This window comes from Zonotrichia leucophrys, chromosome 2 (assembly GCF_028769735.1).
Source record: "Zonotrichia leucophrys gambelii isolate GWCS_2022_RI chromosome 2, RI_Zleu_2.0, whole genome shotgun sequence".
Taxonomy (NCBI): Eukaryota; Metazoa; Chordata; class Aves; order Passeriformes; family Passerellidae; genus Zonotrichia; species Zonotrichia leucophrys.
The window spans coordinates 55,585,793-55,693,254 of record NC_088171.1 but is presented as its reverse complement, the minus strand read 5'-3'; the positions used below and the strand labels follow the sequence as shown (position 1 = coordinate 55,693,254).

Genomic DNA, 107,462 nt, shown 5'->3' with positions numbered 1-107,462 from the left:
AGAGAGAGCAATGTGTTCATCCTTCTCCAGAGGGAGGAGGAAAGCAAAGCAACCAGATGAGGTGAATGGAACACTTGTCTTTCATGTCATAGAGTGCTCTAGGGAGGACTTATTTCAACTAGAAGTGAAACACAAAAAATGTGTCAGTCTATAAAAATGTCAGCTCTCTATTCTTTGCAAGTAAGAGTATCCAGGGAAAGGCTAGGAATACGGTACTTCCATCCTTTTCTTTCTTTTATTGCACATCCAAATACTGAAGTCATATCACAACATTTAATCCAACAGGAATTTTGTCAGTCCAAACAGAAACTGCCTGTCTCAGTGGCTTATATTTAGCTGATAAAATTCTGGCATGACATTTATGAAAGCAATGGGGCATCCAACTGCAGCATCAAGGACAATAAAAATGTACAGTTAAATGAATATGATGGTAAAACTAAGGGGTGAGAACAGAGAATAGTACATTAAATCATATACCATAGAATTCTCTCCTCACTGAACCCAAATCCTCGTGCAAACCTTGTGTGAAGGAACCATTCAAACCAGGAATAGCTATAATAGGCACTTCTATATCTCTGTTCTCACTATGTGAGCCTTGATGTTTGTATCATCTAGAGAAGCTCCATATTTGCGCCATAGGGCTAATTTGTACTTTACACCTAACTATATTAATTAAACACTGTATTTTGGCAAGACTCAGTCTCCAGATTAGTTTATAAATTAGAAACATTATCTGTAAATTGAGAATCAACAGTGAAGTAGCACCCTTGACAATACTTTTTAATTAATAATAGAGCTTAGGAAAAGAATGTCCAATGCAATAAAGTTGTGGCTGTGGAAAGAAAGTGAAAATTAAAACAAATGCCCCATGTCTTCATTGCTTAAAGATTCAGCTATGTACAGACTCCATTCACCAAGAGCAACCATTAACAGATAAGTTGTCTTCCTGAAAGCTTCTCCACCCAAAAGGGCACTTCAAAGATGATTTATATATATATATATACACATATATATATATACACATATATACACACACACACACACACATATATATATATATATATATATATATATATATATATATATAAAGATAAATTTGTTCCTGTACTGCACATAGTGAATTCAACATTGGTTTCCTTACTTTTACCAATACCTTACTTAATTTGAAGTTAATTCTTCACACATAATTCTACTTATCATTTGCCTTTCTTTGCATTTGTATTGAAATATTGCTGAGGATTAAATTTTACTGTCTGTTTCCAAACAGTTTCTATGCACAAATAACTTCATTTTCACTTCCCACAGGCACCTACAACTAACAGCTGCTGTAAGCTTATTTACCAATCTTTTTTGAGCCCTAATTGTTTGGGTGCAGATTTCTCTTCCTGGCCCTTAGCTCCCTTCTGCTTGCTGTTGGCCACAGGTGGGGAGAGGATGTGCTGCTGAGTGGGGATGGGATGACACCTCCTTCTCCCACCCTGGCATCCATCAGCTAGGACATGGTAACAATTGAGAGGGCATCCCATAATCTCATTAATACAAAGGCTGCTGCCTCTCCCCATCATTATTCATATGGTTGTGTCAGTACATGCTCAGTATTAAGGAGGTTTTAACTGAATTTGTGTTAAAGGTTTCCCATTGCAGTGGCGAGCCTTGCTGATCGCTCCCATGCATTCTTTGATTTCTATGGCAAGTGCTCAATGCAAGGATATCAGTAACTCTGTAAATCAGGTCCTAATGATAATACTGCAGTTTATTTTCAGTCAGTACCCACAGAACTCTCTGATCTAACCCACCTACAGACTCAGGTGATAAGAATTCAGGAGACCAAACTTAGATGAGATGTTTTCCTGACTCTTCTCGTAGCTCTTCTTGCCTACCAAGCAAAGAGCATCCTCTTAAATTCTTCTTCCACTGTGGCTTCATTCTAAAGACAGATTGTGCTTGCCTCCCCATTGAAGGAGAGGAAATGATGCCAACTTTTGTTGCACTGCAAGGACAGTGGGAGAGACTTCTCCTCTTTCTTTTCAAGGCTTCATCACTGTTAAGTTGTCTAAAGAGAAGGGTGTTCCTTTGTAAGGAATATATAAAAGGAGTAACCGTAAAATACCAAAATATTTATAGATATAAATAAAATATCAGCAATATAAGGTATTTTGGCTAAAGAGGAAACTCTCACTTGCCTACCAGAGAACTAGCCTGTCAATTACTACAGCCACACTGAGAGGAACTGACTACATTTCTACTAGTGTGATTTCAGTCTGTCAGACATCAAATCCTTCAAGCATCTAGACTTAGAGGCAAAATCTAGACTGCTGTTGTACAAACTATACTTTTCTACATTATTCCCATTAAATTACGGAGATGTCACCCTCAATTTCTGCATCGAAAGCAAGACTAATTACTTTTGTTGGATAACATGTTCAGGTCGAGTTCACATCTGTGATCCTGCCCTAGGAGGTTTAACCCTCAGGCACTGAAAAACTGAGTGAGGTGCTTACACTGATCTCCTTACATAATATGTCAATTTAATTCCTGCTTGTCTCTTCTTTCATTTTCTGTAGGTAGTTCTCCAGCTAGAGTAAATAGATGAGAAGGAAAATTATTCTCTTGCTGGTTCTGTTATTCACTGTTGTTAGCTCTTCGGCCACTATCTCTTACCTTTTTCATAGACCTATATTAGGATTTTCCAAACAGATTGAGAATCCTAGAAGTTTCACCTGCATGGAAGACAGAATCACAGAATCAATTAAGTTAGAAAAGACCTCTGAGATCATCAAGTCCAACCTATGACTGAAGACTACCTTGCCAGCTAAACCATGGCCATGAGTATCACATCCAGTCTTTCCTCAAGCACCTCAGGGACAGTGACTTCACCATCTCCTGGGTAACCCATTCCAATATCTAATCACCTTTTCTGTGAAGAATTTCTTCCTAATGTCCAAACTAAGCCTCCCCTGGCAGTACATAGGACTACGTCCTCTCATCCTGTCTCCTGCTGACTGCCTGTAGAGAACAATAAGGTCACGCATGAGCCTCCTTTTCTCCAGGCTAAACAACCTCATTTCCCTCAGCTGCTCTTCACAAGCCTTGTTTTCCAGACCCTTCACCATCTTCATTATCCTTCGCTGGACTTATTCCACTACTTCAGCATCTTCCTAAATGGAAGGGCCCAGCACTGAACACAGCACTTGAGGTGCTGCCTCAACCACACTAAGCTTCCCTGCTCCCGCTGGCACACCATTGTCGATACAGGCCAGGATGCCAGTGGCCCTCTTGGCCACCAGGGCACACTCCTGGCTCAGGTTCAGCTGCTGTTGACCAGCACCCCAAGGTCCTTTCCCACCAGGCAGCATTCCAGCCACTTTGTCCCCAGCCTGTAGCACTGCCTGGGGTTGTTGTGGCTGAAGTGCAGGACCCAGCACTTGGTCTTGATGAACCTCATGCCATTGGTCTCGGCCCATCAATCCAGCCTGTCCAGAACCCTCTGCAGAGACTTTTTACCCTCCAGCAGATCAACACTCCAACACAACCTCATATCTATGAATCTGCTGCTGGTAGGCTCAATCCCTTCATCCAGATCATTAATAAAGATATTAAAGAGGACTTGGCCCTACACAGATCCATGGGGTGCACCGCTAGTGACCAGACGCCAACTGGTCCATTGCAAATCTTGGAAGGTACAGAACCTGGTGATTTAATAAAAAAATTACCTTCCAGCTAAAAGACTAGAGTGGAAAGAGAATTTTCAGAGCCTCATATACAAAAATTAATTGTCACTCCATAGGTATTTAAGGGATTTATTTTCTTAAATTGTACTCTTTCAGTAGCAATCCAGTTTTAGTGTACCAGCCATTATTCTATTGTCTTGAAAAGTATATATTAACACTGCACTTAAACACTTGGTCTGGCTTTCAGTACTGGGATTTATTTCAGTCTGATTTATGGTAAATTTGTGTCATAAATGCATCATATTTATACAATATTTATCACATGTTGTATACCAGTAACTGAAGGAATTTATCTGAGCCAAGCAAAAGAAACATAAATCCACCAGGTATTGTAAAAGCAAGGTCCTCGAAGAAGGGAGAAATTGTGCATCTGACTCCATTGATATCAGAAAGCCTTCTGATATCAATTAATATAGTATAATAAAGTTAATTACTATATATATATACTATATTATTCTATATTATATTACACTATATTACACTAATCTAAACTGAATTTGCACAAACACTCACCTCAACTGAATAGAATCTTGTGACTGTCTGCTGACCGACAGTCTGCACACACGCTTGGCCCTGATAGGCCAAGGAAACAAAACACCATCACTTTGGGTAAACAATATTGCATTCTAATTTTGCCCAAACACAGGCGCAGCAAATGAGATAAGAATTGTTTTTACTTCCTCACTGTGATTCCCAGAAAATATCCTTGGGAAGTTGTGCCTTGCTTTTCTCTGTAAAGAGAAATGCAGCCACAATGGGGCAAATTTTTGTTATTTGCTTGGGGTTTTTTTTCTTTCTTTAGTAGATCCAGATTTCTGCATTTTCATACTCATGTAACCGACCTCTATTCAACAGTCTCTATTCAACTATGGCATGTGCTTTATTTAAGTACATGCTTAAATATGAGAATATGCTTGTACCTTATTGACCTAAGGGGAACTGAATGGCAGACCTGAAGCCAAGCACATGTTTGGGGTGTAGTGGCTAACAGCTGGTCTGGAGGCCTTACAGTTTTAATTAATCCCAATTATAATTTTATAACTTAAATGTAAGTAATTATATAAAAATTACCCTAATTTTATAGTTTGACTGGTCTGGGCTGTTGGGGAGCAGGTCTAGGCCACTGGGGGCAGGAGCAGCCATTGCCCAGTTAGTCAGGTAGCAACTAATTTAGCCAATCAGAAAAAACCATATGGACTTCCAAAACTGCATAAAGCAAACAGCTCTCAATAAAAGTCGGCTATTGTCACATGAACGTGGAGTTTTGTGTCATCACTTCTGTCTCAACTGCAATGAGTGGTGAACCCCAACATGATTAGCAATAGCTCGGCCGTGGGGATAGTGGCAGAGATGGAACCCCAGTGGGACTCTGAGAGAGCTGCCAACAGCCAAGAGCTGCAGAGGAAGGCAGCTGGAAAAGCTGTGGAGGTCCGGACCTTGGAAATAGAAGCTGCAGGGGACGCGTGTAAATAGAAGACTTTAATAAAAAGAAGAAGAAACTGGAGAAGTGGGAATGCGATTTTCTACAGAGAAGTGGCTCAGAGCTATGGATTACACGCAGCCGCATGAGCCGCAGCAGACATGCCATGGACACTACCCACTGGAGAAGCAGCAGAGAGAGTGAGGGAACCCTTGGGCGTGTGGGCTGGGAGGATAGGCAGGAAGCCGAGGGATGGAAGGCCACTATCAGGGACACCTCTCCCTGTGGCACCACCCAGCCACGCTGCTGCCGAAGCTCGCCCACTGCCTCTATTGGCAATGCCTGTCTCGCAGGCGGGTTCACCCCTACTGCAAGCGCCCGAGCCACTACTGTTGGCAGCAAGTGTGCAGGCGCAGTGCCTGAGCCCGCTCATACCGCAGCTGCTGGTGCCATCTTTGTACTCCTCACCCCATATTGCTGTTGCCACATGTGGCATGCCTCTGCCTGCATATGATGGGGCTACACAATCAGTGCGTGGTAGGCCCACTAACGGCTGTGGAGAGCAAGCGGAACCTGGAAGTCAAGCGGTGCTCAGCACCGGAAGCGCTGATGCAGAGCTGCGAGCCTCTGAACCCACAAGTGTTGGTGAGAGGCTGTCAGCACTTGGTACTGAGGGACACCACACCATACCACATTCACAGCTAAGGCTTGAAAAGCCCGAGGGACATTTTCTATTAACACATTCACAGTATCCCAACCAGGGGGAGCCAAGCTACCACACCTTTGCTGACCTGCGAGAACATGTTTCCACCACACTGCCTATATCAATTAACATCTCTACATATGATCCGGTCAGCTCTTGGAAACAGATAAAATTAACAGCTATTGCAGAAGGAGATGTCAACAGCGCTGAAAGGATTTCTGTGCCCATGCTTTCATTATCGTTGGCTGGCCAGCAGCCTGTGGGTGGAATGGTTAAAGCATTCCCAGCACCCAATAGGCATGCTTCCTTTCAGTGGCAGGTCTTCTCTGTTACGCCAGTTAGCCACCAAATATGGACTGGGGTCTCCAGGATTAGTAAGCATGCTACGATTTTTAACTACCGATGACACCTTTTGATATCAAGCAGATAGCAAAGCTGTTTTGTACCCCAGTCCCATATATGATGTTCAAGTCCACCTGGAGGTGATATGCAGAGGACCAGGGGCTGCAGAATCTTGAGGTTCCACAGCAAGATCCACAATTTGGGGCAGGAGTTGCTCAACTTATGGGACTACCCTCTGTTGACAATCCACCGTTACAGGCATGCTTACCCCTCTAATATTGCCACAGGCCAAAGACTTGGGAATACAAGCCCTGTTGAAGGTTACAGACATGGCAACACTGACTCAAAGGTATTCTACAATTAAACAGGGCCCTAAGGAACCATATATACCATTTATGGAGATGCCATGAATAAGCAAATAAAAATTAGTGATACAAGAAATCAATTAATACTACAATTGGCACATGATAATGCAAATGAGGACTGTAAAGAGCTATCAATTTATTACCGAAAGAAAATCCATCCTTAAGTGAATTAATTGCTGTGTATACTAAAGTTGGAACAGATTCATATAACATGGCTTTCATGTCAGTGTTATGGATGTGGGCAACAAGGCCATAAAAGAGCAGATTGTCCCCACAAGACCAGCTCACTAAGGACACATCAAAGACATAGAAAGATTACTACTATGGGAAACTGTAACCGATGTGGGAAGCCTGGTCACTCGGCCAAGCAGTGTTGGTCCAAGTTTCATCTTAATGGACAGCCCCTCAATGAGCAGGGAAACGGGAACAGGAGCACAGCAGGGAGGTGCATGCAGGCTCAAGCATCTTCTTGTCACCCAGTGTGAGCCCATGAGACCAGCTCCCTAGAAAGACAATAGAGTCAGCAGATATGGATGCTTCCACTGCCATCACAGTAACTATAAGTTCATTACAGGTACATAAAGATCCTCTTGAGGCCTATGGACCTATAGGGAGAGGGTTAAGTGTTCTGTTGCTGGAGAGATCAAGTGCAACACTAAAAGGCATTTTTATGCATCCAGGCGTCATAGATGCTGATTTCACAGGACAGATATTGTGCTATGGTGTCAATGCCTTCTCCACCTGTGTCTATCCTAGAAAACACTCGTATTGCCCAGCTTATAGCTTTTAAGTCTTTTGTTCCCACAACAGACCCAAGAAAACAAGGAGTCCAAGGCTTCGGATCAACTGAACAACCTCAGATGTACTGGACTCAGGTCATCTCTGGGTGGAGACCAAATATGGTTTAAACACCCTCGATGCCTCAGGCAAGTCCATCTTATATAGAGGTCAGTGGTATAGTAGACACCGGAGTGGACATTACTATCATTTGTACATGCACATGGCCTCAATCATGGCCTACCAAGGCTGTAGGATCTGTTGCTGCTGGCCTCGGAGGTACCACACAAAGTTATCCAAGCAGCAAACCCGTGTTGGCTAAAAATTTTGAAGGTCAAACCTATACTGTACATCCCTATGTTACAGCTGTCCCACTTATGGGGGTGGGATGTCTTATCAGCATGGGGAGTCAGGATGGGAATGGGTTTTTAGCTGGGGTCACTGTAATAAAGGGCATAAACCAGCCTACCTTACCCTTAATATGGCTAACTGAACAGCCTGTGTGAGTTCAACAGTGGCACTTTGAAAAAGAAAAATTAAATGCCCCTAAATGCCTAGTTCAGAAACAACTAGCTCAAGGTCACATTGAGCCTTCAACAAGCCCATGGAACACAACTGGGTTTGTAATGAGAAAGAAATCAGGAAAATGGAGATTATTCCATGACCTAAGAAAAATTAATGCTGTTATGGAGAGTATGGGTACTTTACAGCCTGGAATGGCATTACCTACTATGATACCAGTCAATTAGGACAAACTAATTGTTGATTTAAAGGATTGGTTTTTTTTACTATTCCTTTACACCCAGATGATACCCAAAACTTTGCCTTTACAACACCTTCCATCAATCATGCAGCACCAATTGAACAATACCAATGGACAGTGTTCCCACAGGAAATGAAGAACAGCCCCACAATTTGCCAGCGGTATGTTGCACAGGCACTTTCAATACTGAGAGAACAATTTCCAGGGGCATATTGTTATCATTATATGGATGACATCCTAATAGCAACACCAACCAAAGGAGGCCTTTTACAAACATGGCCAGCATTGATGCAGGCACTGCAAAAATTTGGCTTATAAATTGCACCAGAGAAGGTACAACAAAAACCACCATGGAAATACCTGGGAGTCAAAATATTAGACCAGACCATACAACTGCAAAAAATTCAATTTTTAATGAAAATTCAGACTTTAAATGATGCACAGAAACTTTTGGGTAAGACCTTATTTAGGATATAGAATTACCCACAAATGGCACCTTTATTTAACATCCTTAAATGTGACCCTGAGTTAACCTCATCAAGAAAATTAACATCAGAGGCAAAAACTGCACTTAAATTAGTAGAACGGGCCATAACAAACAGACAAGTGTATTGGATATGCCCAAAGGTTTGTGTTACAGTATTAGTTGCTATTGCTGATTTACACCCTACGAGTATCATTGGGCAACAGTACTCTCAGTGGTCAGACCCTGAGTGTCTGGAATGGGTGTCTACACATTCTGGAATGGGTTTTTCTACCACATCAATCTTAAAAGACACCCCCTTGCATATTCGAATTAATTGCTCAATTAATTGTTAAGTGTCACTAAAGATGCTTACAATTAAATGCCAAAGATCTCGCAAAAATTATTATACCTGTTGCACAGGAATATTTTGAATGGTGCTTTGCAAACAACACGGCACTGCAAAGTGCTTTACAAAATTATTCAGGACAAATCACCTACCACCTACCTAGTCATAAACTGCTGCAATTAAGTGGGTCCACTGCACTGCCACTGAGACCAGTACACCACTGAAAGGTCTCACTGTCTTTACCGATGGATCTGAGAAAATGGGGAAAGCCATTGTGACCTGGAAGGAGGACAATGGGTGGCAAACACTTAAAGGGAATGGTACTGAACTAACCCAATTATTGGAGTTACATGCTATCGCTATGGCTTTCCAACAATTTCCTCCCACATCCTTAAATATTGTAACTGATTCTGCCTATGTCACAGATACAACACAAAGATTAGATCAAGCTTTACTGAAAGAAATTAATAATGCTGCATTATCTGAACTTTTAAAAGTTTGTGGCATACAATCAAAGTCAGAATATGCCCTTATTATATCTTATAAATTTGGAGTCATACTAATTTGCCTGGTTTTATAGCAGAGGGTAATTCCCAGGCTGATTGGTTAACTAGCTCTGCCTGGACATCACCACAACCAAGACACAGGCAAGAGCATCCCACGCCTCTTTTCATCAGGGTGTTGGAGCATTACAAAGGCAATTCTTACTGACAAGCAACATTGCTAACTCTTGTGCCAGCTGTCAAGGTCATATTATACCACTGCAGATGGGGGTAAACCCCTGTGGCCTGCGAGACTTACATGTCTGGCAGACAGATGTCACCCTTGTCTCTGAATTTGGACGCTTAAAATATATGCATGTCGCACTGGACACCTTTTCATCAGCCATATGGGCCTCAGTCCACACAGAGGAAAGACGCTGCGATGCCATTGCACAGTGGCATTCAGCCTTTGCTGCTGTAGGCATTCCCCATACAATAAAAACCAATAATGGCCCAGCACACATTTTGCAAAATACTCGGCACTTTTAAAAACCCTGGAGTGTGTTTCGCCACACTGGTATTCTTCAGTCCCCTATGGGACAGGTGATTGTTGAGCATGCTCATGGCACCTTAAAATGCATGCTTGACAAACAAAACAAGGGAATGTGTGGTGAAATCCCACAGAGTAGGGTAACTAAAGTACTTTACACTTTAAATCTCTTAACAGTACCTGCTAATTCTCAGAATCTTGTAATTTTAAATCATTTTTTATCAATGCAATCTTCCAGTGACATTCAGCCACTCAAATCTAAGGCATCAGTAAAGAATCTCCTTACCAATAAATGGGAAGGTCCCTAGGACCTTGTTACTCTGGGGTGTGGGTATGCCTGCATTTCCACTGATGTTGGCATCCAACAGGTGCCTGCTTGGTGTGTGCTTCCTGCTCTACACCCTACTTGGGATCACACCCAACAACATCTCCCTGACAATCCTGCAGCACATGTAGAGCAGTAATTGGAATGACACTTCACACCACTATAGGAAGATGTGGGACCAGTGGAATGACAGTCTACCTCCACCCATAACTTAGTCTCAAGAAGACAGACATTTTGAGAACAAAAGTGGATTTGTACCTTTCAATGGAAACAAACCAGCAAAGCGTCACCCATAACTGTTTTTAAGGTTTAACAAATTGAAAATAATTTATGTGTTTGTAAAGTGTTACTTATAATCGTTTCTAAGGTTTAAAATTTCATAAGCAAGTGTTTGTAAAGTGTTACCCATAGTAGTTTTTAAGGTTTAACAGTTTCCTAAGAAAGTTAGGTGTTTGTTATAATTGGGTTATGGTTGTGAAGAGTTTGCGGCATACCACCCTGTGAAGCTGTTCCTGATGGCTCCCGGATTACATCATCATGACTGTTCTGTACATTGTGCTGTGTTTGTCACCCTGTCTGCAAGAGCCCTGCAGAAGATGACAGACACTGCCTTTGTATTTAAAAACAAAAAGGGTAGTAGTGCCTAACGGCTGGCCTGGAGGCCTTACAGTTTTAATTAATCCCAATTATAATTTTACAACTGAAATGCAAGTAATTATATAATTACCTTAATTAAATCACTTGACTGGTCTGGGCTCTTGGGCAGCAGGTCTAGGCTGATGGGGACATTGGCCAGTTAGCTGGGCAGCAACTAATTTATCCAATCAGAAAAAAAATGCATAGACTTTTAAAGCTGTATTAAGGCAAACAGCTCTCAATAAAAGTCATCTATTGTCACATGAACATGGAATTTTGTGTCATCACTTCCATCTCAACTGCAATGAACAGGGATTCAGACTAGCTTTCATACTGCTAACAGCAAGCAGTCATCATAGTTTGCATCTCTCATTCTCTGACAGCCAGCACGTGATCAGAAATACAGTTTTGCTGTACATATTCATATAGTATATATTTTAAAATGTGCACAGACACTTTGCAAGTCAAACATCGGCTTCTTTTTTGTTCACTAGCATTGATCTCACTAGTAGAATTGTGACTATGCAATTTTATTGTAGTGAGATCATGCTCAGTTACTCAAATTGAACTTCGTTACCATAGCTTAGGGACTGATGGATATTTTAAATTCTTTTATCACTTTATCACAGCTTTTATCGCCATAACAACAGGAGATACACTTTAATTTGACAATATGCTATAACCAAATCTTCTTCTAAATTATTTCGTTATACACAACTTATAAGAAAGACCAGTGGATAAAAATGTGTAAATCCAAAAATAAGCCATGTGGCAACATATTCCAAAATCACATGCAATAAATCTCAAGTAGTTACTCCTAAAATTGCCACACCAGCTCCATGCGGCCTCTCTTAAGCAAAATGATGAAGAAATTTTGTTTCCTTCAGGTCCATTGAGAGGTGCCCCACAGGACCATTGTAAGAAAGGGGACAGGTTATCAAGGTACTTGAGCCATGGTTAAGGAAAAGTGAAGCTCCATTGGTGGACAATTCAGAGCACCCAAAGCTGGGCTTTCAAGAAAGGTCCAGAGATAAAACCTCTCTCTTATTTATGACTACACAGAAACTCCAGAAATACTAACCACTCTACACCAAAACTAGTTTCTAGTACCTCCTAAACAATCATTGGAATGCAACCATATATATGATACCTCTAAAACATAATTCATGGAAATCCTTGATACTTAAGAAAGTTGATGTGCTCTTAATTGGACTTGCTTGATAGCATTGTTTCAGTCTCATCTAACTTAATGTTTCTTGACCATGGTGAGAACCCATGGCTGAATTTTAATCTCAGACTAGGTGAAGTTAATGAATGATGTTGAATGAACTAAGCAATTTGGAGAAAAATATATTGCCTGCTTTCAAAAGACATTGTTCCAGGTTATAGCTCCTCTCTATAATATTTTAATAATATCTTTAATAATATTTTAATAATATTTTTAATAATATTTTAATAATATTTTTAATAACTTCATGGGGATTATAAGTAATGGAGTTGAATGCTGAAATTGTGACTTTTTACAAGAGAGATTTTTTTGTAGAAGACTACCTCTTTACTGCTAACTGTGGAACTTCTGAGAAAAGTGCTGGGCCAATGAGAGAAATACATCAAAGAGAAATGGTAAATCAACTCTTCCTGTTGTTTTCTGTCCCAGATCAGGAGGGGAATAGACCTGCCACAAAAACTGCACTTTCTACAGCAACCTCAGGCTGTCAAGAATTTGCATACCTGAGAGACAGAGGCACAAAGGATTGTTATTACAGTTTTTGTAAGTAGCTGAATCCTAGCCTTGCTCAGTAGATGAGTTGCAAACCACCAACAGCTCTTCCCCTTTCTTCTAGAGGAGAACAGGGCAATTTCCTAAGGAGAACCAACATGCTGCAATGTTGCAGTGAAGACAATAAATCATGAGATTCTGGAAGCATCACCTCTCATGAAAAAATCTGACTGATTTCAACCTTGAAGGACTAACCAATGATGAGACCTAAAAAACAAATAAATTATTATAAAACAGGAATTATTGTTTTCATTAATAGAGTTTTAAATCTAAGTGGAATTAACTAGGCAAAAATTATACCAATTTACATGCCTTTAAATTTATGTCTTAGCTTTCTATAAAATTGCAGCTTAAGACAAAGATATGAGGTATATAATTAGATAGATAGATAGATAGATAGATAGATAGATAGATAGATAGATAGATAGATATTCAGCCTGCTTCCTTTGATTTTCATCTCTTAGTGAACCTCCAGTAACAGAGGTTCAGTCTGGATCTAACCCACAGAAAGTCAGGGAATAGCTCCCAGAAGCTTTAATGAAGCCGGACTATTTAGAATTTTTAAATTAAATATAAGTGGATTTTGTCTCATTTTTCTCACGTGACTACATCAGAACTAAAATCACAAGTGGGAAACATGTCCTAAACATGAGAAAGTCATGGAATACTTGCCCCATTATGGATTCTGTGATCCACCATTTTTCTACATGATATTAAATCTCACTGATTTAGCCATTGAAGTGACATCTCTTCTTTCTGATTTAGCCTCAATTTTTAAATGCATTAGGCTAAGATCCTAGTGGTCACACAAACTTTGGCCACTTGTTGAATGTTCCACTTTACACAGCTTTCAAATATCTTGTTTGGCATTCTTGGCACATCTGCTATCCATTATTCAGCTATTCAATGTTTATTATTCCACATGTTAACTATCATGCACTCCTTGTACGAAAAGTTCATACAAGCAATAATCTATTTTAATCTTTGAGAGATCCAAACCTATTCTCTACACAGAGAAGACATTTTTTGAAGTTATGTGTGTGAACCCAAAGCTTGAGCTTTAACCAAATAACCCTTCTGCAGTCCAATTGTTAGTAAATTCTCTGCTATGCTATGGCCTAATTTGGTGTATATTGCACCTACAGAGAGTTCAGAAAAATAAACTGTGGGACACTGTAGAACTCCACAGGACTTGCTATTGGCCTGAGCTATGCCAGAAGCAGCATAGTTATCCAGCTAATAATGTGGAAAACACTGAATCTGGGCATCTGGTTAGCAAGAAGGATATTGTGTGATGCCAGTGATTTTAGAAAAAATAAACAGCAAAAAAGAAAAAAAAAAAAAAAGCCAAACAAAATGAACCCCTCAAACCCCCCTGCTCTCCACCAGGATAGAATTTTTGGCAAGTACAATTAAATTTAAATCAGTGGATTTAAGACAAGGAATTTGCATTCCCCAGAGCAATATTCACTATAAATAATGTAAAGAGAGAAGCACAGCAGATGTGATAACACAGCAAGCTCTCTTGTTTATGAACAACATTATTCATATACCTCAGTGATTGGCCCAGCTATAAGAGAGATTCTGGGACAAATTCAACAGTAACAATCCTGCCATCACAGAGATTAACAAGAAAATATGACAAATTTGGAGGTCAATGTGACAGTTCCATGGTTCTCTCTCTGATTTCTAGCAAGTTGCTATACCATCACTCAATTAAAACAAAGTCACACACTGTTAGACCAACCAGGTGGTACTAGTAAGGTTTGAAAAGATGGAAAACATCTTGGGATGTTTTCCAAAACGAAGACAGCAACTGTTGTGCCCCAACTGAGAGACTTTTTTGGTATAGCCTCTTCCATCAAAAATAAAAAGTCTAAGCTCAGTCATAACTCAACTTTCAGAGAAAAGCAGAACCTCTGGAAAAAATTAAAAGTATATTATGGTTCCCTGGCCTCCTTCTGAGTCCCTAGAGACCTGCATGTCCCAGGTGAAAGCAAGCCATGCTTCTGTCCTCAGCAACATCACAAAAAAAACTGTGACCAACCTGGTTGGGCTGGTCACAAAGCACATAAAATCAGTTGAGATATTAATTGCCCTGCCTTCCCTGACATATGATAAATCAGTCCACACATCTCAGTGAAATACATTAAACAAACTACGCTGACAACTATTTCATAGCAGCAGTCACATATAAGATATACTGCATTTATTTGATTCCCTAACTACAGTATGCCACTACCGCTGCCACAAAAGGCTTTCTGAAAACTATCAGGATCCTGATGATGTCTACAAATATACTTAAGTTGACTTCTAGTTTTAGTCAGTATTAGAGTTTATCTAAAAAAAACATTAATTACAGTTTCCCTAAAGTCACACTCTTATTCTCAACTTAAAAATAAGCTGTTGATTTCATGCATTTGCCTCTTATGTTCAATCTCCCCACTTTATATAAAACAAACAGAATATCTGTGCTGTCTAGCAGCTCATTGAAAGTCATTCTTCATCTCTCCCTTAAAAACTTATTTCCAAGGAAATACTGATGCACAAGCTCTAGAAAGGGTCAATGAAGACAATTGAAATAAAATGTTTAGCAAATAATTGAACATAAAAGAGGAGCTGAGGAGATTACCTGTACAATGAAAGGCTGGCTGTGGCTGTGACTGTTGCCCAGCAGCTCTCCAAGTGTTCTTGCCCAGAGGAAACCACTCTGCCCAAACTTCTGGCTTGCCCTGTTACTTTACTGAGGTGTCCACATGCACCCAGCCAGGTGTGACATCAAAGCATAGCTCTCCAAGCAAAAAGGCTCTCAAGGCTCTCTCTAATTACAAAACTTTTTTTTTTTTAAGAAGTTTTCATATCACTACAAAGAACTAAGAAAGTGCAGCCTATACTGCATATGCTTAAAAGCCTAAACCTAGCATGTCCTATGTGTGGCCATGAGCAACACACTACAAAGCCACCGCATCTCCTTGTAAGACCTAATTCATGTTGGCCATTGTCACGGGTACATTCTTCCCTCTATTATCATACTGAGCAAGTCACATTTAAAAATGACAACATTAAAACCCCAGCAGATATAGGATAGATACAACTATATATAAAGACACACCCAGGTTCCCAGGGACTAATATGGCAGTTTCATATTTACTCACTGGTTGAAGGAGTGTACTCTAAGATCAGCTCAAATTCCCTACTATTTTTAAGTAGCATGTGAATACTTGCATCTTGAGGAAGAGAATACACAACCAGGATCTCTCCTGCTCATCCTGTATCTATCTAGCAACATTTCTACCAGTGCATTCTAGAAATGAGGTCCCACCCTAGCAGAACCTGAGTAAAATACATAGAAACTGTTCTTCACCTCAAACAGTTTACTATTCTGAGAATCATTATGTTCTGAATGTGCTGAAGCTGAGAGGGGAAGAAGAATTCACATTTGATTTAGCTAATGTTGTGGTTTAATGAAAGTCTGGTTTTCAGCAGGGGACAGGCAGGGGCAAAGGTGGTTCCCTGTGGGGACCTGCTGAAGCCAGTGAACTGGCTGCTTTTGAAGGGCCAGTCAGCTGGCTAAATTTGGGGATTGAGGCCTGGTTGGACCACTTGAAGGAGTTAAGCACAACCCTGTAGAAAAGCACATTTTAAAAAGTAGGAAGCCTGGGAAAACTCTTGGCTTCTGGCTTTTGAACAGGCTGGACTGGGCCGGGTCTGCATGGCGGGGCTAGGCTGCCCTGGCTGCCCTGGCCCTGCCCAGCCAGGCTGGCACACAGAAATCCCAACCAGCTCGGTTGGGATTTCTGCCACCACCAGGCCGTGCCACCGGCACTATCCCAGCACCACAGGCAACTGTGTGGCCAGGATCGCGCCAGGAGCCGGGATCCATGTGGCCAAGGCAGTGCCACACGGCTGCGGCTATTTCTGCATGTCTCCCAAATGAATTTTGTTTATTCTGGGACGCGCACCGGGAGTGGCGCCACGGTCAGCACTGAGGGCAGCCCCGAGGCAAAGCGTGGTTGGGGCTGGGAGCGGCCACCGCCATCCTGGTCTGGGAGCGGCCATGTGGCTGAAATCAGTGCAACTGCGGCGGCACCGTGCGGCAGCGCCTATCTCAGCACGACTCACAATGGACTTGGTTTGCTTAGCCACTTTCAGCCAGCTGTGCTGCAGACAGAAGGACAAAAGGACAGGCAGCGGTTCTTTTCCTTTCTTCCGGCGCCTTGCATGAAAGAAAGGCACAGGGGTGGTGCCGGCAGCCAGCGCGGTCTGCGCAGTGCCACCAGAGGCCACATGAACAGCAGCAACAGACACAGTGATTCCTCAATTGCGGAGCCTGGACAAAATCAGCCTTTAAACATTTTCAAAACTCTATACTGTTTTAATTGATAAAGCTTGAGAACAAATGAACCCACGAGCACCAACTTTCTCCTGAGTCAGGAAAAGGAAAGGGTGAAGACATGTAGAGAAAACATGAACCCTGAGGTCAGTAAAGAAGGAGTCAGATTCTAGATGGGAGGGGCAGAACTGAGGAGATGCCTCAGTCTTGGGCTGAAATTCTCTTGTAAGCCATGGTGATGGACTATGATACATCAAACTTTTCTTTCCTTGTAACTTATGAAAATGCATTCAGGGGATGTAGTGTTTTAACCACAGCCAAGAACAGAGGCACCAGTGCTAAAGTGAGCAGATGTGGAAGTGATTTTCATTCAATGAGAAATTTGAACATAGAGAGATGAGAAACCTTGCCTCAGTGATAATAATAGAAAACCTGTTCCCAGAGATGGATGAAGAGAACTTCTACTTTATGCTAGAACAGGTCATCCTTAAAAGAGCACCCAGTAAGCTGACATGGCTCATGAAAGCAGCTGTGAGATATCTGCAAGGTATGGCAAGGACTTTTCACACTATGAGCAGATTTTCCTTTCCTGGGTGGCTGATTAGCTGTGACATGGAAGCCACGAGAGACCTGTTTCTTGTGGAAAAGTCTTTATAGCATGACAAAGAGACTCTTCTCCCTAAGGAGAGTGAAGAAAGACTATTCCAGAAGTGACAAACTGACTGAAAGTCCCGATTTTTGTCTTCTTACGTTTTCAGTGGGAAAGAAAAGAAGGTGGGGGGAGAGGAAAAGTTTTCTGAAGGTTTTATTCTGATTTTTCTTATTTTTTTCTTTCAATTCTGTTAATAAAATCTTTTCCTTATACTCTTTAAAGATTGTGCCTGTTTTGCCCTCCTTCTCCAAGTGCTTATCTCACAGCAAGAAAATGAGTAAATATTCTAAAGTAAATGCACTGGCGCTTAGCTAGCACTAGACCCACTACAGCTAGACACTTCCTGTACTGAATATTTGGTTGGATCAGATTTAATTAAGTAACAACACTGGTATCTAGGGGCTGAAGTGTGGTGTGCTTTAAATAACATGCAGATAACACTCACTGCAGGGCTTCAAGGTCAGGACAGTTTCCTTTAATGTGAAAACACATTTCAGGGAAGTAGCAGATAGAAGCTCAGCCTAATTACAAATTTCCTTACCATGAAGGAAGACCCTAACTCTTCACCTCACCCTCTCTCCTTTTCCTTTTCTTTGCCCTCTTATTTATCTACTGTTCTAAAAGGGCCGTGTAACTGACGATACACTCCGCTGTTCATTCCTTTTCCTTCAAGCAAAGTCAAACACTTACAGAAATGCTGGACATGCAAGCTGTCCTGACACAATCAGGCAGAGGTGTCTCAGCCACAGGCACGCAGACCTGCTTTGGCAGCAACACCCATGATGCTCTCCACACACGTGTGGGGGACATGGTCAGCCCCCACAGCCACACAGGCCTTCATCTCCATTTTGAAAAGTTACCTGCTAAATCAAAGTGACTTTCAACTAATTAGAAAACAGCTAATATTTGCCTAATGGCCACCAGGTAACCTGGACTGCTCTGAAAGTTGCAACCAAGAGATGCAAGCCGTGTGTCACAGCAGATTCCTGCACTACACTTAGCTCCATTACCATCCATTGCTGTTCCATTATGTGCTAGCACAGCCATAAAATAACATGTAATTACCATAAGCTTAAATATTTCTTCTCTGATATGTCATGTGGCAACTGGAGGAAATAATGGCTGCCACTGTTCTACAACAAAAGAAATCTCCAGGGATGTACTTCCTTTAAGTCAATCAATGTGCCTTTGAAATTACTCTAGTGCATACAGGAAACTAACTCAGTGTTAACAGAGGAAGACAAGAATCAATGTAAATGAAAGCCTGAGAAAGAAAATAAAAGGTAGCAACTGCTAGAGCATGGATAGAGACAATGTAGAACATGCAACTTACTGCTTACTTCTGTTTTATCGTTTCTAATTTTCCATGTAATGAATATACACAACCAAAGAGAGTTTGAAAATCCCACACTGGTAGTGCTGTTGAGAACCAGCATCTACGAACAGCTACACCATTGCTTGGTCTGGATATTCCTCACATAGCTGAGAAGCTGCTGGGCTTCTGCTCATATTGATGGCCATAACAAAGCTGTAATGATTTCACAAAAGAGCTGTTTTTTCTTGAAACAGCAAATGAAAAATAAGTTTCTTAATACAACAAACTCTACAGAGGGAAAAAGAAGTATCTTCCATAGCACACATAGAAGAACAATAGGATTTATGCAAGAGTTTCAATTACAAAAATCAAACCAAACTTCTCAGTATTCATTCCAGTTTACAGTCTGAAAACCTCATTTTAGAGGAAAGAGCCATATACCACATGGGAGAATAAATAAATTTTAGTACAGATCACAGAAAGAGTTACTATAAATGGCAGAACTAGAAGTTGGATGGATTTATAGGTAATGTTTATAAAAAAGTTTGAAATAGTATATTGCAAATAAATATCAGCCTAGGCAGTGAAATAATGCATGAATAAAATCCCTGGTATTTTTAATCTAAATTAACAATGTTTAATCCTTAGAACACTAGAGGATGCTTGATAACCATTTAAAGTCTTATCTCTATAAACAGATCTACACATCTTCTGGCACATGTATATAAGTTCATAAAATTACAAATATCATATATATTGCACATAAGACTAAGGCATGGTTCAATATGAGATGATCCAAACACATTCTCCTGCAGATGCATCTTCTAACAGTCATGTCTGAATGAGTTTAACATCCTCTAACCTTTGCTAAAAAGGCAGCCCAATCTTCAATTGGCACTACTAGCACCATTTGACACTCCAACATGAAGAAAAAAACATTACTTAAAACAAAGCACCCGCTTTCATGCGTTCACTCTAACTTTATCCAAAGCAATGTCTTATTTACATATTACCATTTAAGAAAATCTAGAAGCAGTTAAAACTTCAGCCTAAAGAAATATATATATATGTGTGTGTGAAAAAACACCCCAACCATTTAACTTTTTCAAAATGTGAATTTGGGTAGTGGTTACCTGATTTTAGTTTTTAAAAAAACAATGACTCTATAATCCCGTTTGAATTCTTTATTAAGGTTACTTAAGGGGAAAATATTATTTAGTCCATGCAATGTTGTATGGCTATGTCAGTTTGTTCCACTGCACTTAGGTCACACTTGATGAAGTACAGTTCATAACTAGTTTCTTTCATGGAAAAAATGTGAAAAATAACTTATCTGTGAGGACAAGAGAACTGTAGGAGAGCAAGTAATACTTGCTGTCAAAGTAATAGATGACTGCAGTGAAGTTCCCAAAGCCTAAGACAACAGACAGCTTACACAGAAAATTGAAACTCAAATCTGTGTTTTACACTGCTGTAATGATAGTAATTCCAAAATCCCACAAATCCTCAGCCAACTATGAGAGGAATAGGCTTTTTCAGAGCCAAACATACTCATGTCAAGTCCAGTTGAGGTTGCTGCTCTCACAGCCTGAAGGATGCCTTTCTGCTACACAACAGAAGGAGAGAGAAGGACTTACACTGGAAACACTTAGAAAGAATATTGATCTTTAAAACAAATTTGATGTTTGATAAAAGGACAAAGTTTAACCCCTTTCCCCTAAACCTCCCAGAAGCTAGTAATGATAAATAAGCATAAAACTTCAAGTTTTGTCAGACATGAGGCAGTGGGAAATAAAGATGCAACTCTTGGTACTTATCTATAAAATCAACCTGTGTCCCTTTAAACCTTAAATAACAACTAAAAAAATAAAAATCCTATCCCTTATGTTCAGAGGTGAGGAACTTAGACTGCTGTGGAATAATGAAACAAAGAGAACTTGTAATAAGAGAACAAAGAATGCAATTCAGTCAAGGCAGGAGAGATGTAACAAAGTTCCTAAAATGTAGCAGAAGTACAGTGGTTTGCAGAAGAAATTGTTACACAAGTACTTGTTTTAGGGAAAAAAGGCTGATGTTACTGTTAGGGACTGGATCATGTTTACCATTGGTTAGCAGACATATGAACAGAAACACTATTGGCTATCCAGTCTCACACTATTCTAACCTGATAGTGAAAATATTATAAAAGCTATATACACTTTTAATAAATGTTTCTGGTTATACCACAACTGGGGATCATGCTTCATTCAGACTGCTGCCCCTCAAATACTTGTTAAAAATTATATTCATGGAGGACTGATCACCCTGAACTATCCTGGCAAACTAACATACATGAAAAATGTTAGTTATTGATATGGTATCATATTAGCTAGAGGTTAAATTTATGCATACCTGTGTATCACTTCAGAGGATCACAACTTACATGCCAAAAACATCAGACAGGAATCATTTAAAAGAACAAAAATACATAATTTTCCATCATGGTGGACTTCTATGATGGAATGACTGCAAAGACCAACCAATGTCATCTATCTAGACATCTGTAAAGACTTTGACATGGTCTCTCGTGACATCCTTATCTCCAGATTGGAAAGACACAGGTTCAACGGGTGGACTGTTCAGTGGACAAGGGAACGGCTGGATGGACACAGCACAACAGCTGATAAAGCTGAGTGGTGCAGGTGGCACAAGGAAGGGATGCCATGCAGGGGCACCTGGAGAAACCTGAAAAGTGGGCCCATAAAAACCTCATGAGATTTAACAAGTCCAAGTGCAAAGTCCTACAGCGTTGGTCAGGAGCAACTTCAATGAGTCCAGGAGAACACTGGGAGAAGAAATCATTGAGAACAGTCCTCTGGAGAACAACTTGGAAGTGCTGGTGAACGAAAAGCTGGTCATGACCTGGCAATGTGAACTCACAGCCCAGAAGGCCAATGGTATCCTAGTCTGTAGCAAAAGAGGATTTGCAACAGGTCAAGGTAGGTGATTGTCCCCTTCTACTCTCTCATGAGACCCCCACCTGCAGTGCTGTGCCCAGGTCTGGGGTCCTCAGCAAAAGAAAAAACATGAATCTCTTGGAGTGGGTCCAGAGGAGGCCACAAAGATGCTCAGTGGGCTGGAGCAGCTCTGCTATGAAGGCAGGCTGAGAGAGTTGGGGTTGTTCATCTGGAGAAATAAAGGTTGCCAGACGACCTCATGGCAGCCTTTGAGAACAAGGTTTTACACAGGCAGATAGTGACAGGACAAAGGGGATTTGGTTCTAAACTGAAAGAGGAGAAATTTATATTAGCTGTTAGGAAGAAACTCTTTATTGTGGGCATGGTGAGGCACTGGAACAGGTTGCCCATAAAAGTTGTAAATGCTCCATTCCTAGACCAGGCTGGAGAGGGCTCTGAGCAACCTGGTGCAGTGAGAGGTATCCCTGCCCATGGCAGGAGGGTTGGAACTAGATGATCTTTAAGGTCCCTTCAAACCCAAATCAGACTGTCATTCTATGATCATTCAGAACTTTTACAAATCAAGCTTCTCTATTTGCTGCATTCTCGTGCTAGCTTTTCAGCCCACCATATATCTGTTTTTCAGGTTGTGACCCCTTGGAAACTTCAATGTCTCCACTAACTAACAGTTTAATGTAATTGAATAGTTGTTCTTATGAGAGTGATTTCAGCCTGGAAATATCTCAGTTAACAATGTCTCCAACAGGAGTACAAACAAAACTGGTTCACAAACAAACAAAAAAAGAAAAATCATACCAAAGTTGTTCCAAAATTATACAGTAAATAAACTTTATTTCATCTCAGCTCTATTCATATTCGTGCTGTCAACAGTCACAGATCAGCATATGATACAGTTATAGTTATGTAGTAACTATTTACAATTTACAGGAACACACCTTTTCTTTAGAAAATATAAGTACAAAAGCTAGGAGTAAACAAACGAGGTACTGCAATTTGGATTTATTGTAGGCAAAAGCATATAGAAGTGACCTTCTAGCAAACAATCAAGATCAAATCAGGAGAAAATAGTCAACAAGAGTGTCTAGTTCATCAGAAAAATCACCTCAATTGCTATCCATCCAAAATGTATTGCACAATTCAATCAAAAATAAAAAAAATAAATAGAAGAAACAAATCATTTATTTCAACTTTAGAAAACACTCAGTAAAACCTGTATAGAGATACAGTAGCAGGCAATTCTTTCCTATGATAAAGTCTTTTCTCTCCTTTAAAAAAATAACCTTTAACACAAAATAGAAGACAGTATTCAATAGAAGAGAAATAACCAAATAACCCCTGATTAGCATTTCTGCCAAGGCAGTAGATTATATTCACAGTCCAAAGGTGGTGGTGAGTTTTGGTTCTTGCTGTTCTGTTTGTGACCTTGAATAATAGCTTTTCTTCTTGTCCCTTCTCAAGAGGCAGCAGAGATATAAACTTATTTTTAAGCAGCAATGTCATGAGACACTCCCATCACAAAATCTTCAAGACGGTCGTAGCCACAACTAGAAGAAATGAAATCAAATGTTACATTATTGAGAACAACTTAGAAGCTCTTAATATTAAAATAATTGCATTGTTTATTAATATAATCAGAAGATGGAAGAATTTCAATAAGTGCCAACTACCAAACTATTTGAGCAAGCAATTCCATTCTGATATCTGCAAAACAGTTGAGAAACTGATGAAAACAAAACAAGGTGTAGCAAAATGGTCAGCAGTCTCACTGGAAATAGTCTACCACATCACTGCATATTAATCCAAACAAAAAAAATTTGGACTCTCTTGCATAAGGCTTATCATCAAAACTGAAATGATGATGCAGAATTTTGGACCCAGCACACAGCCTTCTCTACAACTGCCTTCACAATGAAGTCAGCATCTCCCTTAATTTCTAAGTTATATACATGCAAGAGTATGTGACAAAAATACTTGAGATTAAGTTGGCAACTACAATCTAATAATGAAGTATGAACAGTTTACATACACATTAGCTGACGTTATGAAAGTGTAACCAATAATTTCTCACAGTAAGGTCAGTATCAACAATGTTTCAAAGGCAGCTCAGAATGCCTGCATTTTTTTACACAGACAGCATGACAAGAATGTAAGTTTCAAACATATCTTCTGAAACCTATTCTGCTATAGTGTTGCAAATAGTTTTGTTCCATCAGTATCTACAATTCAATTCTTTTCAACAAAGGGATAGAGATAACAGTTACTGATTTTGTCAGAACTGATGAAGGATGTTGGCAAACAGTCCAAACTCTACTGCATTTTAGGTGCAATAAAGTACATTCACTATTTTATTCAAAGATGGAAAAAACACAAAGCAGAAATCATGACTGTTAGAGAAACATTTTTTTTTCCTTTTAAAGAAGTATTATTTTGTGTTGAAGGCTGTGTTCGCATGACAGCAGGAGAGGAAGATAACCTGCCAACTGCAATGTGGAAAATGGTAAATGGCAATGGCAATAGCCTAAGTTAATTAATTTTGCTCTGACAGTGATGGAAGCCAACAAATGCATTTCATCCAAGAGACAGCAACTGCTTCACTTGCACTGAATCAACTCCTGGCAACTGTGCAAAGCTTTCCAGTTGCAAAGGAGGGAAAAACAGTTGAACTGACCATATTCTATAGAATTCATCTGCAGATTTTATTAAGTATCATACACCACTAGGGATTCAAATCATGATCTTTATCAGCCACTGCAGGAAGTTTTTTCCTGTGTTGTTCCATAGCTCAGTCCTCTCTCAACCAGCTATTGCATGTGTGTTGCTTGTTCAGCTAGGCTAGTCTGATGCAACTTGCATCTTCAGGCCTACGTCAGCTCTTCCATTCTTTAATGCTACAACTAGCATTGGAGATTCATAATTGAAGTAGAATAACAAAACTTGAAGAAAGACACAAACTAAGAGCATAAAGCTCCCCTAATTGTTCTCCACCATCTTTCTGCTTTAGCATCTCTTGTTATCAAACCAAAGCTGTGATTCAGAAAGGTACTAATGTTTAAACCCAATTATATCCTAATCCCTCTGCAGAGAATATTCATCTTTTTAAAGATAATGCATTTTCATATTTACAAGGTGTAATAATTCATTTCAAGCAGTACAGTATGTCTCCCACAAATCTGATTTGTTTGCCTATTCAAAAAAGGAACTTAAAAAATGAATAAACACAAAACAAAGCCAAGTGCAATAAAATTCAATATTACATATTAATTGATTTAAAATCTGATTTTATTTCTACTACTAAGATTTTTGTGGCTCAATCAACATTTGAAATTGTACTTATGATTAGGATCACTCAAAAATATCGGTTTTGAATCAGTATTTACCATTTTCAAACTCAGCTTTGTAAAACAAGACATGATTAGGAGGAAAACAAAAATTATCATACGCATATACAACCAAAATTTGTTCTTTAATGAAGGAAAGCAGGCAAGAAAAAAAAGCAGAAGAACCTTTAATTGCATAATACAGATTTCATTTTACATAAAACAAGAATGTATTATACTTCACTCACCCACACGCTAGCTAAGCACAGACTGGTGGCATATTCAAAAGATACCACTGCGAGGTGAGGCAAACTACAAAGCCAGGAAGAAAAGAGCTTATTGGACTATTTGACTGATAGCGTTAAGTAGTGTTAACAAATAAGAACTCTGTGGACATCTATGGATGAGATTGCTGCAGTTAGATCACAACACCAACACAGTAAAAACCAGATTACTGAAGATTACATTGATCTAGCATATATTTATTAACCAGGAACTGCTACAAGTTTTCAGAAACTTGTTAAATATATGCTCACTAAGAGGGTATAAAATTACTCACAGATACTTTAGTACGACACTTACTCTAGTAGCACAGTAAGTTAATAATTTACACATCAAAATTACTTACAGATGCTTTAGCAATAAACTAAAAGCTCTATGTTAAAATGCACGTTTATACTGTAGTTCAGAACTTCATTGCTCCCGAGAGCTAAACACTGGATATTTTCATACACCGGTATCAGTCCAATCTTAAGTATGGAGAAACACTAGTGGCATGTCAGTCAATAAATAAAAACTAAAAGAAACCAAGCATATTTCTTGATAGTGTAATTTATAAAAACATCTCTAACTTTTTAGTTCTAAACAGAATTATGGAAGACTCATCCCCAGAATAATTTGTGTTTCAGCAAACAAACATATAATGTTAAAAGTAAAGGAAAAAAATACTTCTTCCTTCATAATATGCCCTAATATTTGAGTTTCCATTAGATGTGTAACTGAGTCTCTTTGTGGATTTGGAAAGGAGAGAATTCATAGGCCACATATGAGCCAAGAAGGGACTGCTAAGTGAAACCCAAGAGCTCTTTGAACAAAAATATAATTAACAAATCAAAGCACTTGTAGCGTACAAAAAAATCTCACTGTGTGTTTTAGACAAAATTTAATACCAAGGATGAAAATTTGTTGGATGAATTCAAGTTAAATTTTTATTTTGTATCAGAAGTTGTAAATGTCTGTTGTAGAAAGAAAAGGTTTAAATATCAAAAAGCTGAAGTGGCTGCAAAACAAGGCCCATCTCTCTTTTCTCAAAATCTTTCCTAAATATTACTCTGGCTTATCAAAACAAAAGAAAACAAAACAAAACACAACAAAACACAACAAAACATTCTCAGCTTTCTATTTTAATGTCAGAGAGAGAAAATAATGCTTTGAATACATGATACTTACTGGAGCTGCAGTATAATCAATATTTTTTATCTTCTAAAAGTATTTAAAATATTTAAGATTGCAAGGCTCTCAAACATACTAAGTGTACAGGAAAATGTTAAATTATTTAACATTTTCCTCAAATGTGATACTTCAAGATGAAAGTACAGACTTTAAAAAAATTTTTAGTGAATCAACAGAACTTTAATGTATCTAGAAGTGAAATAAAATTATTAATTTTTTATTTTATTCTATATTTGCAAGTATGAAATAAATATATATGCAAGGTCAGTGAGAGAAACAGAATGCAGTTCTTCCTCTCACTTGAATTCCTAAATATTTCACTAACCCAAAAAGAGAGGGTTCACAGTGTTGATTCCAAATACAATGTAGAGGAGACTATTACTGCTGTTTTTATTTTAATTAAAAGTAGCTCCTATACATAAAACAGTAAAAGTAATACCAAAGAAATGCTTATGCTCAAATAATTTTACCTCCTTATCTGTTTCCCAAAGCCAATTTCACCTTTCTAGTAAATAGGTCAACTACTAAATACTAAGCAAATGTCAAAAAAAAAGGGAAAAAAACCCAACACCAAACCCAAAAAAGGGAAAAGACCCAAAAAGGGAAAAAACCCAACACCCAAACCCAAAAAGGGAAAAAAACCCAACACCAAAAAAACCCAGAGAAAGCTAACATATTTTCGTGTTTTTTCAATCCGAAAAATTGTAACAGGATCACACAAAAACCCTCAAAACCTAATCAAAACCCCAAGCTTGTCAGGATATCCACTTAAGATAAAATTGTACACATCGTACTCCAAACACATATCTCAGGTGATTGAGATAATCAACTTTCTGTTCTACAAGCAAAATGCCTGTTGTTTTTGCAGATAATCAACTTTCTGTTCTACAAGCAAAATGCCTGTTGTTTTTGCCAGAAATTTCATCTCAGGGCTAATAATGTTTCTTGATATATTTTTCATAAAGACTGGTATGACTCCACAAAAACTTCTCAATTTAGGAAGCATTAATTTTAATATATTACACATATTTATACAGACATATATATATTTGATATGTCAGATTACTTCTTTAATTTAGAAAATTCATCCACAGAATAGTAGTGATGCTTGAACTTGCTTTGGTCCTATTGTATCCATCGCTATCAGAAATATGTCTTAACTGAGGAAAAATACTAGTAAAGAAAACATGCTTGCTTTTTTTCTCACTCTTGCTATAAATTCAAACCTAGAGTTGGAATTTGATATTCCACTGAAGAAAAGTGAAGGAAGGAGAAAAGGAGTCCGCTTGAATGTGGACACACAAGAAAAGAAGACATAAAAATTTTCTAATTCCTTATTCTTGAAACCTACTCCTCTTGCATAAAATTGATTTACTTCCATAACTTACCACTGGTCGAGCATCTTCTCGTTCTAGTATCTTCTGAGTCTGATCTGCTGGGAACTTCAGCACTGTTGTTATAACCTTGGCCATCGTCTAAAGAGATATAGGTTATCCATACATAATTCCACATCCACAAAGATGTCCGTAATATTTTAAAATTAATTTAATTTAGTAATACTGGATACTATTTTATTAATGTCAATGGAAAACAGTGAAATCAGTAAGATATAACTATTTGTTTCACATTATATATGCATGATGTGAATTATATGAAAACAATTTTTGCACATTGTCACAAACTTCAGCTGCTGTAGTGTGATTTAAGTTCTATGGACTCTATGCTCAAATGATGGAGTCCATTAATGAGACAGCATACTAGATAAAGTGCATGCCTAGAAAAAGCAATCTGTCAATCTTGTTGCAGATATCCTGCCGAGCAAGAGGCAAATAATAAAGTTGGATTGGAGGGCAAGACAGTAAAACCTCTCAGCAAATACACACACACACCTTGGTAAAGCAGTTTACAAAGAATGTGGTTAATTACCCACAATAACAGTCACTAATTCCTGACTCTTAGATCCGCATCAACCTCCACATTTCTCTTATGTCTCCAATACTGTAGACAAACCAGTGCATTCATTAATGTCTTGATTGCATTCCAGTATCATTTACTAGGATGCGTAATTGGCAATACATCCTAGATAATTTGCACAGATTCTTTTGAACTCTGTTCAAAAAAGAGGAAGCATGTCCAGAGATATAACAATTCCACTACTGAATCACCTTTGAGACAAGGGACACATATTTGCGCTAATAAAGGGGATCATGCACAGAGAAGGGCCACCAAAATGACAAGGCAGAATTATATTTAAAAAATGCCTCTTCTGTACTGAGAAGATAAATTTACAGATCTTTTAACTTAAGAACTGTGTTGGGGGCAGTGGTGGAAACCACAGTAATACTTTACAGGCATACTTAAAACTGTTTTAAAAAGTTCTATCATTTGCATCATCACTGCTCATGGTTTTCCACTTCATGTAGCAGGATGAAACCAGTTCTTAAGACATATCCATAGATTTATTATTATGTGAGATAATCCTGAAGAGAGCAAACACTAAGCTCAGTGTCCTCCAGAAACACATTTAATGAATGAAAGGAAACCAGCATATGAAATCAAGAAGCGTACTGTCCAGCTTTTCACTACTTTTAAGAGTGAATTAATAACAACTAAGGTATACAGATTTGGGAATACTATGAAACATCTTTAAGCAACTACTAGAGGTGTTTCACTCTACTAGTGTTTCACAGCTACTCACAAATTGTTATTTAATCCAACTGTAACTTACCATGTCTGTGTCAAGACTACATCAAAAGATCATTTTTGCTTATATTCTGCATACCAGCTTTCATTTTACATAAAGTTTGACTGACAGACTTTTACTGATAAAACTGTATCTACCTATAATGGTTTTTGTCTTGATAGGTACAGTGGTGAGAGATGTGAAAACTCCCTCCACCTACCACTCATCTTGGCAGGCTGATGAAGTCTTGAAGTTATGAATCATGTCTCTTTGGGAAAAAAAATGTGAAAGCCTATTGAATACTTTATTGTCAGAAATAAACAGCATATAACAAATCACAAACACATGATAGTTCACATCATACAGCAAGATCACCTGTCAGCATATACAAATTTCCATACCTTTGTCTCACGACCCATCATATATTCAAAGAGCACTTTCCTCAAGTATTCAAACTCAGTGGGTTCCTCAAATAGGGAAACGTCAGTATGGTGAAGGTTTCCATCTGTGTAAACAAAAAGAGAATATTTATTCTGAGAGTCATTCATCCGAATCCAAGTTTCAGTAACGGCACAAAACCAAACAAGAACAAATGCTGTATTCTGCACCTTAGATGGAGTACCTGCAGCCCTTCAGAAAGGCATTTGGGGGTGCTGGTTGGCAGGAGGTGCAACAGGAGTCACCAGTGTATGTGCCCCTGGCAGCCAAGAGGGCAAACCTCATCCTGGAGTGCATCAAACACAGCATCATCAGTCGGTCAAAAGAGGTGATTATCCCATCCTATTTAGCATTGGTGCAGCCTCACCTTGAGTACTGTGTGCTGTTCAGGGCCCCACCATTTAAAAAGAATGGGAAGGTACATGAACACACCCAGAGGGTACCTCTGGATAAGGTGTTGACAGGCATGTCCTCTGAGAAGCAGCTGAGGAGACTGTGTTTGTCTAATTTGGAGAGATGGAGGCTAAGGGGTGACCTCAGTGCTCTCTACAGCTTCCTGAGATGTTGATAGGCAGGCACTGCCTTCTCCTCTCCCTGGTACCCAGGGCCAGGACACATGGAAAATGGTTCATCTATCATGGGGAGCTCAGACTTGATGAGAGGAAACATTTCTTTACCAAAAGGGTGTCAAACTCTGCAACAGACCTCTTGGAGAGGTGGTTGATGCTTGTTTATCAGTGTCAAAGAGGCATTTGGACAATGCCCTTAAAGACATATTTTACCTTTCCATCAGCCCTGAAGTTGTCACACAGCTGGACTATGAAACTGATGTTGGTCCCTTCTAGATGAAGCATGTTTCCTGCTCCTCTCCCTATCAGTACATGCTGAGGAAATGCTTGATCACATTTCTTCCCAGCCCTGCACTACCAGAAAGCACTAAATACCCACAACCATCTCCCATCATTGGCTCAATCACCTTGAGGGAAGGAGGCATGGACCTTCTGAGGGGATAAGAGATGCAGATCATCCTGAGATAATTTGACCATTTGCACAAATTTGCAAAAAGCAAGTGTGACGTGATTTTTAAAAGTCTTCTGAGTTCATCCAGCTAAGATGGGTATGCACAGGATGGCAAAACCCCACATCTCTTAACATTAGTATGCTCAGCACCTGAGCCCTCTGTCTCATGTAGTACATACTCCTCAACTAAACAGCTGCAAATCTTTTGGAGGTAAGCAATATCTGTTCATTTCCCTGTGCATTTTTCTTAATTAATTTTACATTAAAAGAGACTTAGAGGAACAGTATACCACCAGAGAGAAGGTCCATAAGCCCATACTCTATCTCCAAAGTGTCCAACCACCAGTGTCTAAAGGACAGCACATGAACAGCACAAGTCTACTTCTGCCTGGGTTCTGGGGCTGCTCACAGGCCTTGGGGGTCTGGGACCAGCCTCCTGGGACCCCCAGTGTCTCCTGCCAAGGGCCCAAGGGATGTGTCCCAGCTCAGCCTGGAACCTTCTGTCCCCACCTGTGCCCTGCTGTAGGTGTGCCCATCTCTGCCCCTGTCTACTGGATGCTCTTGGGTCCTGTACTGAAGAGAGCTTAAGAACTCTGATACAGAGCTCTTTTAATTGGATGACATAAAAAAGAAAATATCAAACAAAACGTTTGACCAAAAAAATTTGGTCATCTGAAATCACACGCCAACTCTACTATAATAGACAAGAGAAAACAAGGATGTCCTAAGTGCATTATGTAAGTGTTTTAAAAAAAATGTTTTATTTTCTAGACCAAACTGTATCTTTCTAACAAACAAAAAACTTTTTTGTGATGAAAACTGAGTACTTACCTCTATATGGTGTTCGAGCTGATGTGACATACATATTTTTCTCATAATGTTTCAGCCGGTCTTCCAGTACATGAATCTGAACAGAAAACAGTTGACGTGATAAATAGCTTTAAACCTAAACAGCAGCTAAAACAAGCATAACTGAAACAGTTTCCAGTTTCCAGTTTCCATCATCTCTTTTAAAAGCAAAATACATTTGCTTTTTAAGGAAGGAAAACATTAAAAACTGTGTTATTAAAGACTGTCCCAATGTTGTACATCTGCATATACACATAAAAATATATATAGCAGATGTTATGCATATATTATATATTTATGTATTCATTTTATATATAAGCATATATATCTTTTTATAGATAAAAAAGCTTACAACAAAAATTATACTTAAACACCAAAAAAGGTTTAGTTTTGAAAAAAAATTCAAGAATTTAATAAAGTGCACTGTTCCCTTTTTCACTGTGCAATTCTTTGCTAACCAGTATCACGAGCATGTGGGTTTTTTTATTCTCAGGGGATAGAGGAATACTTTGAAAAGTACACAGATTTTCAGAGAGCAAGTATGAGTGAAAACTATTTTTTTGTCTATTATATTCATAGTACCTTGTATGGAGATGTACCACATCATCACTTGAAAAGAACAAACCTTTTAATACTGCAAACTCCAAGTATCAAACAAGAATACTTCTTACTCATTCAACATGACCCTTACCTGCTCTTTCAATTCCTGCTCCTTCAGTTTTGAATCATTGACTAGTGTTGTCTTCTGTGCAAGTTGTGCCTGAAAAGACAGTCATGTCTGGAAATTGCTGCAAATACATCATAGGTTTTGCAATAAACCTATTTCTTCTTTTAACACACACAAACTTACAAGCAGTATTTCAGCTTTAAAACTGCTCCACAACCAAAGTATTAGAGAGAAAAATCAATAACATGTAAAACGTACCTTTAGTTCTGTTATTGTGACCTATAACAAAAATAAAAATTTAGATTAAAATGTATGAAAAATACTGACTATATCAAGCACTGGAGAAAGAAATATCAATAATTGAGTTCTTATACAGTGTATTAATTGAGGATGACAAAAATTGAAATTACCCAAAAATAACAACTAGTCTTATAAATAGTTTAACTTATTGGTATTGACAATACATAAAGCTGATACTTAAATTATCTCATTTGATTCTGTAAGACAATCATTGTAAATGTAACTTAAAGAACCTAGTTTCCAAATTTTTATGAAATGCATATTGGAGATGAATAATAATTGAACGTGTATGAAGTACATCACAGGATGCCCTAACTACAATTAATACTATTCAGAATATTTTATGTCTTTCCTTAAGTCTCATTTGGAAATGTGAACATATGCAGTTGTGTGGAAAAGGAAATTTATTCCCTATCTCAGGTTGATAAAAATCTGTGGGGTCTCCTACAGACAGAAAATAGGGGAAACTCATTCCTCTAAGGATCTCAAACCTCTAAGTTAAATTCTTGCTTCTGAAAACCTCAATCAGACATTTATTTTCTGATATGGAGAGACATTTTCTGACATTTTTACCTCCAAACATTAATACTTAAGGTTGCTATTATTTGTTAATTTTTTATCACAGACAAGTACTATTATCTAGGGTACACTTCATGTCAAAGTGGATATGTTATGTGTAATGTTTGGTCTAGGCTGACAACAAGCAGCACAGAAAATTTAATGGAAAACTTTTGTGATTTGGGAGTCTCTGATTTTAGACAAAATATGTGGCCCACAAAAAGTTGCATCCAGTCAATGGAAGACTTCAAACTGTTTGACTACTAGTGCTGAAGGGTAAAAAAAAAAAACTAACCCAAAATGTTGCAAAGCAGCAAAATAAAAAAGAAATCAAGTGAGACAAAAAATACAATGACAAATATAATTAATTTGAATGCACTGTAAAATCCAGATGTGGATTTATACAGTTTTGTTCGGGTATGTTGACAAGTTCCACAGGTCCTGTCTAATCTTCTCATATAGCTCTGTAATGCTGCCTATATATGCTATTGTAGCCATTGCAAATATGTACTATTGAACCAGGTTAAAGCAAAATTAGTTTCCTACAAACATACCAAGCACAGGCAAAACACAAACTGAGACAGGAATAAAAATTAAAAACAACTCAATTTCTAAGTAGGACAAAAGAAAACTACTTGTCAACTTCAGAACAGATTGTGTCAGAATAAGAATTAAATCCTGAAATACTGATAAAACAGGAACTGAAAGCCCACTTACATTGCTCTAAATATTTGAGCTTTGACTGGATCAGAAGATATACCAGGAATTATGTGCAAATTCCATAGCACAATCTATTAGACTAGTTCCATTGATTTGAGATGATGAAATCACCATTGTTAATCGTATCAAATAAGGCATTTACATTTAGTTGAATCAGCTATGCAAAAGAAATCTGGTGAGCAATTTGCTAAATTTGAATTTAGTTGGAATTCTCAAAATTACTCAAAAAAGTCTGATGCCTGTATTCTAGAGAAATCACATCTATACACTCGGGGAAAAAAACAAACAACAAACCTGCATTCTTATTCTGCAACTACTTTGAACCTGCATGCTTTAACTGTATCTATGTACCGGCGCTACTACACAACCTGCTCATTTTCCCCCACAAATGAAACCATCTTTATCCTTTAAAACTAAGCTGGTTATCAGTGCTGGAGTTCTCTGAACTGGTTTGTACCCACTTATACCCTGGAGAACTCCTTTGAGTCTGCCATGGAAACTCCAAGTAGAGAGCTGTGGACGACATTCCAGACACAGGCAAAATTAAATGTTCATTTTTTAAATTGTAAACATCTTCACTTTTAGACATTTAGTATTGGCAATATTCAAATACTTTACAAGTCATTGCCCATCTGTCTGACACATTTCTGGGAACAACTGAGGAATCATAGAATGCTAACAGGTTAGAATGGACTTAAAAGATAATCAAGTCTCAACATTCCTTGCCATGGGCAGGGACACCTCCCAGTACACCAGGTTGCACAAGGCCTTATAAAACCTGACATTGAACACTGTCAGGGTTGGGGTATCCACAACATCCTTGCGTAACCTGTTCAGCCTCACCACCCTCAAAAATTCCTTCCTAACATCTACTCTAAATATCCCCTCTTTCAAGTTACATCCTTTATTCCTTGCCCTTTCACTACAGTTCCTGATAAAAAAAAAGTCCCTCTTCAGCTTCCCTGTAGACCCCCTTCAGATACCAGAAGTTTGCCATGAGGTCTCCACGCAGCCTTCTCTTCTCCAGGCTAAACAGCCTCTGCTTTCTCAGTCTGTGTTCACAGGGAAGGTGCTCCAGTCCTCTTACAAACTTCATGGTCCTCCCCTGGACTTGCTCCAACAGTTCCATGTACTTCTTATGCTGGGGACACTAGAATTGTTCACAGTACTCCAAGGGGACCCTCCTGGCCATGCTCCTTGTGATGCAGCCCAGGACTTGAATGGCTTTCTGAGCTGTGAGCACACACAGCTGGCTCATGTTGAGTTTTTCATCACCTGTAACTCTCAGGTCTTTCTTACCAGGGTTGCTCTCAATCATTTCTCTGCCCAAGCCATTGGTGTGTCTGGGATTGCAGTGACCCAGGTGCAGGACCTTGCACCTTGCTATGTGGAACTTCATGAGGTTTGCTTCAGCCCACATCTCAAGCCTACTGAGATCGCTCAGGATGGTATTACCCTTTCGCTCCATCGCGTTGACTGCACCACCACAGAGCTTGGTGTTTTCAACAAATTTGCTGAGGGTACACTCAGCACTGACAGGTTTCACTGTCTGTCACTGACAAAGATACTGAGTAGTATCAGCCCCAGCTAATACTGACCCCATGACTGCATCAAACACAGCATCATCAGTCAAAAGAGGTGATTATCCTACTCTGTTTACTGCGTAGGATTATCCTACTCTGTTTACTGCATCCTACTGATGCAACCTCTCCATGTAACTGCTGTCCATGTGGACAATGAGCCATTAACCCAAACTCTGTGCATGTGGCCATCCAGCCAGTTCTGTATCCACATGATGGTGCATCCATCAAATCCCTCTCTCTCCAATCTGCAGACAAGGATGTCACACAGAAGAGTGAAATGCTTTGCATTTAGTCTTGCCATGGAAGTCAGAGGCACAGAAGCTGTTGAGAACCCCTGCCTACTCTTTGTCCAGGGTAGCCAGGTTTCCCATTTTCTTACAAAGAGGGCCCACATTATCCCTAGTCTTTCTTTTGTCTACAACGTACATATAGAAGCCCTTCCTGTTTGCCTTACTTTCCCTGGCTACAACAATCCTAACTGGGCTTTGGCTTCCCTAACTTTGTCCCTAGCTTCCTGTACAATTTCCCTGTATTACTGTCAGGCCACCTGTCTTCATTTCCACTTCCTAAAAGCTGCTTTTCTTTTTTTATTCTGAGTTTGCTCAGCAGGTCCAGCAGCTCCCATTCATCCATGGAGGAGGCCTCCTGGTGATTTACTCCTTGTTGGGTGCATTGCTTCTGAGCTGAATACATGAAATACCATTGCCAGTATATAAATTTGATATAATGTCATATCATTAATCCATAAGATGAATGTATAATACAATATTTAATGATTCCCTATATTTATAGCAGACTGCTATAACAAACTAGGAGTGAAACAGTTAACAAAGAAGTCCTAAAGAATAAGTACTCTTCAGACTTTTCATAATCATGTTTTAGAAGTTAGGAGTCTCTTTAAGAATCTTCCTCTAGATAATAAGATTATGTAAGACTATCAGTAGGTGAACAAGGGTTAATTAAGAATACAAGGCAGTCTTAGATTTCTGCTTTTCCTATTATGAAAACAACTCATACCATGGAAAAGTAATATAAAGTGTTTTGTATGCAAGTGCAAGGCAGAAGTAACACACACTAGGTCAGTGAGATAATTTGTATTTTCAGTTTCTAATGTCAAATATATAAATTTACTCTCCCCAGGGCTACCTGTTGTAAAAATGAAAATATTAAAAGTAACGTCAATATGAATTCTCATCAATAACTCAACAACTTGTACACTTTTTCTCTCCTCAGTATAATAACAGCTAGTAGTATTTTCACCAAAGAATTCTTCAAATTCAAATGTAATCTCGGAAAGACAAAAGAATGAAGGCAGTCTTCTTTCAATGAAGGCCTCTATATCCGTAATTGATATATTCAAGGCACTACTTCAGACACCTCTGAAATGCGGATTTTTAAAAAATCACTCTAAGAATGACTTCATGGGATTTTCTTTCCTTCTAAAGAGCTTCCAGTAAAACCAACATAAACACATGTAGAGGACAAAAAAACTCAACCTTAATAATAACAACAGAACTGCACTTTTCAACATACCAATCAAAAAGATTGTACCAAATATTGCAGTTTCTAAAGAGATTCATTTTGTATGGGAAAGTGAAGGCCAGATACATAAATAAAGTCTAATTAGGAATAAACTACAGAATTTCCAATGGACCAAGAATTTCACACTTAGAGATATAAAAACAAATGTCAGTGCCAGCTCACTTTTTCACTGTTGCAATGTTCCTCTTCTGCAATCCTTTGTTTGTATTCCTTCTGCAAGTCTTCCAGCTGTGCCTGCAACTCATGAACTTTTGCTGTCATCTCTTCTTCACGAGACTTCAAAATACAAGCAAAAAATTACTTATACAATGAATCATTTAACTATTCAAAACTTTAACTATGGTGAACATAAAACAATCAACAAATGTTATACTATACACAGAAAGGATATGCTTGATATTTGTGTAAAAGCTAGTTACACCAGACTCCTACAGAAAAGACCAAGAAAAATAATTGGTGCTTAAGAAGATTTTGTAGGCCTCCAACAATAAAGATTACATAGTTAGGATTAGAGTTACATTCTTTAAATTCCAAAAAATATCTATTTCTCTTGGGCATTAAAACAGTATTCGAGTATAATCCAGAAAGTGCATGAAGGTCATTACCTTCAAGGAAGGAGTAGATGACAACACAAAATTAATTTCTATATTATGAAAGTGACAAGGACCTAAATCTTTTCCTCAGCCACTCTCACAAAGATGCTACGAAAGCAGTTTTAAGCACATTTTCCAAAACAATGACCAACAATTTCCCATTCTCAAGGGTTTGAAAGGCAGTATTCACTGTAGAGGAAAGAAGCAGTAACAAGAATGGTAGGGAGGAAATTAACTCTTCCTGCATAGGAGAAAAATACAATGACCTAAATCCTAGGAAGTTAATCCATCTATATGGCACTTTGCAAAAACAAGTATTTTTAAAACTTGTGTCCTGTCTGGCCTTTTTGTGAGAGAATATGTTAAGGACCTTATAAAACAGCACTCCAAGTCCTAGTGCATATCTCCATTGCTGAGCAAAACTAAAACTCTAGTTTCACTCATGCTGACCGTACACGGCAGTCAGTCAGTTGATGGCTCTACTAACACAGTAGTACTTCAAGTCAAATTAGTACAATTAATTAACTGATAACAAGTCCAGAACTGCTGATGGAAATTTTGTTCTATTCAAAAATCTCAGTAGTATAAATTATAATGATAAAGAATATGCTCTGGAAAAGTAAGTGTAGGATTAGAAAGCTGATCTAGGCTTAAAAGATGGTACGCCATTACTAATAAAATAAATACTTCCATCTAAGATCAATTTTTAAAGTGTTCCTTGCACATGAGTTAAGAATAAAACACCTTTCCCATGCAGCCCCTCAGTCCAGAATGCATCACCAAAAAGAAATTAAGCAAATCTACCACAAGTAATGGGTACAATGCAGTATCTGAGCAATATGATGCAGTATCTGAGCAATTTTTACAGCCTCAAAGTTTAAAAAATATCCATGCTCAAGTTAAACCTTGCTCAAACATCATGACCTCCAAACAATGTTAACTTCGATTCACTCCCATGATTTTTCTATGCCCTCAGAAGTGCATCAACAATTAATAATTTCTACGAAACTTTTTGCTTTTTTATAGAAGGTTATACTCCCCAGATTAAAAATCCTCAATACCTGGCATATTAAGGGATAGTGATGGTTGTTGTTTTGGCTTTTGCAGATTTTTTTTTTAACTTTTTTGTCTCTTTCATTACACTATTTGTGCAAAGAGGACTAAGATTAACAAAGTTTAAGCCTGTATTCTAATACGATGTACAGTCTAGCACTGAAAACCATTTAATGTTTTTGACACGTACAGGCAGGACTGAGAAAATTTACTTGGCTAAAACAAGAGGCATCCTTGGTGAAGTATACTAAAACTGAAATTGGCTGGTAACTTCTGGTTGAAATGCTATTAGAGAATAAGTAGGTCTATCTGCAAATATCATGCAGAAAAACTGTTAATTACAAGTAAAAAAACTGAATCTTTACTAGCAAAAAACTATGCAAACACACTGCACCCTGCATGGAACAGAACCTTACTTTAAGGGCTGTGGCATCAATCTCAGCAGGGCATCAGAGGAAGGCAATAGAGAGTGAGACTGCTCCATAAACACTGTATTTATAAAAAACAATCCACCACCACCACCACAATTCTACTAAAAGCTTAAATGTCACTCAGTTTTCTCAGTCTGGTACACAAACTGCTTAAAGAGATAAGGACTTAGCCATCCAGTTTTTATTGAATGATCAAAGTTGGTGCTAATTTCTGATGTGCTTTCATGCTCATAAATTACAGAAACAAATATTTTAATTGCAAGCTGGATCACCACACATATCAAGTGTAATTCTAGCAGTAAGACCTTTACTAGAAAGAACTACAATTTTTCTATCTAGATATGCAACCGAAAAAGAGTAATTTTGAAATTTACGTAGTCATCACTTTTCAAAAAGGTACCTCAAGGATTTCTTCATATTTTTTCACAGTTCTTCTTAGATCATCATCTTTTTCAACAATTTTTTTATGCAACTGTGTTGTCTCTATGTGATGATTTTCTATCAATTCATTTTCTACTTCCTGGGCTTTACCTACAAAAAAAAGTTAGGCAGTATTAAAAAACGCATGGTTTTGATTTTGTTTTTTTTTTTTAAATTATGTCATAACTGATAACAAGTCCAGAACTGCTGATGGAAATTTAATTCTATACAAAAATCTCAGGAATACAAATTATAATGATACACTTATTCTGGAAAAGTAAGTATAGGATTTACTACATTTAAAAAATGCTTTGAAGTAACTATAAGGAAAATTTGCCAGGAAAATTCATTTTTCCACACTATCAGTTACTATTATGTCCCTTGATCCTAACATGTACGAAATTTGTTGTTTGCAGTTTGGAACCTGGAGCAATTTTTTCTATCTGGTGCTGAAACTAGTTTCTAGAAGATGACAACCAATATTTATTAACTAATTTTATCTCCTATTCTATCTAGAGATGTAACTGAAGCTTTCGCAATCTTCAGAAACTCCTCACTTGTGGGTGTACTTCTAGTAACTGGAATCAAACCACACCTTTTTCTCACTTTTCTAATCTCCAATTTACACTATGGTGGCAAAAGACTGAGAAGACAAAATCTGTTGAACTCTAGCTATAATCCCATTGTGTTACAATCAGACATCATACCCAGTTGGTACCTGTCAGCAGTTAGTGAACGAAGTCTGCAAGATCCAGTTAAGAAAACACAATTCTGATTCTCACATGGATCTAAGTTTCTCTAAAGGCTGAGTAAGTTTCTCTCCAAGTGTCATATATTCATCACTGGAATGTTGAAGTTTTTACTACTGGAGATAAAGTAGCACTGCAATGGAAACTTACCAATGCACTTTCATCTTTAAAATTTTACACTCATTTTCTTTTCTTTTATACATATGACAGAAAGATGGGTGCATATGGCTATCATGCCATGGCAGATGTAAAGAGTGCTAGACCAAAGATCCATCCTGCAGAACAGCTACATATGCATTTTCCTAATTGTACTATAATTAATATTTATGTTATTTCCTGAGCAAGACAAGTTATTTCCCTAAGTTCTCTAGACATTCAGAAAACACATGTTGTGTTTATCACAGGCACAGGTAAATCCCTCCCCCAAAACAGCAATAACTGAAGATTCAGTTCTCTGACTATTGATTACAGTTATATTTCTATTGCACTTACTGATTGTCTCTTTTACTGCTGTTTCCAATTCTCTCTCTTTTTGAGCCAGCTGAGTATTGAATTCTCTTATTAACTGCTTTAAGGTGGAGTTGTGCTTTAACTCAATGTCTTCTTGTTCACATCTGTAAAAAAAGGTCAAAACATACAGCAAGGAAATATAACATTTAAAGAGGGTGTGAAAACACAAGGCAAGGCAAGAGATCTGAGAATTTCTGGAGAATTATTTTAGAAGAGAATGGTTTTGAATTATATGAATTCTGTGAGATTCACGGAGGCTTTATCTTCCTCTCCTATCTAATTCACCTGGTAGGTGTAGGTGTTTCATTTAAAAACAACCCAGAACTGAAGACCTCTAAAGATATGTAGTTTTTGCTGAGGAAGTTGAAGAACTGGAAGAAAAGATTATGTCATAAAAAGAATTTTTAGGGAATTTTTAGAATTGCTTGAGAAACTATTGGAAGTGCTAAGCAGTACACGACATTTTGTGCAGTATGTATGAACAACTATTGATATCAACTGAACATGAAGCTCTCAGTACTAAGTTTAATAAACTTTATTTCCTGTTTGAGAAAAACAGAATTATATTATATGCTTCAGCAATGTTGAAAATCACCAGCACCGAAGCAGATCAGAAACGGTATTACTCTGCCAAATGTCACACCTATTTTCTTTCTGTTTCTCGAATTCTATTTAGAACAATTAAAGAAAAACATCAGTCATTATTTCCTTGTTGTAAACTGAGCTTTAGAAAAGTATTCTTGAGGTTTTAGTGGCTAGAGATAAAATACAGAAGTGGTAACACAGACAGGAACAAAGAATTTACCTGATTTTTTCCTCCATTTCCTCTAATGACTCCTTCTTTACTATGTCAAGCTCTTGCTGATGTTCCTTTCGCAGAGTACGTATGTCTTTTTGAAGATTATTCACCTCTTTGCGTAGTTTCTGTTTCTCCCCTTCAGTCTCTTCCAGTTTAGTCTGTAAGTCCTTCTGCTGGTTCTGCATATCCACTAATAACTTCTGCAGCTCCAAAACAGATCTGGACTTTTCTTCAGCATTTTCCTCAAAAGCTTTCAGACTGTCATTTTTTTCACTCAACTGCTGCTGTAGACATTTTACCTTTTCTTCATATCTTAAAGTAATATCTTCCATCTCAATCTTAAGCACTTCATTTTTCTTCACTATATTATTTTCTAACTCTTTTATCTTCTGTTCTAAAGACTGACTGACTGCCTCCTTTTCCTGCATTTTTTTCTGTAAGTCTCCAATTATATTCTCCATATCAAGATATTTTTGTTCCTTAACTTTCAATTCTTCTCTACTGCTTGCTAAAACACTGCCACAACAAGCATGCTCATCCACTAACAATGAATATTTTTTGGTTTGCTCCTCAAGTTCTTTGCTCAGACTTTTGGTCCTAACCTGCTCTTCCTGATGGCTCTTCTCAACACATTCTAGTTTTTTAATGAGTTCTTTCTGTTTATTTTGCAGTTCTAGATGACAGTCATTACTCTCTTGTTGTTCTTTCTCATACTTCTGTAATAATGCATCTTTTTCAGTTAAGTCCTTCTGTAACACTTCCATTTTCTCTTTGTATGTCTGTTGGACACTCTCAAGTAAATTATTTTTTTCTTGTTCTACAGCAGCTTTTACACTCTCTACTTTTTCCAGCATCTCCTTCTCTAATTCTCTGGAATCTCTTGTTGACTTAAGTTTTTCTTCCAAGGACTCAATTTTGGCTTCTCTCTCCTGTACCTTCTGCTCCAACTTTCTTAACTGATCTTCCCTATCTTGCTTAAATTGCTGTTCCTTTTCTTCCATCTGAGACAGCAACTGTTTTCTAATAGAACCTATTTTTTGCTCTGCCTTCTTTTTCAGATCAGCCAGCTTAGTGCTGTTCTCTGCATTCAGTCTCTCTTCTAATTCTTTCAGTTCTTCCTCTTTCCTTTTAAGTATCGCTGACTTCATTTGATCAAATTCCTTCTCCTTTGCTTCAAAATCAGCTTTCAGTGAATCTATTTGCTTCTCAAGATTAAGCACTTTTTCTTCAGCCTTCTTAAATCTATTCTCCTTTTCAAAAGCCACCTTCTCCGCCTGATGGAGTTGGCAAGCTATTTCTTTTTTCTCTGTGTTTTTTTGTTCATTACACTTTTTAAGTTCCTCCACCAAGGAATCATTTTCTAAGGTTCTCTGAGCAATGTCTTTTTCTAGTTCAGCAATTTTTGCTGCTTGTTTTTTTAACTTTGAGGTTAACTCACTTTCTTCCTTTTCCCTCCTGTTTTGCTTTTGTTCCAATTCACTTTTTAAACTATCAAGATTCCTGCTTTGTTTAGCCAGCTGTTCCTTCAGTTTATTTAGTTCTTCATCTTTCTTACTGGCTTCAGTATTGCTTAATTCAAGTTTGCTCTGCAAATCTTTGATAGTGTCATGATTTTGTGTAAATTTGGTTTGTGCTTTCATCTTCCACTCTGACAACTGGGCCGTGCAATGATCTATCTGATCAAGAGCTGATGCTTTTTCTTGACTCAGCATCTCAACTCTGGATGATAACTCTTCCACTTGATTTAACAACTGCAACCGATCCTCTTGATGTTGTTTGCTTAACAGAGATATGGCTGCTTCCTTCTCTGTTAAACTTACTGTGCTTTCAAGTCTAACATTAAGGTCAGTAACTGTTTTGTTGAGAGCAGACACTTCAGATTGTTTTTCCTGGAGTTCTTCCCTCATTGATGTGACAGCATTGATATTTTCAGATAACTCTTTCCTCAGCTGTGTTATGCAAGTTTCTTTCTCTGATGCTGCTTGCTGCTGATGTCCTCCCTCTTTTTGCAATTGTTTATTTTCTGCTTCAAGTCCTGCAATGTCAGCTCTCATAGACATAATTAAATTGTCTTTCTTCTGCAGTTCTTGAATTGACTCTTGCAAAGAAGTAGTAGCAGCAGAATGACACTCTGTTATTTCCCTAAGCTGAGCTTCTAGTTCAGTTATCTTACTAGTTTTGATTAATATTGCTTCTTTAATCTTTGCAGTTTGGTGCTCACAGTCTGCAATTTTACATGTTATTATGCCAATTTTTTCACTACATCTTTCAATTAATTCATTGCCTTTAGTTTGCAATGAAGCTTCAGCTTTCTTCCAAGCATCTAACTGGGCTGTAAGTTCTCCTGACAACCTTTGAAACTCAGTTTCTTTTAGCCGAATTGACTCTATTTTTTTGTCATAATTTTCATGATCTTTATACTGAGAAGATTGCACAGTTTGGAGTTTTTCTTCAAGGGTTCTCACTGTATCAGCCAGCTCAGTAATTGCGGCTTTGTCCTTCTCTTCAACGGCTTTCTGTTTACTGAGTTGTTCCTGAAGTCCTGTCTGCTGTTTCAGGGACTGTTTAAGATCACTTTCCATTTTTTCCAACTGTGTCTTCATGTCACTCTCCTTATCTGACAAAGCACCCACCTTAGCCACTGACTGCCTTAGCTGTTCTTGCAACTCCTTCAGGCATTCCTCCCTTTTCACTCGTTCTTCCTTCAGTTGGATTATTTCTGTTCTGGAGTCCTCCTTTTCAGCACTGAAGGTGAAAAGCTTCTGTTTCAGGTCTCCAACTTCCTGCTCTTTCACTTGCAGTTCCATAGCATGTTGTTCCTTGAGCTCTTCAATCTGCTGATTAAATTTCTTTTCCCAACTCTGGGTTACTTCTTCCAATTTCCTTATGTGGTCCTCAGCAAGACTGTCTAGTTGCTCTTTCTGATTAGATTCCAGTTTTGACACAGCATCATTGATTCCAGATGAGCTGGCATGTGCCATTTCCAAAATTTTAGTATTGAATTCACTCTCCTTCTGACTGAATTCCAACTGCTTGTTTTCAAGCTCCTTTTTTAGTTTAGCTTCTTGCTCAGCAAGTTTATTTTTGAAAGTTTCCTGCATATCTTTTGATTTCTGTTTCATTTTCTCCACTTTCTTCTCCTGACATTTAAGTTTACTTTCATACTCTCCTTGTAAAGCACTAATTCTCTCCTCTGCAGCAAACAGTTTCTGTTCAAGCTCTTCCACTTGCTTGTTCTGCAACTTCTTCATGTGCTCCATTTCATTTTCCTTCTCACTCAGATTTCTCTTCATCTCATCAGCCTTTCTTTCTAGGTCCTTCAGTTGACATTCATACTGCTGTGTTAGAGTGGTTACTTTCTGTATATTTTCACTTCTTTGCTCCTCTAGCTTTGCAGACACTTGGACAAGCTCAGCTTCAGATCTTTCTGCAGATTCCTTCATTTTCTGTTCATGTGCTTTCAACTCCTCCAAATGTCTGTCCTTCTCCTCCAGGGATTGTTTGAGCTTGTTGAGTTCCTCTTTGAGTACCTTCTCAACACCTTGAATAGACATTTCATGCTCTTTTACCATTGTTTCAATCACTTCATTGTGCCATTTCCTCTCTTCCTCCAACTTTCCTTTCAATTCTTGCTTAGCTTCACACACTTTACTATTTAATTCGGAGAGCTCTTGCTCCAAATCATGACGTATTTTTAGTGCTTCTGAGAGCTCAGAAGACAGTGCCTCTAATTCTGTTTGTTTCACATCTAGTTTTTCTAATGTTTTTTCATTCATCTCTTCTATGTGCGCACAGAAAATTGTTTCTTTCTCTTTCAAAATGGTTTGTATCTCTTCTTGTTGTTTCTCTCTTATTTTTTCTATTTCAGTTATTTGTTGTTGCTTTAAAATTTCAAGTTTTTCTGTCCAAAGCTTTTCTTGCTGCTGTTTCACATTCTCCAGTTCTTTATTGTGTTTTTCAACCATATCGTTGATTTCCTTACTGTGTTGGGTTTTTTCAGACTCTATGACAGTATTTAATTCCTCTGATTGCTTTCTGTCATCTTGCAAGTACTTTGCAAGAGAACTTTCCAGTTCAAGAATCCTCTGTTAAAATACAGTTTTAAAAGAATATGAATATTCAAAAAGTAAAAATTTGATTAATTTTTTTAAAATCTTACCAGGTTTACATAACTACAGGTTACTTATTCCATTATTTTTAGTGAATGTCAACTTCTTCAATAAGCCTTTAATTCATCTGGTTTGTTCCCACTTTTGCTTCCTTTATGGAGAGTTAGCTAATTAATAAAAATCTTGCTATCTCACTGCAGTGAAAATACACACAAAAACCTGAAAATAATGCAACTAATTCAAATAATGTAAGTAGCGACATTTATGAGATGTTCACATTTTCTTCTTAAACTAAAGTACCAACATATTGGATGAAAAATACAGGGAATTGACAATAGCTTCATGGAATTTTGTATGTGCCTACTGATTTATCATAATTCTACCTCCCATGGAAATGCTGCTGTAAAGCTTTATTGTTTCTTTAGGCAAAACTTTGAAACAAATATCTGGGAGTGGTGGAATAATGTACAAATTTGCATTAGCAGAAAATAAAGTCTTACTCATTACATAAAGCAAAGGACACTGTAAAAATTTAAGCAAATCTTTTTGCTTACTGTGGTGGTGCACTCCCCCCTCCTCTCAGGCTGCACTGACATCTGAGAAATGTTCATTAGGCCTCGGCCTTGAAAAAACAGTATCTGGGCTCAGCTTTTCCCAAGCTTATCAAAAACCCTGTCTATTCCCAGGAATTGCTGCTGTCTAACAAGCTCAAGTTTTCCTTACAACTGCACTAGAAACTAGCTTTCTTGCCTGAATGGCATAACATGCCTGTTCTCACACTTTCAAAGAAAGTGCCAACACAACTGTGACCATGATGAAACATTGTTATGACTGTGATATGTAATGGATTTAATTCATGCTGTATAAATAGATATGTGTGGGTATAAAATATTGTAGAAATTATGTTTTAAACCCCCTCAGCCAGGAACAGAGTTCTATTCAGATTATAACTAATTCTTGGCAGCTCAAGATAGCATCAGGCCTGTTTAACTTCTGAATGGGACCTTCCTGGACTATCAATGATCATTTCATTGTCTCTTGCACCTGGGAGATAACATTGGGGCCTTCCTGGCCCATGATTAATTGCAGCGTTCCAAGAATTTCACTAGATTCAGACACAGGACCTGTCTTTGTCTATTTCAACATATGGATGGAAATGGAGGTGCATTCGAAGAAGTGAATGGAAAGATGTGGTCATCTGTGCCTCAGGCAGAATAAACTGTATATAAGCTGGACGCTGAAAACGCTCAGGTGTGAACCTTTGAGGGGACGCCGTCACTCTGTCGGACGAACCTCTGGTCTCAGCCAGCGCCCGTACCCGGGACTGACGCTGTCTTGATTGTGGTGGTTGCTCGAAATTCTATTTTTTGTAATTGACCCAATAAATCGTTGTTAAATTTTTCATAAATATGGCTATCGATTTGATCATTTATAACATGACTAAAGCCCACACTCTAGTGATCCCGTAAACAGCGGTCCAGAATGGGGCCCTTTGAGCTCTTCTTGACCACAGGCTGCAACCAGCAATCTCCCTCTAAGTGGGACACCTGTCAGAACTAGTGCACTCTCAAGATTTTTGTACTTGGAGGATCGACTAAAAAAATTACGAATACTGGGTGAACATCCTCACTCCTCAACCCAATCACAACAAATCACTGTTTGTAAACTTGTCACAGTTAAATACATACTTGTAAATACTTAGTCTTTTGGAATCTTTACTCACAGTTCTACAAGTCTCTAACTCTTGATGCATTTTCTCAACTTTCTTGTCACACTCAGACTGTATGGCTTTCTTCTGCAGCTCTAATTCTTCTAAGGCTAGGGATTCTTGCTGTTCTTGCTCTTGAAGGACTTTTAAGCACTCACTCTGATTTTTTTCCTGCATGAAGAAGAAGAAGAACTAAACAATAAACTATAAATACAGTTATCCCACCTTCAAGAACATTATGATAGGACATTTTCAAGTTAATAGGAGTCATACACTAATCATCTTTATTTTCTGCACAAAAACAAATGGAGTTTGTATTCAGTTTGTGAAAACATAATTGCAATAAATCGCTTCTTTTTTTTCTTGGAAACCCCTTGTGATAGATGAGTAATGTGATGGTTGACTCTCACAATTAACAGACAAATATCATGTATATAGTTTAAGAGAAGTTTTATAGATTTATAGTTATGTTTTACCCCCTTGCATTGTTATCAAGGGACAGCCGGGGTTGGGACATTTGGGAGGGCTGGCTTGTCACTATGGCAACACTTGACCTCCAATCAGGATTTGAGGAAGTAAACTCCACCACTGGACAGTGAAGAAGGAGTCGATGGACAGAACTTTGGGAGGGGCTAAAGGGTTAAAAGGCCAACCTCCATTGTGTGGGTGAGCACAGGGTGGGGAAAATCCTTTGCTCCCGGCACCTTAACATTTTCTCTATTCAGTCTTCTGTTTTATTTTTGATAAAGTTTAATAAACCTTTCTAAATTTATGAAAAGTGAGTAGCCATTTGTCACACCCCTTGTCTTCGCATGAAAAACATAAATGTAATCAAGCCTTCCATTTTGGTTTGTTTACCACTATTAATTGAGAATAACATCTGAGAGGAGTTGTTGGGGGTTGGGTTTTGGTTTGGGTTTTTTTTTTCCGTTCCCTCCTCGTTATTTGTGGAATTTTGTTCCCATTGAGTAGCTAATAAGAACTGATGGTAGAGAGGGGGAAACTCCTTTGGTTTTTTTGGGAGGTTTTTTTCTTTCTGGCTGGAATAAGGGGCTGGGTGGAGGTCCTAGCTCTCCCTCTCACTGCTTCAGTTTTAGAGGCGGACAGTCAGAGCCACTGCTTCTGGTGAAAGGAATTCCACTGCTGCTACTGCAGACTGGCCCAGAGCTGCTGCTTCTACCGTGGCGTGAGTCTCTGCTCATGAGAACAGCCACTGAACTTATTAACACCCACCTCACTAAAAAAGACACCTATCATTGTCTGCTCAGGTGCCCGGGATCCTGAGCTCAGCTCTCCCTGCCCTGCTGGGAGCCCCTCAGCCCCTGCCGGCCCAGCTTGCAGCATTCTGAGAGTCCTGCTAGGGGCACAGGAACTGGCTGCTCCAAGAGTTTGTGAAGCAAGGCCTCTCTTCCACTCCTTTCCATCTTCAGACAGAAGCCGCCATTGCCATCCGCTCCCTGAGCCAGCGCCACAGTGCCCCCTGCAGCTGCCGGGGAATCACCGCACCTGCCCTGCCCACCGGGAGCCAACAGCGCCCCTGCCGGGCTGTGGCTGTAACTGCACCCAAGGGGGAAGTGCCGCAGCCAAAAGGCTGTCGCTGGGTCCCTGGTTCTGTTTGTTTTTAATGCCGAAGTTGTTCATGTTTGTTTGCTTTATTATGCATAGCAGTAAAGAACTGTTATTCCTCTAGCCATATCTTTGCCTGACAGCCCTTAATTTCACAATTTAAAAATGTGGAGGGAGGGAGTTTACATTCTCCATTCCAAGGGAGGCTTTTTCTGCCTTCCCTAGCAGACATCTGTCTTGTAAACCAAGACAGGAATAAAGTCTGTTCTCACTTGATTCCACTGCTAAGATATTTTTAAACTTGTTTCTTACAATTAAGGAAGTAACCTCTGAAACAGGTAGAAAAATATACTCAGAACAGGGCTGTCAAAGTCTCTCAGTCCTACTCACTATCCATCCTGGAGGGGCACAAAAACCAATCCGTTATTTGTAACAGATATATGCAGATGATATATATACATATATGTTACATATATATCAACTATTTAGGCAAAATTACATTATTATCTATAGTGGATTACAGTTCATGAAAAAGTGCAAAGAATTTCAACAATTTTTCCCAGTCTGATCTCTAAGAAAATACTTTTTCTGATGCCAAACAATATGAATAGTTAACCCTGTTCACATAACACAATACAACCAGACATAACTATACAAACACTTTTCAAACAGCCTCAATTTTTGTATTTCTTTTACTCTAGTTCCTGGGCCTGATTGCCAGTAATCCACAGAAATATATTAAAAATCAAGTCTAAAAAATTTCAAAAAAATAAATAGGTTCCACAAGATACAGCTGTTGCTGAGCACTGACAGTGATAAGTTATCATTACTAAGTTATTACTATTACTACTATAAGTTACTCAGTCTGCATCATTGCAGCTGCCTTCTTTTCACATTCCTGAAATCTCTGAGCTATGTGACTTTTGGAAAGTACTCCTATCTTTAAGCACAGGACGACTCTCACTGTGGAATAGTGTCAACTCAAGACTTCTAATCCCAAATCACACTTAGAGAAATGGTTTTTTATGCGTGTAAGGTTTACTTACAAGAGCTGCCTTCATCTTCTCCTGGAATACCTTTTCTTGAGCCTGTAATCTCTCATTTAACTCCTGATCTTTGGCAGCCAGTTCTTTTTTATGGATTTTTTCTAGTTCAGCAACTCGTTCCTCTGAAGATTTCTGTGAATCAAAGTCACAAAAAACTAATTTCAAAATATTAACTAACAAAACACTTTCTATTTTTTCTTAATAAGAAAATAGTGCAGACAGTCAGAAGAAACCGGAACCATCTCTTTGCTCCCTTTGATTAAGTTCTGATCACTTAGAGTGCTTAATATAAAGCCCTGACAGTTCTTATTTTCAAGCTTTAAGTTATCCATCTTCCTTCTCAAGTCTTTCATAGTTGTACTAAAGACACATAGTTGTTTCTAAAGACTCTTCTCCAAGGCAAACTTGTGTTTTCAGTTCAAACGTGATAACACATTGGAAAAGGAACTTTTTTGTAGCTTTCTCAGTATTCTTGTTTTATAAGCCAGAAAGTCAAGTGGTGATACTCTGTATAGACAGTTATCTAGAACCTACATATGTGCTTTATTTAAGAATAATGTGAAGCACATCAGCAGTCCCCTTAAAGCATCAGTGTATTCTCTTAGAAAAATTAATACCATTGTGGATATCATTACAAGAACTGTAACTTAAGGGCGTTCAAATTTACAGCTTTGTAAGGCATGTGAAGTATTCCAGCAATTCCTAACTAAATACACCAGAAAAAGCAAATTATAGAAACTTTTAACCCACAAACAATATGGCAACAAGTTCTTAAACACTTACACATACTCAGCTAGGATAATGATTAAAAGCTAAAAGTTATTAAAACCCCAAATCCTTGTGGAGATGTGTGAGTTTCCTGCCATTAATGTCTTCTTGTCTCTGTTTAAAGTCTCAAGTACACTTTTAATAAACAATTTTATTAAATACTGTGAAGCAAAGGATAATACTATTTCTGTTTACATGCCATTAATGAACTGATTTAAATTGCTGAAGCAAAAACATCTATGAAGAGTTTTTGGTTTTTCATTAAGTAAATCTTTAATCACAGAAAATAACTTTTATGGATTTTATTAACTAGCAAAAGCTTTATAACTGAGTTCTGTCATACTGATGTATTTTACAACAATAGTTTAACTGTAATAGTTTTTACCTTCATAATCTCAACCACCTCTTGTTTCACTCTGGTTAGTTCCCGCTGAAGATTTACTCTCTCTTCTTCACTTGCCTTTTCTACTGCTTTAATTTTTTCTTCCATTTCTATTTGCAGTTTTTTACGGGCTTCCTCTGTCTTTTGGGCAATACTTACAGCCTTCTCAAGCTCTTCAAAAGCTATGAAGAAAAAGAAAGTATATGATAATTGAGAAATATCTATACATTTTGATAGAAGAATTTCACAAAAAGAGAAGAATGAATTTAAGAATTAACCTAGAATTCATGCTTATTTTCTAGAAAGGAAAGAGAACTGCCACATAGATGTGTATTTCTTCCAATATATCATGTAGCTTCTATTTCTTTGCCTAAAATCACTATAAAATGCATAAACCATATTAATGAATGAACTATAACACTCCTCTTCTGCTTATACCTGCTGAATAAACTTTGAAGAAGCGGAAAATAGCTGCACCAAGAAAGGTAATTCACACTAAAACAAGCAGACAGAAACAAACCAAGAATGACTACTATGCAAGTCAGTTATTAGCAGGTCATGAAGAGTTTCTCCTGAATAGAACATTAATGTATAATATCAGGCACTTTATATACCTAAGAGTAATTCCAAACAGTAAAACCTCGAGAATTGTTTCTTTAAACTGTTTCATAGAGTCCACAGAGATGGCTTTGCTAATTTCATTATCTCACTATTTACATTTAATGTACACTTCTATCACTGTGGTAGCTGACTCTCTGGCACTTCTAACTTCACAAATAAAATGTAAAAATAAAAAAAATAAAAGTTAAGATTTGCTCTCAGAAAACTTGAATAGCTGTAAGTTGTTTCAAAAGAACACTCAAGCTGCAGTGCTGAGATTTAATTACTCTTCCTCAGGATGCACAAATCCACTGAAACACATTTTAATTTACAAAATAAAAGCAGTAATTCCACAGCTTCATCTCATGCTAAGGTGACATAGTCTAACATGCTTTATTCACTTCACAGATGATAATTTAGATATAAAAAGAAAGCAAATAAATTCCAGCATTGTGAGCTTGTTTATTTATTCAATACCCCTAAAACTCACTACAACTGATGTCTGAGTCTACACAGAATTACACAAGACTAGAGTTCAATCATTATTAGGGAAATCTCTTTTCCTGAATGGATCTTGAGTGTGGAAAACTGTTGAGGATGGTAAACCGGCTGGGGAAAAGCTTACCATGCTCCCCTGGAGGGACAACCCTTAAGCAACAACCTTCCTGGTCATGGCGAGGAAAAAAACTTCCCCAGGAGTGCACTGTTGCTGTATGTTGATTCTATGTATCCCCCTGACCCTTCTCCTTTGTTCTGCCCCCGTGCCCTCATCTCAATCGCTCACATGTTCTGCCCCACCCCTCGCTATCCCTATATAAACCCCTGCTCTCTCTGCCTGAAAGAGTTCTTTGTCCCTGGACCCCTTCAAGGTAGGAGCTCAATAAAGAATCTCCGTGCAACCCCATACGAAGACTCCGTCCCTTCCTTCTGCATCGCTCATGGCTGAAATCCCCCGAGAGCTGAAATCATTCGGCAGGAGCGAGATGTGCCTGTGTGCACCCAGGACGTCTTCTTAAAGACGCTCCTCTGGGAAGGCTGTGGCACTCCACCACCTCCGCCTGCTGCGACAGAAAACCCCTACAGCCTTATTAGAAAAATTTAGTACTTAGCATAACAGAATTTTGGAAAAACACCTCTGTAAAATTCAAAATCACAGTGCCAATATCAAGACTCTAATTTATCAGAGCACAAACTCCTAAAAGTATATTATTCTATTATACCTTGGACTACTCGGACTCTATTTTGCAAGGAAACAGAAAAAAACCAAACTTCTGAAGTGTTATTTATTTTCTAAGCTTTCTTCCAATAAATTCTGTTCCCAAAAGAAAATCATAATAGACTCTCACATCTCTAGTTTTATTGATTCATCATTAGTTCGTAGGCATTCACAGCAGTTATTGCAATCTTTGCTTTTTTTGAAGTTGCCTTTAATAACATTCAAGCATGTATTTGAGAAGTGAGCAATTATTTCCATCCCACATCTTTTGACAACATTAAACACTGAAGATTTTAACCACAGTCTGTACTTTTGAGACAGTGCTGCAAATATGTCTTCAAGTAACTTAATTCCATGCCACTGGATTCACCCCAATTCTGATCTTCTACAGAATTTTCTTGTTTTTTGAGGAAGTCTTATTCTGACTACTCACAGCAACAATCATGTCTTAAGGCAAAAGTATTGATTTTTGGGGCTGTTATTGATTCTGGCAATACCAAAGCAGATCACTGTATCCACTCTTCCACTTCTGGTTCTGCTTAAATGCTAAAACTATTACAAAAGTTTACGATCACTAGAGATTATTTCAAGCAGAAACAGTCTAAAATGTAATACAAGCATGCACAAGGCTTATAGTTCCTTATTTTGCACAGTTCTTCACAGTCCTAGGAAGGCATTTTGCCACATGCCATCTATAGGACTCAAGTTCTCCCCACTTGCAACACCAGGCACAAGTTGATTATGAATACAGCAGATTAATGCAAAACTGTGTTTGGAGAATGGTAATGACTTCCCTGATGCTCCTCTGAGTCCTAACAAAAGCAGGCCAAGCCAAACTGGTGAAGTCATTCAGTACTACAGCATCATCTCTTTTCAAAACCAAACAAAAATCGAACCAAACAAGCAAACAAAAATATAAAACAAAACAAAAATCCACCCCATCCTAGGGGCCTTTGCAAAGTATAGCTTGAAACTAAAGCCTGCAAGTAGAACATTATTTCACTTTTCCATTCACATTTTCTTATTCTTGTTCTGAGCATCATGTACATTATTTTCATTTGAGAAAATGTTATTTTTATTTTCATTTATTTTCATTTGTATTCTCTTTCCTTCTGCAAAAGGAAAGAGAATACATTTGCTATAGCCCACAGATCAGCCAAAGAGAAGATCCAGGCTCACAACAGGATTGACTACTGATATGAAATTGCTGAGAAACATGCAATACAAAAGCTGCATCACCATAATCACAAGCAGGAGGCTAATACAAAACTAGAAAAAAGCTGATGGTTAAAAAGCCAAGAGGGTATGAAAATACAAAGAAGCAATACCTCACAGAAACACAGTTGGATCACTAAACGTTAAATTATACACCTCTCAGGCACATTTAGCCCTTAAGCAAAACAGAATATTTTCATTCAAAGTAGTTAATTCTAGTGTAGCTGGACACAACCAAGTTTCAAACCAGCAGAGGGCTAAACTATCATCAAGCAGACAGAATGTGGTCTCTATTGTCACTGTTACTCTTAATCTGTGAGAGATTTTAATTCTCTGTATCAAAACATGAAATAAAGTCCATGTTTTTATTTAAATATAGCTACTCTGAATGTAGAGAGTAAAGGCACTGCCTCTGCATTCTTCTCCAGCCTGCAGAACTCTGTTCAGGGAAGATCTTTCAACCAAGTATTGGTTGAATGAAGTCTCACAAAGGCACATCAGCAAATCAGAAGTAGAAACAAGCACACCAACAGAGTCTCAGGTTCGTCTTGCAAAACCCCATTAATGTGACAAAGCCAGACAAATTGAAAACTTTCCTGTGCAGTATGTAAGTCACAAAAAATGAGTCTGAGCAGAGTTTAGGTGTGCGAGGTTTGCAAATCTGTTTTTTACACAACATGGGGTGGACAGTTGATTACTTTACCTACACCACTCCAAAGTCCCAGTGTCAGTTCCCTTCACGTTACTCCCCACACCCAGGGTAACACTTTGCACTGCAAAGCCTTCTGGTTTCCTCTGCTGGTGCTGCACACCTTTTCTCTTTGTCTAGAGTGCCTCCCAGTGCTGAACACTTGCACTGTGAAGGAAGTAAACCAGCTTTGTATACCGGCTGGCAAAGGAGAGATTCACGTTCAATTTCTGAGGGCTGAGAGCAGGCATCATGTCCCAGTTTCGAAAAAAAAAAGGTTGAAATAATTTCTACAGCTAACTTGTGCATCTAGGCAGGATTTTAAATGAGCAGTCCAATCCTTTTTTCTTCACTGAAGAAAAGTGCAAAGCATATGTTAATTAAGCTTGCAAAAAAAAAATGCTGCCTATAAGTAGGACTTGCTTTCTAAAGACCTTGTTTGCTCACAGACTATTAGTAAGTCAGTAATCTGCATCCTGAGAAGTCATAAAGTACTTAGGCTAGGTAATCCCAAGAGAAAAGAACTTAAGTTTAGCTAGAAATTTATAAATACTAAAAAGATCTTTGTTGAAGTAAAAAAAGAAATGTGTTGCGGTTACCTCATGTAGAAGTGCCTGAGAAGCACAGAATTTACTTTTAGAACCCAGTTCAAGCACCCAATGTGTGATGTAAAAAAACCAGCACCCTTACCCCTGTCCTGTTCATACAAGGCTTGGGAAAGGCACCATGATTCACTTATTGGCATATGTGGATGCACAAAAAACAAGATGCTCTGAGAGATTTCAACATAATGTACCTCTAACTACAAATAGAAAAAGAACTGAACTGAGGAGACCAAATTACAGTTTATACTGTTTTGTACACAACAAAAAATAAGCATACATATCTTTTCATTATTTCATTACACAAAAATGCATTCACATTAAATCAAACACTGGAGCAATTCTAAAATCCTGATTTACAAAGAAAAATGCCAGAGATGTAACAGTAGGCAAGATGGCACGGAAATCTATATCAATTTCTAGTCTCCAAGCAGCACTACAAAAGTAAATTTCAAGTGTATTATGCTTATCCTTATTTTAATATAACATAAATGAAATTAACATTTCTACTTCATACCATAATTTCAGTTCTTCACTAAACCATGACATAGAAAAAGATGTCTAGAATTTAACAGTCTAGATGCAGTTCTGTGCCACGTGGTTTATGATGACACTAGCAGAGCAGGGAGGTTGGACCAGATGATACACTGTAGTCCGTTCCAACCTTACCAAATCCGTGGTTCTGTCAAAGTCAGCTCACATTACCTATCCAAAACCCAGAACTTTTAAATGTTGACCCTAAATACATGAAATTGCCCAATTCATAAATCCATTACAACTCAAAGGCTGAGGCCTAAAAAGCAATTTCAGGCTCTCTTGGTATGCAAGGCGGTTTTCTCAAATAATTTAGTTCAACTGTATTGAGCCACACTAACATTGTAGATTACAATATTTTTGGAATGTATTAAGCCAAGGATGCAACAGAAAAATATAATAAATGTCACCTCACAATTCTGTCTTAAAAGCAGTGTTAACTAATTTTCCAACACACATACATGCATGCTTAAAAGACTATAATAAATAAACGCACTCGAAGGTAAAGTTGACACTTAGACATTGTAAAATCGAACAAAGTACTTAAAATTTTTGTTCACAAAAGAGCACATTTGACACACAAATCTCCCCCTAGAAAAGTGCAGTGTACTCAACACAACATTCATTCAAATTAAATTACTTCTCAATACAACAGAAAGTTTTCCAGCTGTCTACAGAACCACATCTAACCTGATTTCAGCTTTGGCCAGGCAAACTGAAAGAAATTACTGCATTAATTAGTGTGTGTGGATAATACGTTAATAAATCATAATTGTTTCTCCTGCCTCAAGAAACACTATTGCATACAACTATGATAATAACTTCATATCTACAGAAGTATTAAAATTCTTCACCTTCTTTTTTTAATCATGAAGAGCTTTCTAGTCTCCCAGTACCAAACAAAATACACTGTAGGACTGACTGACTTTTGAAGTATGAATTTCCAGAACTAAAAAGATACATGCAACCTTGAAAGGGTAGGAGAGGAAGGGACCGAAGGAAAATGTTTATTACATTCACAAGATGGAAGTTCCAGCTGGTTTTCTGCATTACAGCAGAATGATCTATCCAAATTAATCTTTAAAATTGCAAGTTCTAACCTAAATCTATATAGATTTAAAAATAAACCACTATGAACTGCATTGTCTGAACTCTTCATTGCTTTTTAGAGAAAGAAAATATGTATAATATGTTATTCAAAGTAACACCTGAGCTTCTGCCAAAAGAGTGAGCTTCTTTGCATGCCTGTGAGAACAAACTAAATCATTCTAAAAGAATTCTGATGTAGTACAAAACAATTTTACTGTTTAAAAAACAATGGTGAAACTTCATTTCATGCAAAAGTAGAACTTGAAGCACACATAATGTTACCTAATTTCCATAAAAAGCAAACTACATCATATAACAGTTACATAAATGTTCCTCTGTTACAAGCCTGAGGCAAAAGGAATTATCACTGCTGTTTCACTTAAATCAGAAATGCTTCCATTAAAATAATTGAAAGAAAATGCTTACTATGGTTATAACATTTTTACTTCTCCACAAACTCTTATACACTCACTGCTATGTTTTCTATGCGAATTCCTGGTGGCATTATAATGACAATTTATAGGTACTTGCAAGTTTCTCTTCTTAAGTTAGACTAGAAGAAGACTCCATCAATTTTTTCCTGTACAAACAAGGAACTACAGTTGCCTTTCGGAAGTTTCTTTCCTAAATCCAGCTTTATTGATAACAGATCAGTCAAAAGCATCCCTATACTCTGCTGTCCAAAGTGAAGTTAGTAATGATGCCACAGGTGACGTGTAGAACAACAGAAAAAAGAGCATCTCTTAATATTCATGCCAAACAACTGTAGAAAAAGACCACACTGAAGCTTTCTGATGTACAAATGTGAAAGCAAATAATCTAGGTATATTCTTACCAGCTCTCTCAGATTTTTCTTTCTGCTCTTTTAATTCTTCACCTTTTGTAGTTATTTGTTTGATTCGAGCACGCAGTTGGGCTACCTCCTCCTCCTTCATTTCCAATGTCTCATGCATTTGCCGCTTTGTCTCTGCAATTACCATGCCCTATGGAAAAGGTCCTTGTGATAAAAAGCTAGCAAATAAATAAGACATAGACCTGAAACAATTTCAAACCAGGGCACAATCCTTGCCAGGAATAAAACTGTAGTCTCTTATTATGAGACCAGAGATCATAGGATTTTTCTATGTCAGAAAATAGAAAATGCTAACAAAAAGAAAGTAAGAATAGGGTTTATTTTTAAGAGTATCCAAAATTTATCAAGTGGTGAAAAGAACTCCAGCAAACAGGGATCATCCAAAAATTTCCTCCTTCTAGTACAGACACTTTCCTTTAAATCACGTATTCTGTAAAAAAACCCAAACTAAAAGCATTGTAGAGTCCATACTTTTCCTTTGAGTTTACACCATACAATGTTAGTCGTGTCACTTATGACACCACCAGAAGTTATTCCAGGTACCAAGACTGTGATTAAAAAACTTTTAAGGAGTGAAAAACGGAGAAACTCCTTATTGTCTATTGAAAGCACAGTTACTTTATTGGTTATTTTAAAATTAATTTAATTGTATCTCATCTTTATTTGCGTTTGGGGTTTCTTTGTTTGTTTTAGAACTGGCATCAAGGAATGCATTCAGTGTATCTGCTTCATCCTATATAATGTTGTGTTGCAGTATTAAGTATAATTTAACAGACATATGATATATATACAATAAAATTCTTAAGTAGCTTAAATTACTTGTTTATTAAAAAATAGATGAAACCATCAGACCACTAAAACCAGCTTCTAATACCACGAAGTAGATATTTTGTGTTTTAAACAATCTTCATCAAAACCTACAGCTTTTTTACCTTGTCTTGTTCCAGCTGTTCAATCAAATTCTTTGCATCACGTAGCTGTGTAATCAGTTTAGTCTTCTCAGCCATGTGAAGGTCCTAAAAAAAGATCCCAACCACAAGTTGGTTGACAAACAGCTTAGCTTAGGCTCTGGCCCTGCACTATGCCTTGGAGGAAGAACACAGAACACAATCAAGGGAAACTGAAGTGCGTAGTTCTAAATTACTTTCACATCTCCCAGATGTAGGCTGTCTTATGGCTTCTGTAATAATTCAGAGATCTGAAGGCTTTGTTAGAACCTCCACATATGGAGGTCTGAGTTGGTAAAGTAAAATAATAAATATGTCTAAGATTTCTGCTCTATTACCTGCATTTTGGTTTACAAGAAGATCTCAGCAATGCAACAAAAATGATTGTTATTAGCCATGTTCTAGAACATGTCATTAAAACACTCAAGTCTTTCAGAGCTTTTTCAAACCAGACTAGTGCTCAGAGATGAAAACAGAGATGGGAATCTAATCTCTGTAACTAAAGTTAGGTACAGCTATACTTAGCACATTTTCAGATTTCATTACTATTAGCCACCTTACTTACACTCCACACTCATCACTAATGGCCTTAAAAGGAAAATTGAGCAAGTATTAATTTATTAGCTTTGGGATTGCACTTATGTTCGCTATATTGTGATCTCCACTGCCCTGCCTTCGTTTTCTTTCTCTTAATTTACATAATTAATGCCTCATTCACTATATCTTAAAGGTTTAGTTCTGCTCTACTTTTCTTACTTTACCTTCTGTCTTCTGTGCTAAGACAGTCTTTTCCTCACTCCAATTTCCCACAACTACTTATTTCTAATACCATTCTGATGGTTATTTATACAGTAAGTTTTCATACCCTACTTCATCACTCTAGAGTAATTGTTGAGTGTATTTATTCCAGGTGTGTTTTGAACCCTTTTCTCCAAAAAGTACAGGGAAAATTTGTTTCATGGTCTGCCCTATCAATAAATTTTGGAAATACTGGAGTTCTTACTGTATTTTCATGGTTACCCATAAAGCTAAGAGTACTTTCCATACCTTCATTTTTTCCAGTTCCTGAAGCCTCTCTTCCAGCTGTTCTTGAAGTGCCTCTTTCTCATTGGTCAACTGGGCACAGGACTCCTTATGTGACCGAATAGTCTCCTTACAACGTTGCAGCAAGTTCTCTTGGCGCTTCACCCTCCGATTAAGAGTTTCCAGTGTTTTAACAGAATCTTCATTATCCTCTATAAGACAACATACCAACATTACCACATGCATGACATTTCCAAATTTCTGCAATCATTCACAATGCAGTGGATTCACAAGTCTCTAAAGAAAGTTGTGTGAAGTATGCAAAACTTCCTAGTTCCTTCTGTAAGTGCCAGAAATACTCCACACATACACAGAGTAGTAAAGAGTATTTAACACCAAGTTAGCTTACAAAATCCCATACTTTATGAGCCTCAAAATGAAGCTATTAATAAACAAGGTTTTTTACGTAATTAAAAAGTCATCATGATTTATAAACCTGCCTGCTGCTACTAACATAATATGCACAAGTAGGAAAAAATGTGATGCAAAGTAAATCACTCAAGTGCCTTGCACACAGATTCTTGCTTTCCCAAGGCTGGGTATGAGATTAATTCTAAAATACCCAGATTGGCAATATTACGTTCAGCAGGATAAAGGTTATTTTTAGTGTCTTTCTGAGTAGTACTCATAGAATCATAGACTGGTTTGGGTTGGAAGGGATCTTAAAGATCATCTAGTTCCAACCTCTGCCCTAGGCTGGAACACCTCACAGAACAAGTTGCTCAGAGCTCCGGCCAGCCTGGCCTTTAACAATTCAAAGGATAGGGCAACCACAACTTCTCTGGGCTACCTGTTCCAGTCCCTCACGACCCTCACAGTAAAGAATTTTTTCTAATATCTATAATTTAAACCTACGCCTTTTCAGTAGGTTTGAATCACTGCATAACTAGCACATTTGGTATTATTTTACTGTGTGCTTCTGCTCTGATGCTCTAGAGTTTGCAAGAGTATTTGACATTGTACTGGATTTGCATGGCCAAGCTTCAGTAGTTGAAAGGGAACTACAGGGGTGGCTTCTGCAAGGAGCTGCCAGAAGCTTTCTTCATTTCCAGCAGAGCCATCCCCAGCAAAACTCCAAAGACAGATGCGCTGCTGGTCAAGGCTGGGCCAATTAGAAATGGTGGTGATGCCTCTATGATATAAAAATTTAGAAGAAAGAAGAAAAAAGTGATTGCACAGTTGTAATTGCAGCCAAAGAAAAGCAGAGTGAGAACACGTGAAGGGAACAACTCTGCAGACATGAAAATCCAAGGAGAAAGAAGAGGAGGAGGTGCTAGGATTCCCCTGCTGCCTGTGGTGCAGACCATGGTGAAGCAGCTGTGCCCCTGCAGCCCATGGAGGACCAAGGGGATGCAGAGATCCACATGCAGCCCATGGAGGAGCCCATGCCAGAGCAGGTGGATGCCCGAGAGGAGACTGCGACCCTGTGGGAGGCCCAGGGAGAGAGAAGCCCATTCTGGAGTAGCCTGTGCTTCAAGAACTGCACCCTGTGGAAGAGTGACCCATGCTGCAGCAGTTTGAGGAGGACTGTGGCATGGGCTCACATTACAGCAGCACACAGGGAGCTGCTGCCCATGAGATGCACTCATGCTGGAGAAGTTCTTGGAGAATTGTCTCCTATGGGAGGGACCCCACAATGGTGCAGGAGAAGCACTCCTACCTCTCCCTGAGCAGTGGATGAAATCACAGGTGATGAACTGACCATAAACCCCCATTCCCTGACCCTCTGGGGAAAGAGGTAGAGGTGGGGGGGGCAGTGAGGGGGAAGGTGTTTTTAAGGTTTTATTTTACTTCTCATTATCCTGCTCTGATTTTATTAGTAATAAATTCACTTCGTATTTATAATTCGAGGCTGTTTTGGCAATGGCAATGTTTAGTAAGGGGTCTTATCCTAACTCATGAACACATCTTTAAATTTTGTCTCCTCTGTCCAGCTGTGGAGGAGAGTGAGAGAGCCGCTTTGGTGGATGCCTGGCACACTACAGTCCAGAGGCAGACTCATGCACAGAAAACATCTGGAATCACAATTTTTCATTATTGACTAAGCAGTACAAAAACCATGGCACTAGATAAGAACATCTCCCCCCCAACACTTCCTATCATCCCTGCATATAAAAACCATAGCAGATGTTGAACAAATACACTTTCAAGATATATGTTTACCTCTGTCTTAACCCCACCTTTTATAAAGGGTACCAATGAAAGATACTTTTATTATGTATCAGCATTATAATGTCCCTTGCTCACTAATCAAATACATACAACACTGAGAATCCCACTAATTTAAACAACCTCCAGACATGAGGAATATTCAGGTTATTCAATAGCAGGAATATCAAAATTGATCTTTGTTTTTACTTTTCTTCTGATAAAACAAGAGAAAAACCCCCAAACTGACAAACAAAAAGACAGAGACTGGCAACTAATCTGCTCTCTAAACTCCAGGGATAGGTCCTCGCTTACGGGGGACAGAATCTCTTAATTGTATTAAGTTGGGATAGTAAGGACACCTACCAACAAAGCAATAATTACAATGTTATTATCAATATTGACAAAGGAAAGACATACAAGATCTGAATTCTTATGAAAATTTAGTTTCTTAAAAGAATTATCCTGTCCTCTAGCTGCCAGATGGTTTTCAAAACAACTGTCTTCTTCTAGAAAATATATCCTTACTACAACATGGTCAGCCCTAAATATTGTTACTCCATCATAAATAACAACAGGTTTATTCCCCAAAACGTAACATCTCTTGAAAAAGCCACAATGCCTACCGTTGCTTCCTGGTTCCACAATATTTTCTGCACTGACTTCTTTCATTGGACTTCGAACTTGTGGTTCTGATTGGACATTTTGATCAGGCAATTCAGTGCCTATCTGACCATTCTGTAATCTCTGTTTCAGCAATGACACCTAAACAAAACGTTCTTTTTGTTAAAAAAAAATATAAGGATTCAAAGCAGATAATTTTTTAATCTTCAAAACTAGAAAGAGTTAAATTAATTTTGATATAAGCAAGTAGAAAAAGGAAAAATCTGTCTGAAATTTTTTACCGTTTTTTAGAACTCAGAATTATGCTTCCAATTAACAAAAGACTATGGATAGAGAAACAAAGACCAATTAAGCAAAATACATTAATTTTGCAAAAGCAATTTTAGGTCAGACATCTGCTAATGTTGATGTCTTGATGACAAAAAGATCACAAAGGTATTTAAGTGCAAATCAGTCAATCCTATTTAACATGAGTGAGATTTTTACAAAGGTATCCTCTACCACAAAGACACACTTATTTCCAGAAAATTCTAAATTCACAAGATGCTTTTCAACTTCAGAGCAATTATAATAAAACATGGATATGCATCATAGGAAATAATATAGCTAAAAAGAAAAGTTAAGAAGAGCAGTTTTAAACATCATCTGTTTGGTAAATTATCTTACCTGAGTTTGCAGGACATTAATAAGTTGATCCTTTTCTTCTAAGGAAGCATCAAATTCCTCTTGGAGATGTTTCTTAGCTTGTTGATCCATCTGGAGCTCCTGATAATGCAAACACATCTCAAATGAATGTGAACTCAATGAATGTGAACTCAAATTACTTATGAAAATATTCTGAAATATTATGAAAATATTATGAACTCAAAAGACTTTTGAAAATATTATGAAATAGCATCTAAAATATCTCTTTCATAGTTGTGATCCCAAAATACAACAATAAAGTGTATTTTTTTTTTACTATACAACATTCCACACAATACAGAACATTCAATTATAATACCAGGATTAAAACAACAAGAGTCTAGATCTGATGGAAAATTATCAAGGATTCTTTTTCCTAGAAGTAAGTTTGTATAGGGTTCATTTCAAGCCTGCTCCTGAAAAACTCTCTTCCATGCACACATTTCTCCTGGAAGTTGAAGACTGCACTTTGGAAGATTCTTCACTTTGCCACCAGATTAAATCAACATAAAGAGAAGAAATGTAAAATTCATTACGTTCATTCAATGTGACGCCATTCTAAAATGACAAATGCCATGTATAAGAAAATTGGTCTTTTTATTCCACAAACATGTCTCAAATGAGAAAGGCAGAGAATACCAAACAATTTAAGTATGTGGCTTTACTTGATACTTATATGCATTTGTTTGGCTGAACACTCTTAGAAGCTTGTAGATATTGCCTACATTCTTTAGTAAGGAGTTTTTTTTAATTACTTCCAACACTTTTAAGTTTAAACATTTAAATTTCTTTAAATAATTATCATTCTAATAGAAAATATATGTACCTAAATTAATTCACATCTAACTGCTTATTCCAAGAACCAGAACCACACATACATCATGCATGCACTGCAAATACTTTCAGAAAATTTTCAATATTTTTTATTTATATGTTTATTTTATTCATAGATATCTTCCAGGAAAAGAATGCTTTATGACTGTTATTCTGCAAAGATCACTTGTACAAAACAATCACAACCCATAAACATGAGTTCCATTAGCCAAGCAAAGACAGAGGACGATCAATAGAGAAAGAAAGGATGAAAAAGCAAATGAGACACAACAGCACTGGATGTTTCCTGAGCTGCTTTCCTCCAACTCCAAATCTTGTTTTTATGCTGTCTTGCTGTCCATCCCTTACCTCCAACAGTGAATGCCCTGCCACAGATGAGGCTGATACCAGCACTGAAAACCATTGCTGTGTGAGTTGAGCCTGCCAGGCCATGCAGAGCCATGATGGTGAGGGAAAGCACCACTGCAAAAACCATTACTCTTTTCCCAACTATATCCACTTCTTAACACTGCACTGCCTCATGTTCTCAGCAATTACATCACACTTCTGCCCTGTGCTTCTGAGCTTTAGAAGCAATTCCTTTCAAACGAAGCAAAGCAGGCCAGTGTGAGAACAAGTATCAAAGAGATTTATTGAAATCAACACAGAAATGGTCCTCTTTGGTTCTCAGAGTCCCTTCTGATCCTGTATTGTGAAGGAGAACACTGAAGACTGCTCTAAGACTGGTTTTGAGGAATTACTCCTAACAGGAGTAAACCTAGGTAAGTAAAACCACATTTATTTCTAGGGATGTGTCACACTGTTATTTTAGCCTCAAAGGAAGATTGGTTTCCTCACACATGGCCTTCTTAGAAGAAACTCGCCTGATTCAACATATTTATGGGAAAAATGGACTGTATGATGAAGAAAAAGATTATTATAATTAATTTCTGATAGCAAATTACTACATCAATGAATTAACTACTTTGGACCATGTTAGCTTCCACAATGGAAACTTACCATTTTATTTGTAATTTTTCCTTCGTTGTCTGTTTTACCTAATGCTGCAACACCTGGGCTTCCAAAAGATCAGAAAAACACTTTTTGAAGTGTATCAATTAATGAAAAAGAATTTCAGTGTTAGATTTGAAGGAATCTTTACATTTACAAGATTGGTAAGAATGAAATTAAGTTTTACACAAAATATACATATATACATGTATATATATAAAAAAGAGAAATATATATGTAATTTATGTACATATATGAATCACAAAGACTATGACAGAAGTGAAAAAAAAAAGTACACATGGTCCAATTCTATCATATGCCAAAGATTTAACTCTGTTCCACATTTGCCTTCCTGACTTCAACAAATAGCAATAAATTGGAAAACCAATCTGACAGAAGCATGTAGATATGGACCTACCACAGAAAAAACTTTTTCATTTGACCTTGTAGTGATCTGGAAAAGATACCCTTGGCAAGCCAATTCTGACAGTAAAGCAGTGGTTTTTTCCCTCATATGCACTGATAGTTTAGCTTAGGACATCATGACAGTCTGGACACAGGCTATAGCTCAGATGAACACAGTACTCCCAGCACTGACCCACTGTTCTCAGCTGCTGGGGCAGAAACAGCACAGATGTGAACCAAAATGCTATCCCACTAGCACACACAATTCACAGCACGCTCACCTGAATTACTCTCCCAATCACTGAAGAGTGCCCAGCAATGTGCCAGTGACCTCCCTTGAAATGACTGCCTGCCTGACTAGTGACAGGGACAGGCCCTCATGGGTGAGCTTGAGCCTTGAGTACACACATGGCCAGAGGCTCACAGTCACCATCCCTCATTAGGAAGGGGACAGAGCTCAGACCCTGTGGGTAAAGCACCCAAGTGCCTGGAGTAAGTCTGCTTCAGGCAAAGGTGGGACCTCACCACAGTCTAATGGCTCTTGCAACCTCCATGCCAGTGCTGCTGCTCAGCATTGTACATGCCAGAAGCAGAAGTGCAGTCATAAGACAAAGCCTGTGACTTTGGGCTAAATGGTGCCCAGCTCTCCAGCAATCTACGAGCACAGACAGAGGCCCTTGCACACCCATCTCCAAATCTGGTGTTGCACTAGCTCCTGAGGCAATAAAATAGCTTCAGCTTCACATTGTGCTTCATCAGGGTTTGACAATATGGCGTTTTTGATTTTGCCCTTTTAATCTATTCTGCCCCATCATCTATACATGTTTTTTAAGTCCAATGTGTTTACTATCAATACCAAACACACTAGAGCTTCTCCTTTGAATTTCACTACAACTTAAGGAGGCAAATCATAACACAACCTACTTGATTTTATAATTGAAACCAAACTATACTAAAATCCATAAAACAATGTAAGTATTACAACTGAGATAAAGAATATTTTTTTTTATTATCCTCTTTTTTTTTGATAGTCATTGAAATCCTTACAAAAATGTGCCTATTACTTGTGTTTGCCTGAATTAGTATTTGTCATTAATAGAAGAGCAAGAAATTGCACAGGCTGGGCCCAACAATACTGCAAGAACCACACACACTTGTACCTATTTCACAATGAACAAGAGAAGTAGTTTGGTTGGTGATGCACTGCTCTGTCTTAAGAGGATAGCAATAAGCTGCTGAATGGGAAGCAAGCCGGAGGAGTAACCCCACATAAACAACAACAACAAAAAGCTGTAAAATATCCTGCTCTGTAATAGAAAATATTTTGTGAACAAAAAAGTCAAAAGCTAGGCAGAAAAAGATCCTATGTAGGTGTGATATAATGCAAACATGCAATCAATAAAGGAAATTACCTCTCTCAGTTCTCCAATTCTGCGAAGTGCTTTATCCTGGCTTTGACTCAGAATGCTCTTAAGAAAAAAGGAAGAATAAAGATCAGGTGTATTAAACGTAATTTTTAAATGGATAAATAAATCCAAAAATCTCACAAATGTAATTATTTGTTTCTCTTTCAAGTCACACTTGATATGCAAGTATTGCCATAAACTGCCAACTGTGCGTTGGGAATCTATCAATCCATCACCTGAAGTCAGCTGATGCAACAAAAAGGTCTGGATTACAACACTTCACAGTTATTATGAAAAATTACTGGTTTCCTCAGAAATCCCAGCTAAGAAATCATCATCTGTTACATACTCACAACACACTGAAAATTAAATCTGTATTGTAACTACACATTTTAAGATTGAAAGAAGCATGCAGGTATGAGACCATGAAAAGTAATGCTTACCTGCAGCTTCTTCTTTTCCCGCTGGGTAACTTGATAAGCAGACACTAGCTAAAATAAACAAATCGGATATAAAGATGATAATACATCTGCATATAACCATCAAAATAATTTCCTTAGTTGTATCACTAGCTGCATTTTCAAACTCTTTGCTCCACTTGAGAACTTTCTTTGATATAAATGTACTTAAATTTTCTTAATGTTTTATCTATCTATGAAATATCTCCAATGTGTTAAAAAATACAAGCCTGCATGACAAAACAATGATGTTACTCAGCATTCATATACAGTTTTCCCTTCCCTGAGACAACATACCCCATACCACCCTTCAACACAGGGGGTCAAACCCAACAGTATCAGAAAGTTACATCTCAGACTGCTACCCCACAGGGGTGACCACTCATAAGAGTACATGTCCCAGGGAGATTAAGCAAAAATGATTTTACAAAAAGCGTGCATTAAAAAATACATTTCTAAATGTAACAAAAAAAGGTGTAATGTTCTCATCCCATTTGCCTTGCATATATCCAGCAAAGACAGACTGAAAGTAGACAGTATTTCATTTCTCACTGTAAACTGATAAAAGGAGGAACGGTACACCTCAGTTTATTTAAATATTTGATTACGACTACCAAGTAGCATTATGGTGAAGTAACATAATGGCATTTGAAATTAGAAAACTTTGTTTTCAAATTGATGAAAAATTTAAGAAAAACAAATCTAGAACACTGAAACCAGAAAGTCAAAATATATTTTCAAATTCTAATTTAAAACAAACTAAACATTTTCAGAATTCAAAATTACTTTTAATTTCCAAGTTATATTTATTTTGCCCTTATAAGAAAATCTAAACTGCTATGGATGTTTTCCTTTACCGTATTTTTGAGATGCTAACTATGCATCCTACTTTAAGAGGGAAAAAATATTTCTGCCTTAATTACTCATTATATATTGCAACAAGTTTCTTCCAAACTCCAGCAAAACAATTATTTTCAACTGAACTGAAGAAACTCACAGAACCAGGAAAAAACCCCAAGCCTTTTTGACAGAGAAAGTTAGGATTGGTGGACAGATTACACTAATAAAAATAAACCCAAATGACCAAAAAAACCATTGAAACAAACCCACAAAGTGAAGAACTTTCATTTTAGCAACTACTATTTACACAAACTTTTAAAAAATACTTATTACACTAGCTGGAAGTGAAGGAAAAATTGCTATGAAAACTGCTCTTTCAGGCATATGCTGAATACTGCAGTCACTGTATACATATTTTCGATTCCAGGGATTTTGACAAAAGTCTGCACAGGAATTCTTGTATTTAAGGGCAGCAAACATTAAAAGAACTGTAAAAAACAGTACAAACATCCAGTTTTAAATACAACACACACTTTAAAAAAAAATTTTAAAACCCAAACAAAACCCTAAAACTAATTAAAAAACCCAATCCCAAAACACCACCTTCTATTCAACAGCTTTACCTTCCTCAGTAATTTGGAAAATGAGTAGGGAAACTACTTATATAATTGGTTTTTACAAAAATACCCAAAAAATAAGATGTTTGAATTAATTCCTCTCAGGGAATACCTAGAAAATATGAAGAATAGAACTTCTTTCTTGAAAACAAAATGCTTGCCTATTGCACATGGCCAGAATATACACTATGCATTTCAAGAACAAGTTGGAAAAAAAAATAAATTTGCTGTCATGGGAGTACAAGTCATGCTCATCTCTGTAGTGAACTTCACCCTCTGCTAGATGCTTTCAGTCTGAAATCTTAATAGGCCTGCTCTGTGTGAGTAGCCATTAATTAGCCTCTACTGCAGGCATCAGGAAATTATTTACAAACAAGAGAAGAAAAAGATTTCCATGTTTTATTACCAGAAGAACATTTAACCTTTTTAGGTCAAAAATAACTAGATTTAGAATAAGTTAACTTCCATGTTAGTTGTAAGTTTAAACATTTGCTCCAAATAGGAAAAGAAAAAGATTGTCCACTGCTGCAGTATCTGTTAGCCTAACCTCTTTCCCCTTTCTGCACAGCTAAACCAGTCACACTGCCTACCTCTGAGTATTTTCCCCTATAGTTGCCTAAACTGCGCTCCATTCTACGCAGGCGCTGCAGCAACTGCTCTTTGCTGAAGGTGTCCATATTTCCCAGAGGCTCTTCCGTTTCACTTTCAATGTCAGAAGGTGAATCAAAGGTGGGACTGAGAGCTTCCAAGTCCAGTCGATTCAGTGAGTCTCTTGAAGAACTTCGGACTAGGGACTCTTTAGAGGAAGAGCGAAATAGGGTCTCTTTTACCGGGCTTCGAAACAAAGACTCCATGGAGGGAACTCGAAGCTGAAGCCTCTGGGCAAAAGACTGACTGTCACTTTGCTGCAAAAATTGAAAGAAAGTAATTATTTCTGCACTGCTTTTAGGCAGACAGACACACTGAAGTCCAGGAAAGAGACTTGACCTGTGCAAAGAATCTACTGTTGTCTAACACATGCATGACACCAAATAGCAGCTACTCCCTTAAAAGAATCATCTACTTGTGCAGAAAAATCAAGCATGCAACTACCAGATGTGCACCATTTCAGACAGCAACTAAATCTAATAAACTACAGCTCTGATTTAAACTTCTAGGAAAATGTATTTCTGTATAATCCCTCTAAAATTGAGGAATGTGTAACTAATATAAATGTCTATTGTCTCAAACATGAAAAATATAACTCACTCACTTCTTAATGTATTACACAGAACTTGATTTATCTCAAAGACATAGATACTTTCCTATGACTAAGGGAACAAATTAATGGTAGAGATCGTTGTATGATAGTTAGTCCTAGCAAACCATCTTGAACAGTCCTTTTCTTATTTTTATTTTAAACGACTTCACGATTATTACATAAAAAAATAATTATTGATTTATGCAGCTATAGTACTTCTTCACTCTATACCAGACGATCCTGTGCTGTGGTAACCTTTACTGCTGGTGCCACAGAAGTGATGTGAAAGCATTACCACAAGATGTTGCCCCTACAATCAAAATGTTGGGAGACACATGCCAGGAGCCACTGCTAATCTCACTTCAGTAAGCTAAATGTTTCCCTGAGACATATTTAAAAATTATCTGCATCCTTCCCACTAGTGACAACATTTTCAGCCTTCCAGTTCTTTTCTTAAGCTTTCCAAGCATGCAATAGGCCCCCTACTTTTGAAAGCGAGTTTACTGCTGTGCAACAAGATACATCTCAATGCTGGCAGTCTGCTAACCAGTCCTTACAAAAAGAAAAGCTCCACACATCAGTGACAATACTTAGTACCAGCAAATAGTATTACAAACAAACAAAATATCTGATCATCCTCACAGGCAACTACTTAGCCTTACTTCAGCATGAAGAGAAATACTGGGCACTTAAACCAATGTAACACAAAGACAGCGCAGCAGTGAAGGAGGAAACAAACCCCCCATGCCCTCCACATACCTGTGGAGAGACAGATTCACTTCCATTGTTTTCTGTGGACCCAGGAAGTGGTTGTTTATTCAAGTTCTACAGGAAGTAAAAACAACTGTTAGAAGAAACAGAGTACAAGGGCTGTAATTCTGTGGTTCCTAGAAACAGCATCTGTGCTTTTTTCTTTGCCTCTGTTTTTAGTACCTTCTTTAGAAAGCTTATTAAGATGTCTTCATGCAAACAGGCTAGCTTGTTAAATTCAAAACAGATTGCTGCAATATGCAGAACTACAAAGCAGCTATGTGTGCATGGATTAGTATGAAACATCTGCAAATATTGACATCTCCAGTTAAGTAAGTCATAATGATTATTTATATAACGTTTATGGACAAATCAAAGACACAACAAAAAGACAAAATTATAGCAGGAAAAGTCTAATTAATTACTAGTATTTACAGCCAATATGAGTAAGAGTTGGCTGTAACACCATCTCTCTCTGTTTCAGCGCATTGCGGGGGCAGAAACTACCTGGAAAAGAAGTGCTGGTAACAAACTGTTTATAACTCCAGCGAACATGGAAAGAAAATTACAGTTTCAGAAAATATATCTTTAACAAAACTTTTGCATTCCCAAAGAAAGGAAAAAACACACACATTAAAAAACTTCATCCAAAACAACAAAACCAATACAACAAAAAAAAGTAGTCTGGAGTTGGTTGGTTTGTCTGGTTTGTGTTTTGGGAGTTTTTTATTGGTTTGGGTTTTTTTACAGAGTTTAGACATTACTGTTCCTAGCCTGTCTATCCTGCCTTTCCTGTGTCCTGTGTTCAGGTGTTTGCTAACCCAGTCCTAATTTTCAGGAAGGACGACCCTGGAAACTACAGGTCTCTTAGACTAATTTCATTGACTGGTAAAATTATGCGGATTTTTCTGGGAATTATTGAAAAACAACTTCAAGACAGAGCAATCCTTGGTCACAATCAGTAATGGGTTCATAAGGGGACACTCTTGCCTGCCAAATGTGATTTCCTTTTATTACAAGGTTACCCACTGAGATGAGCAAGGGAAGCCACTGGTTGTAACCTTTTTAGATTTCACTAAAGCCTTTGATACTGTCTCTCACAGGACCTTCCTGGACAAAATAATCAGCACACAGCTGGATAAACACATCATGCAGTGCATGAGCAATTGGCTCATGGGTTGGGCTTAAAGCTTTAGAGTGAATGGGGTGACATCAGACTGGTGAGATGTCACTAGTGGGGTTCCACAGGGCTCCATCCTCAGCTCTGTGCTCTTCAACATCTTCATAAATTACTTCAATGCGGGACTTGAAGGTACACTAAGTTTGACAATGATATTAAATTGGAAGGAGCTGTTGACTGCCTTGAAGGCACAGAGGCCCTGGAAGAGGGGGCCTCAGCAAATTAGAGGGCTCAGTAATCAGCAACCATATGAAGTTCAATGAAGACAAATGCCAAATTCTGCACCTGGGATGGGACAACCTTGGATGTATGGACAGACTGGGGAAAACAAGACACTGGAGAGCAGCACCACGGAAAGGGACCTGAGGGTCCTGGTCAATGGAAAATTGGATATGAGCCAGCAGTGCCCTAGCAGCCAGGAGAGCCAAGCGTGTCCTGGGTACATCAGGCACTGCATTACCAGCTGGGCAAGGGAGGGGATTGTCCCACTCTGCTCTGCACTGTGCACAGTTTTGGGTGCCACAACATAAGAAAGATACAAAGCTATTAGAGAGTATCCAAAGATGGGCTACAAAGATGATGAAGGGCCTTGAGGGAAAGCCATACAAGGAGCAGCTGAGGTCACTTGGCTTGCTCATCATGGAGGAGACTTCAAACCAGTTTACAATTTCTTCATGAGGGGATGTGGAGGGGCAGGAGCTGTGGTGACCAGCAACAGGACTCGAGGGAATGGCATGAAGCTCTGTCAGGGAGGATTATGTTGGATATTAGAATAAGGTTCTTTACCCAGAGGGTGGTTGGGCCCTGGAAGGGGGTCCCCAGGTAAGTGGTCATACCACCAAGCCTGTCTGAGTTCAAGAAGTTATTGGACAACACTCTTAGGAACATGGTGTGATTCTTCAGGCTGTACTGTGCAGGGACAGGAGTAGGACTTGGGTCAATCTTGTGGCTCCCTTGCAACTCAGGATATTCTATGTTTCTAACTTACACACATCCAGACAGTTTTTTGCTGTATAAATCCAGTCCAACTGAATTAGCAGAATATGCTAGAAACCATCTTGGACAAGGATTTTTTCAACAGAAGTGAAACACTGAGGCATATCAAACAAAATATGGGTAAATTCACCTAAGAGCAGTGTAACTCTTAACTTTTAACCAAGCTATACCCTGACAGTTACATGCAAGCTGCAAAAATGTAAGGTGTATGTAGAACTGAAATCTCAATCACAATCACCCTTGTACATATATCTCCTACATGATCACACTCACAGCTTCTACTCTGGATATGCCAATAAGCACACCTAAACATTTATGTGGCAGAGGAATGATAAAAGAGCTTTAAAAAGGTCTGACATGGAGCAGATTTGAGGTAGTACAGAAATAACACAGAACAAAGAGAAATCCAGATAGTTAAGGAAACCAGAGAACTGAGCAGTTACCCATATGTAGACAAAATAAAACAAGTCATACAAGAAGACTGGATTTGGAAACTGTGCTTCACCTAGCTTGAACAAAATCTGCATTGTGCTTCAGAACATTGTCCTGTGGCGGTGGATTTTTCTTAGTGGATTAACAGTTTTCATAGGTTTTAAACTGAAGCACTTCCACACTGTGTTCTTGGCTCCACTACCTGTTCTTGTTTTTTCTCCTAACAACAAGAGTTAATAATAAGATAATTCAAATAAAAAAATTATCCTCTGCTTCATAATTTACAAAGCATCTGCTATGCTACTATAAGACTGACAACAGAGAAAGACAAACACTTTACCAAGACATCACAAAAAGAGTGATTGGGCATTGGAATGAGCTGCTCAGGGAGGTGGTGGTGTTACCATCTCTGAGATAGTTAAGAAAAGATTGGATGTGGCACTTAGTGGCATGTCTAGCTGGCAAGGTGGTGTTAGGTCATAGGTTGGACGCAATGATCTCAGAGGTCTTTTCCAACCTACTTAATTCTGTGATTCTGTGACTTACCAACTAAATACACTTCTTTCAAAAATCAGGTATTCTGATACATATGAAGAAGAGTTAAAGGAAAGTCTGGAGGGTTTGTGCATGTAATTTGTAAGTACAATTTAATATTTAACATCTATTTTAAAACACAAGATTAAGTAGATTTATTAAATTTAATAAGATTTTTATGAATATAAAACCCATGGATGCTGCTTCTTTCTGTGAAGATACTTTAAAAAGCTACCATTTAAGGACCTGTAAAGATCCTTAACAATGTAATTTCAAAGCTAAACTAGTGCTGACACTTTTAAAACTTTCCTACTCACTATGCAGGCATCTTTTATACAATCTGTGGGAACAAAAGATTTGGGGTTAAACTTTCTATTGGCATAAACAATAAAAGGGATACACTAGTAATCTTTCATATAAAAAAATGGACCACCATAGGTATCTGACTGCTGAAAGTCTCTATCACTGTGCTCTAGGGCAAAGGATTGTATTTGGGTATGTGCATACTGAATGGTAAGCACGAATGGAAGTTGCTATATATAAATATAGATCCAAGAGGCTTTGCAAAGCTTAAAAGCCCGAGCCTTTCATAAGCCTGAAGAGAGCTTTCAGCATAATTACACTCGCAGAGCACAAGCAGCCATTTTGAAAGTCTTAAAACCAGCAGTTACATCAGAGTTTCTGGAGACCAGTGGAAGTTTTTCCTCCACAAACTCATAGAACATAACATCCATATCTCTATCCCAAGACAGCTATACTTGCAATATCTAACAAAACCATTGTTTTTCATTATGAAGATGTATAAATCAGAACTCAGTTTCAACTGGAGCGCATTAGGGTGTTCCACTAACGTTTTTCATCACCTTACTTCCCTATTTCTGCAATGCAAAATGATATTTTTTTCTCAAAGGCATAAATAGATTACCAAGCCTCAGAAGTGAAAGCTTAAATGTTTTTATTTAGAAACATTTTAACATTTTACTGCCCTTAATAGTAATACTTTCTCAAGTATTCAAAAACTGAGTAATTATGAAGGGAGAAAGAAAGGAGAGCTTAATGCTTTCTTCCCTCATTTTCCTTTTATTTTTCCTTTAAAAAACCCACTGTGTCCAAGAATATTTTTAACTATTTCTTCATGCACAAAACCTTTGTAGCTTAGCTAGTAAAGAGTTGATATTAACTTCATCTATGCCAAAAAAATCCACAGTTACAGTCACTTCTTTATGCTGTTCACTCTCAGATCACATATACAACTAAAATACTGTTTTGTTTTAGCAGAATGAATATGCATTTGTGTGTGTCGGTGAAACTTTCCTCTCCTGTATTTTTACCGTACCTAGTTTTTGTAAACATATGTAATGTGGGTGTTTCTTTAATATATTTTTTAATCAGTCATCATATTCTCTTTATATTTTCCCATCATTTTCCCCCTCTCCCAGATCTTACTGTGAGTACTGCCCTAGAATTTTCAAGAAGTTCAGAGAACAAAATGAGTTTTACAGGTAACATGTTAGTACACATTGGTAACACATTAACAATAACTGTTTCATTACTGCAGTCTTGCCTATAAATATGTGAGCCACTAAATATGCCACTAAAGTACATACCAAAAGGTCATATAAAGACAACATTGGAGCACTCAAACAAACAGTTATGTGAAATTAATTTTTTTGCAATAATTCTGTTGTATAGTGAAAACTAACAAAGCTTACTTAAATTTGCAGTGAATCCTTAAGGAACGACTGCTGGACCTGGAATATGGCCAGAATACACTTTCCTAGGATCACCATTTTAATCACTGTTTCTGTCCAATCTTGTTTAGCTTGAGAGAGAGACAAGTCCAACAAGTGTGTTGTGCTATGTCCTGGTTATTAAATTTTGATCCTGTTACAGCTTTCAGTGACTGAAACCATGAGCAGGAAAAGAGTACTTACAAAGTAATCATGAAGTATAACGATGAGCTGGGATGCTAAAAATTAGTGTGCTTTAAATCACTTATGGACTTGGGAATGCCATGCCTCTAGAGCATGTGAAAAATGCCATTCCTGTCCTGTGCCAATAAGAATACAGCTTCTATGTGCCTATTTCAGAAAGCAGAAGTCTGACTTCCTCCCCATGCCTGCTTCCTTTTCTTCGCTGCTTGCCACCTCTCATTGAGCTTCTCTACTTATATATACTGAAGACAACATTTCCAGGCAAAGAAACATATATTTAAAGTAAAATCTAACTATTAAAAAAAAGACTATTCATCCTTACAATAATAACTGTCAGGTTATCAACTAGATGTAGATTAATTTATGTGCCTATGTGAAATAATTATTTCCTGCTACCATTAGAAGCAAATGACATGCTGTATTTCACCGCAAGCAGCAAATATTACACATAACCAATCCCAATGTTAATTCTATCCATTTATCTTGAAATATATACAGACATACATAAATATGAAGAGGAAATTTCTATGCAACACACATACAAACTTGTGCAACAGTTATTTAAATTTGCATATTGTTGCCTGTATAAGAAAAAATATGTTAATTTTTTAATGTTACAATAAATTCATATCATACCAGCATACCAGCCAGGAGCTATCACCTACTACCTGTGTGAAATTTAGTGCAGGGTTAGCAACAAGATAGTTAAGACAGAGGTGTTTGTGAGAACAAGCCATAAGCAAGTAAGTTTGCCTTCTAGTACATTACTCTCCTCCACCTGCTAAAGGCATCACTAACAGGGGTGGGGAGGACTCACCACACCATCACTCTCTGGCTTAGGTTGTTTGGTGGGATCCAAAGCAAAGATAGTATACTCAGAGAGAAAAGCAGGTTCTGCTATCATCCCGGCTAACAGCTGTTATTCAATGCAAAAAGGAGGAAAATGAAAATAAATCAAGCAATAAAGAACATCGCAAAATTTTACTCCATTTTTCCATGCTATTAAATACATAACAAAACAATACAGCAGTTTATGAGACAACAGATATCAATAAAGGGAGGATGTAACTAGAAAATATGCACTAGATCATTTCAGAACAGCCAAAACACAATTTTGATCAAAACTTCTTCAGAACAAAAGAAGCACACTATTTAAAAGATCCTAGTTTAGTCCAAGATAAAAAACTATGTTTCAGGTGTTGCTATTGTAATTTTTTTTAACTTCTGTGGATGAGTTGTGTTCATATATCACTGAGCCCTATTTGCTCTCAGTTATTCATTCATTAACAACTCACTATTCTAAAAATTCTATCAGTATTTCAGTTATATATAATCTAAAATGCTTGCTTTTGACTGTTTATCATCTGATGCTTTTATACACTAGAATGCTGTTTATATTTTTAAAAATTCCTTACAATGTTTTTAAACTACTAGCAGACTATTTCATAAAAATACCATAAGTTGAATATAACCATTTTATCAAGTCAGTATCTAAGAAGAGATATAAATTCCTAGAGGTGAAAACACGAAGCCAAGAGACTGGAATTTGAATTCAAATTGGATATATACATTTAATGTAATGTAATGCATTTAGGATGCTGTAACTGAGAGACAAAAATATTCCTCTTATGATTATACTCACATACCTAGGTTCAAGGTTCAATTTTCTTACAGCTTGAGATTTCAGAATTGTACTGATTGCTGACTAAACCAAACTAAATAAAACAAAAATGTTCTGAAATAATGAGACAAACTCCTTTATCAAGTTACCAAACAGTACTTTTAGGAATCAAATACTAATATAAGTTAGGAGTTTAAATTACTTTGTTTTGGTGACAATTACATTTATTCCAGTGCTGTAGCAGATTAATTACATAAATTCAAATTGAGAGAGAGAAATATTTTCACAGGTAAGATCTGAAAGGCTACATGACTTTGAATTTGCGTTCGCCAAACCCTTCATGACTTTGAATTTATGTTCACAAAACGTAAGAAATGGTAAATATTCTGTGAGAGCCATATACAATAAATAGCCTCAGATTTGCCATTAACTATTTGCCAACAAAGCTGGAGTTTCTCACTTTTAAGTTACTGCAAAGATGAACTGCTAATAAAAAAATGGTCACATTCCTCAGGCTCTCAATCTTCATTCCCCCGGAGCCTCAACACACTTGCCCTATGCATTCACCATGGTAGCAACAACACACTGAGTTAGCTGTCCTCCTCTCTCAGCCTGTCAGAAGTATAATTCTTAAGAGCAAGCTGTGCAAAAGCTCCTCATGCATTCATTTATATATATAAATGTGTGTGTGTATGTATATATATTTGTATATGTGTATGTATGTATATAGGTATGTATATATATATATATGTATACAGGTGTGTAAAACCCACCTACATTTTTTTCCTCCTCTGAGCTTTCAGACAAGAGAAAAATAAGGAAATTGACAAAATTGACAAGTGATAATGATTCCAGAAAATCTTCATCAACTGTTGATGGCTGCATAGATTCTTGCTCCTCTTGAAAGGGCATATGCCAATAAAAGAAAAGGCACACACTGTGTATACAAAAGTGCACACACATACAGCAGCAATACTACAAGCAAGCCTGATGGCCTCATGAATTAGAAGCATGCAAATTCACAAATAAAATTATCGAATTTTTAAATATAGAAATTACTTTGCATGTTTGGAGAGGACCAGTTAAGAAAATGAAAGACAGTTTGCAAAGCACTGATAAATGGATTAGGCAAATATTATTAACCAAAAGATTATTAACATTATTAACATGTAACATATATTATCTTCAGCTTAATTAAATCACTTTTAACAACATGACCATCAAGAACTTCAGGAACCACGGATAATTTAAATTATCTCTTCACAATAATAGCCTGCTAGTGCTCAAAATATTAAGTTGCAACATTTCACCATAGCATTATTTTGCTTAATCCTAATTGCATTATTTAGTACACCAAAGTTTGCATTAAAAAGGATTCCTATTTGATCTCTAACAAGTTCATCCCCTCCAAAAAAGATGGTCTGTCAGCTTGTTCAGAATCTATGAATTGTTAGATTTTTAGTAATCCCTGGAAGTCGATGACCATGTTAGTGTAGCCAGGTTCAGAAGGCTCAGACATAAATTCATAAATTCACAAATTTACAAATTCATTCTTTCAAAAAAAAAAAATTATAAAACTCTTTACTTTTAAGATAAAGATCTTTACTGATGATCTGGATGAATGGATCGAGTCTACCATTAGCAGATCTGCAGATGACACCAAGTTGGGTGCGAATCTCAATCTGCTGGAGGATAGGAGAGCTCTGCAGAGCAACCTGGACAGGCTGGATTGATGGGACAAATCCAACGATATGAGGTTTAACAAGATAAGTGTCAGGTCCTGCACTTTGGCCACAACAACCCCCTGCAGCACTACAGGCTGAGGACAGAGAGACTGGACAGTGCCCAGGCAGAAAGGGAGCTGGAGTACTGACTGATGGCAGACTGAACGCGATCCAGCGGTGTGCCCACATGGCCAAGAAGGCCAATGGCATCCTGCCCTGTACCACTAACAGGGTGGCCAGCAGGACCAGGGAAGTAATTCTTCCCCTGGATTCAGCACTGGTGAGGCCACACCGAGTACTGTGATCAGGTCTGGGCCCCTCAATTTAGGAAGGATGTTGAGATGCTGGAGCATGTTCAGAGAAGGGCAACAAGGCTGGTGAAGGGTCTGGAACACAGGTCCCATGAGGAATAGCTGAGGAGTTGTTTAGCCTGGAGAAAAGGAGTGTCAGGAGAGATCTTTTCAGTCTCTACAACTGCCTCAAAGGAAGTTGTAGCCAAGTGGGGGTCGGTCTCTTCTCCCAGGAAACAACTGAGAGTCTTAAGCTGCATCAGAGAATGTTTAGGTTTCGGACGTTTAGGAGGATATTAAGAAGAAGTTCTTCACAGAAAGAGTGACTGGGCATTGAAATCGGCTACCCAAGGAGGTGGTGAAGTCACTATCCCTGGAGGTGCTTAAGAAAAGACTGGATGGGGCACTTAGAGCCATGTCTAGTTGATAAGGCGATGCTGATGTTAGGTCATAGGTTGGACTTGATCTCAAAGGTCCTTTCTAACCTTAATTCTGTGATTCTGTGAGCCCAGCTTACATGTAAAGACGGCACAACAATAGTGAGGCAGAACAGTGAGCCCTCTATCAAGATGAAATTTCAAAATATTTCCTCTTCAGTAGCCAAGACAAGTGTTTCACACTTCAAATTGCTACTGAAGAGAGAATATACAATTATGGTCCAAAAGTGGTATTTCTTTAATACATATGGATCTGGCTGCATTTGCCCATTAGCAAGTTCATCCTCCACTCTCCAATGTCAGGTGACCAACAACAAAAATATTTAAGGACTTGCTTGCAGTATTTTTGTTACTCTGTGTGTTGATTTGGCATTGTCAGGACCCAGGACATCTCTCTGGCTGTCCTGAGCGGCCAAGACCCCTGCCAGGGGTCTCAGAGACCTTGGCACAGAGCCCAAAATGCCTGTGGTTTTGATTATGACCTGTGGAGCAAGTTACCGACCTTACATGAAGATCTGCAAGCCACGACAAATTAAGTAGAATGATAGTGAATTTATCACAAGGTGAAAAAGCAGATTTTGGAGTTTTTAGAATGGGATTCAGGGGGGAAAGATGGAGGGATCTGGGAGTGTCCTGCCTTTCTCCTTCTTCTTCTTGGCCTCCATCTTCTGCTGTGATGTTTGCACTTTTAGATTGGTTTAGAGTAGAAGCTCACTGTCTAACATAGGTGATAGGTACTGGAAAGTAAATGTAAACATTGTATACATAGTTTTTAGTATAAAGACATAACACCGCCCTGGGGGCAGGGAGAATGCCTCTGACTGTCTTGCTGAGCTGACCTCGGCAGGACAGGAGAAAGAATTTTATAGATAAGATACAATAAACAACATTGAGACTGAGAAATGAAGAGCTCTGACTCCTTTAAGCACGGGGCTGGGAAAAGAGACTTTCTAACATTTCTCGGGGTCACTCTGACAAGCTAGAGGCCCTGACATGGCATGGCCTGGTTTTCTGGTAGTGAGGGAGGGCCACAGAAACAGCTTCTGTGAGAAATGGTTACAAGCTTCCACCATGTGGAACTTCCAAACTAGAACAGCCTATCCTCAAAGGACTGCACCCTGCAGATGAGCGACCCACACCACAGCAATTTCAGAAAGATTTTGCCCATGGGAGGGACTCCTGTTGCAGCAGTTTTGTCAGGACTGTTGCTTGTAAGATTGGAGCCAGGCTGGAGGAGTTCATGGAGAGCCATCTCCCATGGGAGGGACCCCATGGCATAGCACAGAAAAGACTTCCCTCTCTGAGCAAATAGGAAAAGATCTTGGGTGATGAACTAACCAAAATCCCTTCTCCCGATCTCCCTACACTGTCAGGGGGAAAAAGGGAGGGGCTGGGGTGGGAAGAAAGATATTTAGAAGGCTTATTTTAGTTCTCGTTATCCTTCTCTGACTCTGTTAATAACAAATTTACCTTACATCTTTAGATTTGAACCTATTTTGCCCTTTGAGTGTTTTCCCCCAATTCTTATCTCAACTCATGAACCCTCCATTAATTTCCTTTCCCTCTCCTCTGCCCAACTGTAACAAGAGTGAGTGAGTGAATGGCTTTTCTAAGTGCCTGGTGTCTGGCCAATGTCACACCACAATGCTCTGACAGCTCATAACCTGGTACATATTTAGTTAAATTATGGGCAGAACCCTCTAGTGAGTCCTGTAATTGCACTACTTAATGCTTTCCAATATATGCATGTGTTTTTATCTGCAGTTTTCTTTTTTTTCAACCAACTATTCAGTACAACTTTAAGAACTAACTGTCTAGTTAACTCTGGGGTGGGGATGTCAGGGAAAGGGTTATTAAAAGTCACAAAAAAATTATTCACCCCTGCCTGCAAACAGGCAAGAAGCAACCTGCTAGTCAGCCAATATTAAATAGTATTACCACACAGGATCCTTGTGCTTCAGGACTTGTCCTAAAACCCACTCTGAATTATCTTACTAGCTTCAGAAACATTAAATACATTTGGTGCTATATAGTCTAATGTATCACTAGCAGCATATCATCAGTAGGCTGGTAGAGCAATCAATAAAACTAGATAAGCTAGAATCAACTGAGATGAAGCATACCATAAACAGAAAATGCAAAGGTGTAGATCATTCTTTAGCCTTTTCTAATGCTAAGAATACCATCATATCACACTTGAAGCTTGCTACAGGAATCCTACTAAGATCTTCCAACACTTTCTTTCAAATATACTCTGGGGGGAGGAGAGGACCTTGGAGTCTTGGAGCAGCTGCAAGTTTACCATGAGTCAGCAGTGCCCTTGCAGCTAGGAGAGCCCGTGGTACCCTGGGGTACATCAGGAAGACTGTGCCCAGCAGGTTGAGGGAGGTGATTCTCCCCTCTACTCAGCTCTAATGAGACAACATCTGGAGTGCTGTGTGGAGCTCTGGACTCCTCAGTACAAGAAAGATAAGGAGCTACTGGAGAGGTTCCAGCAGAGGGCCACAAAGATAATTAGGAGTCTGGAACATCTTTCACACATGGAAAGACTGCAAGAGCTGGGCCTGTTTAGTCTAACAAGAGAAGACAGAGAAGAGATCTAATCAATACATACAGATATCTCAAAGAAGGTTGTCAAGAGGATGGTGACAGACTCTTTTCAGTGGTCCCCAGCAACAGGACAAGGAGTAATGGCCACAAACTAAACAACAGAAAGTTCCACTTCAACATGAAGAAGAACTTTTTTATACTTAGGGAAGCAGAACACCAAACAGGCTTCCCAGGGAGGTCATAGAATGTCTTCAGAGGCCCCTCTCTGAAGACATTCAAAACCTACCTGGATACATTCATTTCCTGTGTAACCTGCTCTAGGTGACCCTGCCTTGGAACAGGGTTTGACAATTTGATCTCCTGTAATGTTGGGAGGTGGGGGGGAAGAGTGGGTCAGAGACAGGGACGACACACACAGAAAACTTCTTGTGATGAACAGCCTTGAGTTAATTCCCACAGCTCCTTTTATAGGTGCTCCAGTTACACATGTGATTTGTTGAGGTCTTAGCCCCATCCAGCTCTCTGGCCAATGATACATATGCATTTAGAGCTGAACGACATTGGCTGAGGGTCCCCGTGTAGACTGCATCCAACCCATCCTTGCCCACCCAGAGAGTCCAATGCTACCATCTCCACAGGTTCCTTCCAATCCTACCAGTTCTGTGATACTTCAGGGTAAATAATCTCCCTACCTTAATCTCAGGCACCAAATTTATAAACTGAAGTCTGTTGAGGACTACAAATCGTACAGTTAGCTCAGTATGCAATGGCACTGCAAACTACAGATTGTGCCCAGGGTGGGGAGAAATGGCTGAAACCCCCAGTGATGAGCCCTCTGCCCAACAAAAAGGCACAGCCTTGCCATGCCAGCTAGACTGTGTCCAGCTACCCAGTGACTCTGTGGAACCCAAAGAACAGTGAGAAGACCCCAGATCAAATATCACCATTAAAACAGGCACACAGAATGAAAGCCAGGCATTCCTTTGTTCAGGGTCCCTGAAGGAGACACCCAACTCCATCTGCCATTATATTGCTGCACCAGTATAAAAATTCTTAAAGGAAGCAGAGTCTAGAACTCTGCTATGGGAAACCCTGGATCAAGGCAGTGAGGGAAACTTGTCTGACATGTGAGCGTCATGAAGCTTGTCTCAGTATGAATGTGTGGGAGTCAGGTGGGGCACCCATCAGCTCATTGGAGCTGTTTGTGGTGAAGGGGCTTCAGTCCCAGTAGCAAAAGCCTAAGGTGGTGCGAGTGTGATTGCAAGAGTGGCTCATGGGCAGCCAAAGAGGAATGCTTCCTTAGCAAACTGTGACACTACTGATCTCCTGTCACAATATTTAAGGCTTATTCTGTTTTTCTGCAAGTAAAATCCTGTTGAGTAACAAATGTTTCTATCTTGCATAGAAAGCTGCAATGAGGTAAAATGGTTGATGAAGCCAAACGCCAGATGACGTTACCTTCAGTATCCTATCAAAGGACACATACAGCTATTGTTTAAATAACCTTTGAATTTTCAACATTCTGAACAGTTTTTGTAGCCCTCAAGTTTGGCCTAAATGAAGCAGCCTTACTTGATCTTCAAGGACTTCCTGAACTCTAGAAATGACTGTGTTCTTCTTAGTATTATTATCCTCTGAAGAATTACCATGCTCAAATCTTCTTTCACAAGGATTCTGGTGAGTGGGGTGCAAAGACCAAAGAACATGCAATTCCTAGATCAAACAGCTTCTTTAATATGCTGTGAAAGAAACCCCAAAATTCAACAGGGATCAGAGTTTGGCCCAAGTCTCATTGCTGTGGAGATGGCAGTAGGTGAATATTATACATGTTACATGCATGCAGTATATTTGATTGCCAAAGGTAATGATTATTCCCTTTCAGAAAAAGAAGAGAATCAGTAGTTCTAAATTTTGTATTAGCCTGTTATGAAGCAAATTTTGTTAGCAAAGTTAGCATCACAGCATATGGGTATTTATAGTATGTTAATACTTAAAAGCTTCTATTAACTGTACATGAGCAGTTTTGTTATGTTATATACCAGCACAGCAAGACAGAAGAAATAGGATGAGACTACAAAACTAGTCTAAGTGAAAAGCCACCATTTCCTCATCTACTTCAAGAAGCTAGAAGATGTCAACTATCAGCTAAAGGTTTGCTTTCAACTCTTACTTAAAAAACTTATTCCCCAGAGTAAAATATATAAATAAATTTGGTTATTTGTCCTAAGGGAATAGGAAAAACTGAGGAGCTAAAATTTCAAGAGTTTCTCTCTGCAATAAAGTCCCAGGATCTAGGAGAGCTGAACTGCACTTTCAGAAAGCTGTAGTACAGAAATCAAATAGGTCTTTTCTGGTTTGCTTTTCATTTTGATGAGCCACCTAAGCATCCTGTATGTATCCGGAGTTGTAAAATACAAGTAGTTTAGATTCAAACTAGCTTATGCAGCCTCCAAAAATTAGTCCTAAATATCAGAAAGGAAAAAAAATACAGATATATCTGAACCACTAGCATCTTTGCATGGCAACACCTATTTAGAAGTACTTCAAATAAAGTATATGAATACAGAAAAGACACAGGAATAACAAAGGTACTGAAGGTATATTATTTCAGCTTTACTTGTCATGCTTTATTAATAGCCAATGTTAAAGAAGCATTTCAACTAATTTAATAAAACAGCCATTATATACCTTTAAAGTGAGACCAAAAAGTACCTGGGCTAAGTATCTTTAGGTCTAAGTGCTCCATATATTGTGCTCTGCTGTCACTTCCATAACACTCATTAGGATATCAGTGACATTTGGATGCATGACTGGTAGGTCACCCAGAGCAATCCATCAGCTGCTTGCTCTCAGCTGACAGGAAACTAGCACTAGCTTTGTTATCTTCTGCAGTTGGGCCTTGTATACTTGTAAACAAGTATAATGTTGTATAATAAAAAGAACATTTTTAACTTACAGGAGCTGAAATGAATACAATTTATGTATTTCACCTCAAACTCTGTTCAAAAGTCAATGTGGTAACAGTTTGAAAACTGAATGCTATTTTTCCATAGAAAAGAAGGAACTCACTAAATAAGCATATTTTAATAGTCCAGGGCTGTTTCAAACAGCAGCATATCAAATCAAAAAGCACTGGGTATGCAAAATGTAAATGAAGTTCTGTAGAAGTAGTTTTACCTCACAATGTGATCATGTTTTACAAGCTACTCAGACCTCTGCCTTTTCCTATACATTAAAAATTTTGAAGTTTTCCGTAACACGGCTACTGAAGATTCATAAATCAAATAAAATACAAGCTGAAGAGGAAAGCTGGCATGAAAAAGAAACTTACCTGGTATTACATAAATGGAGCATACAAGTTGTAGGTTTATTTTAAACTGATAACATCTTGGAATCTTGAAATATTAAAGTATTTTTAAAATCTTCTCATTGTACAGTATAAAGCAAAAATGTTGGCACGTACATTTTATTATAATTATTTGATCAGACTAATGATGTCATTTACAACTGTAACTAATTCTGAAATTACTTTTATTATAAAAATATTCTGAGAATAAACCAAAGATTTCATGTGTGATACCTGCAATTTTAATACCATGGAAGTAAAAATACAAAATCCTACTTAAAGACATACTAAAATCTATTTAAAGACATACTAAAACATAGCTCACAGAGGACACAAAACATACAAAAAAATTATGAAACACTAATTTTGCTTAGCTTTCAGTAGTAAAAGGGACAGTAATTATTCATGTACTGCAAAAACGTTTTAGCATACAATACTCCTCAACCAAATATTTTCAGTGTATTAAATGTAGCCCAAGAGCTCACTGTAATGCCATTGACACCTGCACACAAAAAACAACTGCCTGCTCAAATGAGAACACCACAAAATAGTACCCTCCAAAAGACTTAATGCGTTCATCTAATCAGGGCATGTATTTTCAGTGACAATATGCAATATCTGCATCTTATTTACGCATCGTATACTGCTGCTGAGCTGAATTTTATGAAAATTTAATCCAACAGATTTCAAAGATTATTTACTTTTAATCATACTGCCAACATTTATGAGAAATTTTTGGAGAAATTAGGTTTCTTGTTTTAATCATTTAAACTTAATTTTTGTAAAATATTCTGCTTGATGTAAAACCAACAAAAAAAAAAAAAGAGGTTTTCATCCCCCTAGGACTTCACTACTTCTTGAATTTCCAATTAAAGGATGTGTTTCACAAGTAAAACTGTTACGGCAGCACCCCTAAGACCAAGGATAACTGCAAATCTGAAGGTACTTTAGTACTTCTACTCTTCGTTTTTCTACTCTTAATCTTATTTATTCTTCTGGCTCTCTGGTCATTCCAGTCTAACCACTCTATTTAGAGATCAATGTTCTTCCAATGTAACTTGGCTTGTGCTATGGAGAATCCTTTGCTTCTCTTGTTTCTCCGGAACAGCACTCTGAAAATGGAGTTTGCTGGGGCCAACACTTATGTAATGAAGTAAGTGTAGTTCTCAATAGAAATCATGAAGAAAACCTTGGCCAAATCAGTTCTTTTGCAGGTTATACAATTAAAAAGAACAAAACAAAAAACAAACAGGGGAATCAACTCTCAGTACCAACTCACTCCTTCTAGGCCACAGTGGTAGTTCTCATGTGGCAATATGCTACTTCTATACCCTGTATTAAGAACAGAAAACTCTCCTCACTGAAAAACTTAGCAATTTATCCTGGGTGATGCTGCTTGCTAACATTCTGGAGCACCAATTAACAGAAAATCGTTTTCCAAGGAGAGAGGGAATTCATTACAGATGCATATACATGCATACACACACACACACATATATACATATTACAGTAGAAAAAAAAAGCATTTATCAGAAAATACCAAAATACAACACAAAATCATGAAGTACTTTCTCTTCAATTTCTACTATTGCAGGAAGCAAACTGCCAAGCTGGAATCACTGATAGCATTCATAATGAAATCAATTGCAAATTTCAGGTATAGCTGATTATCTCCTAAAGAAAAAATGGTGTTAAAAATTAAAGTGGATTGTTCCACTGCAATAAAATGCGTCATTTTTTGTGGCAAAACAAAGCAACTGAATTCTCTGACAAGGACAAAATATTTCCTCTGAAAAAGTTCACAGAATCACAGAAGCATCCTGCTTTATGCAACCAGACTATGTCCATGCTCACTAAGTCAGGGAAATGTTTTGTTTATTTGTATTGTTGCCTTTTTTTTAATATCAAGTTGCTTCAAAAGAGCCACAGTACTTAATATGAAACAAGGTAAGTGCAGATTATCTTCTTTGTTTGCTTTATTATGCAAGTCAAGGTTACCCATCATCCTGATAATGATTTTAATGATATTTTATGACTCATAATTTAGACTCAGTTTAGTTTGTTGTTCAGTTTTTTGGGGGGGCGGGGGGAGTGGGAGGAAGGTGAGGGAGGCTGGGTTGGTTTTAAGTTTGAGGGAGGGGAGAAAGGAAGTGGGGTGGGGGAAATAACTTTGAGTTTGATACTTATTACTGGCATGGTTAGAAACAATCACAAATGGATCATCCACCTCAAATTACCTGGATTCACCTAGCTTTTCAACCAAAAGTGGGACAAAATGAAGTGATTCTCTCTGAATCTATCCTCTGTCCCACTACCTCACTGAGTTCAGTTCAGGAGTAAGATTTTTAAGACCTGAAGACTTAAAGCGTTTCCTAATCTGGGGGTTAATCACTACAGCTTAAAGATCTGTTTTATTACTATTAAACACTTCAGTATTTAACCTAAAAAACAGACTATTCATAGCTATAAATACACAGAAAATAGTGAGATTGGGAAATAAAAAAAAAAAAAAAAGTAATGAAGGACAAAGTTAGGTTTTTCAAGGTGAAAAGCAGAGAAAAACAGTTCTCAACTGACCTCTTTGTCTGGTGTTAAAGTGCCTTCATGATTCTGATCTGTAAATGAAGATGTCCTGATTCTGTTGCCAGTTGATGGAGGGGATCTGGAAGGGACCTATAGAGAGATCATGTATACAACAAGTAATACTATTAACTCCAGAACTAATTTTTCTGTATCATAATTTACTTCAAGAATTACTAACTATATCATCCCAGTGAAACCTAGTCTAGATCTTTTTAAAGAAAACAACTGTCTGTGACAAGTTCTACCTTCTGTAGAGGAAAATGTGTCCTGAATCAGCCACAAGAACAAACAACAAAATGGCTTATTTTCATTATTTCTGACTATGGTCCTATTAGACCATATTTGAAAAACAAGCCTTCGAATATTTTAGGAATATATTACAGCTGCTTGAGGTTTAAAAGTTTAGTGATTTGATAGGGATTCAAGTATTTAGAAGTGAACAGAATCTGATCAAGAACTTTGAAAATTAACAACAAAAAATGACACTAAGAAAATTTATGAACTTTAAATTTGTGGTATTTATAACACTGAATCTAAACAATGAAAAAGGGGCAAGAAATTGCTATATATTTTGTTGTCTATATGTACTTGTTGTTCCTATCAAAATTAAACATCTATTCACAGGAATTTTACAACTTCATTCAAACTGAGATTCTAAAAACTCACACCAGCTCAAAGAAACTACCTTGCCAGCCTCATCATTCAAACTTCAAATATAAAATTTCAGTATAAATGTAATGAGAAGTAAAGTATCAACAAGCAGATCTATACTAAAGAGGGCATTTAGCAAAATTTCTCATGGGGTATTGTGAAATGCTGGAAGGAAATATTTCAGGCATGTGGCAGGAGGAAGAGGAAGGTCAGGGCTTGCTTTTGATGAGGCTGGCCTTCCCGCACAGACCCCATCCCTCTGGACCTGTATCCCAGTCCTGCAGTGGCTGCCAACACCTGGCACACCTGAGGAAATGTGCCATACTCTGCCCCTGGAGCCCAAATCCAGGCCCAGAGTGGTCCGATGACCACAAGTTCCACCTGCAGGAAGGGCCCAGGGGTACTTTACCCAGAATATAAGGCAAGCACATGCATGTTTTGACCCTACCTCTTCTTGAAATTGCTCTCAGCTGAACAGGTCTGGAACCAGGAGTGGTAGCTGCATTTGTACTTTTTTATATCAAAACTATTCTAAAATCAGTCATAGCTACAGGTCTGAAGAGGTAGGCCAATGTCTCAACTTGAAAATACTATTCAAAAGTCAAACAGCTTACCTAGTACCAAATAGCTATTCATCACAAAAGCTTTATGTTCTGCTGAAAACAATCATACCAAAGTATTCATAGGATTCATACAAAACCTAACCTACTAATGCTGACAGCCTACTCTTCTTTTATTCCTACCCTCAATCTAATGCCAGGGTTTTAAAGATTATTTGATAATCAATTTCCTTCTGTTTGGTGAGGGCCAGAAACATTCAAGGACACTCTGTCACTGTTTAGAAGCAGTATGAACACATCTCTATGGTTCTACAGTTCCCACTGCTGCATTCAGACTTCCTGTCAATTTACAGTCATTTCAGTAGCACTAAGGTTTGCAGCACAAATATTCATTGATCTTAGGCAAAACCAAAAAGAGCTGAAACAGGATAGTACAGGTAAATTGGAAGGGTTCAACTTCCTGACCAGCTCAGGGTTGACTAAAAGTTAAAGCAGGGCTTTAAGGGCACTGTCCATGCCCCTCCAGCACTAACAGGCAGGGGTGAGGAAGGCACCAATCACGTCTCCAGGAAGCCTATTCCATGTTTTGGCCACCCTCTGGTAAAAAGTGTTTCCTTATGTAAGTCCAAATCTGCCATGATAGACACAGTTTGAGTTATTCCTGCATGTTCTGGCACTGTGTACCAGGGAAAAGATCTCAGTTCCTCCCTCTCTACTTCTCCTCCTCAGGAAGCTGTAGGGAGCAGTGAGGTCACCCCTCAGCCTCCTCCTCCTCTCCAAACCAGACAAGCCCAGTGCCCTCAGTGCTCCCCAGAGCACATTCCTGCCAGCCCCTTCCCCTGCTTTGGTGCCCTTCTCAGGGCATGCTCAAGGACCTTCACATCCTTTTCAAACAGTGGGGCCCAGCACTGCACCCAGTGCTCGAGGTGAGGCTGCACCAGCGCTGAATTCAGTGGGATAATCACCTCTCTTGGCTGGCTGCTGATGCTGTGTTTGATGCACCCCAGGATGAGGTTTGCTCCCTTGGCTGCCAGGGCACACACACTGCTGATCCCATTGATCTTCCAGCCAGCCAGCACCCCCAAACCCCCTTCTGCAGGGCTGCTCTCCAGCTATTCCTCTCCCACTTCAGACTTGTGTCTGGAATTATTCCATCCAGGTGCAGGATCCAGCATTTGGTTGGTCTTGCTCAGCTTCATGTCACTGGTGACTGCTCACTATTCCAATCAATCCAGATTGGATTGCCTCTGCAAGGCAAAGCCTCTTATCCCATGGGAGAGTCAGCAGCACTTCCCAGTTTGGTATCATCACCTAACTGTCTGCACATTCACTGCAGCCTCCAGATCACTGATGAGGAGCCTGAACAGAGCTGCCTCTAGACCTGAGCTCTGAGGAACACCACAGGTAACTGGTCACCAGCCACATGTCCTGTTTGCTGCCATAATTTGAGCCCTGCTCTTCAACCAGTTCTTCACCCAGTGCACTGCATACCTGCTCATCCCACTGTTGGAAAACTTGCCTGGAAGAAACAGTGGGAAGGACAGTACCAAAACCCTTTATAGAACTCATAAAAACTACATCCACCACCTTCCCTTTGTCTACCAGGCAGGTGAACTTGCTGCAGAAGGTTTTTTAAACAGAATTCTCCCTTTGTGAACCCACACTGACTGTCTGATAATTGCACTGTTCTTTACATGTCTTTCAACAGCATACAGTATGATTTTCTAAATAATTTTTCCCGGTTCTGAGGTTAACTCTGTAGTTTCCTATATATTCCCTCAAGCCCTTCCAGTAACCTGGAATAACACTGGCTAGCTCAGTCAGCAGGGACCTCCCCAGATTGCCAGGACGGCTGAGAGGGGTCCTACCCATAACATCTCCTAGCTCCTTCAGTATCCTGGGTTGAATCCCACGGGCCCCATGAACTTATAAACATTCATTCAACTGACACAACTCGTCTGTTAAAATTTCCGTGTTCACAAATGAAAAATTAATGCTCCTGCAGTCATGGTCCTCTGACTCAGGAGCAGGCAGACCAAGGTCTATCAGTACCATTAAAAACTGAGGCAAAGAAAGTAGCACCTGTCTCCATTTTTTCTTCATCCCTATTTGTCAGGCGACAATCTTGGACAAGTAGCAGTTTAAGACATTGGTAATTGCAACAGCGCTTTTTTCCACCCTGTCAGCCATCAGAAAGAGATGTGTTCCCCAGACTGTGAGGGACAGCTATGCTCAATTTGACAGATGACATCAGTTAGTAACCATTCATATGAAAGAGGAAGGCCTACAAACACCTCCTCAGAAAAGGTTATATTTCTCAAGTTATACTTGAGAAATTTTACCTCCAGTTTTACACTAGTCTTAAATTAGTAAATTTAGTCTCGGACACTACAAACCAAAGTACAAATGTGAAGTTCTAGGTCTCAAAGTAAGGGATATAAGTAGAGCATAAAGGGTATAGAACATAGTGAGTGAAGCCTCTCTACAACAGGGTGTAGGGAAAAAAAAGAGCAAAAAATAATGCAAATATGAGTTTCATAAACTAAGAAATTGTAAGAGTTAGGAAAATTTGGTCTGAAAATATTTTGCCAGGAAGGAATGCATTTTGACAACTGGAATTACTGATCTGAATAAAAGCAAATGAAAAAAGCATATCCCACACTTTTTGCAAGACTACAGTATATTTTATAAGCCTCAAAACCTCACTTCTTCCTTCAGACTCTGTTTTCAAATGAGATACAAGTGAGAAGAAAAACTTAGTTTACTCCTAAGATAAAATTTAACTATTTCCCCCTAGTGTTACTTGACAGCAACTGAGAAGTAAGAAACATTGCAAGACAACTATTTCACATGAAATAAAAGTGTTTTAATGTCTTGTTGTAATTTCTTGCTTTTGCCTTTCCATTTATGTCAACCCTTGAGTTACATAATCTGCTCTGTCCACAGTACAGCAGACTAGGTCTATAGACTAGGTATAATTTGCTATAAACGCTCATATCAGGTTTCAGAGTATTTGTCAAAACTAATTTTTCAAGAGCCAGATAAAGACTAAAGTATATTATGCTGTTGGGTGCATATATGCATGTAAGCCCATATTTATTCAGTAGAATGATTTTCAGAGAGTATCAACTCTTGAACACAAGCATGGAGCATCCCGAACAAAGCAGATTACAATATCCTGACCTAAGTGGATTACAATGCTGTGTAAAAGGTATCATAATTTAGCTGCTGCACACTGAAAACAGTAAACTCTGCAGATCAATCTCCCTTACACTGCACTGAAAGCTCACCACACATGGCAATTAAGACAGCACTCTAAACTTAACTAACACAATCATACTTCACGAACTAGAGAAGGCACAGAATGAATACTATGGAAGGCCTTAAAGTAGGACTCAACAAGCTACACAAAACTTCACAAGAGATCCATTTCTAAAAATCTTCCCTCTATTTCACAAATGAGTGATTCAAATAATAGAACATAACTGTCAGCAGTTTTGAAACCATGGTCTAATACTGGGACTATGCAGTGCCAAATCTCCCAGTGGTTCAAATTACATGCAGATCAAGCCCAAGCAACTAATCATCTACTTGTCAAATTAATTAAATTACCTGTCTCTAGCTTAACATTCACAGGATTCAGAGTTTATATTAGCTTTTATACTTTTAGATTCCAAGATACACGGATACTTAACCTAGAATGAGACACAGGCAGCCATTATCAGCAGACTTTACCAATAGGATGTTAACTTGCTGAAGTCTTTCTACCCAAAATTATTCTGCTTTGACACATGCATTAAATCATCACAACTTTTTTGGCCACTTTCTCTTACATACTCTGGACATATGTGGTATCTGGTGAGTATTATTATCACTTAAAAACAGCCTTTACTAGAATACATTTAAAATAACTTAGTGAAAGAAAGTACACACAAGAGGAAAATGGCCAATGAAATTATTACTAGAACAAATAAATAAGTGTCTTGTTCTCAGATTTATACTATATTTTTAATTAATCTACAGTTTAAAAAATGCAAAAAATGCAAGAATAAGGTCGAGGTAAGCAAACCAGCCCTCTACAAGATGTTAACAGAAGGGCCATACAGAACTGAAAGAACAAGTATTAAGAGGAGAGAAAAGGACCACTAGGGAACTCAATGCTGGATTCAATACACGTAAAAGTATCATTACTTTAAATGCTAAGGAAGAAACCCATTTCTGCTTCGTTCTGTTGTACGTTCAGGCAAGAGATGGTTTTTACATTCTCCCACAGGACAGCTATAGTAGAGCGGACAAAACGAAGCAGAGTTTCTAGCAGGAAGAGGATGGGTAAGCACTTAGATGACGAAGTTCTAGCGAAGCCGCCCGGCGCTGACAGCGATTCCCGCCAGCCGGCCGAGTCCGGAGCCCTGGGTCGGACCGGCCCCGCCGCAGCCGCAGCCGCGGGAGGGTCGCGCCGCGCAGGCCTGGCCGGCCGACCCGCAGGACACCAAGCCCGGCCGGGCGAAGGGCGGCCCTGCCCCGACAGGTGAAAGGCCGTCACCGGCGCCCACAACAGACACGTCTCCCAGCGGCCCCTCCTCGCCGTACCTGCGGTGGGAGGGAGCTCGCACGTCCACCCGCTCCGCGCGGCTGCATCTGCTCCTCGCCAATCTTCTGCTTCAGTTTCTTGAACATGGTGGCGGGAGGGAGAAGGGGATGAGGGCACGGCTCCCGGGCCGGCTGGTCAGGCGGCAAGGGGCGCCCAGGGGGCGGCGGAACAGATCTCCCCCCGCCCCGGCCCGCGGAGCCGCCGCCGCTCCGCCCTCGGACCCCCTCCGCGGGGCACGGGCAGCCGTGACCACTGCGCCTGCGTAGCCAACGTGGAGCCCAGCGCGTCGGCTGGCACGGTGTGCGGCGAGGCACAAACTTCCAAACGCAACGCGCGGCGCTATCCTCCCACAGCCCGGGCGGACGTGCAGCCTGGGCGCCCCGCCTGCGACTGGGCAAAGCGGCATTGCCTGGCCTCACTTGCTCCATCTCTCCCGGAGGGCGAGGGAGGCGATGCCGTCCCGGGAATGTATAGGCGGAGGAGTGATTACTTCTGTCAGGAAGGACGAAAAACAGAGCAGTAAAAGCTGCCGCCTCGCTGCGCCTTTCTGCCGCCGTAGCCGTTTGATTCCGTACCTTCAACCGCGCCACGGAGATGCCTGACTTGCCAGAATGCTGACTCTGAGGGGCTGTGTGCCCTCGCGTAAGGGTCCTCCTGAGTCGGTCAGCGACAGTGTCGAGGACAAGCTTTCACAAGCCGAAGAACCGGACAGCAAGGTAACAAAAAGGTGCTCGGTTCTAAGACTTGTGAAAGCTTCTGACTAAAAAATGCCCAACAGTTGCTTTTTGAAGCTGCCCGGAAACCTATCTGCTAATAAGAAAGTCGCGACGTTTTCCTTTTGAGTAGCCTTCTGTTCGCAAACCTGAGATACACTGTTACAACTAAAGTACCATTGAAGGTGGAAAGACGATGTTTGCTGCTACCGCTACTATTTGCTACTACACGAAACTGTGGCAGCAATGTTCTTGGAGGCTCAAGGTTAAAACCTCTGGCTTTAGATCCCTTGTTGGATGACGTTTGTGCGTGTGTTCAGGGTTGCGAATGAAGACTTTCGTTCGCAGAGGGCTGTGAGCAGTAGCCAGCATTCATTCTCCAACAACGGGACTATTTTGAAATTTACTGTGTTGACAGTGACATTGCATGAAGGCTAAAAAATGCATGGTGCTGTTTGCAAGGAACAATGAACCACGTGTTCTTCTATAAAGCTTCCTACTAGGGAGGCTGTGTGCAATAATCACAAATGCCCAGAGATGTTTTCACTGAAATACACTCCTGAAATCTCTGAGTAATTTGAGGAGGGGGAAAATGGATAGGAAATTATTTTCCCATTTGTTTTACACTGACAAAAAAAATAATCAAGCTAAATATACAGCAAAAATAAATTGCTGGTTTTCCTATTTTTTTTGCTATATTAAACAAACATAAAAATATGGTTTTATGTTTTAAATAGCAAAAAAAACCTAATTTTTTTTTTTTACAATCTGTTTAGTTGTAGATAAACTGTGACTGGTAGTGCCCGTTTGTTTGTGTGTTCCTGTTAAGACTATATACATACTGTGTGTTCCTGTTAAGACTGTATGCATACTTCAGATGACAGCAGTGACTTGCACATTCTACTGATTTTTCGTGAGAACAACTGTTGACTTCAAACACCTTCAAAAAAGCTAATGTGAACCTACAAGCTGTAATAGCCAGGTAAGTATCTTGAAGATTTGTAGGGTATCTTTCCTGTAGGTTGAGACAGAATTATAGGAAAAAGTCCCCTTTAAAGGAGACTCCCCTTTAAAGATAAAAGGAGAAAACCATCCGAATAGCAGTACATAAGGAAATAAGATAAAATGAGCAATTACGTTTATTGCATCCATAAAAATTAAACATTTTCTACCTCAGTGGGGTAGCTTCTGTTTCCTCTAAATATGACATGCAGCAGCATGGTGGTAAAATTCAGAGATTATCAAGTGAGAGGAACATTTCCTGATGAATGCCTTGGGAAGCCCTTTAACCACCTTCAATACATGGTGGTAAAATTCAGAGATTATCAAGTGAGAGGAACATTGCCTGATGAATGCCTTGGGAAACCCTTTAACAACCTTCAATAACCTAATAAATCCATTACCCTCTCATACCTATGTTCTCTATTACAAATGCTAGCTCATATTCTCTTTTTCTGTTCAGATTACTTTTCTGATTTAAACCTAAGTCACTAGATGTATTATGTGAATTTGATGGACAGATGCATAATTGAAAGGACACTAGCTCCTGTAGGTATCAAATAGAAAAGCACAGCTTTTTTAATCCATTCCTAAAATGTATACAACAGAAAAGAGAGCTCTGTATTATTTCCTTAGAAAATGTAAAGCTTGAAATGGTATATTGTGAGTGTTTTTCATGTACTGATGTTTTTGTAGGACTAAAGGCTGTGTGGAATAGAACAAATCTGAGATGAGAAACTATGACAAAATAAGTAATTTTTTCCTACACTAAATTCTTAATTACTACAGAAAATGGTAAGGGGATTTATTAGTTGAAGCTCTGATAATGGGTTGCACTAACAGTAATCAGATAATCACACGATAATTGGATATTTTCTAGGGGACTTTTTTTACAGCAACAAGGTCTTTTGATGTGTCAATTTCAAGGTACTTAATCACCTCCTGTTCTTCACAGGAGATGCCTAACCTGGGTTGTAGAAAGAGATTAAATAATATTTGTATATGTCATTTAATCATATATAGATGGGTGTCATTTAAAAAAATTAATGTAAATTTTTGTGCTTCTGAATTGGGATCTTTTGTGATAGATAGCTGTGTCTAGTATTGGTCCAATAATACAAAGTGGAATCCCACATGAAGCAGCAGTATCCAAATTCTGAAGATTTGTATGATAACTCTGCAAAACTCTATCATAAGCCTTCTAAATGGGATTTAAATATTTTAGCATCTGAGCAGGTTTGATTGTAACATATTGAAATAAACAAAGTGTTTACTCTAAACCCCACAGAAATCCTGGAGAAATGTCTCAAATTAAATTCTTACACACAGAATGTCAAAATTCCATACTTAACTGAATGATACCTTATTTCTAAAGGGTTGATCTGATCCTAGCAGATTTATTTGAAAAATTAAAAGAAATAGTTAAAAGTGAAGATATGCCCCACCTTTTTTATATTCCTTAAGTACACCAGTTAACTGATTAAAAAAGATAAATATGACATCATGGTACCATCTGCAAAAGCTAAATGCACACTTGCAAAAGTCACTGGTTATGGCAGATAATTAAGAATAAAGGTCTGTTTAAATTCAGTCTATAGCAGTCATTAAGGTATTTCTTTGGGAAAGGGTATTGAGTAAAAGTCTATTCTTATGCCAGTCTAGATTTTTCTAATTGTCAGCAACAGCAGCCCACACATGCCTGCCATGTCATTCCTTGCCTTTTTTTAACTTCGGTGCTTGTGAGACCATCTCCTTAGTCATTTCTGCAAGGTCAGTCTGCAAAAAACTGACCTGGCAAAAGAGCAAATAATTTCTGCTGACTTACTGTGCTGAGCTGCCCCTGAGAACTAGAGCTGCTGCAAGGGAGATATAGAGAGTCAGGAGCTGGACGGTTTTATGTTGCAAGTTATTTCAGATTGCTCACAAATATTCAGATTGCTCTTCCCTGAGCAATTTGCTTAACTTTAAACTCAAGTAATCCCACTGAGTTCTCCTTCAAGTTCAGATAACAAGCAATTCTATCACTGGAAGTATTGTTCTATGACTGGAAGTATCTCAAATATCTTAGTTCCTACTGATGGCTGAAGTCTTTAGCCTTCAGCCTACTGATGCATAAAGTCTTTAGCCAATCTAATCCAATTTTTTAAATGCTGTCTAAGATTGTAGCTTTCTGGAAGTCACAAAAAAGCATGGGCATAAATTATGAATATGGCTTTCAATACATTTTCCCACACATTCAAATCCAAATATTTTAGGACAGACAGATGAATATGCTAGCAGCTAGTTCTTTCAATCCAGTTATCCAACACAAATATTAAAAGATATAGAAAAATGTAACATAAAAACCAACTTTTAAATGTTGGTTCAATTTTTTTTGGGAAGGAGGTTTTTCATATTTGAATTTTTCTTTATTTCATCATCATGCTGTTAAAACACTGTTGAACATTCCTATTATTCCACCTGGATAATATTTGACATTGAGGGAATTCTTTTAAAAATAAATTAACAAGAACTGGTAATAGAGTAAAAAAAGCTAAGAATAAAGGAGCACTGATCATGTAACAGGAGTTACTCTCCAGAGCTTATGTACAAACTACTGTTCTTTGCACACAGTTTACAGAATGTTGCATTTAGTAATATTTGCAGTTTCTACTCCTACTCATAAAACTCAAAATCCTATTGTTGATGTTAAAGTAGTCAGGAAGTATATCATGCACAGTTACACAGGTAATAATTTTCAGTTCAGAAGTATTTTGATCTTTACTTCAATCCAAATGTTACTAAACACAGCACCTGACAGTGAAAATTGTGCCAACCCATTATACTTGCAACCCAGAGAAGCAGTTGTGCAAAGCGAGTTCATTATAGTCCTGTAATTTGAACCCTAAAAGCTTTAATCTAAATAAAAGAGGTAATCAGAACATTTTTCTAGCCTGATCTGATTGCTAATTTTACTTTTCTATTTAGGTGTTGTGACTTACAACCACCACCAGATGACACTGTTCTAGGCGATGATGCCTCTGCAGAGTCATAGTCGTATTACGAATGCAAAACCTTATCAACGAGATAGGAATGAATACCATTCAGCTCAAGGAACAAACAAAACCCAGAGTTTCTTTGTCAGCTGTATAATCCTTCTCTGTACAAAGTACAGGTTGCTCTAAGTAAATTACTGGGTATCAAATTCAAAATTTCTTTACCACATGCTTGAATTCATAGCAAACAGTCCATGCTGTTGATTTATGCATTCATATATTCATCTGGCCAGATAGTGGCCTGAACTCAGTGCAAGTAAAACAGAGGAAAGAGGTTCACTAATTAATTGCATAAAGATGGTGAGTGGCATGAGAGAGAAGTCAGTGAGCGTGTTCAAAATGCACAAGGCTATGGAAAGAGCAAGAGCACTGTCTGAAAATGCTGAAAGGTACCATAAAGGCTGAAATTGTTTATGCTGAGAAGATGAGAGGAATAAAGTCACTTCAGAGAGAAGAAGAAATTATAGGCATCACTGCTCTGCACCTTGGGAGGGAGCAGAACCTCTCTGTTTTAACGGGAAAGTTGAAATCACATTTCATGCCATATACCCGTCTTTCCAAAAGTACAAAGTGCAAGCTCAGCCAGTAAACACAAACTACTAAGAACCACTGCAGTAAGCTGGCTCACTCGAGATATCTTTTTTTATATGAATGGGAATATAAGAGATCTAGAGATTTAAAATTGAGTGGCGTGGTGTGATCTTGCAAGAGTAAAACAAAAATATTAATTTTATCACTACCTTAAGTGATATTTCCTTTGTGCTTTCTCTAGAGTGTCAGAACCTTTTTTTTTAATTCTATTTTACTTTGATTAATTTAATTATATTTAAAACTCTGAACACCACTGAAAGAGAGCTAATGATGCAATAAACCAGCAACTATTTTTATCAATAGTAATGCAAGTAATGAGTTTGACTTTAAATTACTTCGCATAAGATGGTCATTTGAGTGACCACTTCATCCTTATTTCTGTGAACAAAAAAAACCCCAAACATGCCTCCCTGTGGTATTTTCGGGGTCCCCAGGATGAAGGAGGAATTGATAATTCTGTCTCCATGTTCTTTGAAGGCTAATTTTTTATTTTATGTTACTTATATTAAAGAATGCTATACTAACGAATAGAGACAGGATACATCAGAAGGCTTAACAAGATACTGATTAAAAATTCATTACTGACTCCTCACAGTCTTGACACCGCTGGATGGTGATTGGTTATTAAGTTAAAACAATTCACATGAAACCAATCAAACAATGACCAGTTGGTAAACAATCTCCAGACCACATTCCAAAGCAGCAAACACAAGAGAAGCAATCAGGTAATTATTGTTTTCATTTTTCTCTGAGGCTTCTCAGCTTCCCAGGAGAAGAAATCCTGGTGAGGAGATTTTTCAGAAAATATGACAGTGACTCCTCTCCCCTTCCATACCCCTGCCCCGACAAATCTATATAGGCAGGGACCTTGATCAAAAAGGAGAAAATAACTTGCTCCTGAAGACAGAGCTGCTTCAGAGCAGAGGACTTGGCTGGTTATGAAGGAAACCTAGGCTCTGTTCCTAGATCTTCCAGTGTCCTGGTCACCCATAGTGGGAAAGCTATTTTGCATCTTTGTGCTTTCGTTGGTATTTTTATGAGAAACAGTGATTCTATCCAATTTCCTGCAAACACATTGTTAGTTTTTCTCTTATCTTGCCCAGCTCATGATAGAAAGGTCTGTCTTGGTTTGAAAGACTAAGATATCTGCTAAGGAAGATAGGAGCCTCCCTAGGAATGGAAAATACGACCCCCTTCCCTTCAAATTATTACAATTTTGAAATTAGGGACTTTCAGGCAAAGACATGGGAAAGGGAATAACAGTTCCTTACTAGTCTGTATATGGATAATAAGGCAACAATGGGAGTGACAAACAACCAGAAACCCAGCAACAGCCTTCACTTGGCTGCAGCCCTTTCCCCTGTGGTGCAGTTACAGTCACGGCCGGCAGGGGCGCTGTGGGCTCCCAGCCAGGCAGGGCGGATGCGATGATTCCCCCGCAGCTGCAGGGGGCAGGCACTGTGGCGCCGCCTCTCTCCACACGGTAATGGCGGACGCAGCCGGCAGAGAGGGATGGAGAGGTGGCTTCCCTTACATACTCACTCAGCCTGTCCTTCTTCCCCCTCTGGATAGCAAAAGGAGCTGTAGCAGAAACCTCAGAGTGGCAAGCTAGGAAGGCAGGGATGAGCAAAGTTCTGGGGGTAGATGAGATGTATCAGAAGCTCAACAGTTGTAGCTGGAGCTGCGGGGCCTCCCTGCAGGGCAGGGGTGTGAGTTGCAGTGTAGCAAAGAAACCTCCGAGCAGTGGCAAAAACCAGCGGGGGCTGGGCAGCGGCCGCTGGGCTCTTGAACATACCCAGGAGAAAGAGGCTCCCTTGGAGGGGGAGGGGGCTCGGGGATCCCGGGTTTTCCCCTGAGGCACCTGAGTGGATGGTGTAATATATGTTGGGAAATAATGCATGCTATAAAAGAATGTATTTTATAAAGATTGTGAGATCCAAATGAGTCGCTGACCACAAGCAGCCTGAGAGGCGGACGTCTATTCAAATTCTGAAATTCCTGAAGGCGGCAGAAGAACAATCAACATTTAGCTTATGAATAGACGCACCCAGTGCGATGATCACCACTATCCCGATCCGATCCATCGATCCATCGGAAGACGCCTAAGAGCAATCATCGCCCTGTTGATAACATTGATCAAGACAGCCGAAGTCATCAGAAGATACATCTGAATACGCGACTTCCAGGGATTCGATCAACGCTGGCTACAGGAAACAGCAATTGTCCAGCTCTGCACAGTGAAAGAAACAACTATGAATGCGAAGAGTTACAAAAGAAACTAGGATTCCTCTGCCTCGGGCACAATAAACTGTATAAAACATCCCCACTAAAAGGGGGAGGGTCCGATGTGATAGAGGTCAGATCCAGGTTCACCCAACACCGAACCCGGACTCAACCGTCTCTTTGGCTGTGGTGGTTTTGAGGACTGTATTTTGGTTGTGAAAAAAGATAAATAAATCTTTTCACATTTTGATAATTCACTTTCAATTGATCGTTTATAACAATGGTGAAAGTCCGTTTCAGTGAGGTGGAGTGTTAATAAGGTCCCAATGCAACAGCTGCTCTAAGGAGCAGAGCTGCACTCACAGTAGAAGGTAGCAGAATATGGAATCTTGAAATGGTGGTGGATTCTTCCTGCAATGACTGCAGCCTCATTCCCCTCCGAATGCTGAGAGAGCAAGAGGGAGCTAGAATCTGCCCCAGCCACTTTTTTCTTAGCCCATTTCTCAAGTATCTTTGCCCCTCCAAGAGAAACTCTCAAATAAGAGGAGTGAAGCCACTTGCCCTTCTCCCCTGAGCTTAGCAACTTCTTTTGTCTCTCTTAAATACCAGCTCATTATTGTCTCCTAGCAGCACATATGGGAGAAAATTCCCTAAGAGAAAAAAACAAAAGGAGGAATCCTAAATCCCAACAAGTTCAAAGGAATGACTGCTTATTTAGTTGCTTTTTAGTTGTTGCGAGATCTACAGCCATAAAACACAACTAGGACTGCTGGGATTTTTCTTATTCTATGATAATATTTTTCCCTAAACACTAACATTAAGAAACAGCAAATTATTTTGCTTAATAATTTCTAGTCAGCAGGGGTAAGAATTCATGCAAAGATCTTGAGACACTGATTTGGGAAGAGCTAAAATATCTCCTAATATGTATGATTCCTTTAGCTAAAATACAGAACATCTAAAACCACACCACTGGAGATGCTGCACCAAGCAGAAAAGAGCTGAGAAAAGTCACTAAGATATAGCATAATAGATTTTTAAAGAAATGTACTGAATAACATTTGCCACCATCAAAATAAGCAGCTATTTTAAGGAGAATCAGAAAGTATTTTTCCCACTTACAGTACTGTATAATTTGATCAGTCATTAAGGAAAATGCTCACTTTCCTTCTATGGCATCAAATTTATGAAACTTGTGAGACATGACTAATCACTTCAAAAATTTGAAAAGTTTATTAAACCTTAACAAAAATACAACACAAGGACTCAATAAGGAAAAACAGGCCTGGAACCTGCCCTCATAGCTGTACACCATGTGGCAGGCTCATCTTCAAGATGGATGGTCAGACTTTTATACTCCTGAGGGTTGCATCAGCCAGCCCTGGCCCCTCCCAAAGTCTGTCAGTCAGCTCTTCTTTGCCATTTAGCAGTGGAAACTACTTTCTTGTAACTTGATTGGAGATCAGGCGTTGCCACCTTTAGCAACAAGGTTTTCCATTCCCACCTGCCACAGGTAAGGGACACCTGTGCAGCCTTCTCTCTACCTGTCCTAGGCAGCCCCAGCTGTCTGATGGCAACAATACGGGGGGGGGAAAAGGGAACTATGGGGAGAACAGAGGACATCTAAACTACAGTAACATAACTATACCTCAATAAAGCTTCTCTTAATATTCACACGTTATTCATCCCTTAATTGCAAGAGCAAATCATCTCTTTATCCATCTATTATAAACTGATGTATGCAGAACACAGAAAATTACAATTTAGGAATAAATTAGAATACTTCTCTGAATCACAGTTTCTGGAATCTATGAAACAGAATTGTTACAGTCTAGTTTTTTAGATTATTAGAAATGCTTCTGCCTGAATTAAGGTGCAAATGAGACCGTTTGCCAAAGTTAATAGTATGAATTTTATTTAATAGTAAATATGAGAGAGAGAGAGAGAAAGAAAAGGAAGATAAAAAAGTAGAAAAGAGGTGGGGGACAGAAAGAGAGACATATTAAAGAAAATATCACCACTATGACAGTGATGGAGAGAGATGGAGACTGGCTCAGTGATCAGAATCCGATTTTATTGTGGGATACAAGTGCTTAGATACTATTTCAGGGAGACTAGTAATGTGTACTACAATGATTAGGTTAAAATCACATACACAAAGTTATGCATTTAAAAACATCTCTTGCTTGCAGAGCTTAATGGGATTTTCTTTTTCTGGTAAACCTGTCTGATTGAATCTTCTTGCAATCTAGGTCTAATTTTCAAAGTTCTGTTTGCTTTTGCCAAGGCATCCTGTTATCAAATCTCGTATGTTAACCAGGCCCAAAGTCCACTGTCCTTCTTGTGTCCCAATATCCCAATACTCCACGGATCCCAACTATATTCTGTTGATCCTCTCCAGCTGGTCTTCTGGGGTGTGAGTGTCCCCCCTGCCAAAAAGGATAGAATCCAGTGAATTAGAATATGCTCGGCCTGGGTGGGAACTCCCAGCTACCTCCCCTGGGGGGAATGCAGTTTGACAGAGTCTCTTGCAGCAGATTCTGGGTTGGTTGCATTCCTCTGCATCACATGCAATGCTGTGGTGCATGACCTCAGAAATAAGTCAGGGGAGCACCTTGGGTGGTCTTTGATGGATTATGACCCCTCCTCAGTTGCCTGTCACATCAATGTCCTGTGGATGTGGCCTGTGGGGCTGGGGGTTTCACAGCTGGGCTGGTTTGTGTACAGGAAGATGGATGATCAGCACCTCTGACCAGAGTTTACGCCCTACTGCAAAGCCTCTTCCTCTCTCCTCAGCTGGGAGAAGTCTGTGTAAGCCTGGTCTCTGGGGGCTGTGATATCCTCACACCAAACCCAGCCAGGGATGATTTTCTGCTAAATTTGTCTTTCTTGTGGATGCATTCCTTTCCTTCAGCCTTATTTTTTTTCTCCCTATACCTGCGATGATTGAACAATAGCATCCTGTGAAAAATACGTATTTTATGATTGGCTTTTCACAAATATTAAAATTAATATTATATGTGTTATGTTAGAAAGTTATGCTGTATAAATTTTCTTTACTGAGATAAATATAGTTTTAGGTTATAACATAATGTTTAAATAGAAATTATACTAAATAAGATTCTTTTTTTAAGAGAGGACTCACACCTAGGTAGTAGCCACAGGACACCTAAATCTTTCAGAGAAAAAGAATTTTTGGCTCCCTTATCAGAAGAAACTAACTTCCCGCTTCTCTCAGCCCTGAAGATGCCGTTAAGATTCAGAGGAAGAAATTGACACTGACCAGACAGAATCCTGTGTTTGAATGGAATTTATGCATCATGTATGGGGTGTATTGAATATGGAAGCTCTTGCTTTTAAGGCACACACTCTGTTAATGTGTGTCCTTTTTCTGGGTTATTTTACCCAGAAAGATGTACCCAGACTGTCCGTAGCTCTTTGTTTTTATTGTCTCATATAGTCCTAAATCCTAATTGTCCAAATTTTTATTATTCTAATTATATTACTATTTTTATAACCGTTTTATTTCTATTCGACTTCTAAAATTCTAAAAACAAGTGATTGACATTTTTCACAATCCCCTTAATTTTCTTTGCTTATCTCACTGTCCAAAGTTTGAGTCAGGCATCTTCAAGGAGGCTTCTGTTGTTGTCTTTACACAGTTTTTGCTATAATGGATGAAACCCCTTCATAACAATGTTTAAGGCATAAACCATTCCAGTCTCTCACACAGAATAAATACACTTTTTTTCCCCTCTGTTTGCACAAAGCCATTACAATTTCACAAAGGACAACAGTTTTATGTAGCTAGATCTATCAATTAGTGCATGCATTCAGGACATAAGGATTATGAAAGTAACAGATCTCTAAGGGCACCACTTTCAGATTAGAAATTTGTCAGCATTTAGGATAATATCTGGATACTGCTATATTGTTGCCTGAGGATTGGCATACTCAATTCCCTCCTCCTTATACTTTTCAATGAAGTGTTTTGGAGGGAGGTGTTTCTCACCCTACTTAACTCCCTTTTCTAGCTCCCAGGATTAAGTACAAATTTTGCCACCCACTGAATAGGGTGGAGTATCTGGTTGAAGAGACCAAAGGCTTGAAGCCTGAAATTCCTTTCATGTCTTATCTACTTCAATAAGAGGCCGATAGGGCATTTCTACAGAAAGAAGAGTAATTTGCCTTTCAGTTGAAAATAGAGAGTACTTCATTGTCACCATCATATTTTCTGAAAAATCATTTGCCCAGGATTTTTTCTCCTGGGAAGCTGAGAGGCCTCAGAGAAAAATGCAAACAATATTATCTCATTTGCTTCTCCTGTGTTTTGCTGCTTTGGAATGCGGTTGGAGAATGTTTATCCAACATGTGAATTTTTTTAACTTAATGGCCAATCATGGTCAGGCTGTGTCAGGACCCTGGAAGAGAGTCACAAAATTCATTAGTATCTTGCTAAGCCTTCTGTAAGTATCCTTTCTCTATTCTTTAGTATAGTTTTAGTATAGCATTCTTTAATATAATATAGAAACATACAATAATAAATTAGCCTTCGAAGAACATGGAGTCAGATTCTCAATTCCTCCTTCATCCTGGGGACCCTGAAAATACCACACTTCATCACTTCTCCTGAACTAAAACAGAACCACAGTTATTATTCAGTATTGATTTGCACACATAATATCTGGCTTTCTTGAAGTGCTTTATAAACAAATGCATGCTAGGTCTGATGGCATGCCCATAAAATAAATATAAAGTAATTTTACAGGTGAGTAAAATAAGTTCTGGAAACCACAAGATACTGCACAACAACTTAGTGATGGGAATGGAAATGAAGTGTGGACTATTTGATACTGTTCTCAAAATTTATAATTTAAAATATTTTTAATCCTTTAGCTAGAAGACAGTTATGTAACTGCACTATGTAAATCCGCTATGAAAATACATGCTTCCTTTGTTGCATTTTCATGCTATTTTATCATTTCTAGGAGCTCACCTGTATATAAGGATGGCATGCCGACATGCTTCCTTTTTATTCTCCCCTTGTCTGCAAAGAAATACTGCAAATGGAGAATCTTGAATGTGAAAATGTGAATGTGAAAATCTTTGACTTGGAAAATATATATAAAAGGAAGCAATTACCAAACTGCTCAGAATGCTGTAGGTATGTGAGTCTGTGTTTTGGTATCAAGACAAATTTCATGAGAAAACTCCCTGTAATGAGCATCTTCTCTACAGAGAAAGGACTTTAATAAGTTCCTTTTATTCTGCCATAGAGAGAAATGGATACCAGCGGAAAAAAAACCCCACAAAACAAGCAACCAACTGTTTATTAACAAAAGAAAAAGGGGGGGGTGCCCCCAAGACACCGAAAATAATTTCAATTTCAAACCATTAACCCCCACCCTCCACCAGACTGCATGGCCGTGAGGCAAAGATGGTG

At 38.5% G+C, this 107,462-nt stretch overlaps 1 protein-coding gene across 3 annotated transcripts; it reads right to left on the bottom strand.

The window, feature by feature from the left end:
* Window positions 1–22,744: 22,744 nt before the first annotated feature.
* GOLGA4 (golgin A4) lies at window positions 22,745–94,696 on the bottom strand. Of its 3 annotated transcripts, XM_064705063.1 has the most exons (26): window positions 94,458–94,696; window positions 88,651–88,746; window positions 76,923–77,021; window positions 71,039–71,104; window positions 69,630–69,944; window positions 67,568–67,615; window positions 67,131–67,187; window positions 63,472–63,570; window positions 62,808–62,946; window positions 59,998–60,185; window positions 58,936–59,019; window positions 57,986–58,133; window positions 51,210–51,388; window positions 50,057–50,188; window positions 47,460–47,615; window positions 41,634–45,712; window positions 40,811–40,932; window positions 39,550–39,680; window positions 37,235–37,348; window positions 32,628–32,648; window positions 32,394–32,462; window positions 31,685–31,760; window positions 29,797–29,900; window positions 28,101–28,187; window positions 25,509–25,572; window positions 22,745–23,487 (listed from the first exon to the last, which is right to left on the bottom strand). In XM_064705063.1, the coding sequence occupies exons 1-25, from the start codon at window positions 94,542–94,544 to the stop codon at window positions 25,543–25,545; spliced, it is 6,726 nt and encodes a 2,241-aa protein (XP_064561133.1). In that variant the 5' UTR covers window positions 94,545–94,696; the 3' UTR covers window positions 22,745–23,487; window positions 25,509–25,542. The 3 variants fall into 3 exon arrangements, with proteins under 3 accessions (XP_064561133.1, XP_064561135.1, XP_064561134.1); XM_064705065.1 differs by lacking the exon at window positions 76,923–77,021; XM_064705064.1 differs by lacking the exon at window positions 25,509–25,572 and having other exon boundaries at window positions 22,756–23,487.
* Between the last annotated feature and the right edge of the window lie 12,766 nt (window positions 94,697–107,462).

Coding starts and splice junctions, on each gene's coding strand:
- GOLGA4 (XM_064705063.1), bottom strand. CDS start 94,544: ATGTTCAAGAAACTGAAGCAGAAGATTGGCGAGGAGCAGATGCAGCCG. Junction 63,571..67,130: donor GAATTGGAGAACTGAGAGAG/GTAATTTCCTTT, acceptor TTGCATTATCAG/GAGCTCCAGATGGATCAACA. Junction 58,134..58,935: donor AACAGCTGGAACAAGACAAG/GTAAAAAAGCTG, acceptor CCTTTTCCATAG/GGCATGGTAATTGCAGAGAC.